The sequence below is a fragment of the Mastigoproctus giganteus genome, chromosome 7 (genome assembly GCF_048544385.1).
Source record: "Mastigoproctus giganteus isolate SK-2022 chromosome 7, ASM4854438v1, whole genome shotgun sequence".
Taxonomy (NCBI): domain Eukaryota; kingdom Metazoa; phylum Arthropoda; class Arachnida; order Uropygi; family Thelyphonidae; genus Mastigoproctus; species Mastigoproctus giganteus.
The window spans coordinates 107643983-107786386 of NC_143581.1; the positions used below are offsets into that span (position 1 = coordinate 107643983).

Consider the following 142404-nt stretch of genomic DNA (forward strand, 5'->3'; position numbering starts at 1 on the left):
CATTGACGTCTAGCCCCTCCTTCAGCTATGTGAGGAGGGATACCAGATTAAAGGAAATATCCTTGAATTCTTAAAGTCGCTTCTTACGACAAGGTTTCTTTACCTGACGGTGAATAAAAAATCCTTCACTAGGAAAGTCAGTATAGGTGTTCCCCAGGGCAGAGTTCTTTTTGGGCTCCTCTTTATTGCTGCTATCCACCCATTCCTGCACCAGAAAACGGATTTTCTCAGCTACGCAGATGATTTGAAGTTCCACTATCTGATCTACGAGACCGACCAACCTGAGACTGCTTCCGAAACCATCATCAACAGCCTAAAAACTCTTCTTACATAGCACAGTTCTCTCTTCAGATTAATCCAAATAAATCTGCCTAAATGGTGTTCTCACTCAAATCACACCCAACTAAACCTGAAAATCCATGGAACCTCCATCCCTCCAGTAACCAAGCACAGAAACCTCTGGCACCTCTTTGACCCTAAATTCGCTTTAAACACAATGTTGCAGATATTCACAACAATGTCTGCCGATCCAGATGGCTCACCAAAAAACACCTTCTTCATGTCACAATGTCTTAGTGCACCGTTCAATATATTTACCGGTTTCTTCAGCCAGTCTTCACCTATGGATCTGAAATCTGGGCGTCGGCAGCGAAAACCATCTCATCTGATGAGAATTGGCTTCTTCAAGCACAAACTTCAACCCCTCATACACACTTCAGAAACAATCAAACTTCTAAACTACAAAAAGTCTCGAACGGATCTACACCCTCCGCTTACTCGTCACCATTAAAATGATAGCGGGTGAAATCAATACGCCAAGTTTTTGGCAAATGTGTAATTGGAGAATTCCCCCGAAGCCCTTAAGGGCCCTTCCTTTTTTACGGTTCGTGGCGTGGAGGCTCTGGAAGGGCTTAAAATAAGCTATCGGTTCTCCCATTAGCGCCATTGTTGCGAACTTAGCTATGGAAGAATTAGAAAATAGAATCTTTGAAAGATTGGAGTTCCCTATGCGGAAGTGGAAGAGATACGTGGATGACACGTTCACTTTTGTTCAGAAGGGGAGAGAAGAGGATGTGCTTTGTTTTCTCAACGGTTTCTCTCCATTCATAAAGTTTACCTCAGAGGTAGAAGTAGATGGTGCCCTCCCATTCCTGGATGTAATGGTGTACAGAGAAGGCTCTAGACTTAAGACCACAGTCTATAGGAAACCAATGTGTAGGAGCCAGTACACCCATTACAAGTCGGCGCAGACTTTACAGCATAAGAACAGCGTCGCTAAGGCACTTCTGCATAGGGTTGGGACGCATTGTAGTACCCCTGAGGAGAGAGAAAAAGAAATCGGACAAATCTCGGCGGACCTTATGAAACGTGGTTACCCCCAGAGGATCTTAGATAAATATTGTAGAGGTGTGGAACCTAGTCATAGAGTTCCGTCCGTTCCAGTCACCACAGCCTACATTCTCTACTATCCGGGCCTTTCAGAACGTATTGCAAGGATATTCCGTACTTACCAGGCACGCTGTGTTTAGCTTCCTGGTCGGAGGTTGCACACAGTAGTGTCCCAGGTCAAGGACTCCATTGCAGGGATTCCAGCAGTGGGGTCATATACGAGTTCAAATGCCCAGATTGTAGGGAGAGTTATGTGGGGGAAACAGGACGGCAGCTCAAAGATCGTCTGGGGGAACACTCGAGGGCTATACAGACCGCAGAGTTTAGCAAGTCCGCAATTGCCGAGCATTTTTGGGAAAAACAACAGCAGGTCTCCCCAGAGAATGCTGTCATACTTGATCGGGCGCATAAATTCTGGGACCGCAAGTGGCTCGAGAGCTTGTGGATTGGTTCATCTGAAAATAATACTATGAATAGAGATAGGGGTGTTTGGCTTCACCTCCTTTTCGAGGCTGTAATCCTCGCAAAAGATGAGCGTTTCTGCCTTCCACGAACCCGAGCCGCTTCCGGTTCTGGTACACACGAAGAATATACTGCTCATGCGCCTGGTCAACCACGTGTGCCGTGAACCTGATACTTAAGGATGTGTTGCTTAATGTGCTGTGTTGTTGAGAAAGGAGGCAGGCGCCCCCGAAAGCTACAATTGCACAGTTTTAACGCTTTTAACTATTTATATTTTATTGTATTTTATTTTATTATAATGGTAAGTCGGTCATTGTAAATAGATTTTATAATATCCATTATTTTTGTAAATATTAAACTATGTTAATTTAAACGGTTGGTGTATTAATTTAATATTGTGAAAATGTGGCAGTTATGCCCACTAAGCAGTCTGAATTGTAAGGGCTCCTGGACATATTGGACAAAAAAAAAAAAAAAAAAAATTAATGCAGTACAGTATTACAAAATATAACAATAAATAAATAAATGTAAATTTTAATAAAACAAAAGAAAATTCTTAAATAGAAAGTAGAACAATATAGATAAAATTTGTTCGTATATATTAATGCCATATACCGTATTATGATTACTTCTTGGGGAAAAATTCGAGACACTACAAACCTTTAACACAATTCAACCACACCTATCGAGTTTTATTGAAGTATGGCTCCCGTTTTCATAGTCCGAGATCAGCATAATTTAATGTAGTGCACCGTTGAATATAATTTGGGTATGTAGTTAATTCTGGACGTCATGGGTGGCTCTTTCGTATTTCCTCGATTAGTGTTTGTCAAACTGTGGTCCGCAAACTCCTGAAAGTCCATAGAATTCCAGGAGGGTTCACCGATAATATTCAGAATTTCTTATTTTAAAACTGAAAGAATTTAGAGAATAAAAAGTTATATAAGTAAAATTTTCAAAACTAGAAGGGGGAGCTTAGGTCTATAGAAATTTTCCTTCTTAGGTTGCTAGAGGGAGCACTCCAATGTTTTGGAGCTAAAAGTAGGTCTGAGTGCCTCGAAAACTTTTTTTCTCTTTGTAATATTGGTGCTGCAAAAAGAAAAGCTTAAATTTACTGATTATTAAATTAATCAGTCAGACTTCTATAGTCGCAGTGTAAGACTAAGTAATTAGTCTCACTGATCAACAGCTAAAAGGTTTCTGTAATAAAATTAGCCAATTTCGACTAATATATACACCGATGAACCAAAACATTATGACCACTTACCTAATATGATGTTGGTCCTCCACGTACAGCCAATACACCTTGTACCCGGCGAGACATGGACACTACAAGATTTCTAAATATGCCTTGTGGTATCTGGTACCAACACGTAACCAGCAGATCCTTTAACTCCTGCAAGGTCCGTGGTTGAGACGCCGCAGATCGGAGTTGCTGTTCCAACACAAACCACAGATGCTCGATGGGATTGATGTCTGGGGAATTTGGAGGCTAGGGCAATACTTGGAAGTCTTCCTCATTTTCCGCGAACCAGTCTCGAACAATCCGGAAGGCATGGCGCATTATACTGCTGAAAGACTGCACCGCCAGAAGAGAACACCATTGCCATGAAAGGGTACTTGGTCAGCAATGATATTTAGGTAAAATGTAAAGTGTGTTTAGGTCAAACGGCACCAGGGGTTTTCCCCCATCTCCGCGTAGTTTACATTGTGGGGATGTTTAGGTAGATGTAAGAGTGCCCGGCACATGGATTACTGGATCCAGGGCATTCCAGCAGAACATCGCCCAAAGCATGAACCGCTGCCACCGGCTTGTTTTCGTCAGAGCCGGAACTAGGCAATCCTGCACCTGGAGCAAAAGTATTATAAGTACGCCCCCATTATATGCAGGTAGTCTATCTTTCAGTAGCGTAGCTAGGGTCGTCGACGCCCGGGAGCAACATGTCTTCCTGGCGCCCCTGATTGTGATAGATAATTCCTTCAGGTTGCGCCCCTGAAGCTCCGTGTCTGGAGGAAATTCCCCTCTGCACCCCCCCCTCGCTACGCCTCTGCAATCTTTATGAATTTATAAAAATTATTATTGCAAAGGTCTACGATTTGCATATATTTATTAATAAAATAATTTAAATACACTATAATGATTATAACAAAACAAAAATATCAAAGAAAAATACACAAATATTCGTTTATATCTACAGAGAATTTAATTATATATAAAACTACAAAGAAAATACATATTGTTTGTCCTCCAGTGAAGGATAAAACGAGAAAGCTCAGAGGTCATCATCATCATCATCAGCCATTTTCAATCCACTGCAGGATGAAGGCCTCTCCAGCAACTTTCCAGTTCCTTCTGTTTTGAGCACTGGCCATCCATTTACTACCCACAAACTCGTGAATTTCATCTATCCATCTCCGCCTTTGTCTTCCAGGTTTTCTTCTAGCTCCTCTTGGATACCATTCTGTTATTTTCTTAGTCCATCTGTCATCATGTCTTCGAGCTATGTGTCCTGCCCAAGACCATTTTAGTTCTTTAGTTTTGATAAGAATGTCCTTTACTTGAGTTTTCTGCCTAATCCATGTGTTTCTCTTCTTATCTAACAGTCTGATTCCCAATATGATTCGTTCCATTCTTCGCTGTGTAGTTCTCAGCTTCTCTTCCATTCTTTTGGTGAGTGCCCAAGTTTCACTTCCGTAAGTCATGGTGGGGAGTATACATTGGTTCATTATTTTACGTTTCAGACAAACTGGGATATTGCTCTTCAGTATGTGACTATATTTCCTGAATGCTATCCATCCAAAATTTATTCTTCTCTTGACTTCCAGCCATTTATCATTATTACAGCTAATAACTTGTCCCAGATAAGTATGACTCCACCTTTTCAATTACTGCTCCTTCAATTATTATTTCCCTTTCTGTGGCATACTTGTTCATCATTACTTTTGTTTTAGCCATATTCATCTTTAGTCCAAAATCCTTACTAGCTGTGCATAACTGATTAAGATTTTCCTCTAATTCTTTGGGATCGTGGCTTATGACCACAATGTCATCTGCAAATCGTAAATGCTTTAGGTACTCTCCGTTCACATTGACTCCTTTCTGCGACCAGTCTTCCTCAAGGGCAGCAGTAAACAGCTTCGGAGATATTGTCTCCTTGTCGAACTCCTTTCTCAATTTTAAATTTCCTACTGTCTTTGTCTAGTCTAATAAAGGAGGTAGCACACTCATATATTTTCTTCAAAATCATAATATATAGGGTATCAATGCCTTGGCTTTCCAGTGCCCGAAACATTGCCTTATGCTGTATGGAGTCAAATGCCTTTTCATAATCCACAAATGCCAGGCATAATGGTGTTTTATATTCATTTGCTTTCTCCATTAGCTGTGATATTACGTGAAGGTGATCCATAGTTGAGAATCCTGTCCTAAAGCTAGCTTGCTCTTTCGGTTGATTCTCATCAAGTATTCTTTCTAATCTGTTAGTAATGATCCTTGTGAACAACTTGTAGATGTGGGATGAGAGGTATGACGAGAGGTGTGAGCTCAGAGGTATGACGTCACAAAACGGGCCATACTTTTTAGAAGTTTGTAATTGGAGTTTCTCTGTTATTTTCGAAATTTGTAAAATACTATTCTCCTCAATTTTTTTTTTTTTTCCGAAGTGATTATAAATATCGAATTTATTTTTTTCACTCTAACAAAAATTTCTGGAATAATAAGTACACTTACAAAGATAATGCAGTATTTCTTCTAATAAAATTTTTATAGGTGGCTGCATACGCCTGACGTTCCACTTACATTTTGGAACGGTAATCCCTTTAACCCTTAATTTGCGCTTTCTAATGCTTAAATTGCCTAAAGGCCAGAGGTGGAAACAAAGCATACAAAATTAAGTCTTTCGTAATCCGTCCGTTATATGGAAATTTTCTTCATTCTACAGAAACTTTTAAATGTAATTACCAAAAGGAATCCAAAAAATTTGCTATAAAGAAGTTTGTTAAACACAGGTCGGACTGTAAATCAAAAACGAAGCAATTTTAAAATATATAACTGGTCGAATGCGCCCTTAAAATGCTGCACCTAGGGTTAGTTCCCCGTTCGCCCCACCCTAGTTCTGGCTCTGGTTTTCGTCCCATGGTGCATCCAGGCGCCTTCACTTCCCCAGGTAAACGACGCACACGTACCTGGGGCCGTCCATATGGTGCAACAGGAAACGTGGTTCATCGGACCAGACGACCTTCTTCCAATCACTCAAGTCCCCAATGCCTTAGCATTGAGACAGGTGCCGAGGGCGCTGGTATCAGAAGGGCGCCATTGACAGGCTACATCAGTTCGGTGTCAAGTTATTTCGATACCCGAGACTGGCTGACGAAATGGGATCAGGATGAGAGCAGAGGGCGGGGTGAAAAATAAAGAGGAAATTAAAAAAAAAAAAAAAAAAATACTGTGACCATGTAAACAGAAATAGGGAAATTTTACGAAAATCTAACAAGGTGATTCCAGTAGAACGCTGACCAGAACCTATTGTACGAATGTGGAATACCCTTGATCCGCCAACTGGCTATGGATACGTATAAAGTAGTTGACTAGCTCGACTTCTCGGTATGTAGTAGAGGCATCTGATGCAAGAAAACAAGCTTAAGTAGCATCAGCCAAAAAAAAAAGAAGAAAAAAAAATAAAATAAATATAAAAAATAAAACCCATTTCGCACATCCAGAACTTAAGCCTTTCTTGGTAAGAGCAACCCTTTGTTCTCCTCACCAATCTTGTTGCCTTTCTTTGTACTCGTTTTACAACTCTACATTATTCCTAAAATGATCCCTCCAGACCTGTACATAGTAGGCGTGGCCTGACCATTACTTTATACAAGCAGACAATCACCTCCTTATCCCTACTAGAAAAATTCCTCTAAATCATTGACAATACCCCATGACCTGCTCTGGCAGCCTGTCTGCACTGTGCAGAAAACTTCATATCTGACTACAAAATTACTACCAGTCTTTTTTATTTTCTACCACCCTAAGTGTAATACCACACAGTTCGTACGTTTTTCTGGAGTGTATCCATATGCAGTACGTCTACCCGTATGCAGTACTTTGCATTTGTCAATGTTAAACTTCAGTTGCCACTTCTCAGCCCATCTGCCAAACTTTTCTAGATCCTGTTGCAATAGCGCACTGCCATTACTGTCATTAACAACCCTGCCAACCTTTGTATTATCTGCGAACTTGGACATTAAGCCTGATATACCTTCATCAATATCATTGATAAATATACAAAACAACAAGAGGCCCAACACCGACCCTGGGGACTCCATTAATAACATTATTCCACTGATTACCACTCTCCGTCGTTTCCCACTCAACCATCCTTTTATCCATTGTAACAACTTACCCTTAATACCATACTGCTCCAACTTGTAGAGTAGTCTTCCATGTGCAAAAGTATCAAAAGCTTTCCTGAAATCCAAGTATATGATATCAAAATTATTTTTTGCATCCAGTTCCTTTGTAACCACATAGTATCCAATCAAATGTGGGACAGGTAGTTGGATAGGTTTTACAGGTACCACCAATTGCAGATGGTAATCTCTTTAGCTTAAGAGATTACCATTGTGTTCAGCAACAGCACTGATGCCTAAATTTCTTGAAGGCCAGAGGGGCGAACAATGCATACCCAATTAAGTCTCTCGTAAATCCATTAACCTCATAATCTCATATGGAAAATTTTCTTTGTTCTACGGACACTATTTTAAATGTAATTACGAAGGGGAATTCAAAAAAATTCGCTAAACAGAAAATTGGCGGACACTGTCGAACACACCTGGAGTTTCTTTGACAGTAGCAGCAACGCAGACGAGTCTCGCCACGAGATCCATTTCCGTCTCCACAGGCGATTCATACACGATAGATTTGAGCCCCCCCCCCACAGAAAGAAATCAAGGCTCGATAAATCAGGTGAGCATGGGAGCCAGGCAACGGGTCCACCACAGCCAATCCATCGATGCCCAAAACACCTGTTCAAATGGTCACGAACACACCTTCCATAATGGGCAGGCGCCGTCATGTTGAAACCAAATGTTGCATCTCACATTTGCTGGAACATCGTCAAGTAACCCTGGTAGAACTTGTTCAAGAAAGATCCGATATTTAGCGGAGTTCATGCGGAATGGTAATAGGTATGGGCCGACTAAGCAGTCATCGACTATACCTGCCCACACATTTATTGCGAAGCGATGTTGTGCCGCATGGGGGCGCACATCGTGTGGGTTGTCGTGAGCATTGTGCTGATTGAATATGCCTTCCCTAGTGAAATAAGCCTCATCCGTGAACAAAAGATAGGCTGGAAAATTCAAGTCTTGAACAATTTGTTGGAGAAACCACTACGCAAAAGCCACACGTGCAGGATGATCTTGGGGGGGGGGCAGTAACTGAACCCTTTGGAGATAAAAGGGGTGTAAGGAACTGTTGTGCCAGACACGCTGTACACTGCAACGAGGCACCGGCACATGTGCTGGTAGTAGGATTATTCTGGACGGCATTCAACACACTTTCTTCCATGGCGGGAGTTCGCGTCGAACGTGGTCTGCCCGCATTACTCCTGTTACCTCTAAATGACCCATAATCGCACAAATTTTGATGCACACGCCCAAACAAACGGTGGTCCGGTACATGTCTGTCTGGGAAGCGTTCTCCATAAATTCGTTGAGCGACTCATCCATTGCCCTCTACTAATACATACGCTGGGTGCATGTCTGCCTGCTCACAGTTCGTATATCGATGCATGCTCTTCGTGCGGCGACTACTGCTTGAATGAGTAAACCAGAAATTTTCCCTCTCGCGAACTGATGAACAGCGGCGTCTACCGACTTACGGTGACGTTTCCGGTTATGGGCTCCTATGCGATTCACATTCCTTTAGATGTTACCTACCTTCCCTAAACGTTTGTAGCAATATTTTTGAGACACCCTGTATAATGCTAGCTGGCTATTGCTGGATTGTGACAGGAGATGCCTCAGTTGTGGGTTGAAATTCACATTTTACGCTTCTTTTTTTGACAGGCGAAGAAGGGTAAATGTGAATCAAGGGATTTTATGTATTTTGCTGAACAATGTGATTTAATTTTTTTTTCAATATCTAACAATGTATCAATTCTTAATATTTTAAACTGTTTTATTTAAGTTTTTTATAATATAATGTTTTTCAATATAAGATAAAACAGTACGTGGTGTATGTTCTTAATTTATCCTGTTTTAGGCGTACGCAGCTTATTTTATAGAGTATAAGACACAGCAGGTATTTACAAAACTTGATAAAAATAATTTTTAATGCTGATTTCTCAACCCCGCAACACGCAAAACAATGCAGCAAAAATACTTCCATCAAAGAACTAAAAAACATATATTGAAAATTTGTTGACCAGTGTTATTATTCTTGATTTTGTATTATAATTGCAACGTTGTACCTATTGATTTCTATTTTGCATAAATTTGCGTATTTGCAGTGGACAAGTTTGTCAAGAAAAAGAAATTAGATAAAATGCTAATTGAAATACTGTATTTTGTTATTATCCACTTGTCTGCTCTTATCGGTTATTTTCCTTCGTTTTGTACGAAAGAATATCGGTATTTATACAGTACTATTCTTCCCTAGATATCTTCAACAGTACATAAAATCTTATGCTTGTGGTAGAAAGAAGAACTTATCAAGTTGTTTTGAGACACAATGTTTGAATTTATATATATCCCGATCTTTGTTTGCATTTTGACTACCCGTGGAAAAAGATTATCGTGTAATATCTGGAAGAGCTTTGGATATTTTGCTACCCTTTTCAATTTCTTATCTAATGTCAGACTCAGGATTCAATGCTAGATTTGGGACGCTGGATCACTGTGCCCGGAGTGGCACAGTTGCCAGAATTCAATGATTGCCATGCCTATCAATAATAAGTCTCTCATTAATGTTGCTGAATATTTGAATATTCTTGTAATATTAAATTTCACTGATTATTGCTTAAAATGATCAAATAAGAATTTTTTAAATTCTGAGATATTATTCAGCTTGCATTAAAGAAAGATCAACGAATATGAGATTATAATCAGAATTGAATACATAAGAAGAGGAAGACGAGGGGTGTACACTTTCGCTACATGAAGATGAATGAGGTAATGTGCCGCGAAAGGATAAAGGTTGGGAACCACTGACTATTGCATGATAAATCCCAAAATTAAAAAATTGTAATTCCAAATAATATAGGGTCACAGAATTTTTGCCTAGCCTTGGGCTCAGCGAGTGCTTAAATAGGCCCCAATAAGTTACTACCTTTTCAAAATCTTTAATCCTTTATCTATAAATCTATATTTTACCTGAAAGTTTTTCAGGTAAAATATACATTTTTCAGATTATTTTTGTAGTTAAAAAATAATTTGTTAAAGGTTATTGAACAAATTTAGGATAGATCTAGTAACCTTGTTTATTTTTTAAGTTGCTTATATAGTCTGAATGGCTACTGGTCCCTGATTAAAATATTGAGGTACAGTAATATCACAATCGGTAATTTGTGCGGAAATTTGCCTTTAGCCAGTGGTTAATTGCTGGAACAAACTTCCATCTGTAGTTGTTGAAGTTGATAGCTTAAATAAATTCAAGGATGAACTGGACAAACATTTAGAGGGAATGGTTGTGTGAATTTTTTTTTTTTTTTTTTTGTCTGATTCTACATAAGTTCATACGCTTGCTTTCTTGCATCACATGCCTCTATTACTAATCGCCGCAAAATGGGCGGAACTTTTAATGTTTCGCTACCATTCTACGATTTAGATAAATCATATCGAAATCCAGAGGATTTTTGTTATAAAACTTATCCGAGACGTAGAATGGTAGAGTTGCAGGACTTACTCTGAGAACTGCAACTCTGGATAGCAGCAAGCTTGGAATGGATCGGAGTTCAAAAACTATGTTCTTGCATATAGTGCTTCCCGTTATCTGTAAAAAAAAAAAAAAAAAATTATTTTTTTGAGGAAGTTTACCAACTTCCTCAAGTAAGAATAGGTCTCCCTTGTGCACGTATTCGGTAATTTTATTTTAATTTTAAGTTAAAAATAAGTTATTTTATTAACGAGCGTATCGTTTCGTAATGCTTTTCATTTCGATCCCTTGGGCATTAGAAAACAAGCACAGGTGTGCTGGAGGCGCGGGGGGGGGGGGGACTCGCAAACAGCCCTTGTCAAAAAAAAAAAAAAAATTAGTATGATAACATGTAACAGATTATTTTAACCGAAGATTACCTTTGATGAAATTTTTCTCGTTCCAACCCCTTGTTAACAAGTTGGCAGCACATCCCCTGAAAACAAGGGAGACCTATTCTCACTTGAGGAAATAATCTTACACTGTAAATAGCATAGTTATCATCTCTCTCCCTGGATCAACATTTGTCCATACTGTATTTTTATTTTTAAGTTGCATTAAAAAAAAAAAAAAAAAATTTAACCCACTTTCCGTGTAATGAAACAGTGATAGTAGCGGCACCTGGTGAGAGAATGTTGAAATAATTTGATGCCAAAACGATAGAAAACAAAAAAAATCGAGTACTTTTTGAATTAAGCAGATAATTTTATATATATATATAAAATCATTTTTTTCTATGCCGACTGCAAATGTATGATCAGATTACGAAAATATTTGATTGCTCCGTTAAGTGCGGCATATTTCTTGATTATGCATGTGATTCGATTCCGCAGCATGTGACTGTGAACTCTGAATATCTGTGCGCATGAGAGTATTACACGGTTGCTGTTTGTAGGCGTCAACATGGATTGCTTATTGTATAAATTTGGAATTTTTTCATGTAAGCTTATTTTCTCTAATAATCCGAAAAGTTTTCTATGTATTTGTGGTCTTGTTCGGTGTTTTTCGTTATATTTTACACTACTGTTTATAGGGGGCTTGAAACTACAATCAACCCAAATAGGATTGATTATAGTTTATACTATCCGAATTGTAGTACTGTATTCCCGATTTCACATGTATTCCCGAATACGTGTGAAATTGAAAATGTGTCTGGCATACTCATCTGCATATAGACTCTGGATTGAAAGGGCCATTTTTCGGAGACAACCACCAGGATACAGGAGGGAGGGGTTTGGGAAAGGCTTTAAAACAAAGTTAAATAATTAAAATTAACGGTGAGTACCTAAAGAGAAGACAATTTTTGTACTTGTCAAAATACAACAACAACAAATAAAAGAAATCAAGGTGACGGGTATTAAGTTAGTGAGATGAGTCAGTTGTGGGGGGGGATATGTTTCAGTTCGATATCTGAGGTGCTTTCCAATGTTCAGACATAACAAATAAAACTAGGGATTTAATTTGCTAAAATAAAATAAGAGGAATCTAAGTAAAATATTTATATAGTATGAACCAGAGCTGTAATGCTCAATACATATAAATATTTTACAAAGTAAAATATTTATGTATTTGAGAAATGGAAATTAGATAGCCACATTTTGAATCGGCCCAAAGCAGTGGCCATCAAATAAATAGAATTTTTTGTTTTTCTCACAGTAATTGGTGCATTTGCACAGAAAAAAGGCTAAAACAGCATTTGTTAAATACATAGAAATTGTCACTTTTTTGTGCCATGTTTTGCTTGTTTTGTATTGCTCATTTGTATCATGTATTGCTTGTTTATTCCAATCTTTAGCATGAGTAGAGGCATATGATGCAAGAAAGCAAGCTTATGCAGCATCAGCTAAAAAAAAAAAAAACCTTCCACTTCACCCCTCCGTTCGTTCAAAATATTTGTCCAGCTGAGCCTTAAATTTATTTAGGCTATCAACTTCCACAATAAGGGATGGAAGTCTGTTCCACCAACCAACTACCCGCTGGCTAAAGGCAAATTTCCACACATCTATCCTACATCTGTCTTTCCTCAATTTGAATTTATGCCCTCTCAGGTGATTATTCTGAGCGAGAGGCAGTATCCCATCAGCATTGAGCATGCTCAAACCATTCAAGGCTTTGTACACCTCTATCAGATCACCTTGTCGATGCCTAGTCTCCAGACACTGTAATTTGCAAAACTTAAGCCTTTCTTTGTAAGAGCAACCCTTCATTCCGTTCACTAACCTTGTTGCCCTTCTCTGTACTCGTTCCAGCAGCTCTACATCCTTCTTGAAATGAGGACTCCAGACCTGTATACAGTACTCAAGGTGTGGCCTGACCATTGCCTTATACAAGGGAATAATTACCTCCCTATCCCTGCTAGAAAAATTCCTGTATATCATTGATAAGACACCATGAGCTACTCTAGCAGCCCGTCTGCACTGCTCAGAGAACTTCATATCTGCCTGCACAATTACCCCCAGGTCCTTTTCATTCTCTACCACTGTCAGTGTAGTACCACAGAGTTGATACGTTGCTCTGGGGTTGCTGTTTCCCATATGTAGTACTTTACATTTTTTGTCAATGTTAAACTTCATTTGCCACCTCTCAGCCCATCTGCTCAACTTTTCCAGATCCTGTTGCAGCAGCATAGCGTCAGTAGCGTCCTTAACAACCCTGCCAACCTTTGTATCGTCTGCAAACTTGGTCATTAAGCTTGATATACCATCATCAATATTATTTATAAATATAGAAAACAACAATGGACCCAACACTGAACCCTGAGGGACTCCACTAATAACATTAGTCAATGATGAGCAGTGTCCATTAATTACCACTCTCTGTCTTCTGCCACTCAACCATCCCTTTATTCATAGCAACAATTTGCCACCAATGCCACACTGCTCCAATTTGTGCAGCAGTCTTCCATGTGCAACAGTATCAAAAGCCTTTCTAAGATCCAAATATATAATATCAAAGTTATTCCCTGTATCCAATTCTTTTGTGACTACATCATAGAATCCAATCAAATTGGTCAGGCAAGACCTTCCCTTAACAAAACCATGCTGTGTCTGAGCTATAACTGAATTCTTGTCAAGATGATCCTGCAGTGCTTCTTTAACCAGTGCTTCCATTAATTTTCCTGGAACAGAAGTTAAAATCACAGGTCTATAATTACTTGTGTCAGCCTTTGATCCTCCTTTGTGAATTGGGGTTACATTTGCACATCTCCAGTCTGTGGGTACCTCCCCTGAGTCCACGGAAGCTCTCATAATTATGGCTAACGGATTGCTTACTTCCTTTGCTGCCTCCTTTAATATAACTGGATAGATCCCATCCACCCCAGGTGCCTTTCTTGTATTTATCTTCAACAATTTCTCCTCCACTTTACTCAATTATTACAAGATCGTCTAGCTCACTGCCAGTGTTTATTTCATCTATGGCATTCCCCTTTATTCTAGAAAGTCACAACGATAAAAGAACAAATGCTTGCAAATTGAATCTGCTAAGCTAATCCATCTTCTGGTGTGTATTAAGGAGAAGTACCATTTTCCATTCTTAATTAATATTTACTTTAGCCAATATTTTAATGTGAAATTTAATAGTTGAAGTGAAAGTTATATTATAGGTTAAGATATGAAATCTTGAGATTAAAGCTGAAAATTAATATTTATTTTAACCTTGAGCCTGTCATGTGCAGTCAATGAGACCTCAGGCAATATTTTAGCAATTTGTGCTCATCATCTACTCCATCCACACATCTGAAACTCCTAATAGCTATTTTTGAAAATGTCTTTAATTTCTCCATTGCAAATTCAAGAAATCCTCATTAATTATTTTGCAATTAGGAAAAATTCAGGAATTAAGTTAAACCTAATTATAAGCACACATAATAGTTATTATTAGCTATATAGTGCAAGGAAGCCTGAATGCTGCAGAATGCTGCAGCATTCAGGATGCTGCACCAGCATCCTGAATGGTGCAGCATCCTGCACCAGCATTTAGAATGCTGCACCAGCCAAAAAAAAAAAAAAAAATTCCCAAGTTATCCTGTGAGAGAGTGTGAGTGTCAAAAGGGAATCACCAAGAAAGAGACGAATGATGATATCCAGCTCAGGACCCTGGGTGTGCCAAGCCCATACTCACCAGATGGGAATCACCAAGTCCCTGGGGTTTAATTTGAATGGCATATGTTATGTTCAATTATTGACAGCAAGCTGGCTTTACTAATGTACCCTTTCCTCCAATCAGTAATGCCCTGTGACATTGAAATGTTGTCTGTAATAAAACTCTTGAATTATTTATTTATTGTTAAAATGTGTGCTTCAGATTTCATGCAGCAGGTACTCCTGTTATTCTGGCATCCAGTTTGAAACATGTGGATTTGCATTTTGCTTACCAACAAGTCTGATGGAAGTTTTAATTTCAAAAACTAATTAAAAATATATTAATATAAAAAATGGATTTTTCACAGTTCATAAAAGACTGAAAATAAAGGTGGTGTCAAGAAGTGAACAAACAACTTTCAATTATTTTTTTTGCTGATTTTTCAAATGACATATATGGGAAGAACAGTCCTTCGCACTACTGGTGAGAGGTTAATATTAAAGCCAAAATTAAATTTTATTATCCTACCAGGACTGGTAGCTTCCTAAAGCATAATGATTGAAGTTGCCAGTCATAAATAATCTATCTACATTTTTATAACTGCAGACCTGATGCAAATCAGTGGATATTGTCAGTGGAAGTAAAATATTTTAAGTTCTACTAAATTTTAAGTTTCAGACAGGTTCTTTGTTTCAGTACATTGAGGCAACAGCTCCTGTTTCAGCTTAAAGAAACATTGGTGTGTCAATGATGACAAATTAGACCTTTATATTGTTTACATACTACCATCATATTTTGTGTGAAATATGTTTTTGGAATAATTATTGATAAATTTTGATAATTTGGTGATGCATGTATGATTGTTTTGCAACTAAGACATCTTAATATTTCATTTGACCTTACACACACACACACAGTGGATACTGCTTAGTGTGATCACTTCAGGACACAACTTAATTAAAAGAAATAACTGATGAAGCAAGAATACAGCCGTTCATTTTTTATTGATGCAGAGTGGTAATGAGTCTTTAAAAAGGTGGAAGTGGACAGAAAGAAATGTTAAAACTAAGTAATTTAAAATAATTTGACTGTCCATTTCTTTGAGAATATGGTCAATAAAAGTGAAACTGCCAATGTTTCTGAAACCAACACAAACTATTAAAAACAAAATATTAAACTCAGGAATTAGAAAAGGATTAATGCTCTATTTTAAAGTAGAGCAAAAAATTCATAACATAAAACTGAAATGCTGATTACAGTGACCCCCCCCCCCCGTTTATTTGTATACATCTGATAGACTTCATAAAAGTAATAACATGAAATGAATGATAACAATAAGCAGCTTACTGTGTGTGTGTGTGTGTGTGTGTGTGCGCGCGCGCGCACACACGCATGTGCGAGAGAGATGTTGTTACTGTAAATCCTCGATTTTGCAGAATAATAGTGAGAAAGAGGAATGTCCATTAAATTAAAAGGTTTTTTAGACCCTACCCACATTATTAAATTTAAACAGGTATTTTTATGTATTGGAAATGCTGTAAAAGTTGTTGGTTGCAAATAGTTGGTTCAAGAAAATTTATTGTGACTGTATGGCAGTACTCTTGTACCAGTAAAATTGATGGTTTACTGTATTTGCTTTGAAATTATAAATCAAAAATAGTTTTCTATTGGACATGATCTCTTTCCCCCCCAAATCTGGTTGCCCTTGCAAATAGTAGTGTATACAATTAGCAGTCAGTCTCTTAGTTACACTAAACTAATAGCAAGTTGTACCTTCTTTACCCTCAGAACAACTTCAAGTCCTTGGGGCATAGACTCCATAAAGTACCAAAAGCAGTCTACAAGGGATGCTGGCTCATGCAGACTCTGTTGTAATCTGCATTTAACTTAAATCTTAAATTAGACAGGGACATACTGTGGTGAAACTGTAAATCCTGGGTCACCCATACCAGATTGCTAAATGGTTCCTCACATAATCTTTAATAAATATCAGTCAGGCCCCATGACTCCTTGACCACAAGGAATCAGTGTTCTAGTTCCCTTTTCTTTATTGATCATCATCTGATTTAAGCAGCAGCTAATTGCCTTTAGTGAGGCTATTGTAAAGCTCATTGTACCATTTGAAGCTATACCATTTTTAGTTTTTATTAAAAAAACTAGAATACCCATGGTGAATATTTCCGCAAAACTGTTTCAGAGAAGTAAGATTAATATCGAAGTAATAACAAAAACCTTTCCTGTGGCTTCCTTTGCTGCCAACAAAGGAAAAAATTATAAAATTGTATTTTCATGTATGACAATATTGTGCTTTAAAAAAATTACAATTATTGTACCCAAAATTATCTAGACCTGGACAGTGGAATATAAAGTTATCCATGAACAAAAATGCCAACTCTCAGCATCAGGCTCAGGATTTCAACTTTGTTGAAAGTCTGACCTGAGATTTGTTGATTATGATGACAAAAGCTAAGACATTGTCTTTTCTTCAGAGTAAATGGGCAGTTAGTTTCATTGGGAATAAAATCAATTCTCAGGATTTGAAAATCAGTTGGAAACTTTTTTTGGAATTATTTTTTTTTCTCAATTTTACTTTTAAATAAAACAGATTCTGTGTACACCATGCCTTTAATGTGATGCCATGGGTAAAAGTCAACAGGTTTCAGATCTACTTATTGGACAGGCCAAAGGAAAATTTTCACCATAAATCATCCAACATCCTAGCTTGTAGTCATTTGTGAGTATTATGTCAATTAAATGAAGTGTATGGATGTGTTGTCATGCAGTCATTGCTGCCGAAGTATTCTGGTAATATGTGAACCAACAAATTTGTTCCCGTGCCATTCCAGCCCGAGTGTTGATGAAGAAATGTTTCTGATAGATTCAGATGTTCAAATTCAACATCAGCAAATATCTTCTTTCATCTTCCCAACCTCCAGCCCATGCACTGTACTAAGTACTGTAGGTTCTAATACCTCTTGTGCTTGGGGTTTTCATAAAAAAAAAAAAAAATGCAAAAGGAACCATGTTGAAAGCTTGTTTAGTCTTTGAGTTATTCATGTTCAAATAGATTTTTGGATGGAGGGATATAAACAAATTATTATATTGAATGGAATTTAACAATTTAAAAAAATAGTTTTTAAAACATTCAAATGCTACATAACATTTTAGAAAGTATTATTTACTTTCATTTTCCAATATTTTTAAAACTTGTTTCAAATTTGGCACATTGTGAATCTCATGAAATTGGAATCTTGTTAACTACTATCTTTTTGAAGAGGCATTTCTGACTCTTACTGCACTTGCTAATGCTCCTGTATGTTCTTCTCATTCTCTTTTCACCTTGCACGAAGAAGCTTTATGGTTTTTAAAGCTTTTATAGATGTTTGCGTCCAGTTCCTTTTTTTACTATCAACAGAACCAGTATTCTTGAGTTTGGAAAGAAATCTACTCACTGTCGACTGATTACAAGGCATTCTATAAGCAATATGATGGGAAGAACATCCTTTATGTAAAGCGACAATAGCACTCTTTCTTCGTGGTGTCAACTGCACCTTCTTGCCATCCTGACACAGTCAAGGAATGACTGCAACTCTTGCAGAGCATGCGTATATAGCTGAAAGTAACAGCTGATCCAATATTATGGCATCACCTACGTGTGTCAATCTTATCTGATGCAATCTGTAAGAAATATTGCACTTTCTATAATTTAAACAAATTCTTGTGACTTTGTTTATACAAGGGAAGTGTTAATGTTAGTTATATCTGAAACTATCCTTATAGTCAAAGAAAGATAAAAAGAAAAAAAATTCCATGTTATTATTAATGAGGTTCTTGTAATTTTAAATTGATTTTGTAGAATAATCAGTGTTCATTTATTTAAAACAAAGTATTTATAAATTTGTTCATTCAGTTCTTTGCATATTTCTTTTATCAAGAAATTTTGTTAACTGAATTATTTAAAGCACTTCATAAGAATTAGTTCTAATTTTAATTTATCCATAAAAAAAAAAAGCATTGCTGAATAATATAAAACTAAACTACCATAACTATTTCTAGTGTTGATAACATTCTCAGCTGCTGCAGAAGAAGCAGTTACTGTTGTGCGTTCTTCACCAGCAATAAAACTTACATCAAATGATCCAATTCACTCATCTGATATTGGGAACATATTTTCAAACATTTTTGGATATACTCTGTTGGAGGTATTTATATTTTTCAGTAGTATAATCTCTTCATTTAAATTATATAAAACAGTTTTGTAAGTTGTAGTGATTATTACATTCTAATCTAAAATTATTCACTATTTGTATCACTGTTAGGTATAATAATAATATGAAAAAATAAATGTGCTCTACTGTTACTTAAAGACAACCAACCAGAAATTCATTCTAAATAACCAAACTGGTTATACAATCAGGGTTGTATGTAGCTGAATTACTTTGACATACAGGATGATTCAGAATTATGTATGTAGCTAAATATCTTCGATATATAGGATGATTCAGAATTATGTCATATATTCTGACTTATTTCTGACAACAAAAGGAAAATAAAACATTTTAGGAGAATTCTTAAACTCCTAAAATATCACCATTTCATGACTCCTAAAATACCAAAAAATCAATGTTTCCTGATACCTTTTCTAGAATCAGAGAAATTCAAAAAATAAAATTTATTAAAACAGGAAATGCTTGTTGATTTATAAGGTACCATTTTGCACATTTAGTTTGCAGGACAGTGGTGCAGGTTTCAAGAAAAGCACATATTATGTGAAAATGGCATTACTGTGTTGAATGTGACTGCTGCCTGCAGTAACACATTCATTGTAAGTCATACAAGCAAAGCTAATACAAATACTGGAATGTCTGGCATTGGTGGTATCTTGAAAATGCTGCTAAAGTTAATTAAATATAAATTTTCTGTTCATACTCCAGGATGACTACATGTAAAGTCAGAGGAGTTGACATAGTAGAAAGAAAACAAGAACATTGCCATTTTAGCAGTTATGTAGGTTTGAACCACAGTCACTCAAGTGCATATACTTTATGTACCATTTTACTTGACATTTTGGCTGTGGTGGTCATTATTTCTGTGGCACCTCCGTAGCCAGGTGGGCAGGAGCAGCCGTGCGTAGCACACGCTTCTTGATCAGACCAGGGTTCGAGCCTGTGACCACCAAATACGGAGGATGCGGAAAGGTCAGGAAATGACCACCGCATATCCCCGGAGCAATATGGCCTTAGTTGCTAATGCTCGTAAAAACCAAATAACAACAACAACATTATTTCTGTGTATGCCATGCCTTTGATGTGATGCCATGGGTAAAAGTCAACAGGTTTCAGATCTACTAATTGGACAGGCCACAGGAGCATTTTCACCACAAATCATCATTCAACATTCTAGCTTGTAGTTGTTTGTGGAGTATTGTGCCAATTAGATGAAGTGTGTGTGGATGTGCTGCCATGCAATCATTGCTGCTGAAGTATTCTGGTAATATGTGAACCAACAAATTTGTTCCTCTGCCATTCTAGCCTGGGTGCTGAGAAGAAACAGTTATCTGATAAATCAATATGTGGGCAAAGCGTAATGCATGTGGTATGTGGGTTATGCCTTGTTCACATGTGTTAGTTGCCAACATGTTCTTGTAAAGTAGGTCTCATTGTTTAGTGGTTCACTGAATCTCAATAAGGAACATGTAGTCCTCTGCACATTTCTTTAATGGCCATGTAGAATAGTCTGGTTGTGGAGTAAAATGCAAGTGCATGGATTTTTTGAATGTGATAGGACTGCATCTCATGTTCCCTTCAAGTTCTTCACATGAAAAATTGCGATGTTCCACATGCACTGACATAGATTTTTATACTTCAGTAAATGAAAAACCCTGATGGATCACTACACCAATCAAGAGAAGATAAAACTGGTGTTATATTTACTAGCAGTAATTTTATTTTAGAATTTATCATGTTTAGTGATGAAGTACACATCCTTTGTTTCAACTCCACTTGGCTATCCTTTTGTATCTCTACTTTGTTCTATAGCTGAGCAAATATATGTGCTCATGGGGGGGTGCTCTGGTACCCTGAAAGAGGGGTGTTTTTATTTTGATCTGCCATTTTGAAACAAGACTGCCTCCATATAAACCAAATTTACTGTACATGTGAGGATTTACAGATTCAACAGCAGGGATGATAATTTTTAATAGGAATGCCATAATAACTATAAAGTCAGTAAAATATTTTCAGTCATGCCTTACCAGTGGGGGAAGAAAGGGTCCAGCCAAAGAAATTTTCTGAAAATAATGGCAGAAAATGTGCTCATTGAACCAATTGAAGGATAAATAAATATTATTTAAAATTATAACATCAATTTAAAAAAAAAATTTTTTTTTCTCTAGAAGGTAACACACCAGAAAGGTTTTATGAGTTGGAATGGAAGAAAGCCTTGACTTGGTTTCTCTTTGCAGTACCACATTCCCAGTACATATGATGGGAAGAACTGGGGGGGGGGATGCTCTGGTACCCTGAAAGAGGTGTTTTTATTTTGATCTGCCATCTTGAAACAAGATTGCCTATATTATTCCTATACCTATATTATTCCAGTAACAAGCTGAAATCAGCTGGATGAAACATTTCCTGTTAAATGGATAAATTTTAACTGGAAGAATGATGTCCCCCCACTCTTCTTCCTCCTAGTTCTGATCTCATTCCCCTAGACTCTTCCTTTTGGATACCATAACCCGTGGTTTATGGCCAAGCAATGTACAAGACTAAGCAATATTGAAGAGTTGAAAACATTTGGAATTTGTATTCCCAAGATCAATCTTTTTGTCTAAAGAAACATTAAAATGTGAAAGGAATGCTAAGAATTCATTTTTGTGTAGCTGTAATGACATGCAATTTGCTACTATCTGTGCTAAGTTTTTTCTAATCAATTCATATGACCAATAATGGGTTAAATTTGGTGGGGCTCCAAAGTGTAGCAAAGGATGTGAGCAGGATACATAAGTGCCATTTTTTTAAAAAAATTTCTGGGAAAAATTTTTTAAAAGTTTTTTTGAATTCTACTTGGACAATACCAGTATTTCATTTTTCAATATTATTAAAAGCCTGTATTGCATGCCTCTATCTTTACACACTGTAGAAGAAAACATAATAATAGTACCCCTCACAGCCCAAATAATTGTGGCACGAATAATCAAACATCAGATAAACACATAAGATAAATTTGAGTGACAATTTCTACTTATGCAAACTATTGTATTACATTACATATTGTATTACATAATTACAGATGGTGTTATATACACAGTATGTAACATTTTCACTCAAGTCCTGTAGTTTCTTCACCAATGAAGTGGTAAGTTACCATCACCAAAAGGGCATGATATAATGGTGTTGAAAAGATTAGCTTCATGGTTGAGTTCATTGAGGATCCTTTTTCGATACCTTGGCTCTTTGAAGAATCTCACAAAATCAGTCAGTTGTTGTACCAGGCTATGCATTTGAGTCTGGATAAACCTATCTGTGAATGTGCAGTCTGTGTTATTATGACACAGGGACAGAGTAACCCTTACTCCATAGATAGGGATTTTCCACTGGCAGAAGTCCCACACCTGAGCAACTTCAGTCATACCAAAAAAGAAGTGTTACAGTAGCTGTTAGCCTGATGTCTCTTATTCTTGTTGGTGACCTGGAAATGCTGATTACAGTTGAGATTGGTGGTGCTGTGGCTTTCTCAGACCGTTTTTTGAATGCAGTTCATCTCAGCAGCCAGAATTCTTGTGCAAACAGGTGCTTCAGAGTAGTAGGGGTGGCAGATACACACAACTCCATCCCACAAAGAATGGAGGAATAAATGGGGTGTTAATATAGCACTGTGTTATGCAAAGGGTATGAACATGTAACAAATGCTGCTTTGCATTCTAGATGTGATGAGATCATGGTGATTATTGAATGAGTTTTTGGTCAAAAACAAAATTGGTATGCTGTTTGGCTAGGGATATGGGGATACTATCCATAGATTGATAGATCTCAGTTTGGCATAGTCTCAGGGAGAACTACTGTAGCAGAGTTAGTTGGATTTATCTTCATTCAGTGTATTTTGACTGGCTGAGCTTATGGTTAATTAGCTGGGTTATAATTTGGGGATCATTATGTGCATGGTTGTCAGTAGCTTGATATCATCAGCATAGCTTACAAAGTTTGACTTTCGTTTAAGAAATGGTAGCAACATGAGCAGTAAACTGTAATCCAGACAGCACACTACCCAAAGGGAATCCTGCTGTTATCAGCTGGATAATCTTTTTTGGCCAAATTGCAGGTGTAGCACTCTTATTGTTAATAGGAATATTAAGGATTTTATTATGTCACCCTGAAATGAGGTGGAGTGGCCTTTTTTGATGTTGGTGTAACCAAAGGCAGCACTCTTAGGTTATGGCTAGTTCAGCATTTTCCTCAAGCAGAAAAGATGGTAATAGTTGCAGACAGTAGATTAGTGATTGTAGGTAGATTATTTGTTGCATAATGTATCTGTGGTGGAGAGTAGAGAGGTATGTGGGTTGTGAGAGTTGGAAAAAAGTTTTTTTTTTTTTTTTTTTTTTTTAATACTTTTAGAAGGGTAGAGGCAGTTGCTATTGGCCATAGCTGCTCAACACATGGGAAACTGAGCCTTAGGGACAGATCTGACAGTATATTCTCTCCAAATAACAGGAAATATGCTTTGGTTGAGGGTAGCAAGATAGATACTGACAAGGAGATCTGTAATGTATGGACTTAGATCCGTCACCACGAAATGAGGGACACCATGGAGTTGATGGCAGTGATGACTATCTGCCTAGTCAAATGTGAAAATCCTGATCTTCATACAGAGGAAGGAAGGAGTGTTTTGCAGATGTATTAAATATTTATATGTAGTCGATCCATTCGGATGGATCAACATCATTCTGTGAATTTTTGGGTTGGTGCTTTCCTTTGGCAACGTTACATGCATGTATTGTTTATTGCATCTGATCCTTTTTCTATTAAAAATGGCACATGCTATCTTGTATGAGGTGTTTTTTTTTTTTTGCACACTTTGTGCCTGTTGGTCTTTTTCTTAATGTGTTGATAGCTGAGGTGTCCACAATGCTTTAGATGTACTGGTTATGGTGATTATTTTTGTAGCAGTATAGGAGCTAATAAGGTTAAGCTGTCTTATCATGAGGGTTGTTGCAAGATCAGGAGGCATTTCTCAAGGGTCTACTAGGGAAAGATAGTTCTAACATACTTGCATTTCTGTTGGTCTAACAACTTGAGGTTGATAATTGTCCTGCATGTTGCTTACTGTATTTTATATCAGTTAGGAACCAGGATTAGAATATTAGGTAATTGGTTAATGGTCTGACTGGAAACTAAGTAATTAGGAATTGGCAATGGAGAGGGCTGCTGATGAAACAAGGGATCAAGGCAGTGAGGGTCTTTAGTGTGGTCCTGATTTGAGAGGGTTAAGATCATTACCATAGATCAGGTAATGGTCCTGCTAGGTTTTCTGCACTGAGTGAGGAAGGTTGAAATACCTATGAACAGCATGTGATGCATTCAGATGAAGCTCTTTAACGATCAAACTAATACACTCTTGAATGTTATTGGTATCAGGAATTGTCGGGGTGGGGATGTAGACAGAAAAATCAATATGCTTTATTTTGCATTTTATTGTTACTCTTAATTTGATTGTACTATCGTCTTGTGACTCTTTTTGGCTTTAAAAAAGATTGCTACCCCTTCCTCTTCTCTTGCTCTCTTTCCTCCCTGATCTTGATGCATAAGCTGCTTTGAAACCAGCCACTTTTGTGATATCTATTGCATCTTCATACTGGTTGAGCCAGGTTTCAGTGCAAGTGCAAGGATTTCAATTTGGCCAGTGAGAAGAATCATTTCTAGAGAATCCAGTTATTGTGCATGTTCCTAACATTTTGGAACATTAGTTTGATTTCTTAACATCTTTCAGGTATCACTCTAATTGCTGTTCTGTTGTATTTGTCAGGATGGATTTGGTGATTGGATCAACAGACCCTACCTGCAAATTGCCCATTTGCAGGTAGGGTCTGTTGAACTTTGTTTTCTGTAGTAGCAGAATTTTTCCATTTTGATAAGAGGGTACTTTTATAGATTGGGCTTATCAGTTTGCCTTTTGGCCATGCAGAAAGTTTACACTTTTCACAGCCGTCAGGTAGGCATTGAATATGGAAAGAGTTGTGTGTTTCACTTTTTGCTGGCAGTTAAATTATATATGCATGAGTGTTATGATCTTTCTTCAGTGTAGCAACAATGTCTTATGACATAGTTTGGCACATCATCAAGGAGATATAGATCCCTTTGTTTATTTTGTTGGCAAGTAAGGTGCAATGGCCTCCAGGCTAGAAGTGTTTGATGAGCCATAAATTTGCTTTGAGTGAGGTTTCATCTTTGTTGAGGCTGTCATAGCATTTACATTGGGCCTTTGATTATGATTAGGTATTGTAGGCACAGAAGTTGCGAACATTAGGATGAGGTTAGGGTGGAAAAGTGAGTTGGGGTGGATGAGTAGGATTATTCAGATGAGAAGAGTTGAGCTAGTAGGATGCTGGTGTGGAGATTTGGCACAAGCCTCTTGTTCTGGCATTGTAATGACATTCCAATATTTTTAAATTGGTCACTTTCAGAGTGTTGATCATTATATGCACAAATAGCAGTGACTAGCAAGTGAGTTGGGGGGGGGGGATTAAGAGACTGGAATTTACTTGAGATAGTATCTTGCTGATTGGCCTGTGTTCTACCAGTTGATATGTTGGTATAGTATTCAACTGCACTGTCACAATAGTTAGTCAGGGGGAATCATAGTATGTATAGTTCAGTTTGGTATTGTTTGTTAATAAGATTTTTTTCCAAACATGAAACCTGATCTAGAGTTAGATTAAACTGAATATTTGTAATATTTATCAAACAATGTTTATACTTCTTCAAAAACTATACAGAAAAGGTTTAACTTGCATTAACAGTAAAAGCCACACAATCACAAAAGTAAGCATCGATATTTCATTATGATCAATGTAGGCATCAATGTTTTTTTATGACTGGCTTGCCTCAGCCTTTTTAAAATGGGACAAACTGTGGAAAACATTCTGAATCACTGAAAGTGGATGTTTTCTGTAATTCCTCTAAGAAGGTTAAAATAGATAATTTGAACTATTATAGTTGACACTTTTCTGACCTGGACTTCACTGTTTACCTTGTAAGTCAAATCTTTTTATACAGTTTTGAAGAATAAACATTACTTTTGTAAATTTTATACTATATTTAGTGTTAAGTTTAAACAAACTCTATTAGTTAGAATGTGGTGTTCTTTAACTCATAAATAAGAAGTCATCATGAATATTATTCCCTTGCCCTAAGAATTTTTTTGCAGTGTTGGTCAATTTTTTCTTATACCTTGAATAATTTTTAAGAAATAATAATTTTATTGATTTAAAGATTGAAGTCACGTAAATCAACATAAGTATCCTAAATGCTCTGCTTGCCCTATTAGTCATAATTTATATAGTTACAAATAGAGCTTACTTTTATCATGACTTACAAGCTGAAAATTTATTGAACTTAAAATGATTTGTATTTATAGTCAGTAAAATGGGATAGTTTGGCACCAGTTAATCCATTAAAGAGGCCAGAAGCAAATTTTGTTCTTCAAATTCTTACTTCAGAAAATACAGAGCTAAATCTAAATGGAAACCACTTCCTTTTGGAAAATGTAAGTATTGCTTCAATCATTATTCTTTCTTCCGTTGATCTTATTTTTAGACTTAGTGTCAGAAAAATTGCCACCAGCCTTTTTTAAGTTGGTTGTAGTGGAACTGTGTGCATTTGTATATCAGTACAATTTAATGAAATATGCAAACAATCAAACAGGCTATAAGTTAAGTTCTGTAGGACACTGGCTAAAACTGAATTTTAGTATGAAAGCAAAATATTGAAAAGAGGAAATATGTAGCTAGATAGATAACTGTGGAATGTGGGGAGGGTAATAGACTAAGGTTATTTTTTTGCTTGGCTTTCCTACAAATGGTATTTTCCAGGATTCCTTTTACAATATTTATATTGCAGCAGCATTCAAGTGAATCAATATTAAAATACGTGAAAATAAAGACAGTAGAAATTGAGCTCCTTGTGGTATTTCTGTGACAATTGGATAAACTTTTACAAAATCAACAGTTAAATGATTTTATAACTGAAAAAAAATCAGAAAGAAATTGTTAACACTAAAAACGAATAAGGCACCCGGGGCTGATGGAATATATTCAATAATTCTAAAAAAAAGCAGATATCAATTAGCACTGTATTTCGAAAATGGTACTGTCTGGGTTGTGGTACTTAAGTGAGAATAAGCAAAGTATACTATCCAGTGGGGGCATGTTGCTTATACAAAGCGCAAGAGTAGGCAACTTTGTTGTGTAGGATTGCATTGATATAAGACATAGTAAGAATATATTTTCATTGCAATTTTTTTTTTTTTTTTTGTTGGATGCAAAAAATTATTTTGATGTCATAGCCCTACATTTCAGCAATGTTGCTCCATAAAAATGGAGCAAGCAGCATTTAGAGGAAAGTTACTGTTATGAAGGGATGGTTGAGTGGCAGGAAACACTGGTTGTTAATGGCCACTGCTTTTTGTGGACTAATGTTATTACTGGAGTCTCTCAGGATTTGGTGCTGACCATTTACTGCTTTTAATATTTATTAATGACATTGATGCAGACATTTCAACTTTAATTTCTAAATTTTCTGATAATGCAAAGTGGGTTCAATGGTTAATGACAGTAATCAAGGTATGCTTCAACAAGACTTGGATGAAGGCTTAATGGTTTAAATGGAAAAATTGTGGTTTAGCATTGATAAATGCAAGGCACTGTATTTGAGTAGCAGTAATATGAGAATAACATACAATGTGGGCAGGACCAAATTCAAGATAGTTGAGAATGAAAAAGACCTAGGGGTAGTTGTGCAGTTTAACATGATGTTCTCAGAGCATTGTAGATAGGCTGCTAGGCGAGCTCATGGGGTTTTTCAAAGATACATAGGAATCTTGCTATCAGGGACAAAGAGGTAATTATCCCATTATATAAAGCAGTGGTTAGGATGCACAGGTTTGGAAGCCTTATTTTGCTAATGGTTTGAAACAGATGCAGAGAATAGCAACACTTGCAAGGAGACTTGGTTAAAGTTTGACTTTAAACAAGTTGAGTAAACTAAATGTTGATGTACAGGAGTCCTTGGTTGGGGAACTGACAAATGCATGAAGAAGCTTGAAATATAAATTATTCCAAGTCATGCTTGGCATTTTAACAATTCCTCATGGCAGTGCTCAGTATAAGAGAACATTCAGCCAGATTAGAAAGAATTGTAACTTAATGTATGCATTTCATTACATTTCAGGTTTGTTAGCAAATAGTAATAATTCATAATTTGTCTAATTTTTGCCATATGTATGGTGTCTTTGCTATGTTCTGTCTTTTCTGTCATCTCCTGCATTATTCGCACGTGTGCGTAGTAAATAGGGCTGGTTTAATAGGCTTAAATAGGTTTTTGCTAGAAGTGTTTCAGTGATGTCAACCCTGAGTAAAATGTCCAAGTTGTGAAATGTGGTAGTTTTGACTAATGGTTCTGCAACCTGGAACATATGGTTTGAGCTTGTATGGCTGAAAATTAGGACAGCTTTTTTAGGACTGTGAAAATCAGTAGCCATATCAGTTGTCTTTTATTTAACACTCTGGATAATTTTTTAATTTTGCTATGTGTCTGATGTTGCCTAACTCCTTATCTACAGTGGCAGACAAAAACTGCATCACTTGTGAATTTTGAAAATAATGTGTTTTGTGCTGCATTGTGGGTTTCAGAAATGTTCAAAATGCATTTGTTTGTTGGGATATATATCTCTGAATGAAATCCAATAAAAAAGACTATCTGATATACCTAATTGCCATAAATATCTTCCCAAAGGGTAAAATGCATAATTAATGAAATGGCAATCATGACAACCAAACATATATACATGTACAAACTGAAATGACAAATTAACATAATAGCATTATGTACTGTAAATCAGCAAAATAAGTGCTCAATATTTTGTCGTTCCTCCTCGAGCTGTAATTACAGCTTTGCAACGATCTGGCATAGAGTTAATCAACTTATGGATATACGGTGCCCAATATCATGGTACCACACCCTTAAAATGCTCTCCTGCAGCTGAATCTTACTTGTTGGCTTCTTCTGAGCAATTTTATACAACATTATGTACCAGCAATTTTCAATAGGGTTCAAATCTGAGTTGTTGCCGGGCCAGTCCAACACTGTAATTCCTGCATTTCTGAGGTATGATTGCACCTTAAGGGCAAAAAATGAGAGAAAACATTGGTGTAAGTATGTTTTAAGCCTTGTTAGACAAGAAGACAAAATCATTCTCTTTTTGCTCTTTTTTTGCAGTAATTCACTCTGCATCACTCTTTTTGAAGAAATCTTTATTGGCAACTTAGAATCTTAGACTAACAAATAAGACTATCTAATCTTGATTAGGTATGTAAACGTTTGGTTTGATACTGTTGGTATGGAACCATGGGAAAGACAGCCTCATGGAGTTATTTAAGAACATAAACAGTTTCCATGGAAAAATTTCCTTCATAATGGAAACAGAAGAGAATCAACAGCTACCATTCCTTGATATCACACTAGCCAAAACTCCCAATGACATCTCAAACTATAAACCTTTTCCTGTGTCTATGGGTTTCCTACCCATAGATACAGGAAAGATATTTCATTTTAAATCATCCCTACTTTTGCATCCAAAATTTGAGTCATAAAGTCTTATATCTAAAATTGCTTAGATTTGCGACCGGCAACATCAGACACACACACAGCCAAATTAACTATCCACAACGTGTTTACAGAAAATTCATAATTGATACCATTACTGATTTCCACATTGCTAAAAGCTGTCCTAGTCATCAGCCATATAAGCTTATCATACCATATGTTCTGGGTTGCAGCACTGTTATAGCCAAATCTGCCAACTCTCACAACATACAGGCATTTTACTCCAGGTCAGTTGTCATTGAAACAACCTCACAAAAATAAACCAACCTTCATATGGTCCCAGAGGCCTTATATATTACCTGCATTAAGTTATTTCTACAGGAGATTATAGAAAAGAATAGAAGAACATAGAAAAGATACCATATACGGTTGAATTTACAAATCAGTAACAGAAGTCCTTGTCCTTGCATGCAGAAGTACTTGGGAATGTCACAACCCATTAGTCCTACCCAGTGCTGTAGTCGTAAAATTAGCAGAAGATATACTCTGTAAATGTTATGTATGCATAGAGTATACTGTGCTTATTAATCGGATTCTAGTGTGTGTACACACACACAGTCACACACACAGCATATTTACTTACTTGTATATATGACATATATATTAAAAATAAAACTAAGTATTGCCTAAGAATCAAATTCTAATAAATTTATTTTTTTTAATTTTCAGTAAATATTTTAATTTTTTTTTTCCAAGTCTTTTTCAAAAACCAGAAGGTATACCCTATTCACTTTAAAAAAAAAAAAAAAATCCAGAGGGTATATGGCATATATCCGTGTATGCCCTCCACTACAGCCCTGGATATTCAAAGAAGCTTTCTTTATCCATTGTTTTAGGGTACCATCAACATAAAGCATGGAGCCCATTTCAACCAGTCATAATTCAAAAAAGAAATTGTGGAGGCAGCCAAGAAAAGACTACAGCTCCATAACATATCTCCTTTTACTTAATGTTTAGATTACCTTATTTGGTTAGTCTCTCCTGTTCCATAATCCAGATGATATGGTATTGCCTCATAGATACTCTTTACCACTAGTCTAATGTTGTATCATTAACATCATCGTCTACTTTAAGGAATAAAAGATTAAGAATAGAATACAAAGAATTCTGTTTATGAAGAAAAAGATGTTGTTTTGTTGGATTCTCATTCTTAGTTTCATGATTTCCTGGAATATTTTTTACAAACTGTCTAATCCCATTCCCCCTATAACCTGCAAAAAACATACTCTGTATACCAGAGCTCTTGACTTAAGCATTTAATCTTGTTCTGAAAGACAGTGGTTTGATAGATTCCCATTGGTTGTCTAGTTACCCCACACCCAGAACTGTTCCTATACAATGGGTGGTGCCCCCCTCCCTTAAACTGTCAGGTAATTCCGGTGTAAGTAGCCACACTTTAAGTATCTTCCTCCACTAAAGGCAAGTTTTCTCAAAGTTTTCATTATACAGTTGTAGGAGAAAGGAGGTTTTCAATTTAGTACAATACAATTTAAGTCTTATGCCAAATAATCTATATTCATTTGAGCTCTTTTCTTTCCAGATCTTATTACCAAATTAGTTAGGATGAAGGTGATTTAATCTTATTTATTTTTTTTATTGGTTGTCTTGTTACTCCACACCTAGAACTGTTCCTATATAATGGGTGGTATCTCCCCCCATCCCTTAAACTGTCAGTAATTCCAGTGTAAGCAGCCACACTTTAGGTATCTTCCTCACTAAAGCAAGTTTTCTCAAAGTTTTCATTACAGGTAGTTCTCGACTTTACGAGTTAATTCATTCCTAGCGCGCGCTCGTAAACGGGAATTTATTTCCCATAGACATAAGGTTAAAAATAGGGGTTACGTTCTCGACAATGAAATTAGTTAGCTAATTAGTTTGTTTAAACAATGATTGATTTATTGAAAGAAATGAAAACATAGCCTGTAAAATCAAGCAAATTATAATAATAGAGAAATCATTTATGACTTACAAATGTTAAAGAATGTTTATTCTTCATCATTGACTAAATGCACACTCATTGATCTCTCATTATTGGCTCAGCACTTGCTGGTTTGTTGCACAAGGAGTCATCTTCTTCAGAAATGTTTCAAGAGGTTTGTTTCCAAGATAATCTTCTCTTTTAATTATAAATTTCACGTGCTTGCATAAGCATTTTTTAACAGTGCACAAATTACAACTAACAAGATTTGTGTGGAGTAACAAGTTTACGAAGCTTAAAAAAAAGCACAAAGAGAAGATTCTGAAAATTTGTTTTTTTATGTGATTGAAGATTTCAGTAAAGGGGAAACACATTTCATCATAATAACATAAAAAAATCGCACAATTCCAGCTATCGGTATTTTTGCAAATACAACAAGATAGTTTTTACTACCCGTTTATAATTGCTTGCAGTAACAGAAAAGCCCAATAAATTGGAAAGTGCAAATTGTTTTATGGTTGTGACCTCCAGAAATGTGCTTTAGAAAATTATCACAAAGGCGTAATTGATTCTTATAATGGAACATATGATAACGATGAAAGTGTAGTGCATTTTAATGATTTGAATTGGTAACTAATACAATTTACAAACCATGCTCACGACCTTTTATATGGCCTAAAATAGAAATGATATTTTAGAGAGATAAATAGCTTAATTATACAGCGAAAATTTCAACTTCCTAGATCTTGAAACAAATTACCAAAAAAATGGTTATTGGGTTCATATTACGATATTTTAATGATGCGATGGTGTCTCTGGAACTGATTAATATCATAAAGCAGGGTACACTGTATTGTATAGCTATGCACGTGGTTTGGAATGCAGTATTTATGAATGTTTAACTTTCATTTTTTGCAATTAATGTTCATATTTTCAATTTTGTTAATACTTGATACTTGGGGGGGGGAAAAACTCATAAAACCGGGAACTCGTAAAGTGAGAACTGCCTGTATTAGCATTAGTTGAGGCATATGATGCAAGAAAGCAAGCTTGTACAGCATCAGCCAAAAAATAAAAAAAAACTTCCCATTTCACCCATCCAGTCACTCAATGTTTGTCTAGTTCGGCCTTAAATTTATTTAAGCTATCAACTTCCACAACAACAGATGGAAGTCTGTTCCAGCAATCAACTATCCGCTGGCTAAAGGCAAACTTCCACACATCTATTCTCCAACCGTCTTTCCTCAATGTGAATCTATGCCACCTCAGGTTCTTAATCCGAGCAAGCAGAAGTATCCAGTCAGCATTGAGCCTGCTCAAACCATTCGAGGCCTTATACACCTCGATCAGATCACTTCGCAGGTGCCTAGTCTCCAGATGCTGCAACTTGCAGACTTAAGCCTTTCTTTGTAAGTGCACCCCTTTCTTCCCCTCACCAATCTTGTTGTCGTTCTAGCAACTCTACATCCTTCCTAAAGTGAGACCTCCAGACCTGTATACAGTACTCAACGTGTGGACTGACCATTGCCTTATACAAAGAGATAATCACCTCCTTGTCTCTTCTAGCAAAATTCCTATATATCATTGACAAAACTCCATGACCTGCTCTGGCAGCCCATCTGCACTGCTCAGAGAACTTCATATCTGACTGCACAATTACCCCAGGTCTTTTTCATTCTCCACCTCCCTGAGTGTAGTACAGCACAGTTGATACATTTCTCTTGGGTTACTGCTACTCACATGGAGTACTTTGCATTTGTCAATGTTAAACTTCAGTTGCCATTTCTCAGCCCATCTACCTAACTTTTCTAGATCCTGTTGCTGTAGCATACTGTCTTTACTGTCATTAACAACCTTGCCAACCTTTGTATCATCTGCAAACTTGGACATTAAGCCTGATATACCTTCATCGATATTATTGATAAATACACAAAACAACAATGGGCCCAGCACCGAACCCTTGGGGACTCTGCTAAAAACATTAGTCCACGTAAAGTTGTGTCCATTTATTACCACTCTCTGCTGTCTCCCACTCAACATCCCTTTATCCATTGCAGTAACTTGCCCTTAATGCCATACCTCTCCAATTTGTACAGCAGTCTTCCATGTGCAACAGTATCAAAAGCTTTCTTGAAATCCAAGTATATATGATATCAAAATTATTTTTGGCATCCAATTCCTTTGTGACCACATTTGATAATTTATTTATCCCTATTTTGTGTTACAATTGTTGGGAGATAACAGCAAGAAGGGAGGGAGAACACATAAGCCAGAGGCTTTTTAGGGGGTGTTCCCTTTGAAAAAGATAACAATAAAAACAGATACATCATGAATCGGACATGTTTCTACATTCCATTACCGAGACTACGTAAACCAACCACACATGTCGCGTGGTTAACAACAGTACATACTTATAATTACATTGTGAGTACTTTTACAATAGCAAGTATGAAAGAAAAATTATGAAATAATTGCATAGAATGTTACAATTTATGACAGCCATTCCTTCAACTTGTTTACACAATTTCCAAACTGGTATGCATTGTGGAAAGTTCAGGAGTTGAGTGGAAGGTGATTTAGATCAGACCTCCCTGGTGATGTGTTCAGTCAGGAGCTTCTTGAACTTGTTTAGTGAAATGGCATTTTTGATGTTTTCAGGAAGATTATTCCAGGTTTTTGCGCCTCTGTATTTTATATTTTTCTGGCCTATGGCTTTTCTGAAAAGCGGAACCTTCAGGTTCGCTTCATTTCTTAAATTATATCTTATTCCTTCTTCTATTGTTATAAAAAAGGATCTGAAGAGAGGAGGAAAGTTTGGTGTTTTCAAAGCATTGTAGACAAAGACCGCTTCAGCTTTTTGTATCAGTTGGTAGATGCTTAAGAGTCTCGCTTCCTTATATCTCGAAGTCACCGATGCATTCCAGGGAAGGCCCAAAATTGAACGAACACATCGATTGACAATTGAATTGATTCTCGTAAGGTTATATTGACTGGTCGTACCCCATGAGATAATTCCATATGTGAAGTGAGGCTGTATTAAGGAAAGGAATACTAGTCTGAGAAGGGAAGGAGGTACCCAGGCAGAGGCTCTGGCGAGTATGCCTGCTAGTGACGAAGTTTTCTTTCGTAAGGTGATCATTTGTTTATCCCAACTCAGCTTGTCATCTAGCCAGATTCCTAGAAACTTGGTATCATTCACCCTTTCCAGTTGTTTTCCTTTGTATGTTATTTCGAAATCAATATTCAATAGTTTATTTTTCGTCCTAAACACCATATATTTGGATTTTTCTGGGTTTAGTATCAGCTGATTCTTTTGAAGCCAACGATGCATTTCAGAGAGCAGGGCAGAGATCTTGCATTGAAGTTGGTTAGGGTCTTTATCAGTGATTAGAATGGAAATGTCATCGGCATACGCTACTAGGTGGGAAGATGGAAGATGAGAGAGAAATTCATTAATGTAAAGAACAAATAGGATCGGTCCGAGAAGTGAGCCTTGAGGTACTCTCCTAGAGAAATAAGAAATGTCTGAAAAAGACTGGTTTGTTTTAACGACAAATGGCCTATCACTAAGGTAGTCTTCAAGGAGAAGGTTAATTTTTCCTCTCAAGCCAAGATTGTTGAGCTTGTTGAGTAGGATATTATGATTTATGCAGTCAAAAGCCTTTGATAGGTCTAGAAACAGTGCTATTGCATAGTGACCCTTTTCAAGACAGTCCGTGATCCTGGAGCAGAAGTCAACAATTGCCAGGTCAGTGGATCTTTTTGAACGATAAGCGTACTGTTGTTGATGGATAAGCTGATTGACTTCCAGGAAGCCCATGAGTCTGCCGTGAAGAATTTTTTCGAATAATTTTGCAAAAACTGAGAGTAGAGCTATTGGACGAAAATTGTTGATAGAGTTACAATTTTTCCCCTTAGGAACAGGAACAATGACTGCTTTTTTGAATTGAGACGGGAATTTACCAGATTGAACGGAAAGATTGTAAATATACTTCAGTGGTGTTAGAATTGAGTTAAGGACCTTTTTCAGCAGAGCAGGAGATATTTCATCAAAGCCAGGGGCTCCCTTTTCTTTTAATTGATGTCCTGCTTCTAAAATCTCTTGATCTGAGAGCGGAGCGAGGAAAAAAGAGCTCCTCATTGAGTGCTTGACAGATTCTTTCGTTGCATTATCTCTAGAGTCAACTTCGTCTTTAAAAAGGTTATTCACGCTTGAGATAAAGTGATTACGGAATGCTGCGGCTTTTTCCTGGTCATCCGAAATGAGTACCTCGTTCTCAACTACATCTCCAACGTAGCTCTGTGGTTTCGTTTTTCTTCCAGGTAGTAGCTTGTCCAAGACTGCCCACTTTTCCTTGCTTGTAATGACGCCTTTAAGTTGGGAACTATAATATTTCCTTTTCTCCGACCTAATACTGTCGGTGACTTTGTTTCTGTACGTTGTGTATTTGTTTTTATCCTCCTCCTTTCCTGTTTCTCTAGCAATTCTTGCAAATTTGTCCCTTTTCTTTAGCATGTTACAAATTTTGTTTGACATAAATGGGCATAATTTCCATCTTGGCCTAGTGGTCTTTTTATTCCCTGGGATCCTGACGTATGACGCGCATTTTTCGTAACTATTTAGGATATGCTCAAAGAAGAAGTTCGTCGCAATTTCAGGATCATCTGTAGCAGTCACTCCATCCCACGAAGACTGCTGGAGATCATAACAGAGCTGATTGAGAGAGCCTGGAGTCACAGATCTGTGAGTGTGCATGATCTCTTCCACAATTTCTTCATTTTCAATTACCATTAAGATGGGACGATGATCAGAAATGGTTGCATCCAGTACTGCATAGGTTAGTGAGCATTCCCCAATTGCGAAGTCAAGAAGGGAATTGTGGGACTCTCCCATTCTAGTCGGGATAATTCCGTCAGTCAGAAGAGAAAAACCATTGGAAGAAATGACATCGAGGAGGTCTTGCACTTGAGAGGAAGAGCTTTGAAGTATGTTAATATTAAAGTCTCCCATCAGCAGAAGACTAAGGGATTTGCTTGTGAAGTGAGATAGAATATTGTCAAGAGTTACAAGGAAACTGTTGACTGAAGCTGAGGGAGGTCGGTATAGACACCCAATCACCAGAGAAGCAATGCGGATAAAAGTGATTTCACAAGCTTGGTCAGGCAGATTTGAGATAGGAAAGGCAGAGCATCGCAGATGATTGTGAACGTAAATAGCAACTCCACCCCCTTTAGAATCACATCTGCAACTGTGAAAGAGAGCATAGTCTTGAAATCGGACTGAAACTTCAGGGGAGAACCAGGTCTCAGTAAAAACCATCAGGTCTGGATAGAGATTCCATGATGTCAGTTGTGCGAGGATTTCATCATTGTTTTACAAGACTGCGTGCATTCATATAGAATACAGTAATTGCATATTTTGATGCTGTAGTAAGGCATAAGTTATTTGGTTTAATTGTTGGCAAGTGACATGGCAGAAAGGTATTTTCACAAGAGTTAGAGTCATTCAAATTCTGGTAGGATGAAGAGATAGATGAATCGTTTATAGAAGTTCTTCCCAGTTGAGATTCCAGAATATCTGAAAAATGCTCGATATGTCATTCCCGTTGACTAGTTTCAATTGCTAAGTCACTGGCTGATGCCCCAGTACGAGGAAGAGGGGGGCGTCCATAGAAAGGCCGAATAATGGCTCCCTCAGGCCAGCAGTGATCCTTTAGTAATAGATCAAAATCCGTTTGTTGACACTGAATATAGAAAGAGCTGTACGAATCGTGTTTGGGATTCATTTTTATTACATTTATTTCTATCTGCAGTTGAGTTCTGATATGCTGCTCTACTTCTGTACCGCACAGTTGGGGTTCGAGTCGCGAGACGAAAATACTCTTGGTTGAACTTTTAGTTCTTGGGACTGCTCTGATTGAAGAGTTGGTAGCTGTTCCCACAACAGCAGGGAGTGCTGTTGTGGGAACATTGTAGTACAATACAACATTGTAGTATTCAATCAAATTGGTCAGACAAGACTTCCCCTTAACAAACCCATGCTGTGTCTGAACTGTTACTGCTGTCTTGTCTAGGTGATTCTGTATCATCTCTTTAACCAGTGACTCCATTATTTTTCCAGGAACACAAGTTAAACCAACAGGTCTATAGTTATTTGTCACCTTTTGAACCCCATTTGTGAATTGGTGATACATTTGCACATCTCCAGTCCATGGGGATCTTCCCTAACTCCTCTAAGGATGCTCTCATGATTATGGCTAAAGGTTTGCTTACTTCCCTTGCTGCCTCCTTCATTATAACTGGATAGATTCCATCTGCCCCAGGTGCCTTTTTTATGTTTAACTTCAATTTCTCCTCCACTTTGCTCTCAGTTATTACAAAACCATTTAGCTCCCAGTTAGAGTTTGATAAACTTCTGGCATTCCCCTCCTTGAATAACTGCTCATGTGTGAATGTAGATGCAAAATACTCATTCAGTTTATCAGCTACTAGAGTAGGATCATCAATAGTCAAAACAACTATGTTAAGTGGACCAATCTGATTCATCCCCTCCCTTTTAGAGTTTACATAAGTAAAGAACTCTTTGCTGTTTTTCTTTGCATCATTTCCAAAGATTTCTCATAAGCTGCCCTGTGTGTCGTCTGATAATTTATATGCATCACATGCATTTTTCTTTTCTGCCACGACCCTCATTAATTCATCCAACATCCATTTAGGCCTGAACCTTGAACAGTATTTCCTAGTTGGTATGAAAAGCCTAGTAGCCTCCAAGATTAAGTCCCTGAAGGCTTCCCATTTAGAATTCACAGTTGGTAACATCATCAGTTGATCCCACTGTATAGAATTTAAAAACTGTCTGAGACCACTGTAGTCGCCTTTACGAAAACAGAAACCCTTCCCTTTAGCCTTGATGGTAGTTACATCTTTAAATAGGTTTTCAATTTAGTACAATACAATTTAAGTCTTATACCAAATATTTTATATTCATTTGAGCTTTTTTTTTTCCAGATATGATTACCAAACTAGTTAGGATGAAGGTGATTTAACCTTCTTATTTATTTATTTTTCTTCTTTGCTGTTATAACAATATCTTATATGAAAATACTTATACTGTTATTTTAGAATTTTATATAATCTCTGTTATGTTCCCTCTCAGAGGCCCAAAGATGGGATTCACTAGAACCTTGAAATTTTTCCAAGATTTAAGGTATAGATTGATGGTAACACTTCAGAATGTAAATCAAATATGGAATTTTGGCAGAGCTTTTAATTTGGGGTGGGATTATTCTCAGAACAATACAGTAATAACACAGAACCATTCTAATGGTTAGAGAGTAAAGTTCTGAATACCTTGAGAATAAACTTTCTAAAATAAGAAATTGTATTTAGAATTATGATGCTTGCCATTCTGTAATAATATTTAATTTGAAATCAAAAGGTAATTCTCATTTTGTTTACAGGTAGGAGATTTAAAAAATCAGTATGATATACTTGCATCAAGAACTCAGCAAAGATTTATTGGAAACAGACCAGTTTTGTTATACATGGATGCAACAGATGAGGTAAGTCAATTAATTAATTACATCTCTGAAAAGTTGCCTGTATACTTTCTTTTTTTTCTTGTGTTTTAGTAACTGCTAATATTGTGACAGTTTCATATTTTATTTTATTATTTTATTTATTTTTTTATTTTTTTTTAAAACAGATTGAGAGTTTTCTTGTTGTAGTGCATATTTTTATAGTAGTGGGCAGAAAAAAAAGAAAAAAAAGCATAATTACACTCTTTGGGATAATAAAAATTATTTAATTTCCATTAATTCTATTTTGGATGATTTGGCCATCAGAGAAAATGGGAACATTTTATTGATTTTTGGTTGTGATTGAGAACTGTAGAATGTATTCTAGAAATCAGGATTTCATTTTTTTCCCTTTAACAGAATGTGTTGTATAGGATTTTATGCCTTCAAACACAATGACCCACCTGGGTGAGTGTTTGTTTGGAATAATACACAGAATGAGAAAGTCCACAAAATTCCGGTAAATTCCACAGAGCTAACCACAGCTACACTGTCTTTTCATTGCAGTATTTTTTTTTATTATTTATTATTTTATGCCGTTTTTTTTGTTTCCTTTTAAAACTGCAAACTAAATTAAAACTGCGAACACTATATTTACTGGTAAGGTATGACCTTACTCTGAGCTTAAAAATATCCTTTCATATGAGTTCCCTGTGACCACCAAATACGGAGGATGCGGAAAGGTCAGGGAATGACCACCGCATATCCTCGGAGCAATATGGCCTTAGTTGCTAATTCTCCTAAAAAAAAAAAAAAAAAAAAATCATGAGTTCTTTCATTCAGATTATGGACAAATTATGCATTATTTACAGATTTGTAGCTTATGTATTCTTTCATTCAAATTATGTACAAAAGTCAATCCAAGTACAGTCAAAAAAACAACTATATCAGGATCTTCTTAGTTACTGCTTCATGTTAGCTTATAAACACAGTACACCCATTCTACAAAAACTTTATTATGAAATTATTTTTACTTATATTATTTTTTTATATACTTGAATAATAAATTTATGCTTAATAAACTGTGTTAATACACTTAATTTGTTGTTCTTATTCTACAACGATTACTACTAAAGTAACAATATCAGGGAAAAAAAAAAATTTAAGAGTACTTTTCATATCCTTTTAATTTTCAATTTTTCCTGATAGCAAAGAATGAGTACCGGCACCTATTTTTTTTTTTTTTTTTTTTTTTTTTACAAAAAAAGCACTGGATATAACTAATTTAACATTGTGGTCATCACTGTATAGCATAATATATATTCCAAACTCATTAGCGTAAGGCATAATGTAAAACTAGATAGCGTAATACATGTCCCTGCATTTAGGAATCTATTAGATTAGTATTGGCGAATTAATTAGATTTATTAATCTTATTAATTTTCATTGTTAATCAGTTGTATTCAAACAAATGAAAATCATGCCCCAGACTAGAGCAGCAAAGCAATGAGTGCAAAGTAGAAGTGCTGTGGTTCAGGGGAGAACCAAAGGGGACAATTCTCCAATGCATCACAGCCTAAAAATATGTGCAACTTGTGAAATATTTGTGGACTTTCTGGAACAGGACATGATCTAACCAAGGAGAAAATTATGAAGAGTGTGATAGGTGCAGAGAGTGTTTTAATTAGGTGGAAATTGCTTAGATTACAATGAGCTGCTGAAAGAATTGAAAGAAAAGTTGATGGTATCAAGTCATTCGGAAAAACTTCAAATATTAACACTATCTCCAGTTAGTTGGTCCATAAAGAAAACAATGAAATAGTTTATTGTCTCAGAAAGAATGGTCAAGAAAGCCAGAAAACTTAAAACAGAAAAAGGAATATTTGCCATACCTGGAAAAAAGGAAAAATTCCAGTCCAATACAAAGCAGTGATTCAATATCTTCACACTCACTTGCTTATTTCAAATTGTATTGTGTTTTAAATAAATTTTGTTGCAGTTATGACTTCTTTCATGCTTAGAAACCAATAGAACATCATCTTTATGCTTGGAATCCTGAATAAAAACCACTTTTCAGGCTTGGGAACTTGCACTAAAGAAACCTATGCAATTTCTTTTTTTGCCATTTGCACCCCTATTGTAAAAAATACAGATCTTTTTGTGCATTGGTAATATATCCTTTCTCCTTAAACCAAAGGGCAGAGCAATTGCAGAAAATTTCACTCTTGTAAATGCAATAGTTCTGTCCTTATTGAGATGTGAAACTTCACCTTCAAAAAGGTATGCAAATATTATGTGGAAAATATAAAACTTTTCAGGCCATTTTTAGGCCTTAAGTAGCAAGACACAAAACTGAAAAACCATGATTCTTTTTGCTTAAAACCTGCTTTTTCCAATGGTGGCAAAAACGAGAGAATTGAAGGTGTCCCACATTAAGATATTTGCCACTAAAGATAGGTCAAATTTTTACTTTCAAATCTGGAGTCTATCTTTGAAGGAAAATGTCTCAGCCAGAAAACAAGTATAAGAGCTCATATTTAGTTAGGCTGAATTCATGCAGATGTTAAATGGAATGCCCAAAGAAGAAAGTACCAAAGGTTTTTATTTCAAAGTTATGACTTTCAAAAGTCTTGCTTAAATTTGTCGCAACAAATTTTTGGTGCTAGTTTAAGACCGCATTGTAAAAAATGTGAAGGTTTTTGAGCCTGGACACCAAAGGTTTTGCACAACTTCTTTGGAAACCTGTTTAAACATATACACCAAGTTACAACAAAATTGAAGATGGTCAAGTGGGGACCATCTTCAAAATTAAGCCACTTGACATGGAATCACCTTTCAGCTAAACATGTAATTTAGATTTCATTGATTGTGTATATGTTGCTTAGCCAGCATTCAGTGAGTTAGTTTGTTATGAAAGCAAAAAAGCAAGGGGAAGGGATTGTTGAGACAAAAGCAACAGAGTGAAATGGAATTAGGTATTTTATATAATGGTGTGTAGCTATAGGGTCAGGATTGTATGCCTTGTGTTCAAGTTTAATGGAAACCCAACTTTCATCAAAGTAAAAGAATATCCTATTTTACTTGTGTGAAAGTTGGGTGAAGTCTGAAAAGTGTGGGTGGTCAGATGTAAAAAAAAAATTGCTTAAATTTTTTGGTTGCATAATTGTGCATACATCATTAGAGCATTGCTGTATTGACATGTCAATTACTACGTAGTAGAAAGGTGACAGTCTTCTTCCCCCATCTCTCTTTCGAGGGAAAAAGGGACAATATTGTTAGCTTTTTCTGCCAACATTGAAGGAAGAAGTTCTAGCATGTTGCCTAAAGTTTGTGATATGCCAGCTATAGAATTGACTAATGCTCCGAAATGTTATAAACTTTGATTGCATATAACATTATTTATTGAGAACTATATAGAGTTGATGTTAATATATTTATTGAACTTACCAAGTGTGTTGTGTCTAATTCCTCTATCATCCAGTTTAGAACATGGTAAAATTCCCAGCATTCTGAAAATATCTTTGCCTTTAGCCATAGAGTGGTTGATTGTTGGAACAAACTTCCATGGCACCTCCGTAGCCAGGTGGGAAGGAGCAGCAGTGCGTAGCACACGCTTCTTGATTAGACCGGGGTTCGAGCCCGTCACCACCAAATACGGAGGATGCGGAAGGGTCAGGAAATGATCACCGCATATCCCGGAGCAACATGGCCTTAGTTGCTAATGCTCCTAAAAACCAAAAAAATAACAAACTTCCATCTGTCATTGTGGAAGTTGATAGCTTAAATAAATTCAGTGCCAGGCTAGACAAACTTTTGGAATGAATGGATGGGTAAAACAGGAAGGTGTGTTGTTTTTTTTTTTTTTTTGCTGATGCTATAAGCTTGCTTTCTTGCATCATATGCTAATATCTGTTCAACTTTGAATTGGTCAAGAGTCACCCAACCAGCATTGAGAGATTCTAATTTGGTAATTATAGAGACAGAGGGATTGTAATACATAGTTGTTTTATTGGATTTTTTCCTTTATGGTATTTAGGCAGTTAAGATGTTTCTGTGTTTGCACATGCATTTCCTGCATATTAGCTGCTGATACATGGCCTGCTGCCTGTTTTAGAGCCGTACCCTTGAAATATAAGGAAGATTGGATATTCATCACCATGTTTCATCATAACCTAAAAAGTCATCAGTCATACCGCATGATGGAAGAGATGGGGAAGGGTTGACCAAAACTTAGCTCTGGAGACTAAACATGGGTTCCACCACTTCAAGCTTCCAATAAGCAAAGTGGTGGTATTGTATCGGTTGATGAGAGTCATCTACCATCCACCTAGTATTGCCTGGTAACACAGAGGGGCGGCATTCCTCCATGTGGTGTGGGCGCCACACCTTGACCCCTTCTTACATTGGTTCATACCTGGATGGTCACCCACAGTGTGCTCATGCATGGAGGTTATACCCAGGATTTCAGGAAAGCTTTTAATACTATTGCACATGGAAGACTACTATACAAGTTAGAGCAGTATGGCATTAAGGGCAAGTTGCTGCTATGGATAAAGGGATGGTTGAGTGGGAGAGGACAAGGTGGTAATCAGTGGACACTGCTCTTCATGGACTAATGTTATTAGCATTAGCTAATAATGTTAATAGTAGAGTCCCCCAGGGTTCGGTGTTGGACCCATTTGTTTTCTGTATTTAGCAGTGATATTGATTGAAGTATATCAGGGTTAATATCCAAGTTTGCAGATGATACGAAGGTTGGCAGGATCGTTAATGACAGTACACTACTGCAACAGGATCTAGAAAAGTTGAATAGATGGGCTGAGAGGTGGCAACTGAAGCTTAACATTGACAAATGCAGTAACTCCAGAGTAACTTACCAACTGTGTGGTACTACACTCATGGTAGTGGAGAATGAAAAAGGCCTGGGATAATTGTGCAGTCAGATATGAAGTTTTCTGAGTGCTGCAAAAAGGCTGTAAGAGTAACTCATGGTGTCTTGTCAATGATATACAGGAATTTTGCCAGCAGGGACAAGGTGGATAGTAGATGACCACTTGTTATAAGTGGTCATCTACCTTGAACTGCATGCAGGTCTGGAGGCTCCGATTTTTAGTAATGATGTAGAGCTGCTAAAACAAGTACAGAGAGGGGAAACAAGATTGGTGAATGGAATGAAGGGTTGCTGTTACGAAGAAAGGTTTAAGTTCTGTACATTGCAGCATATGGAGATTAGGTGATCTAATTGAGGTGTATATGGCCTTCAATGGTTTGAGCAAGCTCAGTGCTGATGGGATTTTTTCTCTTGCTCAGATTACTCATCTGAGGGGACATAAATTCAAACTGAGGAAAGACAGTTGTGGAATAGATGAGCAGAAATTTTCCTTTAGCCAGCAGATGGTTGATCGTTGGAACATCCTACCATCTGTCATAGTGGAAGTTGACAACTTAAGTTCAAGGCAGAACTAGACATACACTTGGATGAGTGAAATGGGAAGGGATTTTTTTGCCATATCAAAATGCTTTACTAAAATCTAAGTAATAACCTTTTATGATCCAGAAGTCATACTGACAGGTTGATAGTAGTTCAATTTCACTCTTTGAGCCACCTTTGAATATTTGCAGAATGTTATGTATAAACATTCTGCAAATGAATAGAGATAGAATAGTGTTATGAATAGAGAGCTATTCACAAAGTTGTATTTCTGTACTATATCTAGATTTTAAATTAAAACATTGGAGAGCCTACTTTCTGATTTTCCCTCATAGGTGTCAGCTGATTTCAATTTAGTTTATATATGCTGCCTAATATTTATAATTGCAACTTGATGGATCGTGATTTTACATATTTTTATTTTTGTTAATAGACTTAACATTTAGAATTTCTCAAATTCTAAATGTTATTGTCTATTTAAATATTTATTTATAAATACAATATGAAAAATTTAATTAAATTTCATGTAAAAGGTGTCCTTTGAAGATATATTGAGGGTACATTGCTACCAAATCAGTACACAGAGCTGTAGTCTGATTGTGATTTGAAAATGATTATTAACATGATATTTTAAATAGTCTTTATTGTACAATTTATATTTATAAAGGGATACAACTTATGTTATCGGAAAATGTTTCCTGAATTTCTATACATTTTTAATTATACTTAACTAAAATGAAATTTATCGCAGAGATCAACAAAGTTCAGAAATTTTTATATCAGTATATAATTAATAATTTAAAAGATTTTTTATTTTTTTTAAAATAAAAGCCTCTTCTCTTTGAAGCTCTACACCCAGAAAGCTGCATATCCCATGCTTTTGAAATCCTTACCCCCAGATGGTCAAGACAGACTGCAGATAGCTGTTGAAGATCCTGAACTTGGACAGACTATTAAAGATGGCACTTTTAACATATCATCCAAAAGTGATGCCCATTTACTGATAGAACTTGCAACCTTGAAAACTCTGCTGGCTTCTGTAAGTTGTTTTTTTACTTAAAAATATATGCTTAAGACAATTTAGATTAGAATAATAATTATTTTTATCAGAGAGAGAGACTTGGAGACTCGCTCTCTTTATGAATAATTAAAAAAGTTAAAAAAGTTAACAGATAAAATACCTTCTCCTTCAACAGTAATATTGAATTACTGTTGGAGTATTGAAGTTGAAGGAGTAATGCCTGTATTACTGCATGAGGTTGTCATAACATTCATTTTCCTACTTTAAAAAGTAAATGGGACAGATGAATTCCTTCCCATTTACTTTAAAAAGCAAAAGTTATTCAGAAGTTTGTTCACAGTTTTATATCCTTTATAAGCTATTCAGTTCTGGCTATATCACAAACCGGATGCTGTTATTATATTGAATCAATAAACAGCATAATGTACATATTACTACTGATTGCAATAAAGATATATGTATAAATGGATTAAGCATACTCTTGATCTTAAAATGGGTTAAAAGGCCTAGGAGAAAGATTGTGCTTACATGCAGTGGCACGTTATCCTATAGGAAAAAAAGATATCTGCCTAGGGTCTCGATCAAAGGAATCTCCAAAATCACTGTTTCAAAAACCGTTGCTGTTATTTACAAATATTTTTAAGTGATTTTTATCGGAAAATGGACTTTCTACCTGCCAAGGTCAATGAACTTTACTTGAAGATTAATTTGAAAATTACGTCTTTTTAAAAATTGTTTTACCAATTTTGATGAAATTTCATATTTAGTTCTTCCTTAAATAGTTGAGTTAATTGAAAAAAAATGAAGACTGCTTTGTATGTAACCAGTGCTGCTGATGCCCTTATGCTTAAGGCAGTACGGTAGCAGGGAGAAAGTAGTCATGATCATATCAGCCAGTCTTGAGTGCATGTTAAAGCAGAACTGAGGCACAACAGAATAAATTGAGATTTTTTTTGATTTTAACGAGTGTAAGAAACTAAATGAATGAGTGTAAGAACATCAAATATTGAGTGACAGAAGAACAGGGAGAGCTGAACTTTTTCAATAAGAACATTTTAACTTAAATATCGTAGATATTTTATTTTGTTTTTAGAATATTCATTTTTATTTTATTTTATATTAATAAATACAGCGGATACTCAATATAGTGATGGACTCATGGTTTCCATTTGTTTCTTAAAAAAAGACTATTTTATTTCGTGTAGTTCAGGAATTCCCCCCAAATTCCATTATACTCTGGACCCCATGAAGGTATAATGTGCCACTGCTTACATGTATTTGAGTGACCATGGTTCAAGCCATCCATGTGACTGCTAAGTATGGTTAATGATTATATTTTTTTGTCAAAATGATTAGTTGTAAACTCCTTTGTGTGTGGTAATGCTAGTACGATTTTTTTTTTTTTTTTCTAGTTGAACAATCTGCCCTTTCACTAGTTCTGATCTGCAAGCTTAAGTTTGTATTGATGAGACAGTCTTTTCATCATGGTCTCATTCCTTTACAAACAACTCCATTTCATCAACTTTCCTTGCATTTCACTACTTTCAAAAGTTTCATTTACTAATATCGAATTACTGTGGCACAGAGCGAAACGGAAACAGAACAAGTTATGATAAGTTTAATAAAGGAAATATATTAGATTAGATACATACAAAGATTTCGGCTGTTTTGTCAACCTTGCTCAGTTAAACTGACAGTTAAGAATGGAACATGAGGGCGTGTACTGCCAATCATGTACGTGAAGTGCGTGATTAATTGTTGGATGTTGAAGCCTGTGGCTGTGATGCATGCGGACATTGCCAGCTTTTGTCATTAGTCAGACTTGTTGTTTCGATGATAGGGTGGACCCGACATCCACTGCTCCTGTTGACCAAGGTATTGGAGCATGGGATGTTCAATGACTCCAACCAGGCATGTCGTCGATAGTGGCAGGACCTATCCACAATCGCAATATTGCGGTGTGGGTCAATGTCGTGGTGGGTTGCCCAAACATGTTCGGCAGTAGCCGAGTGCTCCAGAAAGGCGTTTTTCGAGCCGTCTCCAAGTTTCCCCAATGTAGCAGCTAGTGCAGTCATGGCAAGAGATGCAGTAGACCAATCCGCTTTGTAGTAAGGTGGGGACTGGTGTTTTCACTTTAGAGAAGAGAATTTTTTCCTTTATTAAACTTATAACTTGTTCTGTCTCCGTTTCACTCTGTGCCACAGTAATTTGATATTAATAATGAATCCAGAGTGCACAGGCCTCTTTAATCATGTTTCATTTACTATTCATAGTTAATTTGAAATGGCACAGTACCAAAGCAGTTCTCTTTGAAGATGGAGTAGGTTCCTTGCCATCACAGAAAAAAAAAACAGCTTGTGATTTTCAGTTTCTAAGTTTGTCTGCTGATTTTACTTGAAAAACTTTACTCTCTGTATACTCAAATAGATAGTTGTGGTGGTAGTTCAAAAAGACTAAAATAGTTTCCCCATAATTGTTCTGTCAAGTTTGTAACATTTGAAATATCTAAACAAATATCAATGTAATTAATAAATAAAAGTGCGAGAAATACAAGGCATGTTGAAAGTTTCAGAAGAAAAATCAATGGAATGATTTTGGGAAAGATAATAAAACAGCTGTCAGGAATGTAGAAAAGTGTTTTTGCATCTAATGAAAAATTTCAAAGGGGGACCATAACTAAGGTAATCTAAAATGATTATGGTGAAGTTAAAGCAGAATAGAAGGATATTTTAGAAACAGATTAAATACTTGTATTGCTAAATGGAGGAGTTGAAGATATCACTGAAGAAGAGGAAAAGACAAATAGAGGAAATTTTGGTTACTATTATTGAGGTAGAGAATGCCATTAGTGGTTGTAGATCAAATTAGATTTAAAAATACTGAAAGTTGTTTTTCAAAGGACAAGTTCTAGAGGACTGGAGCAAGAATTTAATTATTCCGGTGAAACTGAAATAAGGCTGAAAGTGGAAATTGCATAGAAATTTTACCTTCCTCTCTATCAGAAAAAGTAGCTTGGGTAAGAATTAGATGTATTATTGATTCTAATCATGGGAAAGAACAATTAGGTTTTAGGCCAAACAGAGGATGCCAGGATCAAATATTATAAATATTTTGCTCAATTTTTAGGGTACAATAAACATGTCTGCCAGCTCTCCAAATTTTACAATGGAGAATCCGTCTTTTTTTTTTTTACTTGATTTGACCCCTTCCCTGTCCCACCTTCATAACAGTCATCCTTCATATTTTTTGCAATAAAATTGCAAAACAATGGCTTTGTTTTTTAAAATTTAAATTTTTTTAAAATTTGTTTATTTTTGTTAATGAAATAGCCATCAGTTGTGCTAGCTATTGCATGAACTATGTGAAAATTGCATTGTGGGAAACAGTATTGTTCTCTGTTAAATGTGACTTTAGCATTTCCTCATACTTTGTTCCCCCCCCCCCCCTCCTGTTTATTTTCTCTATTTACTTTCATATATCTGCAAGCACACATATGCAACATCCTTCGGTCAAGTGCTAAAGGATGCAATGAAAAGTTTTTCCGAAGAAATGTACATGCAATTTTCCATGTATTCTAAAAACTAGAAAAAGTATTGCTTTGTTTACTGAATGTAGATGGATTTTTTAAAAATTTATTTATTTTTTATAATTAATAAATTATAAAAAAAATAATCAGAAAATGTAATCAAGGTAATCAGAAAATTACAAAGGAATAAGCATCAGGACAACGTGTACTGCATATAAAAAAAAAAAAAAAAAATAGATGTGGCATTTCACAGTGATGATGGTACTGTCATGCATCATTCATATCTCTTATCACAGAACATAATCTTCCTCTGAGTTGAGCTAATTATGCAGGCATGTAATTCACAAATATGTTAAAAAGTTTTAAATAGTGAAATAACAAAAAATTTGGTTGTGGAAGAAAAAAAAGAAGCAGCAGATATTGTTAGTGAAATTGCATGAAGAGGGAAAGAATAAGAGTATTCATGGCTCTGAAAAATGTACCATTTTTGATTTTTACTGATGTAGTAATTAAAGCAATTCCAAGTTGTATTGTATGGCCTTACTTTAATAGTGGCAAGTGATGCAAGGAAAAAGCTTAAACAGCATCAGAGAGAGAAGAGGGGAACTATCCATGCCCCTCTAATTTACCTAATGTTTCCTTAAGTTTATTGAAACTGTCTGCTTCTACAACACCAAATGCAAGTTTATAGAAACTACCATGTGGCTGAAAGAAAATTTTTGTGCATCTATCCTGTAGCCATCCTTTTTCATTTTAAGTTTATGTCCCCTTATGTGTGTTGTGTGAGGGAGTAAGACTGCCGTCAGCATTTAGTTTACTCAAGCCATTTAAAGCTTTAAATATTTCAGTCCGGTCTCTTTGTGGGTGCCTAGTTTCTTGATGTTGCAGTTTATAGAACTGAAAGTTAGCAGGTTGGAAAAAATGAATGCACCAGTTCTTATCTTATCAACAAAGTTAAGCAGCATTAGGCATGGTTAGTACCTGACCTGAGAGGGTGATTATCTGGGAATTGTGGGTAGAGTTGACTTCTTTTGGAATGACTGTGGAGAAGCCATTCTGACCTTTATTAATAATAATATAATGATGCTGCACTACCAGTGTGATGGATAAAAGTTTGAATCTTGCTACAAAGGAGAAACATGCGAGCAAGAAAAAAAAATTGAAAGTCACTTCCATCTGATCTCCCCCCTCCCCTAAGGTCAAAGTTATGGCTGAGGTAGAGAGTGGTGCTATCTGACGCTGCTCCCAACAATTACAACCCACCACTGGATGCAAAAGCCAAAGCTAAACAGGTTCATCTCTATAGCTGGATGAAGATGAAAGGTAGAAATATTGAACATACTGCATTAAATGTGGCTCAGGATAAAGTCACTTGCATTCAGGCCTTAAGCAAAGGGGTCAGTTTGAAAAGTTCAGGACAGTGCAGGAAGTGATACTGTCTCCCATATGCCTACCACAACTGAAGGGTAGGATCACCCAGCTCCGCTGGAAGTACTTCCTACACTGCTGCACTAGTTGACCACCCAGGAAGGCAAGAGAAGCCAACATGAAGTGAAGCATTAAAACGAAAGCATTCATTTTATAATGTTGAGTTACATTAGAATTTATTTTGGAACAGATTCATTTCTGTCTGTCCTATAATGCTTTTAATACCTGAATTAAACATAAATAATAATAAATGTTCTGTTTGTATTCTGGGATGACCAGATAGGTCAGAGGAATTTATAGCCAATACTATAAATTCCTCTGACCTATCTATATTGGGATAGACTGGAGTGGAGTAGCACGCTATTCTGGTTCATCATCACACAAACATCATTAATGTCATTTATTTAATTAATAAAAAGATATTACCATATGAGGTATAGATAGAGGCATATAATGCAAGAAAGCAAGCTTACATAGCATCAGCCAAAAAAAAAAAAAAAAAAAAACTTCCCATTTCACCCATCCATTCACTCCAAATGTTTGTCTAGTTGTGCCTTGAACTTAAGTTGTCAACCTCCACAGATGCTAGGCTGTTTCAACCATCTCCTGGTTAAAGGAGAATTTCTGCACATCTATTCCACAACTGTCTTCAATTTGAATTTATGTCCCCTCAGGTGAGTAATCTGAGCAAGAGGAAAAATCCCATCAGCATTGAATTTGCTCAAACCATTGAAGGCCTTACACACCTCAGTTAGATCACCTAGCAGGTGCCTAGTCTCCATATGCTGCAATTTACAGAACTTTAACCTTTCTTGGTAACAGCAACCCGTCATTCCATTCACCAATCTTGTTGCCCTTCTCTGTACTCGTTTTAGCAGCTTTACATCATTCCTAAAAATCAGGCCTCCAGACCCATATGTAGTTCTCAAAGTGTGGCATGACCACTGCCTTATACAAGAGAATAATCACCTCCTTGCACCTGCTAGCAAAATTCCTGTATATCATCGACAAGACACAATGATTTACTCTTACAGCCTTTTTGCAGTGATCAGAAAACTTTATCTGACTGCACAATTACCCCAGGTCCTTTTCGTTCTCCGCTACCCTGAGTGTAGTATTGCATAGTTGGTATGTTACTCTGGGGTTACTGCTACCCATATTCAGTACTTTATATTTGTCAATGTTAAACTTCAGTTGCCACCTCTCAGCCCATCTGCTCAACTTTTTTAGATCTTGTTGCAGTAGTGTACTGTCATTAACAACCTTGCCAACCTTTGTATCATCTACAAACTTGGATATTAACCTCGACATATCTTCATCAATATCACTAAAAAATACAGAAAACAACAAATGTGCCCAATGCTTGAACCCTGGAGTACTTCGTTAATAACATTAGCCCACGAATGGCTAATGTTATTAACATTAGCCATTCGTGGGCTAATTAACATTAGCCCACGAATTGATTACCATTTTGTCTTTTCCCACTCAACCATCCCTTAATCCATATCAGCAACTTTCCCATAATTTTCCAATTTGTACAATAGTCTTCCATATGCAACAGTATCAAAATTTTTCCTAAAACCCAAGTACAGCAGACTCTCGATTAAGCAAGACTCCAAATTAAAAAAAAAAAAAAAAATCAACCACAAATAAAAAAATTCAAGTAATAACTAGAATAGGTATAAACAGACATTTTGCAAGTCGTAAATAAGCGACAAGCTGCATTATAAATCATCATTGGGAGATTAGTGTACCTATTATGACACCATGAGCTACTCTTGCAGATGGGCTGCAAGAGTAGCTCATGATGTCTTGTCAATGATATACAGGAATTTTTCTAGCAGGGATAAGGCAATGGTCAGGCCACACCTTGAATACTGTATACAGGTCTGGAGGCCTCATTTCAAGAAGGATGTAGAGATGCTGGAACGAGTACAGAGAAGGGCAACAAGATTAGTGAATCGAACGAAAGGTTGCTCTTATGAAGAAAGGCTTAAGTTTTGCAAATTACAGTGTCTGGAGACTAGGCACCGACGAGGTGATCTGATAGAGGTGTATAAAGCTGTGAATGGTTTGAGATGCTCAGTGCCAATGGGATTCTTCCACTTGCTCAGAATAATCACCTGAGAGGGCATAAATTCAAATTGAGGAAAGACAGATGTAGGATAATGTGCCGAAATTTTCTTTTAGCCAGCGGCTAGTTGGTTGGTGGAACTGACTTCCATCCCTTGTTGTGGAAGTTGATAGCCTAAATAAATTTTAGGCTCAGCTGGGCAGGTATTTCAAACGAATGGAGGGGTGAAATGGGAGTGGGTTTTTTTTTTTTTTTTTGGCTGATGCTGCATAAGCTTGCTTAAAAAAAAAAAAAAAAAAAAAAAAAGAGACCAAATGTTTAGTTTGTTTTAGTTCGTCGCATCGATTGTTATGTTCCGTTGCAGCACAAAAGGACAAATTTTATTTCTTTATTTTTGTCAGGGATGTCAGAATCTTTTTTTATAGTAAATTTTTTTTTTTTGTTTAGAAATCGCGAAAATGAAGGCTAAACACAAGAGTTGCGTTTTCAGACAAAAACTTGAAATTATTCAAAAATTTGAAAACGGTGCATCCGTTAAATCTCTAAAAACCATTATAATGTTGGTGACCAAACCATATGCAACATCGTAAAAAATAAAGGGAAGCTATTAGATAAAATCGACATCGTAAAAAAAATATAGGAAAGCTATTAGACTTAAAATGGACATCGCAAAAAATAAAGGGACACGGTAAGTTTTTTTTTTTTTTTTTTTCATTTTTTATCTATCGCTGTATTTTTTACGTAGGTTGCTGAACATTTTTCGATACAGTAAGTCCCTGACTTGCTCAACTACAGATTTACGTAAATTTTTTTTCACTAAATTTTTTTTTTTTTTTTTTACGATTGTAAAATTTAAAACAAAAATAATAAATAAATAAAATAAGCAATCAATAACGACGATCACGGCTTGCAGAAATTGCACAAATGAGATATGGAGTAACAAGCAAAAAAATAGGAAAGAAGAGAAGGTTCTTACAATTTATTTATGGCTTTTTTTTTTTTTTTTAATATGACTGAAGATTTCAGTGAAGGGGACACATTTCACCATAATAACATAAAATCCCACACAATTCCAGCTATCGGCATTATTGCAAATGCAATAAGATCGAGTTTACTACCCATTTATAATTAGATGCAAGAACAGAAAAGCCCAGTAACCCGGAAGGTGCAAATTGTTTAAATGCAGTGACCTCCAGAAATGTGCTTTAGTAAAATGTGAGTTCATGTGAGGTGATAATGGTGTGTTTTCCCTCTTAACCCTGTGAAGTCCTTTTCAGAAAATTTCGTTTTGACTGTTTTCATGGTGCCGACTAAGAGAATAAGTGACAGCACTACTAGTAAATCTACCAACAAAAGGAAAGCTCTCTGTATTTGGATCAGAAAATTAAACTAATAAGGATGTATGAAAATATAAGAAGTATAGAGCGGAATTCAGATTTGGAAAAAATAATATAGTAGCAATATGTTATTAGTCATTCCCGAGTTACGTAAAATTTGACGAAGTAAGAAGTCCTAGAACATATCTCTTACATATGTCGGGACTTGTATTTTTGGATTAACCGGGAAATCGATTATCCGGGATTTGTTTTTTACCAACTATCCCGGAAAATCGAGAGTCTACTGTATATGATATCAAAAGTCTTGTCTAGATGATCTTGCAGTGCTTCTTTAACCAGCAACTCCATTATTTTCCCTGGAACAGAACTAACAGGTCTGTAATTAATTACTCATGTCACCTTTTGATTTTCTTTATTAGCATATGCAGCATCAGCCAAAAAAAAAAAATAAAATAATAAAATAAATAAATAAAAAAAAAATAACCACTACCACTTCACCCCTCTGTTTGTTCGAAATACCTGTCCAGCTGAGCCTTAAACTTATTTAGGCTCTCAACTTCCACAACAAGGGATGGAAGTCTGTTCCACCAACCAACCACCCGCTGGCTAAAGGCAAATTTCCGCACGTCTATCCTACATCTGTCTTTCCTCAATTTGAATTTATGCCCTCTCAGGTGATTATTCTGAGCAAGAGGGAGGATCCCATCAGCATTGAGCATGCTCAAACCATTCAAGGCTTTATACACCTCTAGCAGATCAACACGCTGGTGCCTAGTCTCCAGACCCTGTAATTTGCGAAACTTAAGCCTTTCTTCGTAAGAGCACCCCTTTGTTCCATTCACTACTCGTTGCCCTTCTCTGTACTCGTTCCAGCAGCTCTACATCCTTCTGGAAATGGGGCCTCCAGGCCTGTATACAGTACTCTTGGTGTGGTCTGACCATTGCCTTATACAAGGGAATAATCACCTCCTTATCCCTGCTAGAAAAATTCCTATATATCATTGACAATACACCATGAGCTACTCTTACAGCCTGTCTGCACTGCTTAGAGAACTTCATATCTGCCTGCACAACCACCCCCAGGTCCTTTTCATTCTCTACCATTGTCAGTGTAGTACCACAGAGTTTATACGTTGCTCTGGGGTTGTAGTACTTTGACAAATGTAATGTTAAACTTCATTTGCCACCTCTCAGCCCATCTGCTCAACCTTTCCAGATCCTGTTGCAGCAGCATAGTGTCAGTAGTGTCCTTGACAACCCTGCCAACCTTCGTATCGTCTGAAAACTTGGACATTAAGCTTGAAATACCATTATCAATATCATTTATAAATACAGAAAACAATAATGGACCCAATACTGAACCCTGAGGGACTCCACTAATAACATTAGTCCACGATGAGCAGTGTCCATTGATTACCACTCTGTCTTCTCCCCCTCAACCACCCCTTTATCCATAGCAGCAATTTGCCTCCAATGCCACACTGCTCCAATTTGTGCAGCAGTCTTCCATATGCAACAGTATCAAAAGCCTTTCTAAGATCCAAGTATATAATATCAAAGTTATTCCCTGCATCCAGTTCTTTTGTGACTGCATCATAGTATCCAATCAAATTGGTCAGGCAAGACTTCCCCTTAACAAACCCATGCTGTGTCTGAGCTATAACTGAAGTCTTGTTTAGATGATCCTGCAGTGCTTCTTTAACCAGTGCCTCCATTAATTTTCCAGGAACAGAAGTTAAACTCACAGGTCTATAATTACTTGTGTCGCCCTTTGATCCTCCTTTGTGAATTGGGGTCACATTTGCACATCTCCAGTCCATGGGTACTTCCCCTGAGTCCAAGGAAGCTCTCATAATTATGGCTAAGGGTTTGCTTACTTCCTTGCTGCCTCCTTTAATATAACTGGATAGATCCCATCCACCCCAGGTGCCTTTCTTGTATTTATCTTCAACAATTTCTCCTCCACTTTCTCTCAGAGATTACAAGATTCTCTAGCTTAATGGCAGAGTTGAATACACCTCTGGCATTCCCCTTGCTGAATAACTCCTCATGTGTGCAAAATATTCATTTAGTTTGTTAGCTACCTGAGCAGGATCATCAACAGTTGACCCATCGATATCAAGTCGACCAATCTGATTCATCCCCTTCCTTCTAGAGTTTACATAAGTAAAGAACTCTTTGCTGTTTTTCTTTGCATCCTTTGCCAAAGATATCTCGTAATCTACCTTCGCCTGCCTAACCTCCTTTGTAACTTGGTTACAGATCAACTTGTATCTATCATAGGCTTCTGTGTCACGTGTTAATTTGTATGTATCCCATGCATTTTTCTTCTCTGCCATATGTCTCATTAGTTCATCTGACATCCACTTGGGCCTAAACCTTGAACAGTATAGCTTCCAAGATAAGTTCTTTGAATGCTTCCCATTTTGAATTTGCTGTTGGTAACATCATCAGTTGGTCCCACTGTATAGAATTTAAATACTGTCTCAGCCCATCATAGTCGCCTTTACGAAAGCAAAAACCCTTCCCTTTACCTCTGATGGTAGTTACCCCCTTGAGTAAATCCCACTTCAGCACACTGTGATCACTGCCACCTAGTGGTTCCTTTATCTGCAGATTCTTAATGCATGAAGAATCACTACTGATAATCAAATCAGTAGTGATTCTTCAGTATCAGTAGTATTCCTCCCTCTAGTTGCCTCCCGAACATGCTGATGTAGAAAACAATCATCCAATAAATCCACAAAAGCCTTGCTAGTGTGTGAGGGACCAGCCCCCAATTTCCAGTCAATATCTGGGAAATTAAAATCCCCCATTATAAGACTCTGATTTACTAGCCCACTCTTTCCCTGTACAGTTTCTTATTATACTCATCAGAGTCATTAGGCCTATAGCACACTCCTACTCTCAATTTTGATCTCCCAATGCTTATGTCACACCAAACTGACTCGACACTGAACTGTCCAACGATGTTGACTGGCTTCACTTCCTTGGATTTTATGTATTTCTTAACTAATAGCATAACCCCTGCTCCCTTCCTATCCTGTCTATCCTTTCTGTAGACATTGTACTCCCCAAATTCCAGTTCTGCATTCCTTATATATCTGTGTGACACCACGTCTCTGAAATCCCAACAATATCTGCCTTTGATGTTTTGAGCAATACCTCAAATTCATCAAATTTATTTACTAAACTCCTAGCATTGGTGTACACACAAGTATACATGCACCTGTTCTTTTTCTTAGCTACCCTAACACAACCCATGTGTTTACTTGTACCCCAATGATTCCCAGCAGTCTTTGAAATATCCTGCATCTTATTTTCCAGGCTGCTGCTCATTCCAATAGAAACAGTGCAAGAATCACTTTCACCTCTGCCAGTGGCTACTGTTAATCTATTAGTCCTTGTATCCCCCCCCAATCTAGCAGTTTTCCGACCCACCTAACACTGCCTCGATAGCATCAGCAAACATTCTTGCACCCTTTCTATTTAAGTGTATCCCATCCCTGTAGAAGCAGTCTCTCCTGTTAGCAAGTACAGACCAGGCTGAAAAAAATTCTACCCCTTGAGCCTTGCACAATCTTTCCAGGGCTGAATTGATCGACAGGGCTCTCATCATATACTCCCTCCTATCGTGTCTGGGCAGAATTGCAGACACTTTCAAATTCAACCCTAATTCACGGCTTTTTTTCAACAGTGACCTGTACTTGTTAAGTAATTCCGCCGGTCTCCTACTCTTAATATCATTAGTGCCAACGTGTACAACTATATCACCTTTTGTGCCCTTAAAAGATGATATCCGCTCTATGTCATCAACCTTTGTCCCTGGCAGACATACCCTGGTCCTGTTCCACCTACCCTTTTTACAAAACATGTTTCCCGTTTCCCTGACAATAGTCACCAACAACCACTAGTTCCTTTGGGACCAGCGCATTCTGCCTTGGGGGCTGCCGCTGTGTTGCGTGATGACCAAGTGCAAGCTCTGGCATTGGTGTGGGCAGCTGAGAGCATGATGGGCCCCCTCACTTTTAATCCTTCGAGGGCATCCACCCTGTCCTTCAAGCTCTCATATAGGCCCATAACAACGCTGAGTTGTCGCCTGATTTCCTTACACTCCTTGCATCGCGCACAAACAAAGACATCCCCCATGGCAGTATCATGTCCCATACCCAACTGCTCCACAAACATCACGCAAGTAGTGTATTTTAAAAGGCTGTGATTCAGAGGGAACTGCCCCCCTCAGTTCTCCTCTGAGCCACAGCACTCCCATTAGCTTGAGCCTTTTGCTTTGCTGCTCTGGTTTAAGTCATGATTTCGATTTAATTTCAATAAAATTTCAATTTCAGTACAAAATTAAAACCCTAAACTTGTATCCCAACACAGTTATAACGCTATATTTATGTTTCAGTATCGAGTGTTATCTACGAAATCCCTTTATATAACTTCCGTATCAAGTTAAGTATTAATTATTTATTTTTCTAATTATTTATGTTACGTAACCTAAGTCGTTATATGTATAGTTAAAAGTACAATTTAATTGACAGTGAAGTTCAACAAGATTAATAGATTTTACTGATTAATTGACAATATTATATACTATATTACGCTTATGCTATCTAGTTCGAGATATTTTGTATCACGTTACAATGGCGGCAATTTACGAATGGTCAACACGTGGATTTGATACCCTTACCGATACTAAGTAATACCTACAAAATCTCTATCTAAGTTACTTTAAACAAGTATCGTAAATAGGAATATAAAGCTACTCTATAAAATAAGTTAATATGCCAATTTAAGCTAATAAAACAGAAATAAATCAGAAAAAACTTCTCTGTTCCAGAAGCGGCAAAAAGCTACATCCGCACAGGCTACACTCGTTCTCAAACTCCTATTGAAATTGATATTGAAATTTGCACATCTCCAGTCCAAAGGACCTCCCCTTAATCTAAGGATTCTCTCATAATTATGGTTAAGGTTTTTCTCACCTCCTTTGCTGCCTCCCGTAATATGGTTGGATAGATTCAATCCACCGCAGGTGCCTTTTTTATGTTCAGCTTCAAAAATTTATCTTCCACTTTCCTTTCAGTTATCACAAAGTTGTTTAGCTCCATTTTAGAGTTTGATAAACTTCTGGAAATTTAGTTTAATAGTTAACCGTTAGGTTAATTCATTAATTCCATATTAATTCAGTTGTTGCTAATAGTTCATTAACAGAAGTGCACTTTGGTCGGTAACTTAATCAATTAATTCAAAATAATAAAATTGAATTGACAAAAGTAACACTGGATACTTTGCATGTCTTAAATGCTGTCCTTATAAATATGAGCATTGTTGTTATCATTTGCAAACGATATGATTTGTCCATTAGTTACTTCAGCAATTAAACAAACAGTATTTCAATTTAAAGCTTAGATCTCATAAGATAGCTATAAAATATAGTTCTGATACTGGAACTTCCCTCCTGTTTCCATTTTTTTCTCTTCTATTGTAAATTTCTTAAATTTAACATTGGAGGTGAAGATCATAATGCTATTATATTTATTTGCTATTCTTATAAATAAACTGTAGAATTCCTTGTTTCCAAGGTGACTTGTATTTAATTTCTTTCCTTTCAAGTTATCAGAAAACAAACATAAAATTAGAGATGGAGTGCCTGATGTATATTGGATTAGAATAAGTGGATTGCTCAGTCTTATTGATCAGTATGGAACTGAATCCTATCAGGTTAATGAGGGACTGCGACTTCTAAGGCAGATAATAGCAGAGGTAAGAAATTTCATAGTGTGTTTGTTAAAATTTAACTATTAAATATTATCTATCCTTAGAAATCAATAATGAAAATATTCACAATTTCTTTTAAATAATTGTTTAAACAGTTCTTACTTTTAAATAGCTCTGATGGAATTGAAACACTTTAAGGGCTTAAGCTTCAGGCTATGATAGAATTAGACAATGTATAAGTTAGTGCAAATGCACTAATTTTGCTAATTCAGAGTTTTCTGCATACTAATATGATGCATTTGCACTAACTTGTACATTCTCTGATAGAATTCTAAAAAAGTGAAATGCAGAGCTCAAAACTTCTAAGCGTTTTTAGAGTGATTTAGATCACAAGTTATATTTCATGTTAAATATTTAACATTGCAATAGTAATGAAATTGGAGACTAACACTGATCTCATACCAGAACTGAACACTATTACTTTGGTAATTGATTGGATAAAGTCCTTTGCCTTTATCCAATCAATCCTTTATTCTAGGACAAAAGAATTTTTGTGAGCTTTGGATTTCTAATAGTGAAAACAGTTTGTCTGTAGTTAGCTTTCTCATAATGTTGGATCTTAACTCTCAACTCTTGTCTAAAATTAGGGGCTTGCTGATATTCTTCATACTAACTGTAGTCTAGAACCTTGAATGTCTACACTAGATTATTCATTACTTTCTCTCCTCTAAGAAGGACACATAATTTGGAAGTGTCAGTAGATCAAGAAATATACTCCACAGAAAGTTTGTGCCATGTTGCACAATTTTAAACATCCATCACCTTTAATATGTAAAGAATCTTTTTAGGGAAGAGAATATCAAAGTATACCAATTTATAACTGTTAGCTAAATGATTTTGTGATAACTGAGAAGAAAGTGGGAGAGAAATTGTTGAAGCTAAAAGTAATCATGCCACCTGGGCTGATGGCATCTATCTAATTATATTAAAAGAAGCAGCAAAAGAGGTGAGCAAGGCTTTGATCCTAATTATGAGAGTGCCTTTGGATTCAGGGGCGGTGTCTGCAGATTGCAGGTGTGCAAGTGTCTCTCCTATTCACAAAGAGGTATCAAAGTGAAAATTGAATAACTACAGACCTGTAATCTTGACCTCTGTTCCAGGGAAAATAATGAAGTCTGTGGTTAAAGAAATATTGCAGGATTGCCTTCACAGGAATGGAGTTATGGATTTGTTATGGGGCAATCTTGTCTGAGAAGTCTGGTTAGCTACTGTGTTGCAGTAGAAAAAGGAACCGGATGTAAAAAATAATTTTGAAATCATACACAGTAAACTCTGTAAAATCCTGCATCTTTGGGTGTATTGTCGGTGTATGTGCATGGTGTATTGTCGATGATATATAGGAATTTTTCTAGCAGGGATAAGGAGGTGATTATTCCCTTGTATAAGGCAATGGTCAGGCCACACCTAGAGTACTGTATACAGGTCTGGAGGCCTCATTTCAAGAAGGATGTAAAGATGCTGTAACGAGTACAGAGAAGGGCAACAAGATTAGTGAATGGAACAAAGGGGTGCTCTTACGAAGAAAGGCTTAAGTTTTGCAAATTACACTGTCTGGGGACTAGGCACCAGTGAGGTGATCTGATAGAGGTGTATAAAGCCTTGAATGGTTTGAGCATGCTCAATGCTGATGGGATTCTTCCTCTTGCTCAGAATAATCACCTGAGAGGGCATAAATTCAAATTGAGAAAAGACAGATGTAGGATAGACGTGAGGAAATTTGCCTTTAGCCAGCATGTGGTTGGTTGGTGGAATAGATTTCCACCCCTTGTCGTGGAAGTTGATAGCCTAAATAAGTTTAAGGCTCAGCTGGACAGGTATTTCGAACGAACAGAGGGGTGAAGTGGAAGTGGTTATTTTTTATTTATTTATTATCATTTATTTATTTATTTTTTATTTTTTGGCTGATGCTGCATAAGCTTGCTTTCTTGCATCAAATGCCTCTACTAATGCTAATGAATAATTGCTGCTGATAATCAGATCAGGAGTGTTACTTCTGGTTGTCTCTCAAACACGCTGCTGTATAAAACAATCATCCAATAAATCCACAAAAGTCTTGCTAGTGTGTGAGTGACCAACCACAAGTTCCAGTCAATATCTGGGAAGTTAAAATCCCCAATTATAGGACAGTCTTATTTACTGGCCCATTTTATTTCTTCATACTGTTGTTTGTTGTGGCAGCATTTTGGAGCATTGTGGCAGGGGAAAGTCACTGCCATGGATAAAGGGGTAATGGAGTGGGAGAAGACAGAAGGCAGTTTTAAATGACCACCAATTCTTCTTGAACTAATGTTGTTAATGGAGTCTCCGAGGTTCAGTGCTCGGCCCCCTTACTGTTTTCATTGTTTATTAATGATATTGATGGAGGCATTAAGCTTATTGATTAAGTTTGCAGATAACACAAAAGGTGGAAAATGACAGGAGTTCTCCTGCAGCTAAAGGCAAATGAGGTTTAACATTGATAAATGCAAGGGCAGCAGTAATCTAAGAATAATACCAATTGAGTGTACTCACTTCAGGTTACTGTTTAGTGATCGAGGGGTAATTGTATATCTGACAAAGTTTTCTGAGCAGTGCAGACAGGCTGCTATGACAGCTCGTGTTTTTTCAATGATATACGGGAATTTTGCCAGTAGGGAACTTCGAGGTGATTATCCCATTGTATAAAGCAGTGTCCCTCCTGTGGTTTCCTCTGCAGGGGTGCCCCTGCAGAGGAAACCGTAGGAAACCCTCACACTTAAAATTCTTATTGTCCACTACCTTAGGTTTTACTTATCCTCCAAACTAAACTGTCACCTGCATGCTTCTTTCTAATAAAATCTTTCTTTCAACCTCCCTGTTGAACTCAGGTGACTCCAGGGTTCACCATGCCAGAGCCCCTTCCTTCTATGTCCACCCGACGTCTTCGTGGTCTGAATGGTAACTAGGGGTTGGTGGTGTTAAATGAGCTAAGTGGCTGGATGAAACAGCAGACCAACACGACATTACACTAACCTAACGCTCACTACTGCTCAAGGACCAACCTCAAGGTTGGTCCTTGAGGTTGTAACAGACATTCTCTCAGATATGCTAGACAAGCTGTACTTACTACCTGGAAGTCTAAATGCTGATGGAACTGATATTTGGGTGACATTCAAGTCGAGTGGATCCAATTTTGGCGGAGTCCAGACGGTCTGTGACAGCCAAATCCTCTGCTTGCACCTACATGATGGTGGGACTGTTAGTAATCCTGAGTATAACCTCCATGCACAAGCACACTGTGGTTGTGCTTGTGCATGGAGGTTCACCCAGGAGTGAACCAACGTAAGCAGGTGTCGAGGTGAGGCACCCACACCACATGGAGGAATGCCGCCCGTCTGTGTTACCAGGCAATACTAGGTGGTAGATGACTCATCAACTGGTGCAATACCACCACTTTGCTTATTGGAGGCTTGAAGTGGTGCAACCCATGTTTAGTCTCCAGAGCTAAGTTCTGGTCAACCCTTCCCCATCTCTTCCATCGTGCAGTATGATTGACTTTTGAGGTTATGATGAACATTGTGGCGAGATCCAATCTTTCTTATATTTCGAGGGTACAGCTCTAAAACGGTGTTTGCAGGCTGGCCGTTAGTTAGTACACCAGACCGAACTTATTGGTAACTCTTTAGGAGGCTTGCGACTCAGCTAGTTTATAATATTGCTACCTCTACTCTGCCAGACAGTGACTGGAGGGAGTCAGAGTAGTGTATATGTGGGGCATTGTTGAGGCCACGTTATGTCAAGGATCTGGGTATATCCAAAAATTATGTCCAAATCCATATCCATATCCAAAAATTTCATTACTTCATACAGCATGCCCCCCCCCCACTTTTTCTTACTATTGAATACACCATGAATTGTCATACTAATAGAGTAAGCTTATCTGCAAAAAAATCTAAACCTCCCAAACACTTCCTAGTTCACTTCACAAATATACGTGGTCTCAATTATAATCTCAATGGGCCCCGGGTGCCAAGCGATTGTGACAGTGATTTCACTGCGATTTTCAAAAGGTGAATTCTAGTTCTATTTTATGTTCTTCTCCTTAATAAATCCTTTTATTTAATAGCAGCTCTTTTTTTTTTTTTTTTTTTTTTTTCAAAAGTACTGATCGAGAGCAAGGAAGGAAAGTAACTTTTTTTTTTTTTTTTATATTTAATAAACTAACTCCATTTCGCTTGGTCACACCAGGCACTGCTCCTGCCTCCCCGTGGCAGGGCCACTAACCTTGTCAGGAAAGTTCATCTGCCAGGGGCTAAGAGTCCCTGGCAGATGCCATGGAACAAAATGTTTCCAACTTTAGGGTTGCCAAGCTGTCGGCCAGACACAGAAAGTGACTGTGATTCATCGCAAGCAAAGAGGTTGAAAACCAATCCCTCGGCGACAGACTTACCAGCATTCTTAATAATGCACTCACTGTCTGAACAGCCTCTCAGTAAGCTATTCCCCTTTCTAATTCCAAAACAACTGGAAAGTATTGCAGGGTCTCCCAAGACGGCTAAGAGACTGCAATCAGGGGACTTACTTATTGAAACTCTAAATTGCAGGCACTCTGAAAAATTACTAAAAAAGACAACTTTTGCTGGTGTTCCATTGAAAGTAACTCCACATGCAACCCTAAATACACCAAAGGGTGCAATATCTAGTTGGGACCTGATGAATGTGACTGAGGAAGAAATTAAAGAAGAGCTTCAGGAACAAAATGTAATTGCTGTAAAAAGAATTATGATAAAAAGAGACAATATTCTCACACCTACCAGAAATATCATTCTCACCTTTAACAGTCCAAGCCTACCCTCATCAGTAAAAGCTGGAAGCTACCCTCATCAGTAAAAGCTGGATATCTACTTTGCTGCACTCATCCTTTCATACCCAATCCGTTGAGATGTTATGAATGCCAAAAGTAAGGCCACTCTCAAATGACATGCAGAGGGAACCCAGTTTGTCCCAGTTTGGATCCTCCGATCACATTCAAAGTGATTGTTTGGTGAAAGAAATGATATGTCCCAACTGCAAAGGCAACCATCGTGCCTACTCTAAGGCATGTGAGAGGTGGAAAACGGAGGAAAAAATTAATTGTGAAATATAAAGTAGAAAAAAGAGTTAGTTATCAGGAGGCAAGAAAATTAATTGCACCCAGTATACCTAACTGTACCTATTGCCAGTATTGCAAAAAAAAAATCAAGCCATTGCCACACAACACAAGCCGATGTTACAGTTCCTTCAAACACATCAATCTCTGACTGGGCTCGGGCTGTCCTCTCTCAGCAACAGTCCAGTGCCATTAAGCACTCAGGCCAAGCAAATAATATGCCTCTCATAATACCAGCAAAATCTCAATCTCCGCCAGTGAATGCCACTACTACAAATAATGCTAGTTTGACTTCAAAAAAGATTATTCTGGACACATCGATGGATGCAGAGTACCCATCCAAACAGGAAGATCTGATTCTGGAAATATTTGCAGAAGAAGAGATGGACACTGGTTGCCTTTCCTTTCCAAAAAGAGATAAACCGAAGCCTGAATGCCATAAGACAGCCATGTCAGATACAGCTTCTTCTTTTAAATTCAAGTAATGCCTTACATTTGGCAGTGGAATTGCAGAGGCTTTCGTGGCAACATTGACAACATTCAATACTTAATTAACCGCTACTCTCCAGTTGGTTTCTGCCTGCAAGAAACCTATTTAACTCTTCAAATCTCCATTTCCATAAAAAAACTATTCCGATCTATGGAAGAGATCGGAATACATAAGATTCTGCTCATGGTGGTGTTGCCATTTTGATTAGCTCAAAGATTCCAGCTAGACAAATCGCTCTTCGAAGCCGTTGCTGTGCGTCTGATTACTCAGATCGCTTTAACAATTGTCTCAGTTTATCTTTCACCAAATCATACTTTCTCTTATAATGATCTTGAAGAACTTAACTTTTAAGACAGCTACCCTCCCCTGTCTGCTTGCTAGGGGATTTCAATGACCACCATCCTCTACGGGGATCATCTAAATTAGACAGACACGGCCGAATGATTGAAACTTTACTAGGAAAACAAAACCTCACTCTTCTTAATAGTGGCTCGCACACCCATATACAGTTACCTACTGGACAGACTTCCGCAATTGACCTATTGATTTGCTCCCCGATACTGTTTTCAGTCATGCAATGGTCCACTCTGGATGATCCCTTGGCAGTGATCATTTTCCAATTGTTTGTAATCTGTTGACTACACAACCACCATTACAACAGCCCTGCAGGAAATGGAAATTCTCTAAAGCCAATTGGGCCAAATTTCAGTCAGCAGTCACTCTTGACAAAAAAACTATTCAACTACAGCCCATAGATGAAGTTACTGATTATATTACATCCCGTCTTTTAGTTGCAGCTAAGTACCTTACTCCATTATCAAATCCCCAATCCCGACGGCATTTCAACTGCTGGTGGAACGAAGAGTGCACAAAAGCAAAGAAGGGAAAAAAAATAAAGCATTTAATTTATTCCATCGATCTCCAACCACAGCTAATCTAATTAGCTACAAGAAGCTAAGGGCAAAGGCATGTTACATTCAAAAGCAGGCCAAGAAAAATTCTTGGACTAGGTTTGCATCAACTATCAATAGAAACACTGACTCCAGACTAATATGGAAAAAATTTAGGCAGCTTTCTGGGAAGTTTCCAACTGTTCCTTCCCCAATTCTCTCCTGCAATGGGCTAGAACTCTCTGCTCCTCTAGATATAGCCAATGCCTTGGGCAGAACCTTTGCTCAAGTCTCGGCTGCATCAAACTACACTCCGAAATTCCTGAAAATTAAGGCCACCACTGACCTATCAACTTTCAAACCCACTATCACTTCCATATAATCAGCCTCTGCAATATTGTGAACTTTTACAGGCCATCAGAACAACACGAAACAGTGCCTCTGGGCCAGATGGCACATTATGTCATGCTGCAGCATCTCGATGACAAAAACTTACACTTCTAGTCTTTTTTTAACCAGATCTTCCTGGAAAATATTTATCCAACCTCTTGGCACCATGCTACAGTTTTGGCGTTTTTGAAACCTGGAAAAGATCCCTCCAGTCCTAATATTTACAGACCAATATCTCTGTCAAGTTGCCTTGGTAAAATTCTTGAAAAAATGATCCACAGTTGACTCGCCTGGATCATCGCCTGGATCAATTGTCAACGTGGCTTTCGCAAAAACAGGTCCTCCCTAGATCAGATGATCAAAGCGGAATCTGAAATTTGCAATGCCTTTGTGAAAAACAAACACCTTGTCATGGTCTCCATTGATATAGAGAAGGCACTTGATACTACCTGGCGGTATGGCATTCTCAGTGACTTATATAATCTTGGTCTATGAGGCAACCTGCCCATATTTATTAGGAACTTCCTCAAGAGCCGATCTTTCCAGATCAGATATCAAAATTCCTTTTCTGCTACATTCTCGCAGAAAAAGGAGTACCGCAAGGATCAGTTTTGAGTTCAACCCTGTTTGCCCTTGGAATTGATTCCATTACAAAAGAACTCCCAAATACTGTAGAGGCTTACCTTTACACTGACGATCTCTATTTTTGCCATTCTCAGAACATGAGATCTATCGAAAGGCAATTGCAGATGTCCCTCAATAAAGTACAAAAGTGGGCTGAGCTCAATGGATATCGTCTTTCCCAACAGGAAACAGTTGCAACCCACTTTTGCAGTCAACACAAATTGCATACAGATCCTGAACTTCGGATTTCAAATTCCACCATTCCGATTGCCAGCAATATGAAATTCTTGGGACTAATCCTGGACAGTAAGCTCAACTTGTTTGAGCATGTTAAATTAATACATACTGTCTGTCTTAAAAAGATCAACATGCTAAGAGCTTTATCTGCCCTCTCTTGGGGAGCAGATCGTACACCTTTGCTGCTCTTATATAGAGCACTGATTAGATCCTGTTTAGATTATGGTGCTCCAGTTTATGATTCTACCCGAAGGAGTGTGCTACACTGGCTGGATCCTATTCAACATAATGCACTGCGGATTGCAATTGGTGCATATAGGACATCTCCAACTCAGAGTCTATACATTGAAGCCCATGAGCCCCCTTTGCATCTTCATAGAAAAATGCTATTACTTAAATATACAGCCAAAATACAGACTTGCTCTTTGCATCCTATTCAGCCATACCTTTTTATTCAACCACTATTCAATCTCTACAGAAATAAACCAAGTAAAATACGATCGGCTGGCCTACGGCTCCTTGAAATATCTATCAGAGAATTGGAATGTTCCTCTCCACAATAGGCAACAGATAAAGAATTACTCTCATCCACCATGGACTACCTTTTCTCATCTGACCTGTGATACCTATTTTCTTCAATGGGGAAAGAATCATCTACCGGCACCGACTGTGCAACAACTCCATGCTAGCCACATTTAAACCTGTGCTGACTTCTTGCCGATATATACGGATGGTTCCAAACCTCTTTCAACTGTTGGAGCAGCAGCAGTGTTTCCCTCTGCTATCATATCAGCTTCTCTTCCACCTGAGTAGAGCAACTTTTCAGCAGTACTGTATGCAATACAATTAGCTCTAGAAAATTTGACTCTAGATCCTTCTGCAAAATATATAGTTTACACTGACTCTCTCAGCTCAATTAGAGCAATGAAGAATACCTCTCAAAAGAATCACCATATTTTAATGAAAATCAGGAGTTTGTTATTGCAGATTTATCATCGTCAACAACTAGTGAAGTTTTGCTGGATTCCAGCACATTCAGGCATAAAAGAGAATGAAGTGGCTGATATATCTGCCAAAAGTCCAAGTTTAGACCTAACATCTGTCCCTATTCCAGCACCCGATTATAATATCTTAATTCGAGCAGCATGCCATGCAGTGGACAGAGTTACGGGAAGAAGTGGTACTTACACGAATGAGAATAGGACTCACCTCCATCTACTAATGGGCGATGATCCTCATCTGTGTCCACACTGCTTAGAACATCTAACAGTCACACATATTCTGATTGACTGTCCACACTATCAACAACATAGAGCTGCAATACTTCAAAATCTGGCTAATCTCGAGAACCATTGACATTACATCATATCATTGGAGAGGACGCAAATGTTAACGAACTTTTCTGCTTTTTAAAACAAATTGGTGTATCATCTTTTATGAATAGGTTTCAGAACTGAAAATAATTTAAACTGCCTTCAATATTAATTATTTTAGGTGGTAGATGACTTTCATCAACCCGTGAAATACCACCACTTTGCTTATTGGAGGCTTGAAGTGGTGAAACCCATGTTTAGTCTCTAGAGCAAAGTTTCCGGCGTCCCTCCCCCCATACTTCTCCTTCAACCCATGCACGGTACTAAGTACTTTAGGTTTAGATACCTTTCGTGTTTGGGGTTTTCATAAAAAAAAAAAAAAATATTCCTACGAATAGGTGCACTATAGCCATAGCAGCTAATGCACCAATAAACAACCATACCCCCCCCCCCCCACACACTCTCTCTCTCTCTCTCTCTCTCTATACATATATATATATAATCTCAACGATGTCCATTTCCACTTAGTCTGCCAAACCCCATGTACTTTTTTTGACAGAATCTCAGTTATTGGTTGACTCAACTACTGCTCATCTCAGTTGCCCAAATTATTGGCTGTATGATTACTTTCTTCTCAAAGGTGGTAGTTGGGCATTTGTCTGTTCCGATATTCCCTGTCAGAGAATTGGTAATTCAGAATCTCCTCTTTTTGATCTTCTCTGGCTTAAAATCTCTCTCCCTCATTGTGTCAAATTAAAATTCATCTGTTGTCTTTACCGTTCTCCCAATTCCACTAATCACTTCGAGCTCTTTGACTTCCTCTCTTTGCAACTTGACTTTTTCCAGTCCAACTCTCCTAACAGTGAGGTAAGTTTCCTTGGTGATTTTACTGTTCACAACTCCAGCTGGCTTCTGTTTCCTAGTCACATCGACCCAACTGGTTGTGATGCTGAGGCTCTTGCAATTACTAATGACCTTGCACAGATTGTTCATTTACCTACAAGAATACCGCACAGCCAACACTCTTTATGTTTTTCTCACAAACAACTCCTCTAAGTACACGGTCGAAGTGAGTGGTCCTTTAAGCACCTCAGATCACAACTTGGTGATAGTCTCTTCTCCAGTGGAGCCTTTATCTCATGGCTATTCCCAACCTCGTATTGTTTGGCATTACAAGAATGCAAAATGGGATGACCTGCAAGATTTCTTTTCTTCTGTTCTTTGTTCGGATTACTGTTTCAAAACTTTTGATGTCAACGTTTGCTCAGATCGTGTCAGTGAAATTATTCTTGTAGGAATGGAATTCTTTATTCCACATTCCACTTTAAAATCTCTTCCTTTATCTAAACCTTGGTTTTCCAATAAATGTGCTGAGGCTGTTCAAGAGAAGAACGTTGCATATTATAATTGGCTTGTTTCCAATTCTTCATTTCATTTTCTGCCTTCACTAAAGCTCGCAACAATTGTAAAGCAGTTATTAATCAGTCCAAATTAGACTTTGAACAGGCTAAGAGTAGAAAACTTGCTTCTTGCCCTAATGGTAGCCGAGCATTCTGGTCTCTTGCCAAAGCTGTTGGCTGCAACTTTTGCCCATCCCTGCTCCCACCATCTGTCAAAACTAGATGGTTCTGTTGTCACTTCAGCCAAGGATAAAGCTGACCTGCTAGCATCACATTTTTCTTCCAACTCATGTATTAATGATTTTGGTAAAACAGTTCCCACCATTACTAACACACTCCATTCAATGCCTCCTGTGGTCTTCCGTCAAAAGGATGTCAGAAGGAATTTTACGAATCTTGATGCTAAGAAAGCTCCAGGTTCTGATGGTTATTTCTCAAAACGTGTGCCCCTGAACTTACTCCTGTTCTTTGCCACCTTTTTTCACTTTCTTATTTCAAAGGTGTTTTTCCTTCTGCTTGAAAATTTGCTGATTATCCAGCCAGTTCCTAAAAAGGGTGACAAATCCTTCCCATTGCAATTACTTCTACTCTTTCTAAAGTAATGGAGAAATCAATTAACCACGAACTCTTAAACTACCTAGAAACCTTCCATCTAATCAATGATTGCCAGTATGGATTCCGTCAGTGTCAATCCACTGGCGATATTCTCGCTTATGTTGACCATTTATGGAAAAGTTAGGTGAAACAAGCAGTTGCTCTTGACTTCTCAAAGGCTTTTGATCATATTTGGCATAAAGGTCTTCTAAACAAGCTTCCATCTTATGGTTTGTAAACTGTTTTTATAATTGGTTATCCAATTTTCTCTCTGATCGCTCACTGAGGGTGATGGTAGATGACTGTCTTCTAACTTCACTAATGCTGGTGTCCCCCAAGGTTCAGTTCTTTCCCCCACTATTTTCCTCTTGTATATTAATGACCTTCTATTGACTGGAAATCATATCCATAGTTTTGCCAATGACAGTACATTGCATTCCACTATCCATTTTGAGAAAACTTGCCCTTCTCAATCAGCTTCAACTTCTCGAATATCTTCTGCCAATTCCTTAAATGCCGATCAGGCATTTAAGGAATTGGCAGAAGATATTCGAGAAAAGGATTCTCCTGCTCCTATACTTATCTTTGGTGACATTCCAATTTCTAGGGAAATTGATATATCTCTTTTGGGGATTACCTTGACTTCTGATCTCTCTTGGCACAAGCACATTACAAATATTGCTTCCTATGCATCTAAAAACTTGGTTTTCTCTCTTGCTCTCAGCATTACTTTTCTTTCAAACTTCTGTTCACTCTGTACAAATCGCAAATCTGCCTTACCATGGAATATTGTTCCCACATCTGGGGGGTGGGGGTGCCCCCAAAACCTCTCTCAGGCTTCTTGATTCTATTCAGAAGAGGGCAGTTAGGTTAATTAATGACTCATCTCTAACAGAGTGTCTCCACTTGCTGTCTCATAGATGTACTGTTTCTGCTGCATGCCTTTTCTACAGGTACTTCCCTGGGCACTGTTCTTCTGAATTGGCTTCTATAATTCCCACTATCTCTCTCTCTCTTTCAAAACAGTCTGAACACGTGCCGCCACCAGCCAACATCCATTTACTGTCCAACTTGAAACTCACAGAACCAACTTTTCATCTTCCTTGTTTATTCATTGAACTGCCGTTTTCTGAAACAACCTTCCTTCATACGTATTTCCTGAAATTTACGGTCTACAGAAGTTCAAGTCTAATGTCAACAAATATCTTCTTTCGTCTTCTCAACCTCTAACCCAAGCACGGTACTAAGTACTATAGGTTCTAATACCTCTTGTGTTTGGGGTTTTCATAAAAAAAAAAAAAAAAAAACTAATCCACATTATCTGTCTTTACAAGTTTATATTGTGACACACTGCTACGACGCAGAGTTGGGGGGAGGGACCCAGGTGCTTCTTGACAAGCAGCACTATACACTATGTATAAAGCAGTGATCAGACCATATCTTGAGTACTGCAAACAGGACTGAAAACCTTATTTTAAAAAGGATGTGGATCTATTGGAACAGGTGCAGAAAGGAGCAACCAGTTAAGGACACAAAAGGTAGATAACTCTTACCAAAAAGTCTTCAGTTCTGCAAATTGCAGTACTTGCAAAGTAGGCATCTGCAATGACTTGAAGTGTTGTAAGACTTGCATTGAAAAAACTAAATGCTGGGGGTATCCCTACTCTTTCTTTGATAATATATATAAGGCAACATAAAACAGCAACACAATAATAAATAAAAAAAATATCAATTATTACATCAAATACATCAGTTAAGATTCAGTCTTAAAAAAATGTCACCCCAAACTTGGATAGAATTTACTACCTTCAACGACATGCATTAATGCTGCCCTCAAAGACGTGGAACAAAAGCATATTAAAAAATGGAATACACTCATTCAAAAAATATAACCCCCCCCCCACACACACAGAATTCCACCGTTAATATTTCATCACGAACCTTCACTACCACTGAGCTTTCAGGACTGGAACATGGGTTTAACTTCGCTATAAGGGGCCATCATTATCCCATAAAAGATTGCAGCATAGAGTTACAAACTAAACTCGAAAACCACCCCAATAAATGGCGAATCATGCACCAAACCAACGCCATTATCAATTCAAAACTCGTCCCCCAACTCAACATGAAAAAACAACTATTAGACATACAAAAACTACGGAATATTCCAAACATTATTATACAAAAAGCTGACAAAGGTGATACAATTGTAATTCTAGATAAAAGCACCTATATCAACAAAATGGAACAGATCCTTTCCGACCAAGACACCTATAAAATTGATAACGCATACAATATTTCTAAACTTAAGAATAAACTATGTTATTCTAAGGAGACTAAGATCAAATAAAGAAATTAATTTACACACATTACAGCAAATCGGTATACATAACAACATCCTCCCACATATGTTTGGCATCACCAAATTACACAAACCTGGCCACCCCCTAAGACCAGTAGTTTCCTTTAGCAAATCTGCCTTTGCCAACCCATCCTCCTTTTTAGTAAAAATTATATACCCCATCACAAGATTCTCAAAATTCAAAGTTAGTAACACTAATCAAGCATTTGAAAAAATAAATACTACCATAATTTCCAGTGGAGACATCTTAGCGTCTTTTGACGTAGTTTCTTTATATACAAATGTACACTTACCATTTACACTACGAGCCGTACGAGAATTCCTAATGACAGACAATACTTTAATCAATTGCACCTCTCTCTCCATCAACAATATCTTAGAACTTACAATAAAGAATAAATAAAAAATATAATTGGCAACATAAAGTTAAATTGAAAAAAGGATTGTTATTGCATAGATGAGCATTTTCTTTTAACCAGAGAGTAATTGTGTTGAAACAAAATACCATCTGGTGTTGAAATGGGTAGTTTGAATAAATTTAAGGAAGAATTAGACACATTATTAGAGGGGATAGAAAATGAGGTGGATAATTTTTTTTTTTTTTTTTTTGCTAATGCTGTATAAGCTTCATTTCCTTGTATCACAAAAAAGGGAAAATAAGTTAAAAGGTATTCTGAATTTATTGCTGAACTCCTGAAATACTAGTGGAATGACTTCAGAAAGTTAAATAGGCATAGTTTTTTTTTTTTCAGTTGCAGTACAGTAAATAAAAAAAATAAAAATAAAGGAAAAAATCTGTCAGCAAATTCAGTGAGCAAAATAATTCTTCTCGAGTTGGCATAGCTCTCAAAATTATAATTTGGGGCACTTCTAAAATCAAAACTTTTAAAAGTACTATAACATGGTTGCAGATAAAAGCATTTAGGCTGTTTCCAAGTGGAGGCAGCCTAACTAATTTACTCTATTTGATAAGTGGAGTAAACATTTTTGAGTAAATTCAGTCTGAGAAACCACTGATATATCAGTTTTTTGCAACTGAAATGGCAGCAGAGGTTTTGCTATTCAAGAAATAAGCACTGAAAAGATTCTTTGCTGTCCTGCAACTACAGGATAATCCATAATTAGATCCCAGTTTTCAGTATTGAAATACTCTGTTATTATTGACAAAGTTTATTTTTGTATTACAGTACCCATGCTGTTATGTTTGTTATTTTGGTTTTTAGGAGCATTAGCAACTAAGGCCATATTGCTCTGGGATATGCGGTGGTCATTCCCTGACCCTTCCGCATCCTCCGTATTTGGTGGTGACGGGCTCGAACCCCGGTCTAATCAAGAAGCGTGTGCTACGCACTGCTGCTCCTTCCCACCTGGCTATGGAGTCGCAGTACCCTCGCTAATCCAGATTAATTGGGGGGAGTGGTCATCCAAATTAAGCGATAATCTGGATTGGTGAAGCCTGGATTAGACCGGATGAAAAACAGGGGTTGCAAGGGGAGGTGGTGTACAGTATCCTCCCTCCCTGCCAAGGGGAGGGGGGGCTAGAGTGTCCTGCTGAATTGCCAGTATGGCATTTTTCAGCAAGCTGCAAATTAACAAATCTGATGGTCTCAGCACAGGCACAGAAGTTCCGGTCTACACACAAGGTCAGCAAAAACACAGCAGGATGCTGAGGAGCTGCAGATCTCAGTCATGGAAGTGAGTATTGTCCAAATTGGTCAGGTCCAAAATTTCTATACATGAGAAAGGGTCCCATCCATGGTGTGCTTATTCAATCTAATGGATGGTGTCAAGATCAGTGGTGCAGTATTAAGTGGAAAAGTGGGAATAGTACCTGCCAGAGTACTATTTAAAATTACTGGTGTACATTCGGGTTCAATTTAATGGCATCAAACTTGATGACACAGACATGCAAGAAGTGCAGGTTCCATCCTAGAAAGGAGTCTAGTTCCAAAGGTGTCATCAGACACCATTACTGGGTTCTAGAGGAATTTTCAGGCTTTCAGTTTAGTAGTTGCACCAGCTTCAGAATCTGGCAATGTTACCCAGTTTGAATTATGATCAGCATATTTTAGGATTGCTTGGGTCTCCTATGGTATCTGTTTATGTTGATGGGGTTGCCACTCATAGGGATATGGTTGTGGAAGGGTTCTTTGCTTGGTGAAGAGTTCCTGGGCAAAAGTGGAGAAGGCACAGTAATGCTCGTCATTCTCTAATAGGTGTCTTTCTTGTCCTTGCAGAAGATAATGAATTTGGGTAATTAAGTTGCATCTAAGGTCCTCATAGTGTGTGGGCACTTGTACATCAAATGATCCCTTGTTTCTTGAGACCCACAATTGCAGAGTGGGTTATCCGTTATGTGAAAGGCAGCCAGTTTTGTTCTAATAAAGTCATGTCCCATCAGGAGAAACATAGTTTGAAGGCCTGGAGAAAACCAGATCGGGTATTTAGGATACACTGTTTGGTCATCCAGGATAAATTTTATTTATGGCGCCCTTCGTGGACTCAGCCCATCTATGTTGCCAAATTTGAGTTAGATGAATGCTTTTTCTCAGCCTTCCACAGCTGAATCCACTGTTAAGTGGATTCAGCATGAAGCCTAGGATTGTGTCCATTTTACCCTTGGAGAGTTAGTGGAGAAGGCCAGTATGTACAATTTCCAAGTCTAAAGGAAGCACATCTGCAGGGCATGAGTTGTTGAAACTGTACGGCATGCACTGGTTATTGTTAGAAGGATAGAGCACTGTATGATTTCAATTTTACATCTGTTAACAACCATCTGCATTTTGGAGAACTGTGCCCCGTAGGCATAGGTGACGGTGGGGATGACGACTGCCTTATAGAAGGGTGCCATGGTGCTCTTCTTGAGGCCCCAGTCCCACTGGATCATCCGGGCCACAAGGGCAGTGTAGTTAGTAATCTTCTTATGAATATGGATCAAATGTGGTAGAAAGGATAGATTTTTATCTAGGACTACTCCTAGATATTTCAGTTGTGGTTGCAGTTTGATGGTAGTACCCTGTACTATCTTTATTTGTGGCAGTCTCCTTCTAGCATACCTTTCAGCAGCACAGAACAGGTCTTAGCAGCTGTGATGCTTAGCTCGTTGTGGAAGTCCCAATTTTGCCAGAGCACGGTTTGTATGGGCTTCCAGGAGTGCCCTAGAGTCTGCCCCGAGCATAAGGATCAAATCATCCATCTAAGCCTGCACTGAACCTTCTGTCGTCAATATTTAAAAAGTCATCCAACACATAATTCCACAGCAAGGGCCCCAGTACCGAGCCCTGCAGACATCCCTGGTGCAGTTACCTTGTTACTTGACTGTAGAAGGTTTTGACCATGATATATCTGTTTGGTAGATAAGATTTGATACAGTTGTAGAGGTTTTCCGGTATCTTTGCATGTTAGAGACAACTATGGACACTGAGCCACCATAAGGCATCGAATGCTCCGGCAAAGTCCATGGAGATGATCAGGAAATATTTTGATTCTCAGTTTCTGGCTGCTGCAATAATATTCTGCAGTGTGTCAGCAATAGATTTGCCTGTCTTAAAGCCATATTGATTTGATGCCGCAAGCCCTACAGACCCAGTGCACATCTAGTCTTGATCGAAGGAGTTGTTCCAACACTTTACTCAGGACAGACAGCAGGGCAATAGGTCTATATGACTCTGGTAGCTCCTTTGTTTTGCGTGGATTCTTTAATATTAGATGAACTCTCGCCATTTTCCAGTCTATAGGAAATTTCCTGTAGTTAGGCAATGGGTGTATAGGTCCAGTATTAGTTTAGGTTCGTATTCAATCGCTTTTTTGATTTCTATTCGAGAAAGAAACTTTCATGTGTCTTCTTGTTTCTTATCCTGCAAGCAGTGGCAGCAAGCTCTTGTGCAGTAAAAGGCTGTTCTTTGTCCATGGTACTGTAGCAGGCATTTTCTATTTCCAGTTGTTGCTGCTCAGGTGTATGCCCCATGTCTGGTCTCTTGAAGGTAGTTTCCAAGATGTTGCTTATAAAGTCCTGCTAAATTGTTGTCATTGACTGTGCAATGTTCTTGTAGAGGGGATGACCTCTCTCAGGGGAAACTTGTTTGTGGTTACCCTATAGACCACTCCCCATGGTTCCAAGTTTCCAAACCATGGGGTTTGCCTGATCATTGCAGTGTGACCATTCCTTGCTTTCCTGTATTGGTCCCTTAGGTATTCAACTTCATCTTTGGGCCAGGACCTTGCTCTCTGAAAGCTGCACCTTCTCCAGTTGACCTCACTTCTTAGGGTCTGCAATTCTCGGGACCACCATGGCACAGCACCTGGAACAGGATTTTTTTTCGCTTGATGGCAGTAGTGGCAGCAGCGAAAACAATGCCCTTGACTTTATGTTTGTGGGAATCCAAGTCAATGTTGGTTATGGTGTCAGTTCAGAGAGCAGCAGCTGACGAGGAGTCCCTGAACAGTGGCCAGTTTGCCTTTTGTATGAAAAAACGTAGCTGCATGTTGAAACCGAACTACCTAGAGCTAGTAGTTAGTGTGGTGTCCAGCAGATGTTGAGTATCGCTGTGTTTCCCTCGAAATTTTAAAATATCCCGCGGCACCCCTGTGAGTTTGCTGCATTGCCCTGGGATGCCACGGCACACAGTTTGGGAACTGCTGCAAGAGAGGAAGAAAAGGTTCTGAGAGTTATAATATAGGCAGATATGAAGTTTTCTAAATAGTGTAAATAGGCAGCCAGGAAAGCCCATAGTGTCCTATTGATGATTTATCAAACATTATCCTGTAGAGATATGGAGGGCATAGGCTCACTGTATAAGGCAATTGTAAGACCTCATTTGGAATACTGTGTTCAAATATGGAGACCTCATCTGAAAAAATACATTGAGCTTCTTGAAAGGGTTCAAAGATGAGTAATTCACATGTGAGATCAGCAAAGGAGCAATCTTACGAGGAGATGCCGATTATTTGGGCTGTGGAGCCTGGCAACCAGGCACCTTAGAGTTGACATGATTAAGGTTTATAAGGCTCCGAGAGGGATTAGCAAAATGGATGAAGGTGGAATTTTCATTGTTATAGAGTGTTCCCTAACACATGGGCATAAATTCAAATTACATAAATTCAAATTTCAAAGGGGTTTAGACTTGATTGTAGGAAGTTTTATTTTAGCCGTTGAGTAATTTATTGCTGGAACAGGTTGCTTTCATGGGTAGTTGAGGCTGACAGTTTGAATAAATTTAAAGGTCAACTGAATTAAAAAATGATTAATAATTAAAAAACCTATTAAAAATGATTATTATTATTAGCCATATGGTGCAAGGAAGCCCGAGGCCTTTTGCTGCACCAGCCTAAAAAAAATTTGACTTACTGAGAGAGAGAGAGAGAGAGAGAGAGAGAGAGAGAGAGAGAGAGAGAGAGAGAGAGAGAGAATGTCAGAAATAAAAGGGAATCACCAAGAAAGAGAAGAATGATGATATATCTAGCTCCAGACCCTGGGTATGCCAAGCTCATACTCACCAGATGATAACAAGGAAAGTGTAAAAAAATTGCTAAAGCACACTAACATTGGAAAGTTCTCGTGTTTGCTAACAGTCATTAAATATACTACTGCAACAAGTTCTAAAAAAATTAGACTGTTGGGCTGAGAAATGGCTGTTGAAGTTTAACATTGACAAATTTAACATTTGTCAATGTTAAACAGCTCATGGGGTTTTGTCAATATATTTTGTCGATATACAAGAACTTTGCTAGCAGGGATAAGGAGGTAATTATCAGTTTATACAAGGCCATGGTTAGGCTGCATCTTAGATAATGCATACACATCTGCTGAAACTGATGCAGAGAAGTGCAATGACATTGGTGAAGAGAATGAAAGTGTGCCCTTACCAAGAAAGGCTTCAGTTTGAAACTAAGCACCTGCAAGGAGATCTGATTGAGGTGTTTAAGGCCTTGAAAGGATAGAGTAAGTGCAGTGCTGATGGCATTGTTTCTCTTGCTGGACTACACATGAGGAAGCATAAATTCAAATTAAGGAAGGGTGGTTGCAGGATAGATGTGCGGAAGTTTGCCTTCAGCAAGCAGGTAGTTTATTGTTGGAACAAGCTTTCCATGTATTTGTTTGTTTCCATCACTTGGTTTCTTCAAAAATCATGAAAGAAAATTTGATTCTTCACAAATGTTTATTTTGGTAGAATTTGTGCACTGAAATTATAACAAAATGCTACTTTCTTTTATATTTAAAAAGGCAGTGTGGTAAAAAGTTACTAAACACTCGCCTCTCATTTTAGAAACTGATCTACAATCTGTAAAATTTTAAATTCTTTGGTTTTCTTGCAGAGCTTTCTATTATATAATTCCTCTTCCACATCCTGCAATAGTCAACTATCATGTTGACATTCCACCTCCCCTGGTACCTCATCTCCATGTCTTTTGTTCTCAACAAAAGAATCCAGAATCCTTCAGGTCTGTTGTTAAGACATTCTCAACAGCAGACCTGAAGCTAATTGGTGCTTATTTTCCTCTTTTATTTATTAATAATTCCCTCAATCTTGGTCCCTCTTCAATTTTTGAATTTGAAGTCCAACAAAGAGTATCTTGTTTTAGCTTCTCTTGGATAGATAGGAATTTAGCACAGAGTTAATTGAAGCAGGGACCTTCCTGAGGTAGTCTTCACAGACTTTCTTCAAACCCAGTTTGATGTGCAAGGCTGGAAAGAGGAAAGTTTTGGAGTTTACAAGTGGTTTATGAACTATGTTCAGGCATGTGAACAGGTGAAGTTTTTATGGCTCCAGCAAATAGAGAAGTTTTTGCTTTTTTATTAACTTAAATTGGCATATTAATTTATTTTTTAGAGTTGCTTTATATTTCTAGTAACAATACTTTAGTTTAGATTGAATGTAGATAGAGATTTTGTAGGTTATTACTTAGTATTGGTAAGGGTATCAAATCCACGTGTGGACAGGTTTTGCAGCTCCCCTGAACAAAAAGTTTTTAATTATACTTAGCCGCTTTATTTTCTATAAGTAGCTTATAGACCTAGTCAAGCTCCGTGGTTTATTTTGAATTTAGATAGCGCGATTTGGAAAGTAAATAATACCTCGTGTCCGTAAATTAACCGTTTTAACTTGCCACCATTATTATAAGATACAAAGTGTGCTAGCATAAGGTTTAACACAAAACTAGATAGGGAGTATAGTAGTATAAATTAATCAGTAAAATTTATTAATCTTATTAAATTTCATTGTCAATTGAATTGTACTTTTTTAACTAAATAAATATAGCGACCTAGTTATTACAAACGTAACATCATAAATTAATACATATAAGTTGACAGGGGATAAGAAAGTCATATAACGTAACTCGGAGATAATATTTGATACCAAAATAGATATATATATATATATATATATATATATATATAGTGTTATAACTGCATTGGGATATAGGTTTAGGGTTATATTTTCTATTGGAATTTTATTGAACTTGAATAGAAATCATGACTCAGACCAGAGCAGCAAAGCAAAAGGCTCAAACTAGTGGAAGTGCTGTGGCTCAGGGGAGAACTGAGGGGGGGGGGGGGCAGTTGTCCTCTGAATCACAGTCGATTGAAATACACTGCTTGTTTGATGTTTGTGGAGCAATCAGGAACAGGACATGATATTGCCAAGGGGAATGTCTTTGTGTGTGCGCGATGTAAGGAGTGCGAGGAAATTGGGCACCAACTCGGCATTGTTGTGAGAGCTTAAAGGACAGGGTGGATGCCCTCAAAGGATTTAAATTGAGGGCCCATCAAGCTCTCACTGCCCATATCAATGCCAGAGCTTGCACTTGAACATCACGCAACACAGCAGCAAACCCCTAAGGCAGAATGTGCTGATCCCAAAGGAACTAGTTGTTGTAGGTGACTCTATTGTTAGGGAAACCAGGAACATATTGTGCAAAAAGGATAGATGGAACAGGACCAGGGTATGTCTGCCAGGGGCAAAGGGTGATATTGTTGTACATGTTGACAATAATTATATTAAGAGTAGGAGACAGCAGAATTAACAAGTACAGGTCACTGTTGAATAAAAGCCATGAATTAGGGTTGAATTTTAGTGTCTGCAATTCTGCCCAGACACGATAGGAGGGAGTATACGATGAGAACCTTGTCAATCAATTTGACCCTGGAGAGACTGTGCAAGACTCAAGGGGTAGAATTTTTCTCAGCCTGGCCTGTGCTTGTTAACAGGAGAAACTGCTTCTACTTCTGTTCCAGGGATGTTTGCAGGGTGATACAGTGTGTCAACATCTCGCCAGATTAGCTGACATCCAGAATCGCTGCTGAGACTGAATCTACTCTCTTCAGTAAAGAGTACCTTAAGTAAAGATTCTGTGGCTGTAACCTTGAGAAATAGTGTTGGTCCTTAAGTTTTGCACATCAGTGTACATCAGAACAATTATCTCCCCACCTTTACTGTATATGTTGGAAGTCTGGGCCTCAGCCACCCAAACAACTAAAAAGCCTCTCATTGCATCTAAATATTCGCTACCGAAATGGGCCAATTTGAAATCTAATCTGCCGCCACAATCTAGAAAAACAGCATTAGCAAATGCAGTGGTGGTTTCCCATCTCTCCGAGCTTATTGATTCCCAAAGGTTGGTCATCACAGTGAAAATGGTTGCAGGATTTATCTCCAGGCCATCCATATGGGATACATGCTGCCGGAGAATCCCTATCTCTGCCTTGTGAACTACTCCTAGGCTGGCTGCCTGGAATTCGAGACTTTTCCTAACAGATTGATTCCTCCCTTTTCAGATGCTCTCCCAGGTCTACAAACTTGATGCTGATCTTAACAAATTTGCATGTAATAAACAATATAGAAAGAAGGTGCATTCCATGCAATGACATTAGTTGGATTGAGTTTTTTTTTGTTTACTTCACGTTATATGTCTTGGCATTGTTAACCCCTGGCCTGCATGCAATGACAGGTTGATTTTAACATTAAGTTCTCTGTAACATCTTTTGTTAGTTTGTGATAAAGATTCTCTCTCTCTCTCTCTCTCTCTCTCTCTCTCTCTCTCTCTCTCTCTCTCTCTCTCTCTCTGTGTACAAGTAACATGCCTATGTTACTTGATGATGGTATATCAAGCTTAATGTCCAAGTTTGCAGACGATACAAAGGTTGGCAGGGTTTTCAAGGACACTACTGACACTATGCTACTGCAACAGGATCTGGAAAGGTTGAGCAGATGGGCTGAGAGGTGGCAAATGAAGTTTAACATTGACAAATGTAAAGTACTACACATGGGAAACAGCAACCCCAGAGCAACGTATCAACTCTGTGGTACTACACTGACAGTGGTAGAGAATGAAAGGGACTTGGGGGTGGTTGTGCAGGCAGATATGAAGTTCTCTGAGCAGTGCAGACGGGCTGTAAGAGTAGCTCATGGAGTATTGTCAATGATATACAGGAATTTTTCCAGCAGGGATAAGGAAGTGATTATTCCCTTGTATAAGGCAATGGTCAGGCCACACCTAGAGTACTGTATACAGGTCTGCAGGCCTCATTTCAAGAAGGATGTAGAGCTGCTGGAACGAGTACAGAGAAGGGCAACAAGATTAGTGAATGGAACAAAGGGGTGCTCTTACGAAGAAAGGCTTAAGTTTTGCAAATTACAGTGTCTAGAGACTAGGCACCAGCGAGGTGATCTGATAGAGGTGTATAAAGCCTTGAATGGTTTGAGCATGCTCAATGCTGATGGGATTCTTCCTCTAGCTCAGAAATCACCTGAGAGGGCATAAATTCAAATTGAGGAAAGACAGATGTAGGATAGACGTGCGGAAATTTGCCTTTAGCCAGCGGGTGGTTGGTTGGTGGAACAGATTTCCATCCCTTGTGGTGGAGGTTGATAGCCTAAATAAGTTTAAGGCTCAGCTGGACAAGTATTTTGAACGAACAGAGGGATGAAGTGGAAGTGAGTTTTTTTTTTTTTTTTTTTTTTTTGGCTGATGCTGCATAAGCTTGCTTTCTTGCATCAAATGCCTCTACTAATGCTATCACTTTGAAGTGAGCACAGACCAACAAACCATTTCTTCATACTAATTGTATGTCTCATGTTTCTTTCAAATGGACTAAGTGAGCTACTGGAATTGACCCATATTTATTTCCATTGTCGAGCAACTCCCTTGATTCAGTGAAAAGTCTGCTGTTTAGGATTGTAACTAATTGCTTAAGTTCATTAAGTCATTTATATTACTGCAGAAAACCATAGCCTCATCCTCAGAAAAGTAGGAGACTAATTCTTGTTCTCTGTGACTGTTCCATGTGCTAAAGATTTTTTGACTTTTGTCTAAAACCAAGGAGTTCTACAGGTTCTTTTGCTAAATCTCTTAATCATTGAGTTCACATAATAAAAACAGTTGAGAGTCGGACTCACTGTCTCCAGGTATATAGACTTCAGTTTCATCAGGAGATTCACTTTCAGTGCTCTCTGCTGGTACATTCTCCAATATAAGTGGAGGGCATGGAATCTACAGGTTATCTCCTTGTGGGACTGGTCTAGTGGCAGATGGAATATTAGGATACATAGTGACCTTCTTACTCTTTGCATTGTATCCCTCTGCATTAACTGAGTAATAATCATCACAGTGGTTTGTTGACTCCTGCCAAATCATGGGAATTGCAAATGACTTAGCCTTTTTACCATTTTACCACCAACTCAATGCTTCAACACAGGTTTGACAAACTTTATGTGGGGCCCATTGTTTATCTTGATAAATGTGCTGTTTCAGAGTTTCACTCCAAAATAAGTACAGTACACATTTTTTATTAATTCTGTAATACCTTGTCTTTTCTTGAAGACTACATAACTTCCATAAATATAACAAAATAAGCTTGGATTGTTCATATGCTTGCGCGAAGATATTTCGCTCACTTTTCAGCAAAAGTTTTACACAATAACCTCAAAAATAAATTGAACTCGCACTAATAAACACTGCTGCATAGAGCTCTCAAGGTCAAGAAACAAATGACTGAAGGCAGTGTTGCCAACATGTGACAGTTTAGCTTACAAATTCCCAGCATTTAACTCCTAACTTAATACATTCAATAATACAACTCATGACATCAACTTAAGTGATTTGTGAAAAAAAAGAGTATGTGATAAAAAAAAAAATAAAATAAACATTTCTGAAATCAGCGTAAAAAACTGAGTTACTCTATTAGTTTACAAACATCAAAAGCTATGCAGAGTAATATAATCCATGATTGACTTGTACTTCCATAGTTGCCGCCATAACCACTGGTGGTAACAGATTTGGATGATGATGATAATAAATAGTTGGGTTTAGATTTACAACTCAAGAACTTCAAAAATTCATAATTTGAATAAAGCACTGTAAATTGTAGATAAAATATGACTGCAGCTGAGTGACTAATTGCAATATAAAGTTGCACATGCTGCATGTTTGAACTGATGTGATTCCTTAAATATGTTTACGTTCTTGTCGTCTATCTTGTAGACTCCTCTGATCCTGTATGACTGTCATGTAGTATAAACTGAAAATGTTATTTATCTGGTATACAGTTTCATAAGAATTAACAATAATTTGCAACTTCCTATATGCACAGAAACCATCATAGAAACTACATCAGAGAGGACAATTAATAATACTGGAGGTAAGATTAAATTATGTAATAGACCAAGTTGTTTTTAATCCCAGGTCTGTTGTGTTTTTAGCTTAATACAAGTTTTAAAAAAAATATATTAAAACACTTTCCTTACATACACCAATGAGCCAAAACGTTATTACCAGCGAGTCGTTATGCAAATCGAAGTAACTGCAGGTGAGCTATAGCGCGTGTTTGGAGGACATGGTATAAAAAAACCTGATATAGAACTCCGTTAATCAGTTCTGCAGATGGGAAAGTAGCAGACTTAAGCAAGGTTGACAGAGGCCAAATTGTAATGGCCAGACGACTGGGTCAGAGCATATCTGAAGCTGCACAGCTGGTGGAGTTCTCACGGTCAGCTGTTGTTAGTACTTACCAAAAGAGCTCAGAGGAGGGGAAACCCACGAACTGCCGGCGAGGTGCTGGACGACCACGGCTCATCGATGCTCAAGGTGAGAAAAGGCTCTCCCAGATGGTACGTGGCAACAGAAGGGCGACTTGCTGGTAATTGGAATGCTGGTGATGGGAGTAAGGTGTCACAACACACAGTACATTGAACCCTGCTGAAAATGGGGCTGCGTAGCCGCAGCCTGCTCCAAGTGCCTATGCTAACCACGGTTCACCAGCAACAGCACTTACAATAGGCACGGGAGCATTGAAACTGGACCTTGAGTGATTGGAAGAAAGTTGTCTGGTCTGATAATCATGTTTCCTGTTGCAGCATGTGGATGGCCAGGTACATGTTCATCGTTTACTTGGGGAAGTGATGGTGCCTGGATGTACTGTGGGACAAAAACAAGCTGGTGTTTGCAGTGTCATGCTTTGGGCGATGTTCTTCTTGGATACCCTGGGTCCAACCATCCATGTGCCATGCACTCTGACGTTTACCACCTGTATAAACATCATTGCTGACCAGGTACACCCTTCCATGGCAATGATCTTCCCCTCTGGTGGTGCCGTCTTTCAGCAGGATAATGTGCTATGCCACACTACCAGATTGTTCGAGACTGGTTCGTGGAACATGAGGAAGACTTCCAGGTATGGCTGTGGCCTCCAAATTCCCCATACATCAATCCCATTAAGCATCTGTGGTTTGTGTTGGAATAGGAACCAACTCTGATCTGTGGCGTCTCAACCACGGCCTTACAAGAGTTAAAGGATCTGCTGGTTAAGTGTTGGTACCAGATACCACAAGACACTTAGAAATCTTGTAGCGTCCATGCCTCACTGGGTACGAGCTATTTTGGCTGCACGTGGAGGACCAACATCATATTAGGTAAGTGGACATAATGTTTTGGCTCATCAGTGTGTGTATATACAGTCGATTCCAGTTATTTGGAACACATCAGGACTAGTACATTTTGGCCCGATTAAGCAGCTGCACCAGTTATGATTTTCACTTAAATAGTTAAAAATACAGTGGACCCCCGCTTTACAATTGGTTCACTGTATAATCAAATCACAGAGATGGAGGAAACCCCTGGTGCCATCAGACAACTAACACACTGTACAATCAAATCAAGTTATGATGAATTCCCCATAGTAAAGTACCATTCACTATACGACGTGTAGTAAGCAGGGATCATTGTGATCACGTTTGTGAATTGAATCTTAATTCTATTAAACAGCGATTCTAATTAGCAAAAATAGGAGGAAAATTATCCAGGAATATTTACTGTGATATGTTCATACTAACTAGTTGACATTTCTGTTCACTGACATTTGTGGGTGGGGGTTGAAATTTAAAACAGTAAAAAGATAAGCAATCAATAACAAAGAACATGGCACACACACACATAAATTGCAAGTAACACAATACATGCAAGTGAGAATGGAGTAACAAGTTACGAAGCTTTAAAAATAGGAATGAAGAGAAGATTCCGAAAATTAATTTTTTTATGATTGAAGATTTCATGGAAGTGTAAACACATTTCACCATAATAACCCATAGAATTCCAGCTGTCAGTATTATCACAAATTCAATAAGATTGAGTTTACTATCCATTTATGATAGATTGTACTAACAGAAAAGCTCAATAAATAGGTGACTGCTAATTGTTTTTATTATTTTATGGTTGTGACCTCCAGAAACCTGACCATACTACGTGGTTCGGTCGGAGACAATCATAGGGTAATCTCCGGTGTTGCGGTCTTCTGCCCCGATTAAACAGCATGTTGTCCCAATTAAGCGAAGTAAACCCTGGCTATTTTCAGTTCTGTTCTTTAAGATTTGTCCCAAATAAATGGCTGCGCCGATTGAGCAGTTGACCAAATAACTGGAATCCACTTTATTTGACTATAAAAAGATTCAATCAGAAGTTTAGCCATTTAATAAACCTTTAAGATGGGATGCTATGATTACCTAGAGCAAACAAACAGCCACCTTAGGATAGAAAATTTTAAAAAAGTATATATATAAGTAAAATAACTTCCACCCTTAAGCATTTTAAGATACCACAGTGGCATGTGTTACCTTTTTAAAATGTGCTGTTTCAATGTGTCGAATTCACACAGTTTATAATTACTAGTTATTATATATAATTTAGATGTTTTGTGTATTACATTCTGCTATTTCATTGCCTTGTGATTTCTATCGTGCACATGTGAGTGTGTGAAGAGGGGGGAGGAATAATTATTATTGAAGATAACTGCTGTTTGTTTATTTCATGTAAAAAGTTCTTTATTTTAGTTTTTACATCGTTGTCTTTTATAGGTGACCATTGTGCTGAAGAATATTTATGGTGATAATACAATTGTTTCCGTAATAACAGAGCATGATCACCTTGCATCTCTCTCTCACAAGGGACGCAATCTCCTAGAATATACAACAGAGGTTAGTGTTTTATAAGATGTAAAATAGTTTCTTTGAAGTAACTATCATGTGGCTGCAGATATTTATAAAATTGTATACCATATTGTGTCAAACATAACCTAGTTTTTTTTTTTTCCCTCTTTCACGACATAAAAGTTATGTTGGCCTGATATGTGGTAGTCTGCATGGGTGGCATAATGATTATAATCGCTGTCCTCCCCACAGTGGAGTTGGGGGGAAACCCCCAGAGTTGCATTACAATTAACACTGCCCTCCCCACACCAGATGAAAAAGACCACTTTGAATCTCATCAGTGATGGAATTTTTTGTTTATGGAACTGTTATGGATTTTTTTTTCACTCTGCACTTGAGTTAGTCATCCTCAGCTTAGGATATCAAGGTTTCTTCCCCTGGTAACTCTGTTTTTTTCATTCAGAAAAACAGGCAGACTGACCAGAGAATGCATGCAATTTATGGACATAATAAACACAGGTAGACAAGGCAATTCTTAGTGTGTGGTATCACCATATATTTTTAATACCTTTTGCAAATTTATGAACTGGGATTCAAAAAAAGTACCATGAAGCCATGATGGTACAAAAACTTTCATTCTTTATTAAATTTACATGCCCAACTTAGCTGAATTGTGTTTTTTGATTCCAATCTCTACTTTAAGAACCTTTTCAGCTAAGAAAATTTTCAAAAATACAATTTTTTATTCATTTAATAAAAAATTCAATTTTTGAATATACTTTTCTAGTTATTATTATTTTTTGCAGTAATAAAAGGAACTGGATGAAAAAATAATTTTGACTTAATATACTCAGATTTCAGTGAAGATTTTTGACACTGTTCCACATAAGACTTTTGTACAAATTGGAGCAGGTTACTACTACTACGATGTGGTTATAAATGTTATTAGTGGAGTCCCTCAAGGTTCATTGCTTAGACCCCTTATGGTTTTCAAAATTTGTTAACAATATTGCTGAAGGAATATGAAGCTTATTGTGTGAGTTTGCAGATGATAAAGGTTGGTAGGGAGGTTAATGACAGGAATCAAAAGGTATTACTGCAACAAGACAGAAAAATTGGACAGATTGGGGTGAGAAATCACAAATGAGGTTTAATATTAATAAATGCAAGGTGTTGCATGTGGGCAGCAATAAACCTAGAGTAACATAGTGGTAGAGAATGAAAAGAACTAAGGGCAGTTTTACAGTCTGAAACAAAGTTCTCTGAGCGATACAGACAGGCTGCTATGATGACCCATGTGGTTTTTGTCAGTGACATATACAGGAATTTTGCCAACAGAGATAAGGATGTGATTATTCCATTGTACAGGGACCTCGTTATCCAAGAATAATTGGTTCCAGAAAATTCCACTTAAAACAGGAACCAATTTTCATAATGTTTATTATTTAAATAAAACTAAATGCAACTAGGCATAATATTTTAAGAGTTTAAGATTCTATATCTATATAATATTGGTGTAGATACACCATTGACAACTCTTAAAGAAAAACTATGATAGTAGTGTGAAAAGCATCATTCCATCTGTATCTTATATTGTGCTCATCCTTCACAATGAGTTGCCCAAGTATTGCACCATCTCGAATAAGTAACGCTTCACTAATAGAGACGTCTATCATTACTTATTCTCAGTGGGTGCCAACACCCAGATGGCACCGTTCAAAGCTAGTTGGCTTTTCATCAATGGGCGGGCAGGTACCCTGGTATTGCAAGTGAAGCATTACTTATTCGAAGTAGTGCAATACATGGGCAACTCGTTGTGAAGAATGAGTAGATATGGTATATCTACACTGATATTATTTAGTAATGTTTATTATGTACTTTTACATAGTCAAAAAATGGATGAAGGAACTGAAAAATGAGAAAATTATTTTATTAGACATTTTTTATTATAATATGTTAAATTATTTTTCAGTTGTATGAATAAAGAATGAATCCAGAGTTGTTCGTGTTTTTTTTTTTTTTTTTGTTGTATATTTTTGATAAAATTGCCACAGCATTTAGTTATGTCTAACTTTGTGCTTAACATTTGTTGCACGATCATGAAGAAGATCGTTCTCAAAAAAAAAAATTCAAATGCTTGGTCAATTTTCTCAAGTGAAAAAGCTTTAATTTTCAAATCCTCGTAACTCTGGGGACTCAGATAATGAATACTTGGATGCCAGGGACCCCTATATAAGGCAATGGTTAGGCCACATCTTAAGCATTGCATACAGATCTGGAAACCTCATTTTATGCATCTGTTGGAATAAGTGAGAAGGGTAACAAGATTAGTCAAGTACACAAAGTTACCACGAATGACTTCAGTTCTGAAAATGGCAGCACTTGTAAACTGGGAACCTGCAAGAAGACCTGATTGAAGTTTTTGAAGCTTTAAATGGATTGAGTAAACTGAATGCTGATGGATGGCATCGTTATTCTTTCTTGACAGTGCACATAAGGGGGCATTAAGTTTGAATCGAAAAAGGATGGCTGTAAGATAGATGAGCATAAATTTACTTTCAGCCAGAGAGAGTAATTAATTGTTGGAATCAACTTCCATCATATATTGTGAATATGGGTAGTTAAAATAAATTTAAAAAAGAATTAGACAAATTATTAGAGGGAATGGACAGATGATTTTTTTTTTTCTGCTGCTATTGCACGAGTTTGCTTCTTTGCATCATTTGCAAAAAAATACTAATTCTAGTATTATATCTTGTTTTGCAAAGTTCATGTTCTATCCAGGTTATTGACTTTATGGAATCTCTTAATTTTTCTCGAAATATTGTTCAAAACGTGTACATGCAAGGAAAATTTCCTCCATGACATTATGGTAATTTTGCCATAATGCAGAGAGGTCTAAATTAAAATCTTTTAAATTCCTCTAGTGAGACTGGAAGAATTTAAATACTTCAGTTTCAATGGAGACCTGGGGGGGTTAAATGGCATTTCACTCAGGGATATAGTTGGCCAATCTCAAGCACAAGGAGTAGGGGTTTTCTCTCAGATTATTATTCCAACTTTTTTTTTTTCAGCCTGCAGAACATTCAAATTAGCACATGAATGTACATAATTGTATAGTCATAATGAACTGGCACAGTATTGATGTAAAACCAGCAGCACCTGTAAATTAACACAAGGAAGTGTTAGTCTTATTCAAAATATTTAGCATTATTTGTCATCTTTATCATTGTTATTCAGTGTTTTAGTAAATCTTTACCTTATAAAGAGTCACTTTCAAATCCTTTCTAGGAATTTTTTGTGTTGTTCCAAAACTGGTATATATGCAGTGTATAAGCAGACTTGTTTTTTGCCTTAAATTCATGCTTAATCATATTTGACTTGTACAGTTAACCCATTTTTTAGAGTATTCTTTTACATCTTGCATAATGCTGTAATACTGCAGTAAAGCAGCAATTAAGGAAACCACTATCTAAATTTTAATTCAATTATTCTGCTCTTTTAAAAGTTTACATTGAAATTTGATATACTACACAGTATACTATAAAGAAAGGGTGAATGTATACAAGGGTGTTTCAGATTTTCATGGAATAAATATAGAAGCATATTCTAAGAATATGCTCCTACAATTGTTCAATTAAAAATAGGAAAACAAATCATATCCTGTTTAGCATTAGTATCTATTACTGAAATTAAGAGGGTCACTCCAAAAGTTTTCTACCTTGGTAATGCTGAAACAATGTAATATAATTTTTAATTTATTTTTATATCAATATATATATTTCCTTGAATCCAATACATGTCCTTCATTTTGCGGACAAAGAGGAAATACTTGAAAAGAGGGGTGGGGGAGAAGCAGTTTTTCTTTTTTCTGAAAAAGCCATTTACATCTTCCCTGAGTTTTCATCACTTGAAAATCAGTTCTCGTGCAGGAGTTTTAGATTTCAGTAGAGGAAATAATCACTGTGGACCAGGTCTAGCTTGTAAGGTGTGTGTGGTTTAACTCCTGGAATCTGATCTCTCAGAGAAGCAACTGCTTTATGGGATTTGTGTATGAGAGCAGTGTCATGGAGAAGGAAGATGCCTCATGTCTTCCCTTTTCTCTTTCCTTTATGGCCCCCCTTAAATTTTTGAGCACGTCAGCATTTTCCATTATGTGGCATGTAGTCTGTCAAAAAAATTCCGACCATAATGTTTTTCCATGATTTTTCTAGAGTTGAGTCCTGAATTTTTTGAAAAGTGGGTTAATAGTGAAACACAATGGTGAAATTCCATTGCAGGATTCCTATTTTGTTTCCAGGACATGATCTAGCCAAGGAGGATGCCTTTTAGTGTGCTAGGTGTCTAGTGTCAAGAAATTAGGAGGAAACTCAACGTTCTTATGGGCACCTGAAAGCTTGAGGTGTAGGGTAAATGCCCCCAAAGAAATTAATATGAGGGGCCCATTAAGCTCTCAGCTGCCTGTGCATCAGGCAACAGAGAGGCAATCTCCAAGGCAGAATGCGCTGGTCCCAAAGGAACTAGTTATTGTTGGTGACTCTATTGTCAAGAAGACGGGGAATATACTATGCAAGAAGGATAGGTGGAAAAGGACCAGGGTATGTCTGCCGGGGGCAAAAGTTGATGACGATGTAGAGCAGATATTATCTTTTAAGGGCACAAAAGGTGATATTGTTTTACACATTGGAATTAATGACATTAAGAGTAAAATCTGCAGATTTACTCAACAAGTACAGGTCAATGTTGAAAAAAAAAGTCACGAATGAGGGTTGAATGTGAAAGTGCCTGCAATTCTGCCCAGACATGATAGGAGGGACTATAAGATGAGAGCCTTGTCAGTCAATTCGGCCTTGGAGAGATTGTGCAAGGCTCAAAGAGTAGAATTTTTTTTCAGCCTTGTCTGTGCTTGTTGACAGGAGAGACTGCTTCTACAGGGATGGGGTACACTTAAATAGAAAGAGTACAAGAATATTTGCTGATGCTATCGAGGCAGTGTTAGGTGGGTCGGAAAACTGCTAGCTGGGGGGGGATACACAGACTAAAAAGTTAACGGTGGCTGCAGGCAGAGGCAAAAGTGATTCTTCCACTGCTTCTATTAGGATGAGCAGCAGCCTGAAAAGCAAGGCAATGGAGATTTACAGGACTGCTGGGAGTCATAGTGGAACAAATAAATACATGGGCTGTGTTAGGGATAACAAGTGTATGTATACTTGCGTGTACACCAATGCTAGGAGTACACACAAGTATACATACACTGGTGTGTACACCAATGCTAATAAATTTTATGAGCTTGAAGTGTTAGTCAAGACGTCAAAAGCAGATATTGTTGGGATATCAGAGACTTGGTGTTACACAGACATAAGCAGTGCAGAATTGGAATTTGGGGAGTACAATATGTGCAGAAAGGATAGACAGGACAGGAAGGGAGGAGAGGTTATGCTGTTAGTTAAGAAACACATAAAAATCTAAAGAAGTGCATCCAATTGATGTTGTTGGACAATGTTTGGTGTGACATAAGCACTGGGAAAGGAAAAATGAGAGTAGGTGTATGTTTTATAGGCCTAACGAATCTGATGAGTATAATGAGCAGTTGTGCAGAGAAATAGTGGGCTAGTAAATCATCTAAAATCTCCCATTATAAGGGGGATTTTAACTTTCCAGATATTGACTGGAAATTGTGGGTTGGTCACTCACACACTAGCAAGCCTTTTGTGGATTTATTGGATGGCTGTTTTTTACAGCAACATGTTCAAGAGGCAACCAGAGGGAGTAATACTCTTGATCTGATTATCAGCAGTGATTATTCATGAATTAAGAATTTGCAGATAAAAAAAATAGTGGGCCAGTAAATCAGAATGCCTTATAATGGGGGATTTAACTTTCCAGATATTGACTGGAAATTGTGCGTTGGTCACCCTCACACTAGCAAGACTTTTGTAGATTTATTGTGGATATATATTAATGGAAAGCCTTCAGGGATTTAATTTTGGAGGCTACTAGGCTTTTCATTTCAACTAAGAAATACTGTTCAAGGTTTAGGCCTAAGTTGGATCTTAGAAAGGCTTTTGATACTGTTGCACATGGAAGACTGCTGCACAAATTGGAGCAGTGTGGCATTGGAGGCAAAGGGGTGATTGAGAGGGAGAAGACAAAGAGTAGTAATTAATGGACACTGCTCATCGTGGACTAATGTTATCAGTGGAGTCCCTTAGGATTCAGTGTTGGGTCCATTATTGTTTTCTGTGTTTATAAATAATATTGATGATGGTATATCAAGCTTAATGTTCAAGTTGGCAGGGTTGTGAAGGACACTACTGACGCTATGCTGCTGCAACAGGATCTGGAAAGGTTGAGCAGATGGGCTGAGAGGTGGCAAATGAAGTTTAATATTGACAAATGTAAAGTACTACATATGGGAAACAGCAACCCCAGAGCAACGTATCAACTCTGTGGTACTACACTGACAGTGGTAGAGAATGAAAAGGACCTGGGGGTGGTTGTGCAGGCAGATATGAAGTTCTCTGAGCAGTGCAGATGGGCTGCAAGAGTAGCTCATGGTGTATTGTCAATGATATATAGGAATTTTTCTAGCAGGGATAAGGAGGTGATTATTCCCTTGTATAAGGCAATGGTCAGGCCACACCTTGAGTACTGTATACAGGTCTGGAGTCCTCATTTCAAGAAGGATGTAGAGCTGCTGGAATGAGTACAGAGAAGGACAACAAGGTTAGTGAATGGAACAAAGGGTTGCTCTTACGAAGAAAGGCTTAAGTTTTGCAAATTACAGTGTCTGGGGACTAGGCACCGGTGAGGTGATCTGATCGAGGTGCATAAAGCCTTGAATGGTTTGAGCATGCTCAATGCTGATGGGATCATCAGCATTGAGCATGCTCAGGTGGGAAAAATCACCTGAGAGGGCATAAATTCAAATTGAGAAAAGACAGATGTAGGATAGATGTCCGGAAATTTGCCTTTAGCCAGCAGGTAGTTGGTTGGTGGAACAGACTTCCATCCCTTGTTGTGTAAGTTGATAGCGTAAATAAATTTAAGGCTCAGCTGGACAGGTATTTCGAACGAACGGAGGGGTGAAGTGGAAGGTTTTTTTCTTTTTTTTTTTTTTTTTTCCCAGGCTGATGCTGCACAAGCTTGCTTTCTTGCATCATATGTCTCTACTAATGCTAATGCTAACTCCACTTCACTTCCTCCTACAGTCCTGTCTCTCCTTTCAATTATATAATATAAAATTTTTTTCCTCTTGCCTATCTTTTCAGACAATTACTTGATAGGTTTTCTGTAGTTGCCCTAGGGGGTTTCTGTGTATTGGAGCCCTCTACTGTAGAACCTTTTGCTTAATCAGTGGTTTATCAAAGAATTTCAGGGGATCACATCTGGTGAGTATGGGCTTGGCAAACTCAGGGTTCTGAGCTGGATATCATCATTCTTCTCTCTCTCTCTCTCTCTCTCTCTCTCTCTCTCTCTCTCTCTCTCTCTCTCTCTCTCTCTCTCACACACAGGGTAACTCAGGAATTTTTTTTTTGCTGGTGCAGCATAAGCCTCAGGCTTCCTTGTACCATATAATTAATAATAGTAATAGTAAGTGGATGTCAGATGAATTAATCAGGCTCATGGCAGAGAAGAAGAATGTATAGGAGGCATATAAAGTATCAGGTGACACAGAAGCCTATGGCAGGTATAAACTAGTCTGTAATAAAGTCACAAAGGAGGTTAGGCAGGCGATGTTCAATAAACAAAGGCAGATTATGAGAAATCTTTGGCACAGGATGCAAAGAAAAACAGCAAAGTGTTCTTTACTTATGTAAACTCTAGAAGGAAAGGGATGAATCAGATTGGACCACTTAACATAGATGGGTTGACTATTGATAATCATGCTCAGGTAGCTGATTAACTGAATGAGTATTTTGCATCTACGTTCACACATGAGGAGTTAATTCAATGAGGGGAGTGCCAGAAGTTTATCAAACGCTAATAGGGAGCTAAGTGATTTTGTAATAACTGAGAGCAAAGTGGAGGAGAAATTGTTGAAGTTAAACTTAAGGAAGGAACCTGGGGTGGACGGGATCTATCCAGTTATATTAAAGAAGGCAGCAAAGGAAGTAAGCAAACCCTTAACCATAATTATGAGAGCTTCCTTGGACTCAGGGGAGGTCCCCATGGGACTGGATGTGCAAATGTATCACCAATTCACAAAGGGGGTTCAAAAGGTGACAAGTAACTATAGACCTGTTGGTTTAACTTATGTTCCCGGAAAAATAATGGAATTGATGGTTAATGAAGCATTGCAGGATCATCTAGACAAGAATGCAGTAATAGTGAAGACACAGCATGAATTTGTTAAAGGGAGGCCTTGTCTGACCAATTTGATTGAATACTATGATGTAGTCACTAAGTGACTGAATGCCAAAAATAATTTTGATATCATATACTTGGATTTTAGGAAAGCTTTTGATACTCTTGCACATGGAAGACTGCTGTACAAATTGGACAGGTATGTCATTAAGGGTAAATTGCTACAATGGATAAAGGGATGGTTGAGTGGGAGATGACAGAGTGGTAATCAATGGACACTGCTCTTCGTGAACAAATGTTATTAGTGGAGTTCCCCGGTGTTCGGACCATTGTTGTTTTGTATGTTTATCAATGATATTGATGAAGGTATATCAGGTTTAATGTCAAAATTTGCAGATTATACAAAGGTTGGCAGGGTTGTTAATGACAGTAAAGACAGTGTGCTACTCCAACTGGATCTAGATAAGTTGGGCGAATGGACAACTGAAGTTTAACATTGACAAATGCAAAGTACTGCATATGGGTAGCAGTAACCGAAGAGAAATGTACCAACTGTGTGGTACTACACTCAGTGAAGTGGAAAGTGAAAAAGACCTGGGGGTAATTGTGCAGTCAAATATGAAGTTCGCTGAGCAGTGCAGATGGGCTGCCAGGGCAGGTCATGGAGTCTTTCTTGTCAATGATATATAGGAATTTTGCTGACAGGGATGTGATTATCCCATTATACAAGGCAGTGATCAGGCCACACCTAGAGTACTGTGTACAGGCCTGGAGGCCTCACTTTAGGAAGGATGTAGAGTTGCTAGAATGAGTACAAAGAAGGGAAACAAGATTGGTGAGGGGAACAAAGGGGGTGCTCTTACGAAGAAAGGCTTAAGTTCTGCAAATTGCAGTGCCTGGAGAGTAGTCACCTGCAAGGTGATCTGATTGAAGTGTATAAGGCCTTGAATGGGTTGAGCAAGCTGAATGCCGATGGGATTCTTCCTCTTGCTCAGATAAAGGACCTGAGGGGGGCACAGATTCAAATTGAGGAAAGACAGTTGTAGAATAGATGTGCGGAAATTTGCCTTTAGCCAACGGGTAGTTAATTGGTGGAACAGACTTCCATCTTTTGTTGTTGAAGTTGATAGCCTAAATAATTTTAAGGCTGAGCTGGACAGCCATTTGGAACAAATGGAGGGGTGAAATGGGAAGTTTTTTTTTTTTTTCTCTGATGCTGCATTTAGCTTGCTTCCTTGCATCGTATGCCTCTGCTAAATCTCATAGTGAATCCACATTTCATCACCAGTTACAATCCTTGAAAGATACTATTGTGGATCTACATTTTGCATGTGTAAATTTTCTTCAAAAATTGATTCATCTATTCTGCATAACCATAACCAGGATAGATGTATTGAAGCTGTCTGTTACATTGGTTGCCCCAAGCAGGGGGGCATTTTCTGTGAATTCCTGACCCCCATTTAACTGCTTATACCAAAATTTATCTGTTATTCATAAGGCACAGGTATCACCACATACAGAATTCTTGCATTTGAAAATAAGTTTCGGTCCATCGCTGCTGTTTGCCAAAAATTTGATGGTCCAGTGCTCCGATTTTATAACATCCGTATGGGTGACTATTTTAAATCTGTTTAAAATAGTCAGTCTTTGGGTTGACTATTTTAAACCTGTTCAGTTCCTCTGTATTTCATTGTATTTATATGGACCTGCAAAAATGAGAGTTTTATGAGAATATGATAAAACTGGATTTTTTTTTTTTTTTTTTTTTTTTGTATATCAAGCACATTTATAATCAAGGTAGATAACTATATCAATGCACCATGTATTTTGTAAGCTCCTAAGCTTTCTGTACCAACAAAAAGGTATTGTTCAAAGTTTAGATTGGAATGGATGACAAAATAACTGATCATCTTAGTGGTCGGAGGTGAAAAAGAGGTGTAGGAGATTATTGTAAATTATCAGCAGTGGTGAATCCTACAGTAATTATAAATTAGTCCGATCAAATTCTTCAAGAAGTTGGCCATGCTAAGGCAGATTATGAGAAGTACACTTAATGGCGTTTCGTAATCTCTTTTATCCAGTTATATTGAAGGAAGCAGCCAAAGAAGAAAGCAAATCTTTGCCCTTTGGATGTTCTCATTATAACAGTATCCTATAGATTGGAGATGTGTAAACATATATGTCTTATTTACAGAGGTGACTCAAAGGATGCAATAAGCAATTGCAGAGCTATAAGTTTGACTTCTGTGCCAGGGAATATTTTGGAGTCCTTAGTTAACAATGTAATATGAGAATCTGCATCTGTATGATTGACTATTAAGACCCACTAGGGATGGCACTGTATTGATGTGGAATTTACTTAAAAGTATAACTGCTGTAAGAGGCTAAGGGAAAGGATTTTGCTTTAATGAAGGGGAATACAATGGTCTCAGACAGTCAGTTTTTTAAATCTATACAGTGGAACTGACTGATGAAGTTACCAACCAAATTGTAAATGGGAAGCATTTGGAAATGCAATCATAGAAGCTACTAGGCTTTTTATACTAAGAGGTACTATTCAAGGCTTACACCTAAATAGATGTCAGCTGAACTGATTACACTTGTGGCAGGGAATGAAAATGCATAGGATGCCCATAGGTTATCACACAATACAGATATAAACTAGTCTACAATCAAATCATAAAGGAGGTTAGGCAAGCTAAGGCAGATTATGAAAAGTCTCTGGCAAGAAGACTCCCACAAAGAATTTAAAGAAAAATAGCAAAGTCTTCTTTGTTTATATTAACAGAAGGAATGGGTTGAATCACATTAGCCAACTTGATGTTTATGGTTTAACTGTTAATTCTGCTCAAAGTTGCTGACAAATTGAATACATATTTTGCATCTATATTCATACATGAAGAATTCTTTGGGAAAGGAAATACCAGAGAATCCCACTCTTTGCCTGAAATTAAGAATGGAGTGCAAGAGGGAAAAAACTAGCCCTATCTCCCCAAGAAATACACAGCTTATTTAAGAAATAGAGGGATTAGTTAATGTACATATTTTATTTCTATTACAGACAATGATTTAAATATGATCAGAATTGATTCTATATATTATTTCATTATACATTTTTAGAATTAATTTTAAACGTAATCTAAAAATCAAAGTGCAGTATTGTAATCACCCCTTTCTCTCCTCTCATCTCCTAAAATAGACTGCATCTGGTATTGACCTTGGTTTATTCTCATGGTGGTAAGACTATAGATGAGTAAAAAGATCGATACGTGATGAGTAGATAATTTCATGTCAGACTGCAGCTTTTCTAGCCTGATTATTTCTACAAAGTGGAAATAATCTGCTAGAACAGTCCAGCATTTTGTCAGTGATATACAAGAACTTTGACAGCAGGGATTAAGGTGATTATCCCATTGGGTAAGGCAGTGGTTATCATGCCACATCTAGAATAATGCATACAGGTTTGGAAACCTCATTTTAGGAAGGAAAGATATCTGTTGTAAAGGTTACAAAGAAAAACAAATTTAGTTGAGGGTACAAAAGGATATTCTTACCAATCAAGGCTGGGGTTCTGTAAATTGTAATCTCTGAGAATCTGGTCATATGTGTGGTGACCTAATTGAAATAAGCTTTAAAAGGGTTACATAAACCAAATACTGATGCCATTATTACTCTTTATTAGATGACACACAGACAAAGGCAGTTAATTTTAAATTGGAAAATGTTAGTTGCAGCTAGCCAGAGTAATAATTGTTGGAATAAACTTCCTGTTTTGAAAGTGGATAGTTGGAAAAAATTTGCAGGAATGGACAAATTGTTTTTTTTTTTTTTTTTATTTTGCTGTAGCTGTATAAGCTTTGCTTCCATGTATTAGGGTGCTAATACAAATACCAACAGTTCTCTCACTGAAACTTTCATAGTGACCTTTAAAAAATCTCTTCAGGGACCCATCCAGCTCTTGATTGTGAGAGATATATCAGCAATATTCTAATTCAACAGCAACTAGTATAGCCTTCTATCCATCATAGGATCCAGCCCAAAATTTCCATATAAGATGGAATTCTGACTCTTTAGCATATTATTGTTATTATTAGCCATATGGTGCAAGGAAGCCTGAGGCTTATGCTGCAACAGCAAAAAAAAAAAAAAAAAAAAATTCCCGAGAGAGAGAGTGAGAGAGTGACAGAAGTAGAAAGGAATTGCCAAGAAAGAGAAGAATGATGATATCCAGCTCCAGGATCCTGGGTGTCCAAGCCCATACTCACCAGATGTGAGCCCTTGGGGGTTTGTCTTCACTGAAAATAACACATTTACAACAGTGGTCTTCAGAAAAGCCACTGAGATATGTAGTCTCAAAAAAAAAAAAAAAAAAAAAAAACTATACAAGCCTCTGTTCTCCTTAGTACAAAGGTGTAGAACTTATGCGATATGTCTGCATTCCATTCATTCTGCACATCAACATAACATTACAAGAATTGTCCAGAAAACTTGTGAAAGTATTTTTCAATGAGGTGAAGATGGCACAAACATTTGGCTTCTCACATTACCTGTCCACCAAAGGAAAAATGTACAACAATTTCCTGTGGCATGCTGCCATTTTAATAGTTTCAAAGTAATTTCCTGAAGAAACATAAAAGTACATCAGGTGGGGATATATACACAACGATCATTAAAGTTGCAGAATATTGCTTGACCTATTTTTTTATGATAAAAATAACAAGAAAAGAAGGAAAATGTGGCAAAAACAGTAAGATGGGTATATTTGTATGCAGGTTTAACACTAACATAGATATGCTAAATATAATAACCCTGACTGTAGGATACTTGATAACTTCCTCCTTGCCACTAATTTATAATAATAATAAATTTCTGTCTTTATTCTCTAGAGGGCTAAGGCTAGACAAGCTGCAGCTGAGTGATCATTGCTGGACAGCATAATACGCGTTAAGCCTGCATGATTACTAAATATGGTTGTATCTTGTATTCTATCTACCTTATGAAATCCTCTTACTCTGTGAGCATCCTGGAATATAAGGAGTGCACTTGATTTTCAGTGCCACATCATAATGAGCTGTGCATTTCTTGTGGCAGCACACTGACTCAAATCAGAAACCTCCTTATTTGTGGCAGCACACTGACTCAAATCAGAAACCTCCTTATTTGTGGCCACACATGCTAAGAAAATCTGAATTGGAATATCATCAGTTTGGCTGAAACAAGAAGAAGAAATGAATCACTTATAAGTTTATCAAGTGGAAATCTGCTGTACACCAATGGAAACAGTGAAAGAAGCGAAGGAGGAGTTTGGTTTCTGGTCCATAAAGATATAAAAAGCAACATTTTGGAATTCAAAAGTACATCACCAAGGGTGTCAAGACTAATACTCAAGATTTCTAAGAGGTACAAGCTAAAGGTTATAATGATTTATGCACCAACATAGAGCCATGATGACGAAGAGGTTGAAGAAATGTACACCGAAATTGAGTCTTCTAGATGAGCACAAAACCGACTCCACTTATTATGGGAGACTTCAATGTTAAGGTTGGAAAAAGACAAAACAGCGCAGAAAGGGGAACTATAGGAAATTTTGGAATTGGTGAAAGACTTGAGGAAATTGCAGAATCTCAAGGATTGTCAGTAATGAACACTTTTTTTCCAAGAAAAGGGTGAACAGAAAGTGGACATGGAAGAGTCCAAATGGATTAACAACTAATGAAATCGACTTCATCTCACTAACAGAAGATATATCGTGAATGATGTTACCGTCCTGAATAAGGTAAATGTTGGAAGTGATCACAGAATGATAAGATGTACGCTTGATATAGATGTAGGAAAGGAAAAAAACTGACTCTAGTAAATATTACAAAGATCTTTGAGATAACAGAAGAGGAGAAAATGCAGTATGTACTGGAACTTAAGAACAAGTTTGAGCTTCTGCAAGACTGTTCAGGACCAAGATATCGATGACGAATATTACAACTTTCTGAAAGTGATAAAGCCCAAGAAACCTATAGGGAAAAAGAAATCCAAAGAAGAAAAAATTAGTCAAGAAACACTTGTTATGATGAACCGAAGGTGACAAATGAAGAGCAAGATAAACACTGACAAGGAGAAAATTGAGTATACTGAGTTATGAAAAGCCATTAGAAAGAAACTCAGAGAGGACATAAGAAGATTTAACACAAGAAAAGTAGAACAAGCATTAAGGGAAAACAAAGGACTTAAATCAAAAGCCATGAGCAGTAATACAGAAAGACAAATGATACTGAAACTAAAGAATAGCAATGATGTACTTATAAATAGCAGAGAAGGCATAATTCAAATAGCAGAAGACTACTATAGAGAATTATACAAGGAGCGAGGAAATGATGCCAGCAGTGGGAAAGATGGATCGCAAATTAGCAACACATACGACATACCCGATATTCTTCCTGATGAGATAGAACATGCATTGAAGAAAATGAAGAATCAGAAAGTGCCGGGGGAAGAGGAAGTTACTGTAGAGTTGTTAAAATTGGGAGGAAGAGACATAACACAAAAACTGGCAAGGCTCTTCACAAAGTGCATTAGAAAAGGCGTGACGCCTAAGCAGTGGAATAATGCAATCATAGTTTTGCTGCATAAGAAAGGAGATAAATCAGAAATTGGAAATTATAGACCAATTAACTTGTTATCCCACATCTACAAGTTGTTCACAAGGGTCATTACTAACAGATTAGAAAGAATACTTGATGAGAATCAACCGAAAGAGCAAGCTGGCTTTAGGACAGGATTCTCAACTATGGATCACCTTCACGTAATATCACAGCTAATGGAGAAAGCAAATTAATATAAAACACCATTATGCCTGGCATTTGTGGACTATGAAAAGACATTTGACTTCATACAGCATAAGGCAATGTTTCGGGCACTGGAAAGACAAGACATAGATACCCCATATATTATGATTTTGAAGAAAATATATGAGAACGCTACCTCCTTTATTAGACTAGACTAGACAAAGACAATAGGAAATTTAAAATCGAGAAAGGAGTTCGACAAGGAGATAATATCTCCGAAGTTGTTTACTTCTGCCCTTGAGGAAGCTTTCAGAAGATTAGACTAGTCGCAGAAAGGAGTCAATGTGAATGGGGAGTACCTAAACTATTTACGATTTGCAGATGACATTGTGGTCATAAGCCACGATCCCAAAGAATTAGAGGAAAATCTTAATCAGTTATGCACAGTTAGTAAGGATTTTGGACTAAAGATGAATATGGCTAAAACAAAAGTAATGATGAACAAGTACGCTACAGAAAGGGACATAATGATTGAAGGAGCAGTAATTGAAAAGGCGGAGTCATATACTTATCTGGGACAAGTTTATTAGCTGTAATAATGATAAATGCCTGGAAGTCAAGAGAAGAATAAATTTTGAATGGATAGCATTCAGAAAATATAGTCGCATACTGAAGAGCAATATCCCAGTTTGTCTGAAACGTAAAACAATGAACCAAAGTATACTCCCCACCATGACTTATGGAAGTGAAACTTGGGCACTCACCAAAAGAATGGAAGAGAAGCTGAGAACTACACAGCGAAGAATGGAACGAGTTATATTGGGAATCAGACTGTTATATAAGAAGAGAAACACATGGATGGCAGCAAACTCAAGTAAAGGAAAGGACATTCTTATCAAAACTAAAGAACTAAAATGGTCTTGGGCAGGACACGTAGCTCGAAGACACGATGACAGATGGACTAAGAAAATAACAGAATGCTACTGAAGAGAAGCTAGGAAAAAACCTGAAAGACAACGGCGGAGATGGATAGATGAAATTCATGAGTTTGTGGGTAGTAAATGGATGGCAATTGCACAAAACAGAAGGAACTGGAAAGTTGCTGGAGAGGCCTTCATCCTGCAGTGATGACGCTAAGCACCGGACTGTGGTCAGCCCTACTGTCTTGTATGCTAATTCCTGGGCCAACAACTGGCCGTGGAGGTAGCTTAGCCTACTATATGACCTTCACTCTTTGTTTCTTATCTTGGTAATGAAATAAATATTTATTTATTTCATTTTTAAGTGCCTTGGTACATCACCTTGTTAAGTTCAACCTTAACTGTATCAGGAATTTGCTGTATTTGTTATGTTATGGCATATAGTATTTCTTTATAAGTCAGAACTGTAATTACTTACTGTTTATTTAATGCCATTTTTCAAGTACATTATTATTGTTCTTTATTTTTATTCGAATGTGTGGATGAGTAGAAGGTGATACTTGTGTGAAATACTTTTAAACATTTTGGTCTTTCCAAAAGGTTATTGGCCATTTGTTTAAAAGATGGAATTGCTATGACAGCTTTGATTGCTATGATCATAGCAATCATATGCTATGATGAAATTGCTATGACTGTGAGGACTAATTTGTCCCTAATTAGGTAGCAGGTTATCTCTAGTGACAATGTGCAGACAACTTAGTTGTGTAGATGTTCTATGAACTTTCATACTGTATATGGAATCAGTTTCCAAGTTTGAATATGTAATTAAAGCTATCTGCTAAAAGTAGTGCATTACCACCGCAACTCGTTGCAAAAGCAAGTTTGTTCTGAGAATTAAGATCATTGAATTATTCATGCAGTTTAAATCCTGCTTGGCTGCAAAAACAGATGAGTAAACAAGATAATTATGGTAAACGTTTGCAGATGTAAATAAGTTCGGTTGTTCGTGGTTAAAGTTTGTTTAAATGTGACCCACCCTCCGAAACTGTTGAGTCCGCTAGGTAAAAAAGTAAAAGTAAAGTGCAGCCATTATCAACCCACTGCAGGATGGAAGCCTCCTCAACAACTCATGTTGATTGAAATGGACCATAATCTGCCACGCTGGTCCAGTGCGGGTTGGCAGATCGACCTTATTCAGCAGTCAGGGGCTTGAACCCCGGTCTACTCAAAGAGCGTGTGTTACTGCACTCCTGCTCCTGCCCACTCGGCTACGGTGGCCGTTCCGTTAGGTACACTATACCAACAATATAAAATCAGGAAAATTTTGAAATCCGACACCTGAACTCCCGAGGGGTCCGAATTTTAATGAGTTTACTGTATTTCATTTCTTGTGCTTGAGAGAAAATGAATGAAATAACGTTTTATAGATTTACTGTTCTGCCAGTTTCTTAACCATTCCAGAGTATTCTGTTATTAAAAAAAAATTAAAATCAAAGAACAAGCCTTAAGAAAAATAAAACCGGAGGTTTCCTCAATACTCAAGTATATAGTGACCTGCTGGGTGATTCACTTTCGATACAAGCTAAGCGCGAACTGCTATTATCCAGATTGTGTTTATTAGAGGACACTGTTCCTAGGGAAATAGCGAACACTTTTCTAATAAAGCTTGTATTATTTATGTGATAATAATAACTGATACTCAAAAATATAAAATCATATGTACGTTTTCATTTGCCATTAGTATTCACGTTAGATTTTAATTGGGACTCTCAAACGGCGAACTAAACAACGTAGCTTGCTTAAAATACTAATGAATTCCACAAAAAAAAAAAAAAAAAAAATATATATATATATATAAATAAAAACAAATAAAAGATACTCCCGTTAAATTATGAATAAAAATAACTAAATTCCGATGAATAAATAACTTTATATTCCAAAAGTTTGGGGCGGGGGGAATGCGAATTTTGCACAACTCTCTTCCTATTGGCACTGCAGCAAGTTGCCATCTCTCTCCAGCTCTTCCTTCTTCGGTGAATTAAGAATGCAACTATAGTAATAGTGACAAAGTATTAAAAATATAGAAAATATGTATTTCTTATATATCACTCTATTACAAGTAAGTTTCAAGTCTTGTTTAGCGTTCCGTGCCGTGTATTTTATCCATCACAATTAAAACGTTGGATATTGTTTAAGCATTGTTGCTTTGTCTGAGCCTATAAATTTACACCCTAACCGTAGACTGCTTTAGGAGATGGCATTTATTGGAAGGCACACAATCTTGTTAGTGATGACCACCCTCTGCGCTTCTGGACTACTGTGACTGCCGTTTGTTATCGCATTGGTTGCTTAAGCGCCCGCACAATGGACTATAAAAACGCACCAGTGACGCACAAAATTGATGAAGTATGTTTGTCGTTTATATCTTACCCCTGTCGTATAATTTGATCAACTTCTATTGTCATTCCACACTACTGGCGATAAACAATTGCTCTTGAAATATCGTTGCCATTGCCTGCAGAAGTGTGCCAGTTAGGTCATTTTGTCATGCCTGCAAACATTACTTGTTATTCAAGGCTCTACACTTTCTTTTCTCGAAGTGGTGGAGTTAATATTTTTACACTTTTATCGTGGTTCTGATGAATTAGAGATGTGCGAATGACGAAGTGTGTTATCATTATTATTTTTTCACTTCCTCTTTATTTTGGTTTTCGCTTAGAATAGCGAAGTTTCTTAACGGTAAATGTTTTGAAAAAGCATATATTTGAGTACCCACAGCTCAGTCATTTTTTTGTAATGTTATGTCTAGGGCAGTGGTTTTCAATTGGGGTGCCGCAACAACATTCCAGGATGCCACGTAATTTGGTTTTAAGTTACTTAAACCTATTACTATTTTTTTTAAAAATTTATATGTTTATTTCATTATAAAAAGGTGTACAGTATATTTTTAATTTTGTGGTGATCTGTAATTGATATTTACTTACTATGTCTATATAAAGATTAAAATTATTATATACTGTATATATATATATATAATTTGTATTATGAAATGTAATTTTATAATTATATTATTGTAATAACTATCATATAACATATATATTTTTAATATATATATATATCGGTAAATATTTTGAATAAGCATATATTTCAGTACCCACAGCTCAGTCTTTTTTTTTTTTTTTAATATAATGTCTAGGCAGCGGTTTTCAACCGGGGTGAGCATATATGCCCCATACTTTCCCTGTGTGTGTGTGTGTGTGTGTGTGTGTATATATATATATATATATATATATATTTGAATAACGTTTAAAATAGTTAGAAACTGAATCTTTCATAATAAAAATAAAATAAAAAGGTACAGCAAACATCAGAGGCAGCAAAAAGCATATTCCTCTACATGGTGCTTGAAATAAAACCATAGAAATAAATTAGGATAGGAATTAAAAAATAAATAAATAAAAATAATACCAGCAGTATGGCGAGACAAGAGCGAAAATAACCAAAATTAAACATAACGATAAACCAACAGGGAGGGAAGAGAGGGGTAACTAGAGTAAAAATATTGCAGCAGAAACTGTAAGCTAATTTAGAACATCTAAATGTAAAGATAATAAAATAATCCATTAAATTTCGAAAGCCAATTAAATATAAATTAAATGGCGCCCCCTCTGAGGCACCAGGTCCAAATTTATGTGAAATATCACCAACAGAGATATACCTGTTGGTGAAATATCACCAACAGAGATATACCTGTTGGTGAAATATCACCAACAGAGATACCACTACAATAAAATAAAACAAAAATAAACCAAAAATAGACTGACCATTACACCCCATCTCAACAGAGGACCACAAGGCCATTAATGGTCAAAGAATTGCTGCATTTCGATCGCCAGACAAATCGCCGCAAAGGCGAGTCGATCGAAAGATCAGTCCGCCACCCGATCCCCAGATCGAACCGCCCATGCAGAGGACTTGAATAGCGGTGGTCCTGATGCAGCGAAAATTAAAATTCTACATTTGGAATAACTGTAGAATAACTGCAGTTGGTCCACCTCTTCCTATCCACCGACCAGGAAACCTTCGATTCAGATAATTGCGGGCTAGGTGGCAGAAATGTGCGGGAGCGCCATCGTGCATGAAGTGTGCTTGTTGACGAATGATCAGTGGCGTGTCGTCCAAGAAATCAGGCATGTTGTTTCCCAGAAAGTTTCTGTACGCCTGCCCTGTGAGTTTGTTTGGAAGTACATGGGGCCCAAATAACTTATCACCAAAAACATCCGCCCAGATGTTGAGGCTGAACCGCTGTTGGTGATGTGATGGAAGAATTGCATGTGGCTTTTCCTCAGCCCATACATGCTGATTGTACCACACTGCTGCAAGAACCACTGGCAGAACATTACTCGCGCAGGGTAATCTGCTGGTGACAAGGCCTGTACCCGTTGCAGATGGTAAGGATACAGTTGGTGTTTTTGCAACACTCTCCAAATAGTCGAACGTTGAACAGCCAGTTGCATTGCTATTCTGCGTGTGCTGATTCCAGGAGTGGCATACACAACATCCAAAATCTCCCCCTCTACTTCAGGTATTGTAGATCTTGGTCGTCCTCTGTCGGCAGCACGAAGTGTAAAGGTCCCCATGTTCACAAAGGCGGCGATGGATACCTTCAAACGTTTTCCTGTATGGACATCTTCGTTCTGGGAACCTTTCGTGGTACAAACGACGAGCTTCCAGAGCATTGTCGTCCGCCAAACCGTACATAAAGCGCATATCCGCTTGCTCCTGATTTGAATACATGGTCGGAATGGAAAACCACCAGATTCTGTCAGTACCTTGTGATGAAGGAAATCACCTGCAGGAGATAAGGCATTCCGGTTAATAACTCGGGAACCAAGCATTTCCGTAACTATGTTGATATAAAATATTTTTATATCTACATATGAGGAACTCATTCCTGAAGTTATGCCGTGTGTTTTTCAGACACCCTGTATAACTTCCGGTGGCGTGTGAAACAGCGAGGACGTTTGTCAAAGAATACCAGTGGGCAGTTATTCTACATTTGGAATAACTGTAGAATGTACCGTGCGGCGCATTCCAAGCTATATATCTCTTATCCTTTCTACAAGAAATATCTGAAAAAATTAAATAAAATACCTTAGAAATTTTTCTTTTAAGCAGTCCCTCTACACTTTTTTTCTGGGACTTATAAACTTACCCTTCCTCTTATTTTATGAGATCTGCTGGAAACAAATGTTATAACGGAGAATAATAAGAAAAAAGTTGAATGCCCTGATTGTCTCGTCCATGTATGAGGCAATTTCGCTTGAAACTAGAGACTAGTCACCTGCGAGGTGATCTGATTGAGGTTTATAAGGCCTTGGTATGAGCAAGCTCAAGGCTGATGGAATTCTTGTTCTTGCCCAGATTAATCGCCTGAGGGGACGTAAATTCAAATTGAGGAAAGTTGTAAAATAGATGTGCGGAAATTTGTCTTTAGCCAGTGGGGTGGTTGATTTCTGGAACAAACTTCCATCTGTCGTTTTAGAAGTGGACATCTTAAATAAACTCAAGGCAGAACTAGACAAACATATGGAGCGAATGGATGAGTGAAATGGGAAGGGTTTTTTTTTTTTTTTTCGGCTGTTGCTGTATAAGCTTGCTTCCTTGCATCATATGCCTCTACTAATGCTAATCTAACCTGATTACCAAAACTGCCGTTAACTTTTGAAACCATCACAACAGCTTTGCTCATCGTTTATGAAAGGCTGATTGCTCGTAATGAGGAACTATTAATTAGAGCAAAACTTTTTGACAAATTTATAGACTCTCATGCTTTTCAGACAGTTTACTCAGGAAGTCTAAAAACAGCATCCCACAATGACCTCTTTTGCCCAGGCTCTTCAGAAGAATTTAGCTGACAAGCCAGAGTAATTTTATTCCTCATCTTTCTGACACGAAAACTGATTGTCTATGGAAATTAATCATCCAAAGGAATATCATAATCTTGAAATTATGAATATAATCATCTTGAAAGCTTCTGCTACCAGCGAACTCAAATCTAGTCAGTTTAGAGACTGTCATCAGTACTCTAAAGAAAGGCTTTAAAAATTTCAAAGAAATTAAATTCTTAAGACTAGCTAGAAACAAGGGTGTATCCTTGAGACATCATTTAAAAACGATTTATATTGCGTTTCTTCTTCAGAAACTTATAATGTAGACTTTCTTCAAATATTCATTAGAGAATTTGAGACGGTATCTAACCCAACAATTTTGGTGTATGATATGTCTAAAGACATGACAAAAGATGGCATCCTAGAACGTATATATACAGTAATAAGAATTTAATAGACTTTGGAGTTTCACTTGGAGAAATGAAACAGTACTTAAAGATTTAAATTTCTAGATTTAAAAACAGAAACAAGACCTTCATATTTGATTAACTGGGTTAACGTTATGTTGTAAACTTCATATCTGTAAACTCCTTGTTTGTTTGGATAAGATATTTTTGGTTGGAGTGCCCAGAAACTTCAATCCCCTTGCGGTCATTACCAAGTGCTATCTGTTTAGCTCAGAAGATCACTATTGATATTGTAACTGTTCTGGAACTATATGTGGCTGAAGTAGTACAAAATACAGTACAGTATTTCAAATTATGGTGGATATTCACTTCGTTCATTATTAATTTACTCTGCTGAAGAGAATCCCAAGACTTGTATTTTAGTAATAAATAACAGTTATTGATGTAACTATAATTATAGTCTGTAATAAATTTTACTATATAATATCGGTGTAAATACACCATAGTTAACCCATAAATTTGAAACCCGTATGTAGCGTAATAAGCATCGTTTTAATTGTATCTCATATTGTGGATGCCTTCTGATGATGGCACTGATGATGAAGCCCACTAGCTTCGAAACAATGGTCTGGGTGGTGGTATCCGCTGAAAATAAATAACAGCAATCTTCTCTACTAGAGAAGCGTTATTTATTTGAAGTAATGCAATAGCAGCTATCTCGTTGTGAAGGCAACAACAATATGAAATACAATTAAAACGATGCCTATTATGCTGCATACGTAGTTCAAATTTATTGGTTAACTAAGGTGTATTTACACCGATATTACATTGTTAATTACTTAAACCCATAAGGAATTGTGCCTTGTGCATTTATTTTCCTAATAAATTTTACTTATTTTCCGTCTACTGCACTTCAACTACTCCCTAAATTACTTGGACTTAACCCTTTAAGCCATTCAAATATAATTACATCTTGTACAGTGATTTTGTTGATAAGCGAGGTAGACTAATAGTTGAATTTATTACTGCACATAACCTATCTGTTATGAATCAACCAGGCCAACCGTATACATACACCAGGCTTGTCGGAGAAACTAACGTCGATACCTTGACTAGGCATAATCTTCTTGATCGTGTTTTTGATTCAATGATTATTACTGATTGGACTGTGTTGGAATCACAGGGTAATCAGATTCAATCTCCATGGTACCACTGACATGTTTATTAATCAGTTTATTCTCTTGTGCTCATCTGATTTTCTATTAAAAAATCAGGTGGTAAAATTTTGAAACATATTAAAAATGATTTTCCACTGTAACATACTGGTCTTTTGACTTCATTTTCTGCCATTGACCTTGCTTCCTTCATACCTCATCAGCCATTTTCAATCCACTGCGGGATGAAGGCCTTTCCAGAAACTTTTCAGTTCCTTCTGTTTTGTGCAATGGCCATCCATTTACTACCCACAAATTCATGAATTTCATTTGCCCATCTCCGTCGCTGTCTTCCAGGTTTTCATGTAGCTTCTCTTGGGTGCCATTCTGTTATTTTCTTAGTCCATCCGTCATCATGTCTTCGAGCTATGTGTTCTGCCCAAGACCATTTTAGTTCTTTAGTTTTGATAAGAATGTCCTTTATGGATTAGGACATTCTTATCAAAACTAAATGGATTAGGCAGTTTGCTGCCTAATCCATGTGTTTCTCTTATCTAACAGTCTGATTTCCAATATAATTCGTTCCATTCTTCGCTGTGTCGTTCTCAGCATCTCTTCCATTCTTTTGGTAAGTGCCCAAGTTTCACTTCCATAAGTCATGATGGGAATATACATTGGTTCATTATTACAGCCAATGACTTGTCCCAGATAAGTATATGACTCTATCTTTTCAATTACTGCTCCTTCAATCATTATTATATACTTGTTCATCATTACTTTTGTTTTAGCCATATTCATCTTTAGTCCAAAATCCTTACTATCTCTGCATAACTAAGATTTTCCTCTAATTCTTTGGGATCGTTGCTTATGACCGCAATGTCATCTGTAAATGGTTTAGGTACTCTCCATTCACATTGACTCCTTTCTGCGACCAGTCTAACCTTCTGAAAGCTTCCTCAAGGGCAGCAGTAAACGACTTCGGAGATATTATCTCCTTGTCGAACTCCTTTCTTAATTTTAAATTTCCTACTGTCTTTGTCTAGTCTAATAAATGCGGTAGTATTCTCATATATTTTCTTCAAAATCATAATATGTGGTATCTATGCCTTGTCTTTCCAGAGCTCGAAGCATTGCCTTATGCTGGGCGCCTCCGTAGCCAGGTGGGAAGGAGCAGCAGTGCGTAGCACACGCTTCTTGATTAGACCGGGGTTCGAGCCCGTCACCACCAAATATGGATGATGCGGAAAGGTCAGGGAATGACCACCGCATATCCCGGAGTAATATGGCCTAAGCTGCTAATGCTCCTAAAAACCAAACAGCCTTATGCTGTATGGAATCAAATGCCTTTTCATAATCCACAAATTCCAGGCATAATGGTGTTTTATATTCATTTGCTTTCTCCATTAGCTGTGATTTACGTGAAGGTGATCCATAGTTGAGAATCCTGTCCTAAAGCCAGCTTGCTCTTTCGATTGATTCTCATCAAGTATTCTTTCTAATCTGTTAATGACCCTTGTGAACAACTTGTAGATGTGGGCTAACAAGCTAATTGGTCTATAATTTCTGATTTATCTCCTTTCTTATGCAGCAAAACTTGATTGCCTTATTCCACTCCTTAGGAATGATGCCTAAGGAGTGGAATAAGGCAATCACACCTTTTCTAATGCATTTTTGTGAAGTCTTGCCAGTTTTTGTGTTATGTCTCTTCATCCCAATTTTAACAACTCTACAGTAACTTCATCTTCCCTTGGGCTTGCTGATTCTTCATTTTCTTCAATGCGTGTTCTACCTCATCAGGAAGAATATCGGGTATGTCGTATGTGTTACTAATTTGCGATCCATCTTCCCCACTGCTGGCATCATTCCCTCACTCCTTGTATAATTCTCTATAGTAGTCTTCTGCTATTTATAAGTACACGATTGGTATTCTTCAGTTTCAGTATCATTTGTCTTTCTGTATTACTGATCATGGCTTTTGATTTAAGTCATTTGTTTTCCCTTAATGCTTTTCTACTTTTCTTGTGTTAAATCTTATGTCCTCCCTGAGTCTGTAATGGCTTTGCATAACTTAGTATACTCAATTTTCTCCTTGTCAGTATTTATCTTGCTCTTGATTTGTCGTCTTCGGTTTATCATGACAAGTATTTCTTGACAAATTTTTTCTTTTGATTTCTTTTTACTTATAGGTTTCTTGGGCTTTATCACTTTCAGAAAGTTGTAATATTCGTAATCGATATCTTGGTCCTGAACAGTCTTGCAGAAGCTCAAACTTGTTCTTAGGTTCCAGTACATACTGCATTTTCTCCTCTTCTGTTATCTCAAAGACCTTTGTATTATTTACTCGAGTCAGTTTTTTTATTTTATTTTTTTCTTACATCTGTATCCTCCATACAGGATTCTATAATTAATGCTTCTAAAAAGAAAATTAACACTGAAAATGTTTCCCTGGAATCGAGATTTAGCTGTCCTTCGTAAAGACGTTCATAAGGCTCGATGCAAATATCGACGTCGACGACATTGGTCGCAGGAAAAATATAAGTATATAAAAAATATCTACCGTAATCTTAAAACTCATGTTAAGATTTCGATCCGCAAGCTTATATTAAATTTGAACGTATTAAATTTAATACGTTCTGCGGGAAACTCCAATCAATGTGGCTGATTTATAAAAATTACCCGTAATAAAATCCACTCTCCAGATGCGTTCTCAAACTGTTTTGATCAATTACATCGAAATTACTGTCAAAATACTGTAGAAACCATGCTGGATTGCCTTTTTTCTCTTGATCACCCTACCTGAACATTCTTCTGTCTCTGGTGCCAATCTCACATGTCATTCCGAGAATACTACTCCATCTTTTACAGATGACATTAGAAAATATATTCATTATTTTTATATATTATATATTCATTATTTTTATATATTATATAATATTCATATGAATATTATATATATTCATTAATATATTCATTATTCACTCTACAAACTTCAACCACAACATTTGTTATTGTTATTTAATAAGTGTCTCCATGAGGGCCTTTCCGTAGTATCTATAAGGCAGCTTTAATCAAATTTATTAAGTAGCCAAATAAATCCCCTTCTGAGGTTAATATTTTAGGCCTATAGCTTTATTAGCAGATTTAGATAAGCTGCTGGAACGCCTAATTACACCGAGAATCCAAACTCTACTCATCTCTCAAGATCTACTTTCTCCAAGACAAACGGCTTTGTACTGGCAGGTCCTACGAAGATGCAATTGTAGACTTGCAATTTCATATTGAGTTTTCTCTTTCTAAATATGAGCTTGGCATATCTGTGGTCTTCGAAGGCGCGTTTGATTCCCTCTGGTGGGAGAACGACCTAGAGCGTCTTAGAGTAGCTGGTTGCTCTATACAGATTTCAGAATTGTTAGAAATTATTAACAGAATAGGAATGTTATTCTCAAATCTAAATTCCAGCATGTTACCCGTGATATTTCTAGAGCAGCGTCAGGGGGTGGCAACCTTTTTAAATGGCAGGGCCAAATAAAATGTCTGTGGTACATGTGAGCCAAAATTTTTTTTTTTTTTTTTAGTTTTCCACAATTTTTAGGATTATTAAAATGGTGTATAATGAAAAAAAATGTCATAAATAGTTGTTATTTGTTATAATATTTATACATACCCGTACATATAATTAGTTTTATTAATAAGAAAAATGAAATATCAATTCAAGATAAAATTTATAAAAATACAATTAGTAACAAAATACAAATTACAAGTCCAGTAACAAAAATTGCAATATTTGATTTTTATAATATTCAATGAGAGATTTAATACTGTTTATTTTTTTGAATCGATATTTGTCGATTTACTCAAATTATGCAATAATAGCAATGCGCAGAGTATTTTCTAAATTTACGTAAGAAATTCGGGACCAGTTTATGATTTTATAAATGTCATTTTTGAAAAAAAATTGTTCACATCTGTGTTTGCTTCCATATAATGACAGAATTTTCTTTGCATTATCTATCACCAGTGGAAATTCTTTTCGGTTCAAACTTTTATAAAATTCATGTTGAGAATTCCAGAAATTATTTTCTCATTTTCTTCTGCTGGCGGTTTATTATATTTTGAAAACGACCGCCGGCCGGAATATGCACGTTCGCCAGTCGGAGGTTGTCCACCCCTATTCTAGCAGATGTCCCTAGGGTTCTAACCTGGGATCCTTCATTTGAAATATTGTTTTGAATGAATTTAAACATGATTAGCCTGAACTTCCAAAGCAGATCTGGATAAACCGCAGATGAAAATGGTCAAGTCATCTGCATAGGCGATGATATGAATCTTAGAGAAGATACCACACAACCATTCATTCAAAATGAATGAATTCAAAATGAAACATTCAAAAGAATTCATTCAAATAGGTAAATATACCTATACTTATTTGAAATATTGTTTTGAATGAATGGCTGTGTGGTATCTTCTCTAAGACTCATATCAACGCCTATGCAGATGACTTGACCATTTTTATCTGTGGTTTATCCAGATCTGCTTTGGAAGTTCAGGCTAACCATGTTTAAAATTACATAGTTAATTGGATCAAACTAAATAAATTAAATATTAGCCGAAAAAAACAAAGATGCCCATTTTTAAGAATAGACTAAACAGCAATAGACCTCGGATAAAAAAAATCAAGTCTTAAGTTACCCGTTGTTCCAAAGATTAAATTCCTTGGTATTCTAATTGATGACTGGTTAAATTTCCGTCACACCTTCAGCAGAAAGTTAACAACTTTACTGCTGTCTTAATCAGAATATCTAAACTTGCCTGGGACCTGTCCCAAAAAAAAAAACTAACTCTGCTATCACGCTCTTTTCCCTCCCTGATTTCATATGCATCTAGCTGCATATGAAATCAGGTTTTCTTGTAGCTTTTCTTGAAAATTTTTGTGAAATTTTCAAGAAAAGCTAATATCTCTCCAAAGATGTATGCTTTTATCTGTTCTTGGAGTTTGTCGCACAGTTTCTTCTGCTGCCTTGCAGGTCTTGGGTGAAATAATGCCATTGGATTTGCACGTTGCCTTTCGAGGATTAGCTTACCGTAACAGGAGGCGCCTCCATAGCCAGGTGAGAAGGAGCAGCAGTGCGTAGCACATGCTTCTTGATTAGACCGGGGTTCGAGCCCGTCACCACCAAATACGGAGGATGCGGAAAAGTCAGGGAATGACCACCGCATATCCCGGAGCAATATGGCCTTAGTTGCTAATGCTCCTAAAAACCAAATAACAAACAAACCGTAACAGGAAGAAAATCCCTACGGAATTTTTAGGAATATCTTAACAATGACATTAAAAAGGAAAATTTAATATGTTGGAATTGATCAACATCTGGCAAACGAGTTTGGAACACCGCTTCTACTGCCCTTTTAGCTTTGTCCCTGAAGTAGCTTTTCTTATTAATAAAAAGAAGAGGAAATAGTTTTTATTGAGCTTGTTTACATCGTTTTTAATCACAGGACACGATTAATGATAAATCGTTCGCATTGGGACTAAAGAATTCAAATTTGTGTATATATGCGCGACAGGTTGAGGATTGGAAACATGTTCTTCATTATTGTGATCATTATGACTTAACACTCCTAATAATTTAGAAAAGCCTAAATATACGAAATAAATTCGAAAGCCAATTAATTAAAATTTAATGCCCCCCTCCCATTGCTGGACCAGGTCCGAATTATGTGAAATATCAGAAAGGATGGAGATGTAAACCACCTACAATACTGGACCAAATGAAATAAAAATAAAACAGACTGACCATTACGCCCCGTCTGACATCGCGACCATAGGGCCAATAATAGTCAGGGAATCACTGCGTTTCGAGCGTTAGACAAATCCATGCAAAGACGAAACGATCCAAAGATCGAACCGCGAATGCAATGGATTTGAATAACGATGGTCCTTATGCAGTGAAAAACAATAAGACAAAGCCAAGCGCTCACATGGCAAAACCATACCACTGACAAAACAACTGTTGAACTATTAAAATGTATAGCACCACTGACAAAACAAAACAACTGTTGAACTATTAAAATATACAGAACTATATATTTAAGTTCAACAGTTGTTTTGTCAGTGGTATGGTTTAGCCAGAGAGTGCTTGGCTTTTCATATAAAAATATTAAAGAAGAAATATAAAAATACCTTCATCTGGAACTATGATGTTCAAAACTTTAACTTTGAATTCCTACCTTACTATATTTACACTCAATGGCCAAAAAATTAGAAACCTTTAGTCAGTATCTTGTAGGGCTACATTTTGCCCGACAGCCCGTTCACGTCAAGCCGTAGATTCCACTAGATGTCTGAGGGAGTTTAGTTCCAGATTTGACCATTCTTTCATCAGAATATTTGCCATCTGCTGTATTGTGGTCGGTAGAGAACTGCGAAGCCGAACTGCCCTTTCCAACATATATTCTCGTGGTAGCACAGTTGGTAGAATCGCCGCGCTCTCCAAACCGGGTGGAAAATACATGAGTTCGAACCCCGTCGATAATGGAAGGAATTTTTATGGGCCTTTTTCACAATATGGCTAAGTTAGTTGTTCTTAAGTGAGGTAGCATGGTTTTCTCTCCCAGAAACTCTGGTTTTTAGTCCAGCAAACAGGCAGATCGACCACAGGAAACACGCAGTTTACGGACATAATATATGCGGCTTAAGTCGCTAATGCGTCTAAAACCCCTCCAAGAAACAAACGAAAAAAAAAAAAAAACTTATCCCAGCATTCTCAATAGTATACCCCTTCCCACACACACACACACACACACAATTCTGTTAACCTCACAAGAGTACCGATGGTACAGTTGTGGGGAACCACTGGTGGCGCCTTACCCTCAACACTATGCCACTATTCTCAATAGGATTCAGATCTGGAGAATTATAGAGTATATATTGGAAATCTTTGGGAATGTTCATCGAACTATTCAGATGCAATTTTTGCATTGGGTAGTTGCATTCCCTGGAAGGAATCCATCACAATCCTGGTAAAAATAAAGCATTGCAGGGTGAAGTTGATCTGATGCTACAAAATGATATTCATTGGAAATAACCCGACCTACCGGTATGAGTTGATAGTCCATACCGAGAGAATATTCCATTCCATGATACGACCTTCAGCTACTTGGGTGGTTGACTTGAGACGTTCTGGATGCATGGCTTCATGAGGTTCATCACACTTTCACCCTACTACTAGTGGGGGGAAAGTAAATCCAGACTCTTCACACCACACGGTATTGTTCCACAGTCCAGTGTTGGAGCGGAGATGGGAGAAATCCCAGGTGCCGTCTGACACGAACATACCTTATAGTCTAGTGTTGGTACAGGTGACACCACTCCGGTCAAATCTTTCAAATTTTTGATGTGAAAAGATCTTTGATGGCACCAACTAAAACGGAAATAACGCAAATTACGTCACTTCCTAAATGACACTAAGGCAGTCACTAACCATGATTCGGTAGAGTAAGTAGCGTGCGTGTCACATCTTTCGTCAGAGGTTTTCATATAAAACACCTTTCGTGCGTACAGGGTACACATGACCCGTTTTTTTACAGAAAGAAGCGACTTTCGTATAGGCACACGACTGCCAAATCCTAAATTTCCGCCGCATAGTTCTGTTGATTTGTCAGATTCATCGGCAGAAGGAATTTCCTTGGTTTTCTCAATTGGGGCTCCTGCTAAGCGTGCTCCGGCAATATCGCCTGCCTTTCTCATGACTGACGACCCGATTTGACTAAGAAACTCCAGGTAAGCGTATAGTATTTATCTGTAACCACGGAACTTGTGATCATACCTTTTGACTACTTACATTTGCGTACCGTACTTCTAATTATCTGTTAGTGCCATTTGCAAAATGTTTCTTTTTTTGGTCGGTGAGTATATTGAATTTTTAATAGCGAAACGCAAGGTTAGACTGTCTGTTCTTGGAAGGAGTTGATTTTCAGCTGATGAATAACATGACTATAAAGCGTTCTTGTAGAGGGAACAAATTTCCTTCTGCCGACGAATTTGACAATACAGTGCTTTCATATACAATAGAACCCGGATAAGAAATTCCCGCATAAGAAGTTTTCCCCTCTATTAGGTTTGGTTTCTTAAGGCCCAATTCCAACTCTATATGTTGTAATGTATTATTTTCCCGCATAAAAAGTTCGTGATAAAGAATACACAGTGTATCGTTATAATGACGTTTTCCCACTTAATACTTTTTTTAAATATAGAAATTATTCGGAAATTATTTATTTTTAATATTAAACAATATAAACATTTGGTAATCGAACAAGTTAGTGCCATGCATCATTTCAGTTCAAAGAAAAACCGCTGTATTAGGTGAAATGGCATCGTTTTTGATATACATGTATCTCATATTCTGAATGCCCTCACAACGATTGCCCTAATATTGCACTACCTCCAATATTGCACTACCTCCGCTTTGCCAATGGAGAAGACTAATGTTACTTATTCTCAGCGGATACCACCACACCTGGGTGGCGGATACCACTACACTGGGTGTTGGTATCCGCCGAGAATAAGTAACATTAGTCTTCTCCATTGGCGAAGCGTTGCTTATTGGAGGTAGTGCAATATTAGTGCAACTCATGGTGAAGGCATTCACAATATGAGATATTAACAGAAACGATGTCATTTCACCTACTTCGGTGGTTTACTACCAACTAAAATAGTCCTACGCACTAACTTGTTCGATTAGTGAATTTTCCGTAGTCTGGGGCTTTCAGCGCTAAAACCTTTTTAGTATAAACAGTTTAATAAATGAAAGTGATCTATTGCAATTGTTTTCATTGATATCCATAATTGGACACGTAGACCACGGTGAGCGTTAAGTTCTGATGGTTGTGAACAGTTCTGAATTACTTAGTGAATTGTTGCTCTGTTTTATTATAATTATGACCTTTTAAGGTATGTTGAAACTCCAAAGGAGTTCATTCTTCCAAATTGGTAATAAGTTTATCAAGAGCAGAATGTTAAGCAATTATAAATCCTCAGTTTAAAAATGTTTCCCATAGGCAGAATAAAATATTTATAAATTCTGAAATATTGTAGTACTTAAAAATCATCGTTAACTTATGTATGTGTATCTTTTCATTTTTATTTGTGTAATTAATATTTTATACCCCAAGGTCATTTTCCCATCTAAGAAGTTTTCCCTCGTAAGAAGTTCTAAACCTTCAGTCCCTTGGAAAACTTCTTATCCGGGTTCTACTGTATATGTTCATTAGATGAACACTGTCTAACACTGGGTCTGCGCAATACTACATAGAAATATAGAAGGTATTCATTTGCAGGGTCTTCCACGACAGTATAGTGGTTTTTCCAGTGTACTGTCACGGTTGCAGAGGTCTGGGTCCGATTCCTGTCGACCGCTGAAGGACTTTCTGAAGTCCTCCGGTTGCGGCCACAGTTAGCGAATCTCAGGCGCAGACAGTAGATTCCCCCCCCCCCCAGTTATTGTGGGTGGGTTAGAGCCTAACTAGCGATTCAAAACAGTTCAAAATTATTTAGTGTTGGATCGACTAGTAATATATAAAGCTAACTTACTCTAATCTTTCGCATATGACAATGCATTCAAAAGCAACACGTCGTAATGCATTGGTCAAAAAAAAAAAATAATAATAATAAAAATATAAACCCTGCCATGGTGTAATAATATAGTTCGTTGGTTCAGTATTCATTGTTCCAACGAAGTCTTCATTGGTTACGTATTCATTGTTGAACAAACGTTGTCTTTTAAATGTCAAATCTGTAATTTATGATATTATTTATTTTATATAATGATTTATTTTATTATATTATATTATCAGATTTATTATTTTTTGTACCTGACTGAAAGCAAATAACAGAAAAGGATCGCTTTATTTCTTACTTTTTTCCATTTTTTTCTCTCCCAAACTTAGGCCCCCAAACCAAAGAACGAATGGAACATATCCTATCAGTGGAATAAGGATTTTCCGGTGACCTTTGCCATCGTCACGTTTGTTAGTGTCTTAATGGTGCTCGCTGTATTAGGTATTAGTGTTGGTATATGGAACATGGATCCTGGCAGGGATTCTATAATTTATAGAATGTCTAGCCAGCGAATTAAAATAGACTAGCAGTAAATGTTTATTTTAGGCTCCGGTGAGCACAACACTTAATTTAATAACTTATGAAATGTGTGTAATAAAATGCTCCACAAAAATGTGTACACAGTTGTACAGGTCAGTTTTTGTTTTCTTACATCCTAGAAACGTGCAATTTTTTTTTTTTTTTTTTTTGGCTACTAATAATTTGTGATATAATTGTCAATTTTTTTTTTTTTTTTTTGGCTACTAATAATAATTTGTGATATAATTGTCGTGGGATACAATATACTGTATCATTTCATTTCCACTTGAATATTGTCCCGTGAGTCTATGTAGGTCTGTATTTTTAATGTTAAGAACAATTTATGAAATTTGTAACCAGATTGTGAAATGTTTTTCACAAGTAAATAGTATTTCGTAGCACTTTAAAATATCATTCTTTCAAAATTTGGTATTTTGGCGAATATAATAATAAAAAAAAATTGTTTTTTTTGTTAATTTTCTTTGTGTTATACAAACTACGAAACCCGACAGTTTAGAACTTATGGAATGTGATTTTTCAGCAACAATAGCTTTGAAAAGCATCCAGTATAAAAAAAAAAAAGCATCGTAGATCTCCGATCCTATTAGGGTCCTATGATTCCTATTGTTAACTCGATATCAAGGTGAAGTGTTTGACAGCGCACCAAATTTCATTGTTTTTTTTTTTTCTAATAAAAGAGATTTTATTGTACATCACATAACGAAGTTATAATAATAAAAGACATTACCCAACAATTATCAAAATTCGTTTAAAAGAACAGATCGGATCAATTAACTGACTTTACGTAAAATTATGATATTAGGGTCACCCGTAAATGATTGCCTCTACCCATATATTTATTTTGTCTGTAAATTATTACACATAAGTAGCGCGTGAATCAACCATTTATCCGCAGTCGGTCTAAATTAGCGCGCATTGAATATGTTTTTGTGTTTCTTTGCATTTTAAGTCGCATTTCATTTTCATGAAATTGTTTCGAAACAACATAAGAAACAACTTCGTGGGTTTCATTTTCAAAAAAGAAACCGCGAAATGTTAAAAATAGCGTTTGAGGAAGATGCTGTATATAGTGTTGCTCAACGGCTTCAGTGATGTGCGAAGTTTAGGGGCTACATGTCCTTCGAAAGTTTATTTATTTATTATTATTTTTAATTATTTTATTTATTTATTTATTTTTATTTATTTATTTTTTTCTCTTCTGGTGTGGGCAGCTTGGGGGGGGAGTTGGCGGCACCAAATGGTATTGCATTCTATCCATTGGAAGTGGAGTTGGTGCTTGATGCACAGTCAGTAAAGTAGTAATGTTTGCCGCCTGGTTCCCCGTCCCAGGCTCATTAGAGCCCAGGGACGAGGAGCCAGATGGCAGACATCCCCCGTGGGCGTTTTTCCCCCTGGTGGCAGAGTGGCCTGTTTTTTTTTTTTTTTTTTAGATTTCATTTAATACAGAATATATGGTGCAGATGGACATTTGTCTAGGTGCCACCATAGGCAATTATATACAATGACAAAGGAGTTTTATGGCACATCAGCATCTAAAGCTATTTTGCGCCTACCGTCTAAGGTAATCCTCGCTATGGCCTCCCTTCAACTTCAGAAACAATACCAATTATTAATTTTCTGTGATTATCCATGAAGGTGGTATTTCTTATGGGAAATTGCTAGTAAATTTTTATCACAATATTTGTTAATGCAACGGATTTCTGCCAAGTTTGTGCTTCGCACCCTTACTGATGGCTACAGAGAGCGGGATTTGCTGCTGACCCACACTTTTTTCTTCCTTCCTTTCAGGTGACGAATTGTTTGTTTGTTATTTGGTTTTTAGGAGCATTAGTAACTAAGGCCATATTGCTCCCTGACGAATTGTGGTTGTAAGGATATGACCTGGACGTTAAATGTAAGTTATGTGTGTGTGTATATATATATATATATATATATATATATATATATATATAATCTACACTGATTATTCGAAATAACTAAATGCACAAGGCATAATACATTAAGAGTTTAATATCTATATAATATCGGTGTGTAGATACACCATAGACAACTCTTAAGAAACTACAAAGTAGTTGTTGTAGGCATCATTTGCTGTTTCTCATATTGTGCTCTGCCTTCACGACGAGTTGCTATGATATTGCACTACCTCGAATAAGTAACGCTTCACTAATAGAGAAGACTATTGTTACTTATTCTCAGTGAGTACCACCACCCAGACATGTTCAAGGCTATTGGCCTATCATCAGTGGGTGGGCAGGTACCCTGGTATTGCAGACATGACCCAGTTATTTTAAATATTGTCATATACACCTTTTGGCATCTCTCATATTGTGTGATTATCTTCACAACTGGGTCGTCATGTCTGCAATACCAGGGTACCTGCCCACCCACTGATGATAGGCCAATAGCCTTGAAACATGTCTGGGTGGTGGTACTCACTGAGAATAAGTAACAGTAGTCTTCTCTATTAGTGAACCGTTACTTATTCGAGGTAGTGCAATATCATGGCAACTCGTCGTGAAGGCAGAGCACAATATGAGAAAGAACAAATGATGCCTACAACAACTACTTTGTAGTTTCTTAAGAGTTGTCTATGGTGTATCTACACACCGATATTATACTGATTGTTCGTTATGTTCAACGCTGCCTTTATCCCATACCATTATATTCCTCCATCGTCTGGTCCTCAGCGCCCCAAACTTCATCAAATTTCTTCTCGGGTTAGAGTACTGGATCCTTAAATGGCTTAATAAAATAACAGACACAGTATACACCATTTCTAGATCGGTGCTCTACTCGAATTTAGACGTGATGTGATGCCTTGGAAACAGCAGATTACTGCCCAAAATATTCTAACACTCACTAAACTCATAAGCAGATGCATAGATGCCCCAGAATGGATGACATCGTTAGGACTCCATGGACAGCAGGATGCTGCCAGGTGGGCGCTCGGCTTCCTCCACAAGCAATGCTAGACAATCTAGATCACCTAAGTACTATGTTCTCCGGACACACTATCCAGCTTATCAACAGACTAGCGATTGACTAGACAAGTTCTGTCTCAAAAGTATGCAGATCATATGTATGGCATCTACACCCACTGAAAATATCCGAGAAACCAAGATACTGAGATGTATCCAGGTTCGCCCTCATTCCCGCTGTTAAAAGTTGTACCTAAATTTGTTTACTGTTAAATCGGCTACTGAAATTTGTAAATATTTCTTATTTATGTAAGTTGACTGAAATCCACTGATTGTAAAAACTGATTTAATTTTTTCATATATAATATAAACTTGTTTGTTTATATAGAATGTAAATAATTGTATTTCGGATCGCCCTTCTGGCTGAATGGCCGTGTTAAGAGGTTCAGACCATATTTACTGGTAAATAAATTTCTCCTTTCCGAAGATTTGACCGTTTTGAAAGGTCACAGATTGCAACGACTGAGGAAGTTATTCTCAACGTGACACAGGAACTGTTAGCAATTCCAAGAGAATCAGGAATGCTTCCAGAGGTTGTAGAAGCTTTGGAATCAGTATACACACAACGGAAACTACTGCGAAGAATGAATTTAACCGTTCATTTATCATAGTTGATTGGAGATAAATTTTAATTAGGTGGTCAAGCTACCGGCATTGGCTCGAATGTTGGACGAGCCCATATGAAAATAAGTTATTTATTTTCATATGGGTTTAATATTTGTTTACTATCAAATATTTTTACCATTCTGCCTAATTATGTTATAAAAATAATAATAGCCTCATTTTTCCTGTTTTTGATGCCCCGGGCAAGATCTGTGCTAGCCCATACTTTAATCCCGCACTGCCTAGATCCAACTGGAAGTGCAGGACAAACCAGATCGGACCTTTACGTAAGGGAAAGGGGCCAGTAATAAATACACCAGCTGCCGTTGCAGATGAACTCAACAGTTATTTTGCATCGATATTTACAAATGAAAAGCCTTTTGTGGCAATGGGAAATTGTGGGAGCGAAGTTAAAAAATATGTAATTAATGATATTGAAATTTCACAGGATTATTTAATGAAAACACTTTCGAGCCTACAGACCAGTAAGGCTCCTGGAGTTGATGGAATATACCCTATAATCTTAAGGGAGGCGGCAAGCGAGTGCATTGAACCATTGAGGCTAATTATGCGAGTGCATTGAACCATTGAGGCTAATCATGCGAGCATCACTAGACTGGGAAGATTCCCTTGGATTGGAAAAGTGCAAATGTATCTCCCATACATAAGGGTGGCTCTAAAAGTGAAGTTGGAAATTATCGACCTGTCAGTCTGACTTCAGTAGTAGGGAAAATCATGGAGGCAATGATCAAGGGTGGAATTCAGGATCATTTGGATCGGATTGAAATTCTCAAGGATACTCAGCATGGTTTTGTAAAGGGAAAATCATGTTTAACAAATCTGGTTCGCTATTTCGAAAGGGGCACTCACGAGCTGGATTTAGGGAATAATTTCGACATTGTTTATTTAGATTTCAGCAAAGCTTTTGACTCAGTCCCACGTGAGCGGTTGCTTTATAAGCTGGAACAGGTTGGAATCACTGGGAAAATCCTTAGATGGATAGAAGGATGGCTTCAGGGCAGGAGGCAGAGGGTTGTGATAAATGGCTATTCCTCAGATTGGGTTGATGTAAGAAGTGGGGTTCCCCAAGGATCAGTATTAGGATCACTGTTGTTTTTAATTTTCATAAACGACATTGATGAAGGGATAGAGGGCGTGATGTCTAAATTTGCAGATGATGTTAAAATTGGTAGAGTAGTTAATGATCACTGTCAAGCTGAGCTTCTTCAGAGAGACCTAGATAGACTTCAGGAATGGTCAGAAAAATGGCAGCTATGCTTTAATCCAACAAAGTGTAAGGTATTACACCTGGGAAACAGTAATCCCAAAAAAAAACTTATTCACTTGGTGGAGTTCAACTAAACCCAGTACTGGAGGAAAGGGACTTGGGTGTTACGATACGGTCAGACATGAAATTCTCTGAGCATTGTAAACAGGTTGCAAGGAAGGCCCATGGTGTCCTATCGATGATCTATCGAACTTTTGCAAGTAGAGATAGGGACGTGATAATCCCATTATATAAAGCTTATGTTAGACCACACTTGGAATACTGTGTTCAAGTATGGAGACCGCACCAAAAGAAAGACATCGAGCTTCTTGAAAGGGTGCAAAGAAGGGTAACTCGCCTGGTGAGATCGGCAAAAGGGCGTCCTTATGAAGAAAGATTTCGAATATGTGGGTTGCAGAGTTTGGAAACTAGACACCTTTGAGGAGATTTGATTGAGGTGTTTAAGGCTCTGAGAGGCATCAATAAAATGAATGAGGACGAAATTTTCAAGATTATAAATGATGATAGAACTAGGGGACATAAATTCAAGTTATGGGGGGAAATGTTTAGATTGGACTGTAGGAAGTTTTATTTTAGCCAGCGAGTTATAAATTACTGGAATAAGTTGCCTTGATGGGTGGTAGAGGCCGACAGTTTTGGAAAATTCAAAGGTCATCTGGATAGTACTTTCGGGTAAGGGAAGCGCATAGGATGATAGGTTTAATTTCCTTTTTTTAAAATTATTATTTAGTTATTTATTTATTTTATTTTATTTATTTATTTTTGGCTGGTGCAGCATAAGTCATAGGCTTTCTTGCACCATGCGGCCGTTACTAATACTAACACCCGGCTGCCAGGCTAACGTCCTCTGAGTTAGGGTGCGTGCACATAGAACGCATGTTTTTTTTTTTTTTTTTATGAAAACCCCAAACACGAAAGGTATCAGAACCTATAGTACTTAGTACCGTGCATGGGTTGAAGGAGAAGTATAGGGGGCAGGGGGATGCCGGAAACTTTGCTCTAGAGACTAAACATGGGTTTCACCACTGTAGCCGCTTACTGGTGGTTGTTGTTATTTGGTTTTTAGGAGCATTAGCAACTAAGGCCATATTGCTCCGGGATATGCGGTGGTCATTCCCTGAATGACCTTTCCGCATCCTCCGTATTTGGTGGTGACGGGCTCGAACCCCGGTCTAATCAAGAAGCGTGTGCTACGAACTGCTGCTCCTTCCCACCTGGCTACGGAGGCGCCTAGCCGCTTACTGGAAACCAGCAGAGATATCACCTGGCTATGAACACAGAAAGCAGTTGACTAGTGCAATGTATGCAATGGGGTAAATTTTGTAGTGAACTGCTTTCTGTTGTGTCCAAAGCCAGTGAGAAGCTTCACCTGCATGTCGCTGCTGGTTCCAGATAAGTGGCTACCTGCGTCCTATGTGTATGCACCCTTAGCTTGGAAACCGGGCATGGTTTTGTTGTAATCGACATGTTTACCATGCTCCCTTCCTTATTCAGAAGGGTTAAAACATTAAAATATAACCAGACGTAGCCGTATCAGAAAATAGTGAAACGGCTACGGTCTGGTGATATTTTAATGGATATCAAAAGTGAAGTGAAAAGCATTCAGAACAGCTTTTTCGGAAATCCCCCGCCTCTCTTGGGGGATTTCCGATTACGGTAGCCCTCCCATAAGACTGTACTAGTGCGCAGCACAGTGCATATAAGTGCTCCTCACCACACAATAGAAAAGGCTCGGGTTAGAATTCTGTCAATGACGAAGAATTTCTAGAAAAAATTCACAAAGCCCAACAACAACCCCCATAAAACAATTCATCTCTCCTGATCTCCGAATAGGATTTTGAAGTGTCTCTGAAGAACTTAAGCCATAAGGAGTAACAGCTTTTATTATTATTTTTTTAAGAAAACTCCAAACACGAGAGGTATTAGAACCTATAGTACTTAGTACCGTGCTTTGGTTAGAGGTACCGATGATGAAAGAAGATATTTGTTGACATTAGACTTGAACTTCTGTAGACTGTAATTTTCAGGAAATAAGTAGGAAGGAAGGCTGCTCCAGAAAACGACAGTTGAATGAATAAACGAGGAAGATGAAAAGTTGGTTCTGTGAGTTTGAAGTTGGACAGTAAATGTATGTTGACTGGTGGCTGTACTTGTTCGGACTGTTTTGAAAGAGAGCGGGAATTATAGAAGCCAATTCAGAAGAACAGTGCCCGTGGAAGTATCTGTAGAAAAGGCATGCAGCAGAAACAGTAAGACAGCGAGTGGAGAGACTGTTAGAGAGGAGACATTAATTAACCTAACTGCCCTCTTCTGAATGGAATCTAGAAGCCTGAGAGAGGTTTTGGGGGCACCGCCCAGTGTGGGAACAATATTATTATTATTAGCCGTATGTTGCAAGGAAGCCCGAGGGTTATGCTGCACCAGGCAAAAAAAAAAAAAATAAATAAAATAAATTCAGAATTACCCAAAGAGAGAAACAAGTAGCAGGGAATCGTCAAGAAAAAGAAGAATGATGATATCCAGCTCAGAACCCTGGATGTGCCAAGCCCATACTCACCAAATGTGAGCCCCTGCGGTTAAATATTCCATCGTAGGGCGGATTCCGATTTGTACAGAGTGAACAGCTGTTTGGAAGAAAAGTAACGCCAGGAGCGAAAGAGAAAACCAAGTTTTTAGACGCAGAGGAAACAATATTTGTAATGTGCTTGTGCCAAGAGAGATTAGAAGTCAGGATAATCCCCAAAAGAGATATGTCATCTTGCCTAGAAATAGGAGTGTCACCATTGATAAGCTTTTTGAGCAGAAGAATCCTTTTTGCGAGATATAAGACAAGTTTGAGTTTTAGAAGGATTAAAATCAACTAAGTTGTTTTTGCCCCACTGGAGATCGGCATTTAAGCAATTGATAGGGGATATTCGAGAAGTTGAAGCTAATTGAGCAGGACAAAGTTTCCCGAACTGGAAAGTGGGATGTAATGGGCTATCATCGGAAAAACTGTGGGTAGGATTTCCAGTCAATGGAAGAAGGTCATTAATAGACAAGAGGAAAAGAGTTAGGGAAAGAACAACCTTGGAGGACACTAGCATTAGCGAAGACGTTAGAACACAGAGAGCCATCGCCTTCAATGAGCGATCAGAGAGAAAACTCGAAAAATTAATTACAAAAAACAGGCAAAACATAAGATGGAAGCTTGTTTAGATGACCTTTATGCCAAACACTATCGAAAGCCTTTGAGATGTGAAGAGCAACTGTTTCACTGAAATTTTCCATTGAATTTGTCCATAAAGGGGTAACAAGCCAAAATATGACCAATTGGATCGACACTGACGGAATCCATACTGGCGATCGTCGATCAGACTGAAGGTTTCTGGGTAGTTTAAGGGTTGGCGGTTAATGTATTTCTCCATTACTTTGGAAAGAGAAACTGGCTGGATATGAGCAAATTTCCAAGCAGAAGGAAAAACACCTTCTGAAAAAGAAAGTGAAAAAAGGCGGGAAAGAACACGAATAAATTTAGGAGCACAGGTTTTGAGAACAAGTGGAGAAATACCATCAGGACCTGGAGCTTTCTTAGCATCAAGATTCGTCAAAATGCTTCTGACATCCTTTTGACGGAAGACAACAGGAGGCATTGAATGGAGCGTGTTGGGAATGGTGGGAGGTGTTTTACCAAGATCATTAATAAATGATTTGGAAGAAAAATGGGATGCTAGCAGGTCAACTTTATCCTTGGCTGGAGTGACAACAGAACCATCTGGTTTTGAGAGAGATGGGCAAACGTTGCGGCCAATAGCTTTAGTAAGAGACCAGAATTTGGACTTTCAAATACCTGATAGTCGGAATCCACCACGGTTTCAAGCCTATTTGTGGCCCACCTGATTCTGGTTTAGGCGGCACTGGACAGACTTTCCAGTTGATAGTCTTCGTGGTGGCAAAGTGGCCAGAAACAACTAAAAAAACACACACAATGCACCCACACAATGCACCCACACATATACAGATTTCTGACCCTTTAATAAAGTTCTGTATCATCACAGTGTACTATGACGGAGTTGAACTAATGTTCCGGAGCTGCCCTGCATAAACTACTATAAGGAATTTTTATTATTTTGAGTTAGTCAGTCTCAGGTGAGGGTAGCATGCTTTTTTCTCCCAGAACCTCGGATTTTTCGTCCAGAAAATGGATCTTGGAACATGCAATTTACAGGCAATATATACGGAGTAACATGGCCTTAGTTGCCCATGTTTCTAAAACCCAATAACCAATGAACCATAAGCTGTTATACATGTCGACATGCTGTGCATTCTGCATCCCATGGTTTCGAAAATTGTGAAAATCGCTACTTTTTGTGATGTATTTAACTGCGTCATTGATTGGCCTTGGCTGACTCTGATAGTCGTAAAGGTTGCCAGATGTTTGCAGACACTCGTCAGCGTGATTGTCTTCCGCCATGGTATCCTCGACGGATTGCATGGTCTCCCATTGCAAGGGTAGATATCACGGAGAAGTGATCGCTATCTTAAAGGTTTTCTTCAACTTCACATGTACACACAGGAAGGAGAGAAGGGGGTATATAGAGTCAATGTGGTAAATGTGCAGGCAGTCACGTAGAAATGGAAGACTATCTAGAACAGACTACTGTATATAATCTTCCATTGATATCAGCACTACAGATAGTGTATCATATCCATTTAAATCCCCTAAGAGTAGAAAAGGGGAAAGTATTTGCTGAGTGAGCTCATCAAGTTATGCGTGGGGATGTCGTTCCTACCTGGCAAATGGAGCAAACAATTAAGAGAATCCTATGTCAGACGAACTTCTACCCCCCCCCCCTCTATGTTGGTGACAAGGGACACAGGTTTAAAAGGGTATGCCTACCAACAACGATGGCGTCTGCTTTTTAGGCTGGTCAATTTACACAAGTTAATCAAATCTCATTTTTAATTGGATTATCAATGGTTGTCTTAGGGTGGCTTCACAAAATACTGTTGTTTTGAAACAGTTGTGTAACAGAAAATCATTGTGCAGTAGTGAGAAAACAGGGAAAAAAAATTTACCAGCGAAAAGTAACATAATTTATATTCCACTGGTTGAATCAGTGAATCGTATTCTTCCACCTTTGCATATAAAGCTTGCATTAACGAAGAATTTTTGTTAAGGCTCTGGGTAAAGAAGGAAGCGGATTCTGTTAAGCAAGTGATTCCCAATTTAACAGATGCAAAACCGAAAGAAGGAATTTTCACTGACCTCAAATAAACACTTCGAATGTGATGTATTTGAAACAAGCTATAGGATACTGAACTAGCAGCTTGGCGATCGTTTAAAGCAGCAGTTGCGCATGGATTTCTTGGAAGAAAGAAAGAAGTAATTATGAATCTCTGGTACGAAATTTACTGCAATATTATAAAGATATGGACTGTCGAATGCCTTTGAAAAACCATTTTCTTTATCTCATCTCAGTTTTTTCCTCAAAATTTGGAAGATGTAAGTGATGAGCAAGGGGAACGCTTAAAACGCGTGGAACGACATATCCACAATGACAAAGCAGTACCAATGTCGCTGAAACACTACCATGATAGGAGAATACTATCAGTTTCTGAAGAGGGGGGAAAGCAGAATGAACTTTAAAAACATTCTGTGAATGGCAAACATTTCTAAGGAAATAGAATATATTAAATATTTGATTAAAATATAAGACATTTTTAAAATAGCATAGGTGTTATTGTACGAGGTGTGGCAATAAAGTTTCCGGACTGGTGAAATAAAAAGAATACGAAGTGAAGGAGCTCAAAAATAGCTTTATTTTTATTCACAATAATCACCACCGGAATGAATGCACTTATTGCACTATTATAAAAGTTTTTAAAAAGAGTCGGGGGAAGGCATCCAAACAGATGGTGTTAAATTTGGAGCTGAGAGATATGCTAAAATTTGCTGTTTCAGTTTGTACAATGCCGTACAGATAGAATAATATTAAAATTGTTAGAACACTGAAAGAATATTTTTCTTCAGAGGAAAAGTCCCTAAAATTTACTGCAAAAATTTTTAAATCACCAGTAACGAAGCATACTTCCATGCAATCCTTAACATTCTTTGGTTTATTTAATAAACAAATTCTATAAATCGAAGTTGTGCAAAATAGCGGAATTGAGGTAAAGAATTACGTCTACTGAACATGCTTGCATTACGCACTGACGAAAGATTTATTCCTTTGGGTGTCCTCAGAGTTTTATTGGATAATAATATTAATAATAAAAAAGGATAAAATAGAAACATTTAAAGAGGAAATTTTTGAGATATACATTACAACTTGTGACTACCTGAAAAATGGGTTGAACCCTTAGTGAAAATGAAGTATAATGGAGTGTATGCTCTTTAAAAGTTCCCCATTATTATGCTATTGACATGGACTTTCAAGTTGACGAAGAATTGAAAGAAAGGAACGATGAGAGAAAGGAATGTGGCTTTTGAGATCTTGCTAAGACCGGTGGTCACATTTTTTTTTTTTTTCAAAATTTGAGTTTCAAGAAGTGACCTCAGAATTTAAGAAATTGTGTAGCTTTTTGTTTGCCATTTGTTTGCCTACAACACATAATAGAAATGTGGAAAGAATATTTTTCCAAATAGAAATTCAATGTTCCTAAGAACGAAATCGCTTGGATATAAAAATCGTCGATTCCATGATGATGTGTAAATTCAACTTTAATTTAACATGCAAAAGTTTCTTGGCATGATTAAACGTTGATCAAGGAAGTCAAGAAGTCAGTTAAAATATAACTGAAAGCACTATTTGCTCCTTGATGAAATATGTAATTTTTTTTTTCAATGAATTATTATTTATATATTCTTCTGTAAACATATTAATTTGAATTTTAGAATATTAAAAGACCGAGACCCACTGTCCCGGTTTTTTTTTAGAAAATGTCCCAGTTTTCGTGTTCTAAACTTGTTTCGTCCCGGTTATCACCAAAAGCATCTGATCACTCCTGGTAAACCCCATAGGATGTTGCCTCTTGAGGATGAACTACTGTTCTTATAAGTAGTGAGGTCTTCGCCTCGAGCTACTCAGACAGCGACCCTTCGCTTGAATATGCTAAATGTTCCTGGACGGACTTTATTCTTTACTTGCTTCTGCATCTTAGAAACTCAGATATCATCACTATTTTTGGTTTTTAATCGACTCGTTTAACCTTTTGAATTTTTTTTTAATATTTATTGTTATATTCAGGAACGGAATATAACAATATAATATTTTGAAGTTCCCATTATATGTTGCGAATTTCATTGAAAATTATTTGTAATTTGTGAATTGTATTGCAAGTAATTTGAATTTCAAATTGAATTGTAAATAATTTGTAATTTTGTTATTATGTAATGTGAATTCCACTAGCACATTTTGCTGTCTCGGGGTATGGTCCCAAAGCCGCAATAAAATAAAATAAAAGTAGCGTTTTTGACAGTTGACTTGAGGCAGTCACTTGTTCTGCTATGTCAGGAGCGTCCAACCTTTTTTTGTTGGCTATGGGCCAAAACACACAGAACGCCAAAGTCTGCGGGCCGCATGGGTTCTCGCAGTCCGCTAGAACAGTTAATTACCAATAATTATACATTTTTATTTTTCAAAATAGTACGTAATTTCTGTTTATCAACGTTTATATTTGTAGTTTAATTTTTTTACATTTCTTTCTATACATTAAAATAATTTTTCTCCTAGTGATATTTATTCAGCCAATGGGAGAAGAGAGATGCGGGTTACGTATAATATGTAAAAGAAGCTTGTTTTACCACAGTAAAACAAGCTTCTGTTTAAGCGTGATCACGCGCTATGTTTATCTAATACGACCACGCGGTACTATTCTTGATTTCCATATGTAATGTATTTATTTGAATAAACTAAATTTAACAAGGCATAATATTTTAAGAGTTTAAGATTCTATATCTATATAATATCGGTGTAGAGCAGCGCTATGTTTATCTAATACGACCACGCGGTACTATTCTTGATTTCCATATGTAATGTATTTATTTGAATAAACTAAATTTAACAAGGCATAATATTTTAAGAGTTTAAGATTCTATATCTATATAATATCGGTGTAGAGCAGCGATTTCCAAACTGGGAGGCGCGGACTAATGCAAAAGGAGGCGCGAAAAGTTTAACAGAAATGTAATTTTCATAACATAACATATATAAATAAAAAATATATGCATATAAATAAACTTTCATAACATAACATTAAATTTTATAACCTATTTTTTAAAGCATTTACCGCTATCTATCACTCTAACTTCGATATAAACATGAGATAAACATTTGGAAAAAAATATTATATTTTGCTGAAATGGATTGATGAATTATGATTGATATGATGATGTAATGAAATATATATAATTTAGTGGGTACTATGTATGACATATATAGGTAGATTACATAGTACAGCATTAGCTGCATGGTTGAAAATATGATATGGTTTCAGCGGTGTGCGATTGTGGTTTTTATTGTTTTTGGCGTGATTACTTACTGTTATAATAATCGTTAGTAATTTAGAAGTTGTAGTTCTAAATTACGTTAGTAATTTAGAACTACAGATGCTTATTATTTCATGTAGTATTAATAATTATTGTATTAACATATTAAAAATAAGAAATTGCACAATTATAGATGCTTTACTTCAAGGGAGGCACCGGGAAAATTTTACAGGTCAAGGAAGGCGTGGGCTCAGAAAGTTTGAGAACCGCTGGTGTAGATACACCATCGATAACTCTTAAAGAAAAACTACGATCGTAGTGTGAAAGGTACCCACCGATGAAAAGCCAACTAGCTTTGAAACGGTGTCCACCGAGAATAAGTGACAATAGTCTTCTCTATTAGTGAAGCGTTACTTATTCGAGGTAGTGCAATACTTGGAAACTCGTTGCGAAGGATGAGCACAATATGAGATGCAGACGAAATGATGTCTTTCACACTACGATCGTAGTTTTTCTTTAAGAGTTGTCTATGCTCTATCTACAACGATATTATATAGATATAGTAATGTATTTATGTATTCATAGCTGAGGAAGAGACACACAGAGTCGAAAGCTTCTGTAAGTATTTTATTTTATTTTATCGAGCGCAGCGAGCAGGAGGCGAAGCCCCCTAGTAATAATTAAATACGAAAATCGAACACTGATACTAATAACATTCTTATTACATAATTATAATAAGATTTGAATTGTAATTGAATGTTATTAGAGTTGACCGTGGTTCGAATCTACGTGACCGCTAAATATAATTTTCTTGTATTCTTTATCTTGAAAATTTCTCTTACCCCATGTGGCCGTCCCCGAATAAACAGAAAATTAATTTTTTTTTCGTATTTTGATATTGTATTAGATGACATCTTTGAAAGGGGACTAAGTATTTATATCTACCTGTCCTGCTTCTGTTAACTTCTGAATCTACTGTTCCATACCATGAGTATAATCAGTACTACCTCCTATACGTTGTGTGGATTGTAGAACTGGCCATTGTTTTTACTTATCAATAGCCAAAAGTATCATTTAGCATAGCTCCTAAAAGAGAATCACAATCACTTTATCAAGCTGGCAAAGGCGAAAAGATAATTTGGCTGGCTTAACATTTCTCATTATGAAATTTTTGCTCGTTCCATAGGTGCGGTCAAACACATCCATTTATAAACCTCCTTAAATAGTTGCCTTAAAGAAATCGATTTTCCAAAGCTCCATTTCCTCATTTTGGTTAAGACTATATTTTATAAGATTTTAATTGCGAACTGTTGAGTCTCTACTTGAATTCCAAATTCAGCCTTTTGGAATATCTCAAGAGAACGAATTTCCATTTCCATTAATCATTTTATAACGCTACTTTTTTTTTTTTTTTTTTTTTTCTTTCTTATGGATTTTAGATGCAAGTTTTTGACAATAACTGTCCATAGAAAGGCGAGGAAAAGGCCTTGTCTGATGGCACAAACAAATAATCCCTGAATGACATTACATCCTATGACTAATCTCAGCTTTGGAGTATTTTTCTATATTCATAGAAAAACAAGCCGGGTCTACTTAGAGAAGCATTAATCATATGAGTCTTCTATATGTACTTTAAGTGGTTGTATTTGATGGGATATATAAGAATTTTCTATTTTTTTTCTTTAGTTAAGTTAGAGTGACAAGACATCTATCACGATTTCTTCCTTCATTCGCTGTATACATTATGGCAGATAATCTCTGTGCGTGTGTGCGTGTGACTTCAGATAAAGTAATGAGAAAAACTTTCTCAGAAGTATTCCGCAGTTTTGGAATGGACTGAGTGATTATTGTCCTCCCGTGCTAGCCACATTATACAACAGATACAATGGACTCCCTCGCTAGCCTTTTCTTCCATACTTTCTTTTTGTCATCGTTCTCCAGATGCTGCAAGGACTATAAAGTCCGATTAAATGGTTTTTATTAGGGTAATGAGCTCTATTTGGTGGCTGACGGTCACTACTCATTCAGTAGCACGACTTGCCCATTAGTTAGATGAGTGGGCAGCGCGTGCTCCTCTCACTCCCCTGTCTTATTCGGTAAACGGAATAATGAGATGACTCAGTTAAATCAAACCGTTCTGCTTCCGAAGCAAAACGCCTGTCACTTTTTTCTGATTCTAGAATTTCTGACGACACGCGAAAAAGACGGACTGCGTCAACGGAGAAGCCGCTTTTCCTCTTAAATTGAAAGGAAAGGAAGCAAGGAAACAAGAAAGAAAGGATTCTTCTCTCTCTCTCTCTCTCTCTTTCTTTCTTTCTTTCTTTCTATCTGTCTGTCTGTTCGTGTATTCTACTAAGGCTTATGCATATGGTTAATAATTTAGTCCAGAGAACAAAAGCACAAGATCACTTTCTGAGAAACTGAAAGTAATTTTGATTACTTTTCTTAATTAAAATTTAGAGATAAGAAACATGGTAGAATACAAATATTTCCTACTACGATTTAAATATGAACTAGAATTATATAAAATTCAGAATAACCGAACATGGAATAGATGTGCTTCTCTAGAACTGTAGCATACTAAATTAGGGTCAACATTATTATTTATTGGTAGCTTTTCTTTTGCGATAGCCGATGGTAGCCTGAATAAGATTCCTTTTCTCCTCATAATCAGGAATATTGTGCATGAATGATCATCTCTATTGGAGAACTGTTTTAAGAATATTTAAATTTATGCAGGTATTGTCGATGAATTCATGAAATTAATACTTTATGGGCTAATTTTTGGCCATAATGATAATAACAGTTTAGATAGTAGGCAGCTGATACTTATCTCCTCCTTCCTCGAAACAGCCATCGACTTAACACAGTTGAAGAGAATCATGTTAAGTGTCCTGATTCATTGGCCTAACTCATCTTAATCATATATCCACGAATTCATACTGTCTGGCCAAGCTACCTCTACAAAGCTATCTTGAAATCAGGAGCTTTGCCACCTTTGCTTTGTGGCTTATTATGTCAATATAAGATCAATTTCCATGGAACTGTCATTGTGCCGATAATACGAATTTTTTTTACGAATTAATCAGTACGAATTGATTCTCCAAAATTTCCATATACAGTGTGCTTAAAATTGCACGAAACAAATGTAGTAGCATATTCTATAGCTAAAAATAAGAAAAAATCCAGTATACATAAAATGTTCCAAAAGTTTTTATTTTCCAGATATTAAACATTAATCACAAAATACAAAAGAACAAGAAACGGAAATAAACTTTTGAAGGGAAAACAGATATTTACTGGTAAAAGAATAAAGATACGAATAAGATTATCCCCCGGAAAGCTATGGATACAATTGCTGTTCAGGTAATTCCTCAATATGATTGCAGATGAAAACATTAAGCGACCTGACAATCTTCTGTCACTAGGAGAGACAGAAGTAGGAAATACTTGCGCCGAATCATGCAAGACCCTTGAGGTAGTACCGTGGTAATAATCACGCCGTTCCGTACCGAGTGGGAAAGTCCCGAGTTCGAATCCCATCAATGACGCGACAGTTTTTATGGGCTTCTTTCACAACGACTGGTCTCGGGCGAAGTTGCGTGGTTTTATCTCATGGAAACTCGGTTTTTCGTCCAACACGCAAACTAACCGAAGAATACAAGCAGTTACAGACACGATATGCCGAAGCCTCACAGCGATATTAGTTGCTTTGGTGCTTAGCACGCCTAACCTAATCAAACAGCACGAATTATTTGCTCTTCAACATTTGCACTTCGTCGAAATCTACCTCTGCCAGCGTCTCTCGTAATTGTTTCAGCGTACCTCTTTCCCTCTTTCTCTAAATCGTCTCTCTTCAGCAGCAGATGCTTTACGAATCGGTACTAGTCGAAATGGAAAATTTTCAGCTTATCTGCGAACAGCATCTACGGGAATTCTCATGTGTCTCATCATAAATTACACTCATATTAGTTAACTAGGCAAAAATAATCAGATCTGTAGTGTCTCCGATAACATCACAATATATCAGTTTAACAAATGCCACTCTGTAAACAACGAAGCAGTCGTCGTGAACCCTGAAACTGAACTAACAGACACGTTGACATTAGTATGCCCTCGTTGATACACTGGTGTGTGTGTGTGTGTGTGTGTGTGTGTATGTATACTGTGTCGGGGTGGTTCCCAGGCATAAGCCCATCTCCACCTAATTCATTTATAAAACAGAAAATCTGTAAAGTGGGACTGATAAATAGCTAAGAAATAGAATATTCAAAACAAGAGAAATTTTGAGATGGTTACGATTTTAAGCGAAGTGTCAAAAGTAAAAAGTTACAATTTTGTATAGAAAAGATTAAAAATGTGTTAAAGAAATGTTTGTGTGTGTAGTGTGTTGTTAATGTCAGGTCACTTTGCCATCAGAAAGCAGCTGACATCTACAGCTGCAATCTGATGCCCGTCCCCAGCACGTGGAGCCGGACCTGTTTCTACTATTATTAGCTGTAGTGCCAAAGCACAAATTCTACACCCAACAGAGGAAGTGCAATACTATTGGGTGCCAGCTTTCCAGTCTTGGGCCGCCCAAACCCAAGTACTGGAAAAGAAGAAAAAAAAAAAAAACCACCGTAGTGGTACATGCTCAGGAGCCCCAGACCCGACATATAGCGGGTCTGGGGCTCCTGGTCTGAAGACCAGGAGCCCCAGGTCGACCTATATGTCAACCCCAGGTCGACATATAGGTCTGAAGCTCCCAAGTTGACATTAGTATGCCCTCGTTGATACACTGGTGTGCAAAACTTAAGGACCAACGTTATTTCTAAAGGTTACAACCACAAAATCAAACGAAACAGCCTGTGGCGATTTGCATAACTGTCGCCGTTCAGTAGAAAGCTGGTGCATATGCAAAAATTTGAATCGTGATGAGAGGGCTCACATAAATAGATAAAAGCAGCAGTTCAGCAGTTACGTGCAAATTACCGAATGGTGGGAACGATTGTTACAGGCATTCGATTGGTTTCATACAGTGCTACAGATAACGAAATGGCCAAAGTGGCATAGTGTTTTGTGGAAGGCGCCACCAGTGGTTCCCCACATCTGTACAGTGTTACTTTTGTGAAGAATTACAGAATCTCTGTAAAAGCCAGAAAAAGTGTGGTGTCTGGTTTGTGACAGAGTAGTGCTATGTTCTGTTGTTCTGTCTGTGGCTGCTTAGCAGCAGGGCCCCTTACGGAACCCCACGTTGCTCGCCACCACCACTGGGAGGTGAGCCAGTCTGCCCATTATACTCTGGCTGGCCTCCGCCAAGGTTGCCTGCGCTTCTTGACGGAGAACAAATAAAAAAAAATAAAATAAATAAAAAATAAAAAAATAAAATAATAATAAAAAAATAATAAATAAAAAAATATATATATAAATAAATAAAAATAAATAAAGTAACAGATTAAAAAAAAAGAGAGAGGAGCATAGAAGAAGAGAGGATTGGAGGGGGAATGAATTTGGGTGGGTTGACAGGGGAGATTAAATCCACCCTAGTTTAGGCAAAGTATAGGAAGGGTGTGGGTTTAAAAGTCACAGGGGACAGGCGTCCCTGTGTAATTGCCAAAGGCATAGTGCCTGTAGATCCCGCACTGTGGTCAGTGCCAGCAATCCCGCACCTAGATCGGTGCCAGCAGTATATCCTACCCATTTCCGGTTTGCGATGACTTTTAAATCCCGCCCTCCGAGGAGTGCCAGCATCCCGCACCTTGGATGGTGCCTGCAATAGATCCTACACTATTAGGGTTAGCATGATGATGTCTATGTTGTTCTGGGGGGATGGCGAGTTATCCCACGCCAGTCCGGTTTAGTTCTTGGGCTCTGAGTTCTGCAATCTTAGCTCGCCTAAGTGCAAATGTTTCCTGCGCGTAGGTGGTTAATGCCTTATAGGTATCTTCCTCGAGTAGCAGAGTGAATTGTCGATTGCGAGGGTTTCTCTGTATTGTGGTGAAGAATTTAAGCCTAATGTTGTCGTAGCTGAGGCACTCATACATGAGGTGCCCCCAGGACTCCTCTTCGCCGCAGTGGCAACGTGGATCATTCTCGATTCCCATGGCGGTCAGTTTTTGTTGGAAGGATCCATGGCACGTGATGATAAAGGTCACATGGAGGCCAGGCGAAAACCAGGGTGGAGGTTCTGGGTGAGTTGAACTTATAGATGGAAGGAATCGTTTTGGGCCCCTTTTGTTGTAGTGTCCCAGTCGGATAACCCAACATCTTGTAGATGTTGGGTTATCCGTTGCCTTTCCTGCCTGGTGCCGTTTGTGGTGTCAAGTTGAAAATTAAGCAGTTGGGTTGAAACCCCCTTCCTTAAATGATAAAAAAGCCCTCTGTTAACCACTTCTAAGTATAGTGGCTGACATCCAGTTAATACCTACAGAGCAGGGGTGCTGACGATGCGGCACGCCCTGCAAATTGAAAGGAGCATGAACCTCTGGATTGAATCCAGCTTACGTTTATTTCTTGCTAGGTTGGCTTTTCGGTACCAGACGGAGGCACCATAACACACAATTGGCACGTATACCACTTGGAAATGGCCAGTAGACAACATCTGGATGACTATACCCGGGGTCGAAAAATTGGGAAGGTCGAAGTGCGAGGACTGTGGCTGCAGAGTTCGGTATCGCCCATAGCATCGTCTCACGTGCGTGGTCGGCCTTCAGAACGACAGGTACAGCTGTTCGAAGGATCAGTGGTGGTCTACCATGAGAAACAACGCCCAATAATGACCGCTATATACTCCCACAGGCCAAGAGAGACCGACACCAGACATCGGGATCCATTGCAAACCAACTGACAGGACGCAGGATATCGCGATTTACTGTGGCCAGGCGATTCCACAAAGGTGGACTGTTTGCCCGATGGCCAGTACGATGTGCCCCTTGAACACCTGCCCATCGGAGACACCGTTTACAGTGGTGCATCGAACAAAAGGACTGGACAGCAGGGCAATGGGGTGAGGTACTTTTTACTGATCAGGGTAGATTCAGTCTCAGCAGCGATTCTGGACGTCAGCTAATCTGGCGAGATGTTGGCACACGGTATCACCCTGCAGACATCACTGAAAGGAATCGATATGGCGGTCGAGATGTTCTCGTCTGGGGAAGGCATTATCTTGGATGGGCTTCCCGTGGTGTGGACGAGTACCCAGAATCATCTGTCCAGGTGACTGATGCTTCTGGGTAGCCAAGAGGCCAGAACAGAACACACACACACAATATACACAAACCGACGTCACACACACATCTGGCCCATTTGTAGTGATACTGTTCTTCACAGAGATACGAGGCGGAGTTGAACTCACGTTCTAGGAGCCGCCCTTTACAAAAACACATGTCCACATGTTATCTTGGATGGACGTACACAACTCCAAATACTGGAAGGCGGTACTGTAACCAGTGCACACTACTGTACTGAGGTAATCCTTCCCCATGTGCGTCTGTTCCGAGGTGCCATTTGCCCCGAATTCGTGTTTATGGATGATAACGCCACACCCCGTCGCACTGCAGCTGTTGATATGTTTTTTGGAAAGTGAAGACATTGTTCATATGGATTGGCCTGCCCGTTTTCCACCGATCTAAATCTCATCGAACACATATAGGACGGCTAGCGGCACGTCCACACCAACCAGAAAATGGTCACCAGCTGAAGATGGCGCTGACAGAGGAATGGACGATGTTACCTCAAGAACTTATCAACAACATTGTTCTAAGTATGAACAGGCGGTGCAAAGCCTGCATCGACATTAGGGGTGGCCATATCTCCTACTGAGGACTACTTCTTCCCTTTGTTCCATCTTGGGCAGTGATGCATCTATATCGTGGCAGCCAGTGCTATG

The 142404-nt window shown here is 37.5% G+C and overlaps 1 protein-coding gene across 1 annotated transcript; it reads left to right on the forward strand.

Annotated features, from left to right (window-relative positions):
* Nucleotides 1–11506: 11506 nt before the first annotated feature.
* ATP6AP2 (ATPase H(+)-transporting accessory protein 2) lies at nt 11507–121271 on the forward strand. The gene is made up of 8 exons (XM_090377069.1): nt 11507–11699; nt 18899–19044; nt 26474–26602; nt 39097–39198; nt 45432–45623; nt 59590–59739; nt 87507–87626; nt 120982–121271. The coding sequence occupies exons 1-8, from the start codon at nt 11663–11665 to the stop codon at nt 121177–121179; spliced, it is 1074 nt and encodes a 357-aa protein (XP_090233195.1). The 5' UTR covers nt 11507–11662; the 3' UTR covers nt 121180–121271.
* Nucleotides 121272–142404: the final 21133 nt, after the last annotated feature.

What these genes read in the sequence shown, in the direction of transcription:
- ATP6AP2 (XM_090377069.1), top strand. Translation starts at nt 11,663, where the DNA reads ATGGATTGCTTATTGTATAAATTTGGAATTTTTTCAT. An exon ending in TTGGATATACTCTGTTGGAG is followed by an intron (nt 19,045 to 26,473) that starts GTATTTATATTT and finishes TTGTATTTATAG; the next exon opens with TCAGTAAAATGGGATAGTTT. An exon ending in ACCACTTCCTTTTGGAAAAT is followed by an intron (nt 26,603 to 39,096) that starts GTAAGTATTGCT and finishes TTTTGTTTACAG; the next exon opens with GTAGGAGATTTAAAAAATCA.